General features: G+C 42.9%; 2 protein-coding genes and 1 pseudogene across 4 annotated transcripts; 1 reads left to right on the top strand and 2 right to left on the bottom strand.

Annotated features, from left to right (window-relative positions):
* Nucleotides 1-25,011: 25,011 nt before the first annotated feature.
* Nucleotides 25,012-92,491, bottom strand: LOC147902966 (Glutathione S-transferase family protein). 3 transcript variants are annotated; one of them, XM_087374079.1, is made up of 6 exons: nt 92,088-92,491; nt 90,476-90,610; nt 90,190-90,283; nt 76,786-76,880; nt 65,577-65,744; nt 25,012-26,012 (listed from the first exon to the last, which is right to left on the bottom strand). In XM_087374079.1, exons 1-6 carry the CDS (start codon nt 92,398-92,400, stop codon nt 25,852-25,854), a joined length of 966 nt encoding a protein of 321 aa, XP_087230205.1. In that variant the 5' UTR covers nt 92,401-92,491; the 3' UTR covers nt 25,012-25,851. The 3 variants fall into 3 exon arrangements, with proteins under 3 accessions (XP_087230205.1, XP_087230206.1, XP_087230207.1); XM_087374080.1 differs by lacking the exon at nt 25,012-26,012 and adding an exon at nt 41,658-41,759; XM_087374081.1 differs by lacking the exon at nt 25,012-26,012 and adding an exon at nt 42,326-42,376.
* A 1,409-nt stretch (nt 92,492-93,900) lies between these two features.
* On the top strand, nt 93,901-95,183 carry LOC147902965 (uncharacterized; annotated as a pseudogene).
* A 40,250-nt stretch (nt 95,184-135,433) lies between these two features.
* LOC147902964 (brassinosteroid-responsive RING protein 1-like) lies at nt 135,434-136,826 on the bottom strand. The gene has a single exon (XM_087373430.1). It carries the CDS (start codon nt 136,402-136,404, stop codon nt 135,859-135,861), a length of 546 nt encoding a protein of 181 aa, XP_087229556.1. The 5' UTR covers nt 136,405-136,826; the 3' UTR covers nt 135,434-135,858.
* Nucleotides 136,827-144,179: the final 7,353 nt, after the last annotated feature.

Raw genomic sequence — 144,179 nt, 5'->3', positions numbered from 1 at the left:
ACACACTGTATACACTTCATACTATTATAAGGATAATTGAGAAGCTTGTTTATTTATATATCATTGATGCATATACCTTGAAGCCAGAAGAAGAGAGTCAAAAGATGGCTAAAAATTTAAGAAAGTGCTTTCAGATATGGGATTGTACTCTGGCAAGTAAAAATAAAAAACGATGAGAAAACTCAAGCAATTCAAGCAATTTTCCATGCATGGCAAGTTTTGGTCACGTGAAAGCTTTGAGATTTTCATCTACTAAGAAACAAAATGACTCAAGCCCACTAATGGAGGAAGTTGATGTCAAGACTTTTATGGGTGCAGTGAATCAATTTTCCATCAATATGGAGATCGCATGGGGAAAGAACCACTTCACACAATACTTGATAAGTTCTTATATGTGGCTTTTTAACCATTTCTTACTACTATAAGTTTTCATAAATCATAATTAGTTTGGCATGAAGAGATCACAACTACAAGCATGATGTGCAGACAATCAAGGCAATTAATGTAGTAGTGATAGGAATGAAAGTGATCCAATGTTGCAGCTAGCTCAGATGTGACCTATGTGTGACTTGGGGCTACTACGACTCTAGTGTGCAAAGAATCCTTGGTGTTCCAATTTACATGAGAGGTAAACATGGAGCAAAGAATGAGAATATATATTTTCTCATAGATAAGACAAGAGCACTCAGGATGGCATGCAACTTGTTAGGGAAGGCTATACATGGATACTTGTTAAATCAACAATAATTGTAACTTTCTAAACATTTATAGGTTTTGTTTTGTTGACAGTTTGTGAGATTTTGACAAGTTTTTAGTTTGTAAGATTGGATAGCATTTAAAGTTTTGTTATTTTTTTATGTTTTTTCTTTATAACCCTATCCTTTAAAATCTAGGGTTTTGGGCCCTTTATAACGGAATTCAACTTCATTGACATCATGTTGTCATTTTAGGTTCTCTCTATCTCTAGCCACCACACACACGCATCCTTTATGTCCCATCACCTATCTATACACTCATCCTTTAGGTTCCCTGCCCCCTCTCTACACTATTCCCTCAACTCTTGTGATGGCATGAACAAGAAAAAGGTAAGTAAAAAGTCTTCTTAGATGAACGCCCTTCTCGACCACCATAGGGTGGTGACATCATTCTTATTGGAAAGCCTTCCACATAGCTAGATACATAATATGAGGATCTTGGTGAGAGAGTTCCTACTCTCGAGTAACAAAGAAAGAAAGAGTAGTAGATCGAATGAGAAGAGGGACAAAGACACCAAGCAGAGAGAGTCACATAGGTAGCATGTCATCCACCACCAAATCCCCTCTATAGAATTAGCCTCCACTTGAGTACAACAAGCCCCAGGTCCTCGTCTAGCTCAAAGAATGGCAAAGTTCAAACCTAGGCATAGTGGCTTTGACATGGAGATCTACAAGTATAGCAATCTATGGAGTTGCTCATTCCCAAAGTTCAGCCTTGCTAGTTTGGCACATGAGATTATGCAAGATCTCAATTTGAACCAAATGACTTGCTTTTTTTGAGGAGAGGGAGTGGAATCCCATTGGACAATAATAGATGAGGCAACACTAGCACTATAGACAACTATTGAGACCTACCAAGTGGATGTCTTTGACAACTTGTGTCCATCTACAAAAAGTGAGTGACCATCAATGAGTGTGTATGCACAATCAGTATAGCCTAAGGATGTGTTCAAGGATCAATGGAGAAGCTTGAGTTAATCTTGAATTTATTAGATCCAAATCTTAAGCCAATCTTGGAAGATACTCTTGCTCTATTCAAACCATGCCAGCCAATCATGCACATGCCTCTAGAGAAACTACTCCTAATAGTATATATGTTGCAATAATTGCATCATCCAAAAATGTAAAGGAGACTTCCCTGTGTATTAGTTTTTGTTTCAGCTCCTTAACTTTTCCATCTTGGGCTTCTATAGTCCAGAGAATATCTCCACATTGGTTCATGATACAATTTGTATCCTTGCCATAGTGATGACAACCTATAGAAAGATAAGCCTATGAAGCCCATATACATGTCCATTCTCTAAATATCCTATTTCATCTTCCGTAAATTTAAGGTGGATTCCCAGAAGAGGAGGTACAAATGGAGATGGATGATGGCGATGGGGTTGGAGGGGACAGAGCTTTTGAGGGTGACGGTCACTTAAGGCATCCTCTTCTCTCAACATCTATTGATCCTAAATCTATTCCTTTTCACTTGCATGCGATGCACGACTATCTGAGAGAGGTTCCTTTTGCCACACAAGCTACATTGGATCTCTCCCCTTTGTGCCAGTTTGACGAGCTTGATTCACTTGATGAGAGATGCTTTCTGTTTTTTACTCCAAATCAGTCGGACCTTCACAAGGGTAATCTAGCTAATCCAAAGGACTCTAGTCAAGGTAAGACATTTACTGTTGTTCAACACAAAAGAAGACAATCTAAAGCTACCATTGTGCAAGTCAGCAACCCCAACCCCAAGGCTAAGAAGGGGCAAAAGAAGAATGCCAGATAAAAATGTTTCCTTCTTGACTCTTAATGGTAGAGGGTTAATGGACCCTAGTAGAGGTGACAAGTTAGCTTTTTGGTTGACAGCCAATACTTTCTCACCTTTATTTCTAGCATTACAAGAAGTCAAGACCTGTGGCCATTGGAGTCTTATCTCATTACAATGGAGGTGTCACTCAAGTCACCATAGATGACCAAAAAAAATGGGTGATGCTTAAATGTCTTATCAAGGAGATTGACTTTACAGCAATTTCTGTGCATGCCCCTAATTCAACAGTGGACAGGAATGTATTATGGGATTCTTTACAATGTGCAAATGGTAATTCTATCATTATGGGGGACTTTATTATGGTTGAGCTAAAGAGAGATAGATGGCTAATGCTTGCATCAGAGGTGTTGAGTTATTGTCTTGGGAAGAATGCAAAGAACACTGGCAAATGGTAGATGTTGCTACCGATGGTGATTTTACCTAGTGTAATACTCAAGTAGCAGAAAACAAGAGGGAAGCCAGATTGGATAGATTTCTATGTGTCATAGGAACTGTTGAATAGTCTTCTTTCCTCAAAGAGCAAAATTTTCTCTTCCCTAAACTAGTCAGACCACAAACTTTTCCTAAGGTGTGATTTTGGGTTTGGTGTTAGGGGCTCCTCTTGGTTCAAAGTTGACCCAAAGCTTTTTACCTTAAAGAGTGTGCAATATTTGGTTAAGAAATCCTTGCAAAGTGAGAGCATTTCTACTTCAAAATCTTGGGCTTTGGCTATTCAGGACACCCAGAACATTCTCAAAACATCTAGAAAACTCAGAGCTAAGATTAGGGCTCATAGAATGGACATTATTCAGAACAATATTAAAATTGTAGAGCAGAAAGCCTGAACAGGGGATACAAATTCTCAAGAGGATCTTCTTGCTGCCAAAAAGGATCTCAAGAGATAGGAGCAGATCAGATTAAATGACTCAAGGTGTGCTTCAGAGACCAGTGGGCAGGGAAGAAAGACTTGCAAGAAACACCCAGGGCATTTTCTTGAGCAGCCTCAGGTTGGTGATATTCCTTCAGGTTGTATCCCTTCAAGAATCATAAGCTCATTCCTTACTTCTCTATGGTATGTTGTTAACAAGTTGATGGTGGATTTTAGGTTCTGTTTTTGTTAGCTACATGTCAGCTACCATTGGCTACATGGTAGCTACCATTATGACTTGCTATGAATAAGTATCTATTCATTACTATTGTGTTATTAGATGATCACTGCTCTGCCTTTTGGTAGCTACATGGTGGCTACCATGGCCTGAATTGCAATGACTTGCTATGACTACTTACCGAATGATGCAATTAGCTACCAAGTGCTTCTAGTAGCACTCAAGTTGGAGTGAGCAGAGTGGTGGTTACGTAATAACTAAGTACTAGCTACCACATCTATTAAATATGAGTGATGTGATTGTTGTACCAAATCATAGCCACCACTAAACAAATTGGTATCTATCATTAGGCATCCATTGCTGGCACTTAGCTACCAAGTGCTACCAGTAGCATTGAAGTAGGATCTCTGTAAGTGTTTAAGAAATAATTTAGTAGCTATTACATCTATTAAGTATGAGTGCTCTTGTTCTTGTAGCAAGTGGTAGCCACCACCAATTGGCATGATAGCTGTCATTAGGCACCCATTGCTGCCATTACCATGGGTGGTGGCCAATTGCTTGACTGGAAGATACTAAAGTAGGAGCTCTATAAGTGGTTAAGAAATAATTTAGTAGTAGCCACCACGTCTGTTAAGTATGAGTGGTCTTGTTCTTGTAGCAAGTGGTAGCCACCACCAATTGGCATGATAGCTATCATTAGGCACCCATTGCTGCCATTACCATGGGTGGTGGACAGTTGCTTAACTAGAAGATACCATTTGCTACCATAAACAAAGAGCAGGCAATTATTTCAGTGCAAGCTACCACTTGCTGCCACTAAGCTAGAGCAACAAAAATGCAACACTTGCTACCACTTGCTGCCACTAAGCTAGAGCAACAAAAACGCAGCCCTTGGTAGCACTTGCTACCAATTGCCACCGGTATCTATCAGTTGCTACCACTAGCGACAATGCCAAGAGAGCTACCAGTCCATTGAATCCATATGTGGCAGCTACCGTGTGATTGTGTGGTAGCTACCATGCAGTAGGCAATTCTTTTAGTGGAAGCTACCACTTGCTGCCATTAAGCGAGGCAATTTTTTCAGTGGAAGCCACCACTTGTTGAGGCACTAGCATAGTGGTACTTCCCAAATGCAGCTGCTTGTTGCCACTAAAGGGTTTATCTGTACATCTCCAAAGATGACCAGATTAAACATCATTGTCATATGTTTACATTGAGAAATGTTGCTCCCAGCTGGAGTCTTTGTATAAAATTATATAGATTGAACATATGCTTACAAAATTTTTGCTCTTAAAGAGCCTGAATCTGTGCCATCTACATTGACTCCCCTTTGTCTTATTGCTCAATGTGACAGTCGCTTGCCAGGTGCCATCTGCATTAATTCCCTATTGTCTTGCCAAGCCTTTCCCCTTGGGTGACATCCAGTGCATAATTTGACTCTCATTTGACATAGGAGGTGATGACTCAGTACAGTTGCACCTAGTAGTCTAATATATGATTATAATTGTCAATTGGCTTTTTGCCTAGTACCCAAATAAAATCCTTCAATGGACTTCAATACAAAGCTTTAATCATGGACATTCTTCATCTGTGCTATCTCCTTCTACTTCCTCCATGGCGAGCATCCTTAAAAATTCATGTATATGCAAAATACTTTGTTGTGGTATTTGTATTTTTCCTTCTACCTCATATCTCATGTGCTTCTTTGATTTCTTTGCCCTTGAATGCCGAGACACTATGATTGCCTCCGTTGAAACTTGTGAGACCGGTTCATCACTTGGGATCCAATCCTTCGTTACAATTAGTATACAATGTGTTGTTATCCGTATTATCCTTCATGCCCTTTGGCTCATACCATACCGCTGTAAATGTTGTAGCTCTCTGTTGATGATCTCTTTTCACATACTTTTGCAACCCAAAACTTCGCATTCTCATATTCATCATCCGATGGCCGAACCACAACAAAACAATCAACCTCTATATCTACTTGTGGCATAAACTCTCTCTTCTTTGGTCCACAATCATTAGGGGAGAATTGGGGTCTCAAAAGGGCCTCATAAGGAATGGATTAGGGAATGCTTAGTGGGCTAATGCAAGGGGCTTGGAGGGTCCCAAAGAGGCCTAACCAGCCCAACCTAGGTGGGTTAATCCCACATTTGAGCCCACCTCTCCCCCCATCAATGAGGGGAGGGGGCCACTTTTTGAAATTTGAATTTCAAATTTCGAATCTCCCTCCCTCCCTCTCTCTCCCTCCCTCCCTCCCTCCCTCCCTCTCTCTCTCTCTCTCCCTCCCTCCCTCCCTCTCTCTCCCTCCCTCCTCCCTCCCTCCCTCCCTCCTCCTCCCTCTCCCTCTCCCTCCCTCCCCCTCCCTCCTCCTCTCCCCTCCTCCGTCTTGCTCCTCCTCCTCCCTCCTCCCTCTCCCCTCCTCCTCCTCCTTCTAGCTCCTCCTCCCTCCTTCCTCTCCCCTCCTTCTCCAGCTGCCCAGGCTCCCTCTCCTCTGCTCCTCCCTCCTGCAGAATCTCTCCCCTCCTCCTCCCTCCTGTAGCATCTCTCCCCTCCTCTGTCTTGCTCCTCCTCCTCCCTCCTCCCTCTCCCCTCCTCCTCCTCCTTCTCCTTCTAGCTCCTCCTACCTCCTTCCTCTTCCCTCCTTCTCTAGCCACCTAGGCTCCCTCTCCTCTGCTCCTCCCTCCTGTAGAATCTCTCCCCTCCTCCTCCCTCTCAATTATTCGAAGACAAGAGGCAGGGCAAACATTAATAGTGGATGGGCATGGAACATTTCAAGTTGAATGGCGTCTAGCTAGTGATTTAAAGACCCTCAAGTGCTTGTATGGTTGTGATACAGGTGCAGATGCAAAATGGACATGCTTGTATTGCACCCTCTCAGAAGATGCAAAAGGGAAGCCTACAATGGGAAAATGGCATCCTTTCTTGCAACCAAAGTGCAGCCCCTGATTGTCACAAAAAGGATCCTAAGTAGGACCCCATTCTACCAATTCCATTGGAGCAGGTACACGTGTGTACTTTGCATGTTGAACTACGTGTACTTGATAAGTTACTCTATCTCCATCTAGTTTATGCTTGGAATTTGAGACCATAGCAAGTATCTGCATAATGCATTGCAAAAGCTAAAGAACTACTCTCACTAATGGGACTTCATGGAGGCAATGTGAGGCTTAAGCAGGACAAGAAACAATCAGGAAAGACACAAATTCTTCCTGCTAAAGTGTTTATGGGTGGAGGAAAGGCAAGGAGGTTCTTGTCCAACCACAATGCTGATAAAGAAAAACATACATTGGCTCAAAGCACCCTAGGTTGGGAATACTGGAAAGCTTTGTGTGAGTGCACTACAAATCAAGCCTCACATCCATGAATTGCTACTTTGAGAGCAAAATGGTGCACAAAGCTTGATGCATTTATAAAGTTGCTTAGACAAGGTCAAACAAATGAGATTTATTATGAGAGATTCAGGACAGCATTGGGAGAATTCATATCATTGATGGTAGAAGCATGGGGGGAGTCACATATTACACATTACATGGTAATCCACCTTAGGTTGAAATTTTGTGCTTTAAACTTGAGTCAGTTTATGTTTCTAATACAATGTTTTTGTTTACAGCATATTCTTTATGCACATGCACCATGGTTTGTGGAGAAATGGGGCCTCTGTCCATTTGGAATACTCAAGGAATGGAGAAATCACACTACAGAGCAAAGGCAACATATTTCAAGAATACAAGGCATGGGGGTGGTATCGCATGAAGCAATGCACTACATGAAATGTTTGATTGGTTTTATAGATGTCTCGAGGCCATGACTCTCAAGTGCGATAAGATAGAGGTCTCAAGTCTCACAAAAGCGGTTCAACATGTCAAGAAGACAAGGAGATGTGCTGCTTGGAAGTCCTCAACAGGGAGCCAAGGGGTTGCACTTTGGTTGCAATGTAGAGTCAGACAGGGGAGGCGTTGGGTCCTAAGAGAGCCCCAAATGTAAAATGTTTCATGAATAAAGTTAACACTATTTTGAGTCAATTATGGATTCCAAAATTCACAAATTTGTTTGGAAATTGCAGAATTGCATGTGTGACATGGTAGGGTGGAGGGGTGAATGGGTTGGCAGGGAGGGTGGTGAAGATTAAGTATTACCGAACTGGTGACGACAAAAGACTAGGGGGGAGGGGGTGCACTCAAAAAACCTTAATTTCAAATAAAAACCCTAAAGTGCTTTAAAAAAGACTATATAAAGCAATTCAAAACCCTAAAATCCCTCATTTCTATGGCACGAGTTAAACAAACTGCTAGACCCACTAGATGCAATTTAGATGCTACACATTGTCCTCCTCACAACTCCATGGCCTCCGAACACACTGCAAGCCCCAGTGGCCAAGAGGGCAATGAACAAGAGGGATCTGAAGGCAGTTCTCATCATCAGGAGTCCAAGCAACATGAGTCCCCACCATTTGACTCTCATGGGGGATCCCAGGGGTCTTAGCACCATGAGGAATCCCAGCATGAGGAAGGATCCAAGCACGATTGTGGGTCCTCTCAGTCCTTCCACACAACTAACCGTGGAAGTAGAGAGGTCTCCCAAGTGGGGCAAAATAGTCCAGTCAATCCTGATCAACTACCCCTCCCTCCTCCGTGGGGTCCTGGCATGGAGCATCTAGAGCAACAAGGGGAGTAAGAAAAGCAAAGAGAGGAGATGGAGAGATTACAGGGGCCACAACAATAGGAAGTATTTGGCGGGCTCGCAAATATAATGAACCTTGGCCCCAATCCTCCAACCAAGCAGACTGCACAGAAGAGCACCATCAACCCTCTGTGCCTCAAAATTATTAGATATGAGGAGCCTCTAGTATGAGCTGAGCAAGAGCCTCAGCCTACTGGCTCATAGTCTCATGAAAAGGAAAAGAGACCAAGGACCCCGAGCAAACCCCTAGGTGCGACAAGCCACCTCGAAGGACCCACCAGACACAGGATTAGGAGTCTAAAGAGGTGGTTGCAAGGGAGGAGAGGCAAAAGAAGTTCAAAGTGGACAAGTGGCCATGGAGCCATGTCTAGAGGCCAGTGCAGGGTCCCCCAAAGATTAAGAGGCACAAAAAATCAGGCATGAAGGCCCTTCAAGAGATCCACAAGTTCCAAACCACTGTGGACAATCTCATTCCCCGTGCACCCTTCCAGCATGTTGTATGTGAAATAGCACAGCATTACAAGGATGATGTGCGTTTCACTTCAGGTGCTATGGGAGCAATTCAGGAGGCAACGGAGCAGATGACAGTAGGTCTTTTTGAAGACACGAACTTATGTGCTATCCATGCCAAAAGAGTAATAGTGATGGACAAGGATCTTACCCTCGCTAAGCTCATCCGCTCTGATCCCTCCCTTAGGCCCTAGATGTTGTTTAGGTTCATTTGGTGTAACTTGAATCATTTTGTAAATCTTTGCCCTTTGAGGCCAATGAATAAAATATATTTTTATGTTCTATTACTGTTCCCATGTTATTATACATGTTACGTGATGCTTTCCATCAGTTTATGCAAGTTCAATGTGAATTTGAGTGGTCAAATGATGTTTTTTCACCAAGTCAAACAGGCCCCATATGTGCCATAGGCATTTTTGCTTTTTGGGCTCCCTGCACGATGCCAAACACATTTGCCTTCTGCCGCACGTGAGATTCTTACTGGATTGCTCAGAAATGACCATTATAGTGCAAATATTTATCTGATAGCATGCTTTTGAATAGAATAGTGAATGAAAACATTAATGCCAACAACAATTAAAGTCACAAAATACAATGACAGTATAAAATAAATTTTGTAAAAGAACACAAAATGGGGCACAGTATAAAAAGTATATCTGTATTCATATAAAATAAAATTTCTATACAATACAGCTTCAGAGCCTTTCTCTCTTCTCTAAAACACTAAGAACATCGGGCTTTGAATTCCCAAATACACTCCTAGCTCTAAACCTAGTCGATAGAGAGTCAACGCTATTGTCGCTGGCCAGGGACATGGCTGCTGCCATCAATGCCATACCTTGAAAATTGGTTCCAAAGGCATTAAGGGTAGCCATGCAGTTCACCAAAATGACCTTGTCAGCATTGCGATTGATGTCAGCATGACCAATCACTCATGACAAGGCCTTGTACTTCAGGAGGTCATCAGTGCCATGTGGAGAAAACTTTCTGTGGATAACCACAAAGCACCCTTTTGCTTGGCCAAGGTAATGTGCCAGTGAGTGATCTCGGTCGAAGCTACTGCGAACAAGGCATTGCCGAGATGAGAATAGGTCGACCTCAAATGCCTCTTGCAACAGTCCAACATTACATTAGAATTCTGTTAAAGCAAAAGTATACCAAGAGAGAAGAAATTCAAAGCTCATAGTTTCTTACCACTATGGAGTCGTCATGCTCAATCCCTTCCTCTTTATCAATGAGGATGGATCCAGAGGCCTCCTGTTGTCTGAACTGAGATGTGGAGGCTTCTTCTGGAACACCAGGCAGGTCGGAGTAGATTGATGTTTCTGCATCTTTGATTTGGGCCAGTGTTAAAGCAAGAACCTCTTCTATTGAATCATCTACTCCCAAAAACCTAGGTTCTTGCATAGTCGTGTCCACCTCGTATCCACACAGGACACCAAGATCTTCATCCTCCCGGAGACCAAACATAACCTCTATGTCATGGAGAAAGAGGTATTGTTCTCCATTGACAAGAAGGGTATCAAGAAACCATATCATTGTTTCGGGGTCAACAAAGGTGGTGCCCAAGGTGGATGGAAGTTGAGAAGTAGAATGGGGTTCAAGAGGTCGCTGGAGCACTTCCAGGGCCAATGCAGCTTCCTGCTCCTCAGCTTCTTCATCTATGGGCTCTTCATTGTAGATGTTGGGCTCATCTACAAAAATAAGAGCATCGAAAAGGGTAGGTGGAGGGTCTGGGCTTGAGGTCGAGGCCTCCTCTTCCATTTGTCCAAAGAAAAATAAAGGTCATTTCCTAGGATAGGAACCTATTTCCTGTGTTTTTGATGACTCCACATGCTAGGAGGTCATTAGTGTCCACCTCCCTAAACCCTAGGGGTGTGAGCTGGGCTTGAAAGCGATATAAATGCTCGATGAACCTAGGTTTTTGATTGAACAAGTACTTCAAATAATCAATTGGGACCCATCTTTTTGTAGACTCATCAAGTTGATATGCAAAACTCATGATGTAGTCTTGCATGTACTTGATAAGGTGCTCAAAATCATCTCCGGCTCCCAAGTAGATGCCTAGGACATCTATGCCCTTATCAAATACTAGAAATAACTCCTCCTCTCTATCAATTAATGGAGTACGGGAGATGAAATCGTGGAAGGCAGACCTAGCAAAATCCATGGTAGTTTGGTAGCTGGGAGAACTATGGCTATGATAGTGAAACTTTGAAACTAAAGTAACTTTATTACCTATATATACCCAAATGTTCTAAATATAAAAAATACAAAAGAATTTTAAATTTTTTGGGAAAAACTTGACATTGACATGAAACAAAACCATTCAAAACATCAAAATTAATTGCACCACTATTAATTAGAAAATGTCAAAATCCACAATTGTTCCACCCCACATTGTTTACAATCTTCAATATTGCAGGAGGGATAAAAGTGGCACTATGCACCAGCTTCTCTGCACGCTTTCCTACCTTTTCACCATTTAAGGTAAAGTGAAAGGACTCAGACATGCCATCCTCCATAACCAATAGGTGTTCCCGCATGTCCCTGAGATTCCACTATGACGTGACAGTCACATTCTTGACATCTCCTAAATGAGAACCAATACATAAACTTACCCCTGTATTATTATCATTGTTAGAGTCAAGGGGGAGCCAATTGCCACCTGTATTCTTCCAGCGCCTATATTGGAAAGAAAAATATAACATTTGGCAGGAGATGTGGTACTTGACAACCACATTGTCCTTACATACATGGCATTGAAACAAATCACCCTTTTGTTCACCTGACCTGCTTCCCCAATTCACCCCAAGCAATTCCTTAAGGGCATTCTCATGTAAGCACTTGCATGACCACATGGTTTTTGTTATGTGCATCTAGATATTCTAAAAATAAGAAGCAAAAATGTGCAGAGGCATAAACCAAGACAACCTTACCCATTTAGAGCCAAATGTAAACTTCATGGCCATGCCCACATCCTTTGCAATCTTTTCCTTGTATGATTGCATTGTTCTTGTGTCCACCATGCTGCAATCCATGTCTTCAAGTTGTGGTATTGCAATGCATTGAAGATGGCCATAGCCTGCTGATGCCATCCTTGGAGTAATGTACTTGGCATTATACCAATGGATATTTCTCTGTTTCAAAGCAGAGGACTTCTCTCCAGCATGCATTTGCCTTCCTAAATCCTCATGAATGGTAGTAAACTTACCTAAGAAGCACTCGACTGGTTCCCACTCCTCAAAATTTGAAGGAAATACATCTGCTATGCACAAGTGCTATTTCAAAATACAAGAACTTGGCCTTTAATGCATCTAGCTCATAAGTATTCTTGCTAGCCAATAGCATATCATCCACATACAGTGCCAGGAGTATCAAGCTATTATCCTTAGCCCTTTTAGTATAGAGGCAGTGAATTTCACTCCTTCTAAAACCCTGGGACCGAATGAAAGCATCAAACTTCTGATACCATTCTCTAGGTGCTTGCTTAAGACCATAGAGACTCTTCTTTAGCTTGCAAACTAAATGCGCTTTGCCCTTTTCTTCAAAGCCTTCCGACTGCATGATGTAAATTTCCTCATGCAGATCCCCATGCAAGAAAGATTTCTTGACATCCATCTGCATAAGCTCCATATCCTTTGCTGCCACTAGGCCAAGCATGCATCTAAGTGTGGTCATCTTCACAAGCAGAGAGAATATCTCATCAAAGTCCACACCCTTCTCTTGCTTGAACCCTTTAGCGACCAAACATCCCTTGTACCTAGGCACATCATCACCTGTGACCATCTTGTAGGCCCATTTACATGGCAATGCTTTCTTTCCATGTGGCAAAGAAACCAAGTCCCAAGTCTTATTCTTCATAAGTGAACTCATCTTTGATTGCATAGCATACTCCCACTTGCGTTGATCCTCGTGCATCATAGCCTCTCTATAGCAAGAAGGCTCCCCACAATCAGTAAGCATCACATAGTCTACCCCTAGAACAAACCTATCAGGCGGTCTAGATGATATTCTCAAGGGCATTTCAGCTTGCTATCCCACCTGCATATCAGCCACATTTGGCTCATCATTTCCACCAATACATGATCCATCATCTACCCTTGATTGTATACCTGTGGGAGTACTTGGTGGTACCATTTCTTACACATTTGGTGCATGGACAGCTTGTTGTCTATCAACATATGCAGGTGGATTCACATCTTGGAAAGTGATTCTCCTCATTTCCATATCCCTCATGGGTGCCTTATGCATCTTCTTCTCATTGAAGGCTACATCATGGTTGCATATGATCTTCTTTGCTTCTGGATCCCAGAGACGATAGCCCATCTCTCCACTTTCACCATAACCTAGAAAGATGCATTTCCTAGACTTAGGATCTAGCTTCTTTCGAAGCTCTTTTGGCACATGTGCATATGCCTCACACCCAAATATACGCAAATGAGAGTAAGAGGGCTTCTTGCCACTCCATGCCTCTTAAGGAATACCACCATCCAAACTCTTACTAGGTGATCTATTGATCACGTGTACTGTAGTCTTCATTGCCTCAGCCCAAAAACCACCAGAAAGACTTGCATTGGAAAGCATGCATTGCAACCTTTCTTGAATGGTACAGTTCATCTTTTTTGCAACTGGATTTTGCTCTGGAGTATGAGGGGATGTGAGCTCCCTCTTAATCCCATGTGTATCACAGAAATGTTGAAAGTCATGAGAGAGATACTCTCTACCATTGTCAGTCCGTAGGCATTTAAGCGTTCTACTTGACTGATTCTCAACCAAGGCCAGCCATTTTTGAAATAACTTGAACACATCACTCTTCTAAGCTATAGCATAAGCCCACACTTTCCTAGTTGCATCATCAATGAATGTCACATAGTATTCAGCCCTGCCTAGTGACCGTGTAGGCATGGGACCACATACATCTGAATGCACCAAATCAAGCTTTTCAAACTCTTTCTTTCCCCTTCTTTTATGGGCTGATTTATTCTGCTTCCCATAGAGACAGTACTCACAAAATTCAAAATCAGACAAACTTAAATGTGGTACATAACCCAAATGGCATAAGAGTTTCATCCCATTTTGGCTCATATGGCCCAATCTGCAATGCCATAAAGAAGTGCTTGGCTGCTCGGTTATTGCAACAACATGATCAAACACCCTTGATACATGTAAGGGATACAAAGTCCCACACTTAGCACCCTTGGCCAAAAGCATTTTGAGTATCAAGTGATAGCCTACACTTATTTCTATTTTCTAAGATATTGTATGGGATTGAGAGGATGAGTGGAATGGTTTATGTATAACTGGTATCTTGTGTGATACTTTGCCATTCCATATCTCACAACTATCTTCATGATTGCAGAACTACATACACCTAAAAAAGAAAGCTGTGAGCCAAAAACAGCTGTTGTTGATGAGGGTCCTCAAAATGGTATAAGACATGACTGGTTATTCCTTCTTCCTTTTTGACAACATGATAGAATGTATACAGATGTTACTTAAAGTAGTCCTTACGTCTTTTGTTTTTGGCTATCTGGTAGTGGGTGAATCGGTCAATACTACTACTGTTGATGGAGATTTGCTTGATTTTCTCAAAAACTTGAGAAATGGCATCCCTTCAATTGAGTTGGATTCTCTAGACAAGGTAGATGCCAGCCATACTTCTAGTGAAATCGAGCAAGTAGAAGTGGATGCACCAAATCCAATTTCTCTAGCCGACAGCATGGGGGTGTTGGGAGACAATGTGACAAAGACACTTGTGGTTCAAATTTGGGAGATATAAGTGACGGGGTCCCTCAAATTTTTGAGAAGACACCTGCTAGTTGAAAATCAGAAATGGAAGCGAGGGGAGCCCTACACTTGCAGAGACCTTGATGCTATTGCAAAAAACAACAAAATGGAAGTTTGGAAGAGGTGAATTCAGTTGGCCTTTTCCTTTCTTTGGTAATGATGGATGCATCTTCTCTCCAATTAGTAATTGATTGTTCTTGTACGAGAAACTACCATGACAATTGAACCTACCACGAAGAATGACATTGGTCAAGATGCAAGGGAAGGTGGTGCTACTTCCAAGGCCAAGAAACGCTTTCCTTCCTAGTTGTTTTTGTCGGAAGCTAGTGTTGTAACAAAAAATCTCTATCAAAAGACTATGGCTACTTTTGGCTTTGTAATATCCCACCGAGAATCATTTTCAATCATGGATGTTTTTATCGAAGGATGTTTATATTAATATAAAATCATGGCGAAAGTTTATCAATATAGTTTTTTTAGTTTCATAATATTGATAGAATATAGTAGACTTTTGTATATTTGAATTTTGAATTAAAATATGTAAATCTTGGCAAAACATTAAAAATTTTCATATAAAAGTTTCAAATCCTGGCAAATGTTTCAAAGATTTATTTTTATTAGGTCATACAAACTATCAACACCAATATAAAAGTTTCACTTCTTAACAAAACTAGCATGAAAAAATCATCCCTGTTTTCAATGGAATTTTGTGTTCTTTAATTTCTTTTCTTCTAGCCCATTATCCAATAAAGTTGTCTTGTGCATTGTAATGTAGCACTTTGACATATGTTCCTTATACTCCCTATCCTGTACATCATGAATATGTAACCTTGATTGTACAAGTAGTTGTAAAATAATGCCGTGTGTCCTAATATAGAGATTTATGTTATGGACTATTGCTAAAAATTGCCATGGGGAGTGAAGGGCATCGCAGTGCTCCTAGATGCTTGCAAGAACAATGGTTTTGGCTTGGACTTGCATCGTGCAGCCAGAGATGTACTGTGTACCATAAAATCTACAGCAATAGGTTGTGATACACATGGCTCACAAAAGGAAGGCAGTGATGCATATTAGCAAAGCAATGAACAAGAGGGGAGTGTTGAGGATTGCTCAGAAGGCGCATAGTTTTTTGCAACACAATTTTCTTGGAAGTTGCCATGGGGACAGAGAGGCATGGCAGTGGTCCTAGACTCTTGCAAGGACCAAGGTTTTGCCTTACACATGCTTCATGAATGCGGGGATGTACTTAGTGCCATAAAAGTTGTGGCTGTTGGGTGTGATCCACCATGCACATGAGAGGGAGGCACAACTGTAGCAATAGGGTGTGATACACATGGCTCACGAGAGGAAGGCAGTGATGCATATCAGCAAAGCAATGAATAAGAGGGGAGTCTTGAGGATTGCTCAGAAGGCACAGAGTTTTTTGCAACAGAATTTTATTGGAAGCTACCGTGGGGACAGAGAGGCATGACAGTGATTATTGTCAGTAGAGATGTTATATTGTCAAAAAATTCAGCTCACACTCAAGCTGAATTTGATTTGCCTACTTCTTCTGATGATGTCTTTGAGGGATTATTAAATGTCGATGAAATTCTGGAGCAGAGTGTGGCAGCACTTGCTTCTCTCAAAAAGACTATTCACATTGCAAACCCTAAAGTGCTAGTTATGGATATGAATGGTTTACTTTTGCTAAGGTATAGACAAATTCGAGGCGTGAAGTGGAATGTTGATTTCAAGGCAAGTACACTTAAATACAAGGTTCATGATGTAAAAAAGTAGTTCTGCACAAGCCATGCCTTCACTTACATCATCTGGCCTAATGCGGAGCAGTTTGTTTGTTCTTGCTCTAGCAAATTTATTCTATGCTTATGGTCATCTTGCATGAAAAATAATATTCATTGCACACTGTAAGATTGCTTTCAAAACTTGCATCCGAGTATTTGGACCGATATCTTGTCACAGGAGAATTGCATGGAGGCATCTTTCACACTCACGTAAGTGCCGGGGGATTGGATCAAAAGGACTACAACAAGCCAGTCTTCATGAGACATGTGAAGGACTTGATTGCGAGGCATCTTGAGTGGAGAACATACAAGGTGTTGCTAGTTGATGACACCAAGTACAAGAACATGCTGAATTCATCTTGGTCAATGATTTGTCCGACATCCCTCGACCCAATGGATGATGAACAGGACCCTTTCTTCCTCACCAATGCTCTATTGCCATGGTTGCCTAAATGGAAAGAAGATGAATATCCAAGAGCATATGTACAGCAGAATATGCTATGTAATGAAAAGGATATGGAGTCCATTTATGTAATGAAGCATTGGCAGGACTTGGAGTCATGTCGCAATGTAATGAAAAAGCTTGCAATTTGTTGATACTTTTTGTAATTTCTTTTTGATACACCCTTTTGGGGACTATGTGATCCAAGGTCCACATCACCTTCCTTGATTTCCCAAAACACTCGGATAATGGGTTGAGCCTTTAACGGGTATGTGGCATCAGCCCCTTCGGACAATTTCTCTCTTAGAAATAACACCACTTCCTTTGCACATTGGAGCTTTGCACCATTTGGCCTTAGCTGCTCATGAGTGAGATGCCTCTTAAGAACATCCCCTGCACCATCGTGTTCACCCTTTCCATGTCCTAAACCAAAAAAATCATGTCTCATTTTCATTCCTGTCATTGTGCCATATTGAGCAACGAATTAAAAAGGCCTCTTTGCTTTGAATTGTGAGGCTACTCCATCTGACCACACCCAATGTTCATTGACCTGAATGCCTTGACCTTTCAGCCATTTATAATGGAGGATAAACAAAAAGAGTGTCATGCATCCTATCATCGGATATATAAAAGTGATAGTATTTGTGGACGATGCCTACAACATGCACATACGTAATTTGGACAAAGATTGGTTGGAGTGCCAATGCATGGATTGGATCTCATTTTGTTCTTTGAAAGTGTAGTTTTCCGCAAAATCCATGACAGATACAACTAGTTCTTCAAGGAAGCGAACAAGACACTCCTTGAATTGTGCTCTGCATGCTATCTGTAGACAAAGTTATGCTTTATAATCTTGTTCAAGTGATCCTTAAACATTACCAAAAGCTCCCTACATTGCATCTCTTTGAATGAAAGAACTTTTATTTTTTTCTTTTTTCCATCAACTGTGGTTCCAACTTGGACATCCTCAAATATATCTTTACAGACACTGTACGTGCAGTAAATGATTCCTCCCTTGGGCAACATGCCATTTCTCATGCTCCACATGAAGAGCATTGTCCCATCAAGCACTTAAGGGCATGGTAGCTGGCACAGATTGCTTTCGGGCAAAGGATAGATTCCCAAAGCACAGTTATGCCTGCGAAAGTTTTCACATGTGTGTTGCAACTATCATTTGAATCACAAATTTCACATCTGCAACTACACTCTGCTCCATGCACACCAAAGGAGACCTGTCGTAAGTGGTTTACAGTATCCTTCAAAAAAGGCATCTACACATGAGTGATGGATCCTTAAGCTTACGCACAAAGTAAGGCTTCAACTTCTCAAAGGCCCTTTGGTGAATTTGTACCTCTGGGTGGCTCTGCTTGAAGGCAAGAAAGAACTCCACCTACATTAAACATATTAGTTTCTTAGTACTAGTTAAACATATTAGTTTGTTAGTACTCGTTAAAGTTATTGGAAAACGTTAATAGGTAGGGAGTTTCAAGTTTGCCTATGACAAGCAAAAGGATGAAAGGAATAAACAACTATTTCATTAATTTTGGACTGGATAAAACATTTTTTAAAAAAAGGCTCTTATAAAACAAAACATTGAGTCAAAAAGGAAGATTTTAAAAAATTAAATTAGAAAAAATGATGTGACATGTTATTAAAACTAGAGTACATTAAAAAAAGAGGACATCACTTTGTTAAAAGAGACAAAAAGTAAGATTTTAAAAAATCAAATTAGAAAAAATGACGTGACATGTTATTAAACTAGAGTACATTTAAAAAAGAGCACATCACGTTTGTACAAGAAGTAGATCATATAACTCAAAGCCATATGGTGTCAAAAAACACCTTACATTAGCTCAGCCCTAGAAGATCTCATCTTGGTCTCTCTTATCTTCTCAATAACCCAAAGTCTAGAAGATCTCATCATTGGTCTCTCTTATCTTCTCAATAACCAATCTTCCACTACCCAAAGTCTAGAAGATCTCATCATGGGTCTCTCTTATTTTCTCAATAACCCAATCTTCCATTGCCTCCACATCTGTATCCTCAACATAATTACATGACGCAAGGAAGAAATTCAAGCAGTCACAGATTGTTTCTTTATAATATCTTTGTGAGGCTCTTATTGTTCTCTCAGCATCCGCATCAAATCACCCATAACGAGAGCTACGATAACAAAGGTTACTTAAGAAGTCTAATTATCATAAAGTATTGAAAGATAGTTTTATAGATGATGAAGTATTCAAAGATATTGTTACAAATATTGATATTGGCTTTGCCTATTGGCACTATATCATATAATGTGCTTGGAAATAGACGAAACACATTTTTAATTAGAAATTTTTTACAAATGATGAAGTATTGGAAGGTAGATCCTCAGTATAGCCACAATGAAGTATTAAAAGATAGATGTTGTCACGGATACTCAAAATCATATGATCTAATTTTTTGGTCTTCTTTGCTCAATGCCATATTATCATAGACTTCTTGTACTATGTACTTGGAAATACTTAAATAATATTTTATTTACAAAAATATATTGCTCATTCATAATATCAACATAGGCACATAGGTACAATCGATGCCTATTGGACTGACCATATCCATCAAAGGAAGCGCATCATGGATTAAGCTAAGCTTTGTGAAGGGGACACGATCAAAGCAAGTAAACCTAAGTGATTTGACACATTAATCACCGGATTCGAGAAGGTTCGAGGAATGTAGAACTCTCTAGATTCGAGAAAGTTCTGACCGCCTTGATCAAATATATGTAGAGTAAAGGAGGGAGACAAGAGAGAGAGTCTGTTACGTCAGCCATAATCCAAGAATCGTCTGGTGTGGTTATGGTAAAGCAGGAAACCAGAGGGCTCGACAGTGCTTGCGTCAATATGGAGTGCATAAGTAAGGCCTAAATGAGCATAGAGACTCTAAGGTCCAAATGGACACATGGCACTCAAGAGAACACCATGTGGTAGGCACTAGGCTAGGAGGGAGGATTCCAGAAGGAACTTGAAGAAAGGCAAGTTCATGTAACCAAAAGGGGAATCCATGGCAAGGTGGATCATTGAGAGCTAAGCTTTTCTTTCTGGTGTCGTATCATTGGTATCAGAGCCAAGTCAAATGGATTTCATAATCGGATGAGGAGCGCTTTCAAGAGTTTTTCATGTGCAGTGACGACCGGCGATGCAACTTGCCAGCTTTTAGTAGTCTTCTACTATTCAGAGATAGTCAGGACTCAGAGGCAGCACGGGCAACTAGCAACTAGCAGCATGACATTAATGACAACATGACATTAATGAAAGATGGTCATTTGAGGTCCCATTACCCGTATCACCTGAAGATTACCCCTGCGCCCACCCGTAACCAAAGTCCTCCTTTTAACAGAGTCAGAGGGCAGACTACATCTATATCTACGCTAGAACGTGGGATTTTGGGAACCTTATTATTGAGCATAAATCCATGCTCCTGGGACGATACAGACTCAAAGATAGTGCAAATATAGTGCAAGGGCTACAAGAATAGAGACTCCTATGTAGTAGCTTGACAGAGATTTTGACTCTCGAGGATCTGTCTGCAGAGCTACAGACTCACAGAGACCGTCGCCGTGTCATGAAAAGTTTGAAAACCTTTATTTTTATTATTATTTTTTTTAAAAGTAGCCACATCATCCAAAGGTTAAGGAACCTTTGGAAAAATCCACCTCATCAGAGCATTAATACCCCTCCCTAAAATCTTAAACCCCCCCTCTCTTTTTAAAGGCTTTTCACCCTCTTCTTCTTTCCAATCTCCTTAGCCTCGCCAAACTCAAAGAAGAAGATCAAGGAACGAGTCGAAAAGTTCAAAGCAAAGAGTATAAAGAAGAGCGAGATTGGGGAGAGAGATTCCAGCTATTTAGGGATAATTCACTCTTTGCTAAAGAATCCAAATGTGAATTCTTTGCAAAAGAAGTGAAATACTTGGGACATATAATATCCCAAGAAGGGGTACGTATGGATCCTGACAAAGTAAGGACCATATTGGAATGGCCACATCCTACAAATCTAGAAGAATTATAGATATTCTTAGGTCTGTTAGGATTCTATAGGAGATTCATCCAAGAATACGCTAGGATTGCTGTTCCGATGATGGACCAGCTTAAGGGGAAGGGAAGCACCTTCATATGGGATGAACCTCAAAAGAGAAGTTTTGAAAAATTAAAGGTAGCTATAGCGGCAGCTCCTGTTTTAAAAGTAGTGGATCCCAATGAACCATTCGTGGCTGAGACAGCTGCCAATGATTTTGTTGTTGGGGTGGTACTTATACAAAAAGGTCGACCTCCATCGGAATTACTCGACATATGAGAAGGAACTATATGCTGTAGTCTATGCTTTAAAAAAGTGGAGGCACTACTTATATGGTGCAAAATTTGAGTTCATCTTTGATCACGAGAGCATTAAGTGGATTTGTAATCAGCCAGAGCTTAAAGGTAGAAAAGCTAGATGGGCTGAGTTAATGCAAGAGTTTAATATACAATTGACATATAGGAAAGGGAAGTTCAATGTGGTAGTAGACTCTCTTAGCCGAATGCCAATTGTTAATGAATTGAGTTTTACTCAATTTCAGAATGATTTCCTAGAGTCCTTAAAAGGGAAATGTGAGTTTGATCCTCACTTCTTTGAAATATGAAAAGCAATCAAAAATAGGAATCCAACTAATCGAGAGGCTTTCATTAAGGAGTCGCATGGAAATGGCGACACACCACAGGTTGGTGATAAAGGACTCAAGTGGAAAAGATATGCTATTGAAGATGGCTACCTGCTCTACAAGGGTAGAGTATGTGTCCCGGATGATGATGACATTAGGTGCCAAATCCTTTTTGAATGTCATGATAGTTCGAGTACTGGACACCCGGGAATTCAAAAGACATGTGCTTCTGAAAAGGCAATTCTTTTGGCCTGGAATAGCTAACAACATCCAAGATTATGTATTGAAGTGCCAAAAATGCCAGGTCAATAAGGCTGAATGCCTTAAGGTAGGAGGTCTCCTACACCCATTGGAAATTCCATCTAGCAAATGGAAAAGCATCTCGATGGATTTCATGGGGATTACCTAGGACACACAGGGGGCACAACTCAGTGTCAGTAATTGTGGATCGGTTGACCAAGATGTCTCATTTTATTCCTGTCAGTGAAGATGTTAAAACTCCAGAATTAGCTAGGCAATTTGTGGAGCATATCTATAGACTGGATGGGCTACCAACCAGTATTGTTAATGACCAAGATAGCAAATTTAATAGCCATTTTTGGAGGGCTGTGTTAAAGAGGTTAGAAACTTCATTGAATATGAGCACTGCGGATCATCCACAGAGTGATGGTCAAACTGAAAGGGTCAATCAGATAATTGGGGATATGCTTTGAGCATATGTAAGTAAATGGCAAACTAATTGGAAACAGTATCTGGCCATATTAGAATTTGCATATAACAGTGCCAAACATTTAGCTACATGTTTTAGTCCATTCATGATGATGTATGCATTTCAACCAAGAGCCCCAATGACAGTGGGACTCGAAAAAAAGAAGGTTCAAGCGGCCAAAGACTTTCTTGCGGATATGAATCAAACGCTTAAGTTAGCTAAAGATAGCATAAGAAGAGCTCAAGATAGAGCACGAAGTTATGCAACCCCCCACCGTAGAAAGTTGGAGTTTGAAGTAAATGAGAAAGTCTACCTTAAGGTACCTGAATCTTCAAAATCTCTAAAGACAAGTAAATGTCCGAAGTTGTCGCCTAGGTATTATGGAATGTTCACAATACTTAAGAGGATTGGAGAACTTGCTTACAAATTAGCCTTACCTGAGGGATGTAGAGTACATCCAGTTTTTCATGTTAGTAGGCTAAAAAGAAAATTAGGAGATGATGATAATCTCATTGGAAATGAAGTCCTAGTTGAACTCATTGAACCTGCATCTTTACCACATGAACCAGAAAGAATTTTAGATCAACAAGAAAAAAGAATGCGACACACCATATGGCAAGAATGTCTGGTTAAGTGGAGAGATAGATCTGAAGAGAGTTCAACATGGGAATGGGTAAGCAGTCTCTAGAGGAGGTTTCCCAATTTTATTTTCGAGTGTGAACCATTCTTAAGGGGAAGGGAATGTTACGTCAGCCCATAATCCCAGAATCGTCTAGTGTGGTTATGGTGAAGCGGGAAACCAAAGGGCTCGACGGAGTGCATAAGTAGGGCCTAAAGACTCTAAGGTCCAAATGGATACATGGCACTCAAGAGAACACCATGTGGTAGGCACTGGGCTAGGAGGGAGGATTCCAGAAGGAGCTTGAAGAAAGACAAGTTCATGTGACCAAAAGGGGAATCCATGGCAAGGTGGATCATTGAGGAATGAGCCCTTCTTTCTGGTGTCATATCAAAGTCCAGGGAAAGAGGGAAAAGGGGGGGTTGTATAGAGGGAGAGGGGGAGGGAAAGGGGGAAGAGGGCGCTGCTGAGAGGAGGAAGGGCAAACCGACTGCGAGGGGAGGGAGAGGCACAGAGAATAGGAGCTAAGCGAAAGGAGCAGAGGGCAGGACAGCCAAAGAATAGGAGCTGAGCACAAGGAGCAATGCGCAAAGAATAGGAGCTAAGTGGATGAGCTGTGAGGGAGATGCAAGGCGACAAGGACAAAGGGAGTCGGTGAGCCCAGAGGATTAATTAGATGAAAGCTTAGGTTAATTGTTGTGAAATGAGAGAAGGGAGGTACAACTAATTAATTAAATAGAGCGCAAGAGCGATTAGGAGATACAATTGGATTACATTGACTCTAGTAGCAATAGATACAAAGATGTTTGGTATGTGTCTAATGAACTAGGAGGGAGTGCACTCAAGCGTTCATGCTATCTTGTTTACATTGCTTTGAATTAATAAAAGAGTGCTATAGGGACACCCACAAGGGAGTAGGATTAGTCCAAGTAGAATGCATGCATTTGGCTAACCTCTAATGGGTTAAAGTGTTGGATATTGTTAATAATGGTGTAGAACATTGGAGCATGCTTAATTTTCCCATTTTTGAAGGGGAAAAGCACAAGACTAGTGGCACCCCATGCAATGAAGGGCCCACTTGAGTTGAAAGCAATAAAATTGCCTCCTCTTTATGGAGACAACGCTTGGTTTAGAGAAGCTTAGCTTTTTGGAGAAAACTACCTATTCTATGCAAAAAAAAGCAGGCCCAACTTTTTAGAAATAACATGCTTTCTAATTGGCTGGCCTAGTATATAAAAGGCTTCCAGCTGTAATGAGAATCATACCCGTCTTTATTTCAGGCCCCTAGTACTACGGTTTACTTCTCCTTGCCCCTCTACTCTCTCTTTTGAGATTTCTATCCAACCCTCTTTTGAAAGTTTCCCATGCAACCCTCCAGCCCCTAGACAAAAGTGGCTTTCATTTGGCAAATTGTTCTTCAATGCTGCGAATTGGATTCTGTTGCTCTGAGATTTAGATTCCAGCCACCTATGGGCACATTTTTTCAATTGCAATTGCTGCGAATTGGATTCTGTTGCTGAGATTTAGATTCCAGCCATCTATGGGCACATTTTTTCACTTGCAATTTAACAAAGGTGGTTGCGATTTGACTGTTAAACCTGAGCTTGACGTGTGGTTAGGATTTCAAACATAAGCAACCTGATGTACCTAGCAACCTTGAAAATAGATAAGAAAAACACCCAGATGTACCTAGCTACACAACCAAAAAACTTGCATGCAATTGCCCTATTGTATGATCCCTTAACACCAGCAACGAGGGGCTATTGGAAAGCTTTATTTTTAGAGCTCCAAAACATATGAGTAGTTATGAAGTACCTTCGTAAAAAAAGGAATGGAAACCACTCCAACATTAAAGAGGTCTCATATTGCACAATGCCAAACCAGATTTATGGGAAGGATAGCTTCATTTTCTAGGCATAGACAAAATGGAAAGTAATAGTCGCCTAAAATTTTTTCGTAACTTGACAAAAATGGAAAAAAGGACGACCAAGGGGTGGCTATAGTAATAAGCCTCAGATTGCAATGCCAAAAAAGAGATAGAAGGGAAGCAATATTTGAAGGCTATTCACAACACAGCCAGAGAAATAATTCCATTTATCTGCTCTCTTAGGTTTTAAAAGTACAGTACACGAAGACAGCACCATGCAAATGACAATAGGGAAAGTCACTAATGCATATGGTTAAACAACAATGTAACACCCCACTTCTAAGAATATGCGCATTATGAAACTTCATCCAGAGTAGCACAGTCTTCAGTGTTATACAAAGTATCATGTGTGGAGTACAACAGCACAAAGGCAGCCAGTAGCTGCAGGGGACAGATTATTTTGAGAGATCTGGGAGAGATCACCGAAAACTTGGTGGTGAAGTCTGGCTGAGGATTTTTGTATTTCATTGTTCTTATTAAGGCATTCCCATAAAAGTTTTCAATCACTAGCTACAGTATCACAAATATTGTAGTAAGGTTCTGAAACACTTTGCAAAGGTGTTATCCCCATAGGAGTCTCTCTGATGATCACTGGAAAGAAGCATGTTGATGCCGGAGTTTCACAATAATCATTAATATGGGGCGGGAAAGTTAACAAAGACGAAGTTGAGGCTGAAAACTGATGAATCCAAGAAGTCCAACTCTCTCGTGAGCACCTGAGCTCAATTAACCCTCCCGACTCGCCTCAACAGACACCCAAACAAAACTTCAATAGCCCTAGCCCTCAGAAACTGCTGTGTGCAATCCTCATCAAACAACAAAAAACCCAGCTTGCGTAAAATGCAATGATTATTGTAGATAACTCAAGGACAAATTGCAGCCTTAGCATCCACCGGGCGATATGGCAATAAGATTTCCAGGCACCCCTTTCGTTGATAACTAGCAGTTAGCCTCAGACAGGCAGATATGGCAATAAGACTTCTCAGCTGCCCTTTCTCCCCTCAAAACAAATGCAGATCGCTACCCTAAGGTTATTATTTATGGTACAGACCTACTCTGTTATTCTTGACGATTCTCCCACTTCTGCTTCCATTCGTGCATACCAAGGTCCAATTTTGGTATTAGCCACCATATCATGACCGGCTCTAAGATTCCTTATCGGTTTCAGCACACCAAAGACAGCCAAATCTGCCAAGTTTGGTTTTGAGCCTCCTGCAAACACAAAAGGATTATGTTAAGACGTCAAAAATGTGTTCCCCATGACAAAAGCTAGAGTGCAATGATTGGCAGCATAACTCTATCTATGCTGTGCTATGGATGAACTTTTTTGGCCTTGGCAAGGTATCTCAAGAAGAGAATGCCATGCAAACAAGCTATATAGGTGTGTAACACACAGATTTGAGAAGAAGCTGCTTTTAAACATGCTTTCAAAATTTGCAATAGTTAAGCTATTTTCAATATTTACCAAAAAAGGGTATACCTGTGCAAGGAAGTACACAGTTTTAGATATAAAATGTACAAATTCCTCCATGAAGAGCAAGCAGCGGAATTAAAGCATGCATTACAAATATCAGAACACTAGCGAGTCTAAATCTACAAAATATTCTACATTCCACTTTCACTCAGCAATCTATATCCATGGTTGTCAGAAACGTCAGGTACGAAACGTCAGGTACGTTTTAGGGTCAAGTACCTAAACTTAAGAGACTTTAGAAACAAATAAATAAATTATATATATATATATAAAAGATATCTTATTAGTTATTAGTAATTTATAGTAGATACTGAGATGCATCATGCTGCATGTGCCATGGCGCATGCACATTGCACTTATTACTAGAACCATACAATATACAAAATCCAAGGCAAGTACTCAAAACTTTGCTGAGGGCAGGCTGAAAGCACACATGGTTCCAAGATCGACACACAGGATTGCAAGATTCATGCGTTGAGCAGCTCGAGGTGTTGGAAATGGTGCCATACGACATACGGCCGTCAACCTTAACCCAAGGTGCAATTTTTGGGCAAAAGCCCTAAATTTTAAGGCAGGTCTCTAAAGTTTCTAACGTTTCTAACCTTTACAGACTCGTATCTATCCAACCATGTCTAAATCTACAAAATAATATACATTCCAATTTCCTGAAGAAATATTGACCATGAAACCTGATGTACAAGCCTATTCTTTTAAAAGACTTACAATAATAGAAATTGCAACCCAAATCCATACTTTAGAATGCACAGGATGAGCCTTTGCCAGGACTAGAATAGTCAAATACGTCTTAAGAAAAGTGAGAAGGGTACTAAATACATTGATGGACGAAGTTTCATCTCATAACGGACAACCACAGATGTGGAAAATTCGATAACAACTTCTTGACCTTTGAAGGTTGCAAAACTGAACAGCTACATGTTTCTAGATGATCAGACATACCAGGGCTGGAGGAGGTCGGCCCAGTAGAGCCCTCAGCCGGGGTGTTTGGGGCTGGGAGTCAGCCCTCCATATGGCTGGCTAGCAGCCTCTTTATGGGGCCGAGGGGGTCAACCCCTAGGAGCTGCTCGGAGCTGTGTGCCAGCCTCCATAGGGCAGTAGAGGGGGTCATCCCACCTACTGTAGGGGTCGGCCTACAGACCAGCCAACTGGACAGGGGAAGAGGGAGGGGGTGCGGCAGGGGGGGGGGGGGGGGGGGGGCGGGGGGCGGGGGGGGGGGGCTGCCTATATATAGGCCCCCTCCCTCACTTGTCAATGCATTGCATCTCTTGCAGCGCAAATAATGCCTTGTATAGCAGAGGCTTCCCCACCGGTTTGTGGTTTTGTCTTGAGATCCTTGCATTTCTCTTGATCTCTCTCTCGATCCGCTGCACTTCTCACAATATCTTGTTTGGCAAACATCTTCCAACTTCTTACTTAGCTTGGCAAGCACCCAGTCCATTTGCGAGGGACGAGTGACTGTCCACCCCAAGGGGTAACCAAGACGACGCACAAGCCGTGTGTAAAACCTCTCCCGGCCATAAAATATGGTGCCAATCTTTCACATGCAAAGGAAAAAGCTTAGAATTTTGAAAATTGACTTGTAATCCAGCTGCCAAACCATATATTGACAATGCAAGCATAAGGCATGAAAGATCCTTTTCATTGTTCTAAGGCATTAAGGAGTCATCAGCATACGCTTGTGCTATCAACAGCCTTCTTACATGCATCTACAATCCATACAGCTCACTTGTAGCTAGTAAATAATCGAAGCATAGATGAGTACCTATTGCATCAACCAAGGTACTGAGAGAGCAACATTGGCAAACGTAACATAAAAGAGGCTATTCATCAATAATGCGATCACCCGCCAGAATGCCAGCAGTTTACTATCTTGATATAACCAAAAATTTGACGTGCTGCATTTTTTTCCCAAAACCCAAAGATTTCATAGTCTACAAGATGAAATCCCATTGTACAATATCAAAAGCTTTAGCAATACCCACCTGCGATAAGAGAATATCCTACTCAGTGTACTTGACATATTCAATCCCCACATACGCATTGGCAATATCAACTATAATATGTCTGCTGGGAATGAACCCATACTCGGTAGTGTGTAAACCCTCATACAAAAAGCCTTAAATACCATTCACTATCATCTTGGCCTCCAACCAGCAAAGACTCACACAAATGTTTCTTGGGGAATAATTTAATCAGCTCTTTCTTCTAGCTACCTACATTTGTTGAGTTTCCCAAGCATGATTTATCATAAACAATAGTGCAGGTGAGATGGTATCCCAATTCTATAGAAAGAACTCCACTGAGACAGAATTGGAGTGACAAACTGACTAACACATGTAACGCGAATTTGTCGAGTTACCATCTTCCTCTTTAATCTTACAGACATTTGCAATCGCCTTTTATAGAGTGACCCTTTCAAAAAAACCCTGGAGGAGCCCCTCATCCCTGAAAGCCCTCTGCCAGGCCCAAGTGTCCCCTTCCTACAATTAGTATATTGAAGAAAATGTCATAGACGAGTAGCCTCAACATGAGATAATTCCCAAATTTGATTGATTTATGTCAAGTCATGACAAGTTCTTTTAGCCATAGCAACATCCTCCCTAAGAGAACACATGTAGTTCCTGCCATACTCACAAATTACATGCGTTCTCGCCATGTAGTTCTTGCCATACTCAAAAATTACATGCTGCATAAGGAATAACAAAGGCAAGCCATGCATAGTCAATATCTATGTGACAGTGTGGCCAAAGAGGAGCAATAGCATCACGCACCATATCTTTATATGCCTAATGCTGCAAATAACTATTTCTTATGAGAAGTAGCCTTTTATATCATAAAAAGATAGCTGCAACCAAAGAGGGGTATGAATTGAATGCGGGAAAGCATAATCAGCCCACATATTACAAGTGAATGCACATATTGATGCGCATTAAGAATATACTAGAGATCCAAACAAGCTCAATAGGTAAACTGCACACTATGTTGAGAGGTACACCCGGGAAACAAGGACCGTGTTTCTTTCCATAGGTCAACAACACCAAACTAGAGGAGTAGCTGAGTCCATTGCAATCGTTTAAAGGCTGTGAGAGGGAAAGAATGGGGGAGAAGAACAACGGGGAGAGAGTGAGAGAGAGGGGAGACACAAAAGATGTGGGTGTGAAGTGTTGAGCCACACCACAAACTCATAGGTTTTATTAGGATTAGGCTTTCACCCTATGACTGTCTTAAGACAGTCATAGGTGTCATATCTTTAATAAAAGGGTGGCAATGTGCCTTTACCCCAACAACCTCCCACCTAAAGGCCAATGTGCCTAAAGGGGAGAAAAGAATAAAAAATTACAGCAGTATACAGTTCCTGTATACAAGACCATAAAATAAGAATGGTCTCATCCTAATCCCATGATGTGGCGGCAATGTGCAAACCGCTCTGTAGGCAAGCTCTTAGTGAGCAAATCTGCAGGATTATCATCAGTATGCACCTTCACAAGCTCAAGTCGCTTGTCTTCCAGTACCTCCCTGATGAAATGGTATTTCACATCTATGTGCTTGATCTTTTGATGAAAGACCGGATTCTTTGCCAACATGATAGCACTCTGACTATCACAATGCAAAACTGGCATATTTCCTGTAATGCCCAAATCTCCCATCAGCCGAGTAAGCCATATTGCTTCCTTGCAAACCTCAGTGGCTGCAACATATTCAGCTTCAGTGGTTGACAGTGCAACGCATTTCTGCAACCGAGACACCCATGATATAGCACCTCCTGCAAATGTGAAAATATAACCGGTAGTAGACTTCCGGTTATCTGCATTCCCTGCATAGTCTGAATCTGTAAAACCATGCACCAATGCATCCTGCCTACCATAGCATATGCACAAGTCTTTGGTACCCTTGAGATACCTCAAGACACCTTTCACTGCTTCCCAGTGCTGCTTGCCTGGATTTGCCATATACCTGCTGATGACTCCCACCACAAAAGCAATATCCGGACGAGTGGCAACCATGGCATACATCAAAGAACCAACTGCAGATGCATACGGAACCTTGGCCATTTCAGCCTTATCATCATCTGATCTGGGGCTGTCCTTACTGCTGAGTTTTAAATGTGGAGGCAACGGGGTACTAATAGACTTCCCCCCCTCCATTTTAAACCTCTGCAGTACTTTGTCAATGTACTCCTTCTGTGACAGAAACAAAAGTCCCTTAGACCTGTCATGAGTAATCCGCATGCCAAGAATATGGTTTGCATCACCCAAGTCTTTCATGTCAAAAGACTTATGCAGTTGTTTCTTCAAAGCACTAATCTCCTGCTGAGATTTACTGGCAATCAGCATGTCATCCACATATAGAATGAGTAGCATCAAACTGCCGTCCTTTGCCCGTTTGGTGTACAAGCAATGATCGGTCTCACACCTATGATACCCTTGGGACTGCATGAAGGCATCAAACTTCTTGTACCATTCTCTTGGCGCCTGCTTGAGTCCATACAAGCTCCTCTTGAGCTTACACACAAGCTGCTCTTTCCCTTTAACAGCATATCCCTCTGGCTGACTCATATAGATCTCATCATGGAGATCTCCGTGAAGAAAAGCAGTCTTCACATCCATCTGACATAAATCCATGTCCTCATGAGCAACAAGAGCTAACACTGCTCTCAAAGTAGTCATCTTGACTACAGGGGAAAAGATCTCATCAAAGTCAATGCCCTTCTCCTGCTTAAATCCCTTGGCAACCAATCTGGCCTTATACCTCGGTAAAGCATTTGAATCCACTTTGACTTTGTAAACCCACTTGCATGGCAAAACCTTTCTGCCTGCAGGTAGCTGCACCAAGTCCCATGTATCATTTTGAAGTAGGGAGTCCATTTCAGATTGCATGGCTTTCTCCCACTTCCTTTTCTCTGTTCTTCCCATAGCTTCCTTGAAGCTGGAAGGCTCACCACAATCTGTCAGCATGATAAAATCAGCCACATTATTGGCTCCTGGAACAAACCTATCAGGAGGCCGTTGTACACGGGTGCTCCTCCTAACAAAATGTTCCGGATTAGGCTGCTGTCTAGCCTGTTCGTCATGCATGACGGGTGGCTGTACCACCATATTTGGCTGTTCTACAGCCCCATTTGCTGGCATATCCAGTGGTGCATCATTGGCAAAATTATCTGGCTGATTTTCAGCCTGTATACCCTCTTGAACAGGGTTATCTGCAGCAGCCTGCTGCTGCATATAAATGGGCATTCTTTGCTGTCCGACATCATCATAAATAACCCTCCTGTATTCCACAGGTTGCACGGGTTCTTTGTGTACACTATCCTCTTTAAAGATGACATCATTGCTGCGTATAATCTTCCGTTTAACGGGATCCCATAACCTGTACCCCATTTCACCTTCGTCACCATAACCCATAAAGATGCATCTGGAAGACTTTGGCTCCAGTTTGATGCGTAGTTCTTTGCGTATATGAGCAAAGCACTCGCAGCCAAACACACGTAAGTGCTTATATGAAGGTGGCTTGCCAGACCACACCTCCTCTAGCACTTTCAACTCCAAAGCCTTGTTCGGCGACCTGTTAATTATGTGAACTGCTGTTTGCACGGCTTCTGCCCAAAAGCCATGGGGCAATGCAGCATAAGACAACATACATCGAACCTTCTCCTGAATAGTTCGATTCACACCATTTTGAGATGCATTATGAGGGGCTGTGAGTTCCTGTTTAATGCCCTTAGCTTCGCAAAACTGTACAAAAGCATGTGACACATACTCACCCCCATTATCGGATCTGAGGCATTTCAGCCTGCGACCTGTCCGATTCTCAACCTGAGCGACAAACTTCTTGAAAGCATCTAAGGCATCGCTTTTATGCTTCAAGAAATAGACCCACACTCTGCGTGTAGCATCATCAATAAAGGTAATGAAATACTTTGCACCCCCTAGTGATAGCTGTGGCATCTCACACAAATCAGTGTGCACTAGATCAAGCGGTGCTCTATTTTGGGGAGTTCTCCTCTTATGAGGAGTCATAGAATGCTTTCCAAAAATGCAATGATCACAAGTAGGCAAATCTGAAAATGAAAGAGAAGGCAGATAACCCAAACGTGACAGTTCTTGCATTTCTTTAACGGACATGTGTCCCAACCGGCTATGCCACAATAAAACCTTTGGCAGCTCGGTTATGGCAACAACATGATTACCTACACTGGAAACATAAAGAGGGTACAAGGTATCACTCTTATAACCCTCAGCCACTACAACCTGGCCATCAGTAATCACCCATTTGGAATCCCCAAATGTGGTGTGGTAACCAATGTCATCCAATAGGCCAGTGCTAATCAGATTTTTCTTGATTTGCGGCACATGGCGAACACCATCAAGCATAAATGTGCGTCCATCAGGGAATACTATCTATATATTGCCAATCCCTGCAATCTGACATGCATAGTTGTTCCCAAGGTGAACAACTCCATGAGTACCTGTGTAGGAAGTAAACCACTCCCTATGAGGAGTAACATGAAAAGAAGCACCTGAATCCAAGTGTCATGGCCATCAATAACCAATGTATGTGCAATTACAGCAGAAGAGCATAAAACATCATGCCTGTCACTTTCACTGTCTTCTGCTGCAACATTCACTGCATCCAAGTCATCTGCCTTGGCCTTGCCTTTGCCTTTGCTTCCACTGCCTGCATCCTTTCCCTCAGCCTTCTTGGCTTTCTGATCCCGTATAAACTTGAAGCACTTAGACTTCACATGTCCCTTCTTACCACAGTAAAAGCATTCAATATCCTTTTTGCCTCGGGACTGACTGCGGGATTTGGACTTTCCAGCAGATCTTCCCTTCTGCTGAGTCCTGCCTCTTTCCTGTACTTGCAAAGCATTTGAAGACTTGCTGCCCGCATTATTCTTCCTGCTCATCTCCTCCATAAGGAGAGAGCTCTCCACATCAGCATATATAAGAGTGACATTTGAATTAGACAGGGTGGTCTTGAAAGTGTCCCAACTCTCAGGGAGGGTACACAACAAGAAGGTAGCCTTGAACTCCTCATCAAGGTTCAACCCCTGTGCAATCAGCTATGTAAAGATGGCATTGAACTCACTCAAATAAGAGGTCATAGCTGTACCTTCCTTCATGCGAAGATCAACCAGCTTCTTCAACCAATAAACCTTACTGGATGAACTCTTTTGGGCATACAACTCTGCTAGCTTCTGCCATAGGCCATAAGAGGTCTTTTCAGCCTGAACATTGAACACAAGAGAATCACTGAGAGTAAACATGATAGCAGCCCTAGTGTCCAAATCTAGCTCCTCCCACTCATCATCTGACATCCCAGATGGCTTGACACCCTTCACCCTTATGGGCTTAGAAATCTTCTTTAGCAGAAGTACATTCAAACACTGTTCTGCCCATAATGCATAATTGTGTGCCCCTTCCAATTTCTTTATGTTCAGAATTGATGATTCACTTCCCCCTGATGCCATATCAGATAAGGAAAGTACCTGACTCCCTGTAAGTCAAAAATGACTGAATAAAATTCTGATTTCTCAGAAAAACCTGCTCTATCAAGAGCCAGGAGCACTCACAATAGTGCTGTTTTTACTGTCAAAAAAAAATCTGCAGCAAAACAGAAAAATTTCCCTCCAGTTACTGTACCTTCTGACACACTGTACCGTGCTCAAATAGGCATAAAACAGTAATTTCAGAATGCTGCAGCTGTTCCACAAGTGCTTTATCAGTGCATCATCAGATGACGAAGCTTAAAACACTGCTGTCCTGGACACTTCTCCCACCTCAGATGAGGTATTGCACTGATTTTATATGCATAAACCACTTATCATACACTGTTTTGTTCACTGAAAAGAGGCTCCAGACACTTCAGCCTGTCACAAACCTGCAACAGAGAATGGGACAAATCCCAAGCAATCACCCTTCTGCCAAGGGGATAAAAGGCATCTGAAGGTCTCAAACAGTAACTCAAGTGCTCACAAGCAAAATCTGGGCAAAAGCCCCTTGATTTGACACCTGTACCAAATGAAAAACACCTCAACACTGAGGTAGCATACAAAATACAGCGCTTTCCTGGTACTTTCACCTGACAATGTGATGCATACATGGCCCTATGTACACAGTAACAACACAGATCCCAACGTACAAACACTGAAGAGGAAATCTTTTGAGCACTGTCAACGATGGACAGTTAGGGACCGAGTAAACTCGATGCGCCCTGGCCAAGTGTGGCTCAACTTAGATTTTCAAAGTGTCGTACACAGAATGTGACCTGCAAGAAATGTCACTGAATACACTGCGGAAACAAGACCAATGTGGGCACCCTGGCTCCACACTGCCTCAAGGCATACACTGCATAAGCTTCCAGGCAAAAGCCCTTTGAAAATGTCACCCAAAAGCTGAGATTTGCACTCAGCAAAAGCATAAAAGCCCTCTGCAAAATCAAGGCATTTGACCTTCCCGAAACAAAATAACTGTGCACCACCACACACTGTGGCACTAGTCACCTCAAGCACGAGGGACAAGAGTGTACTTGCTGTACCTCAAACACACAGTTTTGAAAACTAAAAAAACGGGAATGAAGAGCAGAGTGCTCTCTTTTCCTGCTTCTCCCAAAAAAAATTTTCTGTGCCTGCTGTACTTCCTGTACCTGCGCAGTCCTGCTGTACTTCCTGTACCTGCGCAGTGCACGAATCCCCAAAAAAAATTTCTGTCCTCCTGCTCGTCGCGACGCTTGTACGGCAGCGTCCGTGCGGTACGGCTCCTGTCCGGCAGGCGATCGATGTGCGCGCGCTGCGCGCTTTGGCTATGCGCGGCCCGGTGCTGTGCGATGCACGCATTGGCTGCGCCTGCGCAGCTAGCAGCAGCTAGCTGCTGCTGCAGCTTTAGCTGCATGAGCAGCTGTTCTGCTCGCGCTGCCCCGCTCGCTCGCGCTGCCGCCCTTGCTCGCGCTGCCCCGCTGTGCTCGTGCGTGCTGCCGCCCTTGCTGCTGCTGCTGCTGCTCTGCTCGCTGCTACCGCTGCTGAGGGCACGAGGCCCGAGGGGGGGAGGAAGGGGTAGACCGGAGTGGGAGTGAGAGGAAGAGATGAAGGCTCTGATACCAGTTGAGAGGGAAAGAATGGGGGAGAAGAACAACGGGGAGAGAGTGAGAGAGAGGGGAGACACAAAAGATGTGGGTGTGAAGTGTTGAGCCACACCACAAATGTAAACTACTCGGTGCTTTCTATCAATTCAAACAACGGATTTTGCAGAGGCATTTGAATGAGTTGATTGCGAGTTGCCAAACACATATACTTGAACTTAAGAGTTTGCAATTAAGCTGGAATTAAGACTTATACAGCTTAAACACAAAGTGACATCATTGGAGAATGCAATATGATTGAGGGGCCAAGACGGGGCCCCCCCCTTATCCAGGCTCACTTTATTCTTGAAAATGGAGATACAAGACCAAGGTGCAATGCACCTTCCAAACTGATGAACTCAGTGAAAACCTAGGACCTAGATACAAGACTCAAGAGCATATGTACAAGGTAGACAACAAAAAGGAGGACTCCAAGCTCAGGTTTCAGCTCTTGGCTTGCCCAATCCACAAGGAAGAAGCCTGCAACAATCACCACTTACATCCAACATTAGAGACAAACACTAGTTTCTAGAAAGATAGTAGAAACAACATGAAATAGTGCTGTAAATGAGATAAACTTGACAATACAGGCTCCCTTCGTGACTTGGCCCTTTTGTAGATGAAGTCCTTGATGCCTCTGAAGCTACCTTGGGTGAGGAGAGTGTGGAAATGGGGCTGGAATGAGAACAGCTTAGAAAAACAGCCTGTAGGCTAGAGAGAGAAAGCTTTTATGGAGTGATAGCTGTAGAGAGAGAGTGCCTATGCTGATCCCAAGGGAGGAGATGTAAGAGAGGAGCTGCTGCTGTTCCAGAGGTGCACAGAAAGGCAGATTTCTGCAAGGGAAATGGGCTGGAACAGTAGAGAGAGAAATTCTGCAGTAGAGAGAGAGACTGCAGCAGGAGAGAGAAAGGGGCTGTGGCTGCTCCAGGCTAGGTGAAGGAGAGAGGATGCTGCTGCTGTTCCAGAAGAGCTAAGAGGGGGCAGATTTCTGGAGAGGAGGGGCTGGAACTGTAGAGAGAGAATGTGCTGTTGTAGAGAGAGAGTGCTGCTGAGGTGAGAGAATGGCCTGGGGAGAAGCTGGCTGCACCCAAGGAGCTGGAGAGGTTCTGCTGCATCATCTAAAAGGAGGGAGAAGAAAAGTGACGAAATTTTCATGTGTGGAATGAAGGGGAGAGGTCTTCTTTTATAGGCTCAGCCCCCCCCCTAGGCCTAGAGTGGAAGGTGGACACTTGTCCCAGATTTTTGGTGGGCTGCAGTCCCAAAGAGGACAGCCCACAACCTGCCCCAAATCTACCAGATTTGGGGCCAAACACTTGCCCTGCATGCCCTGCCACTTGCCATGCATGCTGCCACATGTGTGGGACAGGTGGACTGACCTGCCAGCTCAGATTCCAAGTGGCAGTCTGCCACGTGTCAGCTGCCACGTCACTCCCAAAAATCCTAAAATTTCAAAGTTGTCAGAATTTAATTCTGATCGCACACACGGGTTCCTAACAGCTTAGACTATCTATTGACGTACTCTAAGGTCATAATTGAGCCATACTGAGCTCATTTGTTTGTCGTCTTATCTTGTATCTCCATTACTCTTGGCATGCTGCCAGGCCCACACCCAAAGCTCAGGGAACATTCTCTTGAATGGTTCCTAGGTCGGTATGCAATCTGTGCATTTGATTGGTCCCATGTTTGGGTACTCAGGTGGGGTGTGGTTTCTAGATGTCCCTCTCAAAGAGAGGCCATCACTCTTGTGGGTCACTAATGCCCATAACCCCAAGCAAGGGGGTCCACCCTCAAATGCTAGACCTAGTCCCCATTGTCCGTAACTGAACAGAAGGAAAACATTTCATTTCTTAATAAGCATACTATTGAAAAACAAAAAGAAATAGTACCAAGCAAGTGGATACATGTTGAAGCAGGATGACATTCCCTCCGTCTTTCATTCGGTTGTCCGCAACTGAAATGCTTCCTCATAAGCATCCAGGATTTCAGGACACTCCTGAAATGTAGCTCTGTCCACCCATTGGGCATCGGTGGATGGGAGCCCTCTGAACTTCAAAAGGTACATTTTGCGAGTCGTGCCTCGACGTCCCGTAGTGAAGTTATGCAAAATAATTTGCTCTGGGATCAACAAGATCTCAGTGTCCTCTACTTCAGGTGCATCGTCCAGTGTGGGCTCTTGAGGTGGTTCCCCAATGAAGGGTTTCACCAAGCTTACATGGAAGACATTGTGGATCTTCCAATGCTCTGGAAGTCTCAATCGGACCGAGACATCATTTATTACCTGCAACACCTGAAAAGGACCATAATATTGAAAGGATAGCTTGAAATAGATGCGCTTTTCGCCCACTTTGGTTTTTAACCGGGCTTTCTCAAATTTCAATAAGACCCATTGGCCTTCTTTCACTGCAAACGCCCTCCGTCTTTTATTTGCAGCTGCTCTTTGTTTCTCCTGTGCCTTTTGAATGGCTGCTCGAACCGTGGCATAAGCAGAGTCATAATCCTCCACGAATTGATCAGCGGCAAAGATTTTCTCTTTTGTTTGCATGAGTGGAGTTGGTAAAGATCTACCATATACAATTTCGAAAGGAGCTTTTCCAGTGGAGGAATGAATTGTGTTGTTATAAGCAAACTCCACAAGAGGAAGGAATTTCTCCCAAAAGGTTTGCTGGTCATGCACATAAAATTTCAGCAAATCCAAGAGTGTACTATTCGTAACTTCAGTTTGGCCATCCGTTTGAGGATGAAAAGCTGAGGAGAAACTTAGAAGAGTTCCAAGGTTCTCAAACAAAGCCTGCCAGAAGTTACTAGTGAACTTTGAGTCTCTATCTGATACTATAGACTTGGGCATGCCGTGGTGTCTAAAGATGTGTCTAATAAATAAATGGGCAGCTTCAGGTGCCTTGAGATTCTTTCTGCAAGGAATGAAGTGGGCTTGCTTGCTGAATCGATCTACTATCACCCAAATCATGTCATGATTTTGATTGGTCCTGGGAATTCCTGTAATGAAGTCCATGGTGATGTGTTCCCATGGTCTCTCAGGAATGGGTAGGGGCTGAAGTAAACCCTTGGGTTTTCCTCTCTCATACTTAGCTTTTTGACATGCGAGACAAGCTAAAATGTAGGCAGCAGTGTCCTTTTTCATGTTAGGCCAGTAGAAAAATTTATCCATGGCTGAAAAGGTGGCCACAATACCCCTATGACCAGCATAGGGTGGGTTATGGCTTTCCTCCATCACTTTAGATCTAAGCTGCTTTGTGATACATAGTTTGTTCTCCATGAATAAATAGCCATCCCTGATGTGGTAGGCATGATGGGTGCCTCCATCTTTCAAATGTGCCCATGGCTGAGCAAAATCAGCATCTCCCTCATAGAATTCTTTGAGGGCTGTTAGCTCATCATGATAGGGAACTGAAATATGGTGAAGCCGTGGTCTACGAGAAAGGGCATCAGCCACTACATTCTCTTTTCCAGGAGTATATTGTATCTGAAAATGAAATGATTGCAGAAAGGTAGACCATTTCATATGTCTCTCTCTGATCAGAGGTTGAGTTAGAAAATATTTAAGACTTTCATGATCAGTTTTTACAAGAAAATCTATCTCTAAAAGATAATGTTTCCAAAGTTTGAGAGCATGAATTACAGCTAAGAGTTCTTTTTCATAGATATCATAATGAAGTTCAGCATCTCTTAGTTGTCGGCTTTCAAAGGCCACAGCATGACCATCCTGGGTAAGAGAAGCCCCAAGGCAATCGCCACTGGCATCAGCTGCTACTAGGAATGGTTTCCTTAAGTCAGGAATGATAAGTACAGGAGCTGTAGTCAGGGCATGCTTTAGAGCATTAAAAGAGTCCTTTTCTTTTTGGGTCCATCTGAACTTTAGATTTTTCTTAGTGAGATCATGTAGAGGGGCTGCAAGTTCAGCAAAATGCCAAATAAACCTTCGGTAATATGAGCATAGGCCTAGAAAAGACCTTACCTCATGGGCATTCTTCAAGTCAGGCCACTCTACAATTGTCTGTATCTTGGCTGGGTCCATACGGACACCTTCTCGTGAGATAATGTGACCAAGATAGTGAATCTCAGGAAGAAAGAACTCACCTTTCTTCTCATTGATGTGAAGAGCATTTTCAGCTAAGATTTGAAATACAATCTTTAGATGTTCCTTATGCTCTTCCTCATTCTTGCTGAAAATGAGGATGTCATCAAAGAAGACGGCAGTGAACTGTCTATAGTTCCTGAACAACCGTTCCATCAGTCGATTGAACGTGGCTGGGGCATTAGTAAGGCCAAATGGCATTACCATATATTCATACAGCCCAAATGTGGTTCGGAAGGCTGTTTTATGAATGTCCTCAGGTACAACTCGTACCTGATGGTAGCCACTCTTAAGATCTATGCGGCTGAAAATTTCAAATCCTCCTAAACGATCAAAGATATCGTCTATACGAGAAATTGGGAAACGATTCTTAACCGTCTGTTTGTTTAAGGCTCTATAGTCTATGCACATCCTGAAGGTTTTATCCTTCTTTTGGACTAGTAAGACAGGAGAGCAAAAAGAAGAACTACTGGGTTGGATCAATCCCTTGTCCAAGAGTTCTTGGACTTGCTTGAAGATTTCATCTTGTTGAGATTGACTAACTCTATATGGGGGTCTATTTGGAGGTGAAGACCCTGGAACTATGTCAATTTTGTGATCCTCTGGTCTCTCAGAAGGGAGGTGACTAGGAAGTTCCTGAGAGAAGCAACTAGAGAATTCCTGAAGGAAATCTAATCTTTCTTTTGTGAGAGGATCTAACTTTTCTTCACCTGGTTGCTTATCGCGTACAAACACTAGAAAAGAACATACTCCTTTCTTAAGCAAATTGGGAGATCGTGCATGACTTACCATAGGAATGGTGTTTCCTGAAACTCCCGCTGTAATGCTCACATCTCTACCCTTATGTTGGAGGGTTAGAATATTCTTCACATAATCGATTCGGGGGTTGACTTGCTTATGCCAGGGCATGCCGAGAATTACATCTGATCCTTGAGGTGGTGCCACCATGAAGGGTAGATGATCCAAGTACCCCTGGATGTGTAACCGAAGCTTGCCGATGATGGGGTACACCTTCTCTTCTTGGTTCTTGAAGGCTGCAGTTGCCTCCAAGGCTTCTCCTTTATCCTCTGGGGCTATCCCCAAGTTCTGTGCCATCTCATGAGAAATAAAGTTGTGAGTAGCTCCACTATCGAACAAAAACAAAGCGGATTGGATCCTTTACCTGACCCCATGTTTTCAACAAACTATGGGTGTCGTTTACAGCTCCCTTTTCAGGAGGTGCTTCCACCTTGTTGACTACCAAAACTGGCTTTTTGAGGGCTGCTTCTTTGTTGCTGTTGTTTTTGGCAGCTTGAGGGCATTCGTAGAAGTTGTGGCCTCGATCGCCACACTTGAAACACCGCCCTTCGGAGTAATACTTTTGCTTCTGTTGTGGAGACAATGAGCTGAAAGTGCGGGCTGCTTTCTTCGAAGGAGGCTGGCTGGCTGACTTTTGCTCTTTTGGTGCGTCCTTTGCTGTCTCCTTACCCTTTTGTTCCTTGGAAGAGGTTCCCTCGGACTTCCGCTTGTTGTTGCTGCCATTCCGCTTGTTGGAGAAAGATTGTTTCTTCTCCACCTTCAAGGCGATGTTGATGGTGTCTTTGAGAGAAGTAGGAGTGGCAATGTCCACCTCATGCTGAACGATATACCGTAGGCCAGCAAAGAACTTCCTTTGCTGCTCTTTTTTATCCTTCCTACTGAATGCTTGAACTTTTAACAAAGTATCCCAAAAACGATCAACATACTCACTGACTTTCTCTTCTTGGCATTGGCGGAGGATGTCCCACTGCACCATTGTATCTCTCTTAAACTCCTTAGGCAGGAAGTGCCTCATCAAGTTCTTCTTGAAGTGCTTCCAGGTGTGGGCTTGCTGTCCAGTGTTGACCATAGCTGCCCACCAGAGTGAAGCACGGTCTTGCATGTGCAGGACGGCAAACCGGATCTTCGCCTTGTCTTCGTACTCGTCCCCCTCAAAGAAATACTCGAGGTCTCGGATCCACGCCAGCAAGACCTCGGGCTTGTCCTCTCCCTTGTACTTGGTAAACTTGAAGAGCTTATCTCCAAGAGGTACCTTATACAAACTCATAGGTTTTATGCTTTCACCCTATGACTGTCTTAAGACAGTCATAGGTGGCATATCTTTAATAAAAGGGTGGCAATGTGCCTTTACCCCAACAGGCTGTGTATGACAAGAGGTATTATCTCCCGACAGTGCCGCATTATTAAAATCCCCACATAGAATAAATGCATTTTGCCTCCATGGATATTGCAACATTGCCTGCCAGATTAAAGCTCTACCATGTGATGATTGTGGATCATATACTAAGGCAAACTCAAAAATCTCCCCTTCCAAGAAGACATTGCATAACAATCCATCGACCTTCTAGGTCGAGCCACAACAGGCTGAAGTGCATGGACATGTTTTACAAGAACTACCACTCCACAAAAGGAGTTATCACCTGCATAGAAAATGTCATATCCAACAAAATGCCATGTCTGGCAATATGTAACAAGATAAACTTCACGAAGAAGGGACAAAATAACACAAAATGAATTTGCTATATATAAATACCAAATGATATTAAAGGAACTCTGCTCACGTGCATCCATCCATAACAAGGACAAGTTAGAACAAGAACCCTTAATTGTGGGACTGCAGGCTTCAAAGCGCATCTCCACTTGTTATCAATGTCTTAACATCATAAGCTATTTACAACAGCAAATTTTATCAACCTTGGACGGTGGTGCATTGTGTGGTGTACCCCAACACTTGATTCACATGTATCCAAATGACAAAACCATGGCTTCTCATTATGCTCCTATAAGGCCACTATATCAGGCTGCACTCTCTTGACATCCCCATACAATCTTCCATTTTTGCAGATCACATAAAACCTGTACATTGGAAGTCCAATCATTTTATTTGTGCCAGCATATTTACAAATTTACAGATATGAACATTCTCTATCCCACCCAAAAAAAAATCAAGACTGCATGTCCACCTCAGGATTCAAAGCATGAACTTGAGGACCGGGCAATAACAATCTTCTAGGAACAAAGTGCAACTCGCAGCGCAAGTAATGCCCATGCCTGAATTTTCAGTAGTGGTAACCCATTAGATGATGCACCTATCCATGTACAAGGTAGAAGAGGCCTTCTAGCTGAGGATATTTTTATCGGGGTTTGTCAACCTTCATTCGAAGTTTTCTCCTTCGCTTTTACTGGAGCTATAGAGGCATTTGACCAGCACCATTGCTAGCAGGAGAGACGTTAGCCTCTCCTTTATCTTAGACAGAAATGGCTGGCTTATTGAATTTATTTTCTAGGGGACATTCTAAGACTAGGTCGCCAAAATTCAAAGCATCCACCTGCAAAAAGATCCCATTTCAGCTTATAAAAAGCACCGCCCATGCATGGTTGACACGTACGATCACGTTCGATGCATACCGTTCGATATTAGTACGGTACTAAACAAACTAAAAAATCTTAGGCGTACGTTCGATGGTACGTTCGATACCCAAAAAAAAAAGACAAAGATTTTAGAGTTTTGGAGTAGGTACTTGTACAAGCTTTAAAACTTGTACAAAACTGTTAGAATTATAGATATAATTCAGCAGTGACCAATGTAATTTAATAAGCTAGTTAGGGGCACTTTTCCCTCTTTAAGAGGTTTTCCCCCCTAACTGCGGTTAGTTCATTAACTATGGTTAGTGACTACTAAGGTTTTGTCACTAGGACAAGACCTTATCTCACTCTTTCAGTTGTATCACTCTTACACTCTTCTGTTGCAACTAAGCTCTCAAGCTTTCAGCTCTCAGCTCACTCTCTTGCTCTCTCTCTCCCCAAATCTTACATTTGGTATCAGAGCAGATCGTGCTCTTGGACCTGCATGTGGATTACACTCTTCTATTGCAACTAAGCTCTCAAGCTTTCAGCTCTCAGCTCACTCTCTTGCTGTCTCTCTCCCCAAATCTTACATTTGGTATCAGAGCAGATCGTGCTCTTGGACCTGCATGTGGCTTATGCTGCCCTTTACCCTTGGGCTTGAACTTAGAGAGCATAGCATGCTCGCCAGCCCGGGTTGCCATATTTTTGCGTGTTTGTTCCTCCTGCAACAGAAGTCCTACCAACTCGTGAAAGGAGAGAGGATTGCTGCCCCCCCTCAATAACAAATTCAGTGAGGTGTGGAAACCAAGATAGGACTCAGGAAGAGAGTTCAAAGTGGTGGAGATCATCTCTGAATCCGGAATGACTTCATCAATGTTCAGCAATTGTTCCCTGAGATCCTGAAGCTTCATGAGGTGAAAACTATGGAATCTCCCTCCTCCATATGTGTATGGGAAAGTTCTCGCTTCAGAAAGGAAACTCTGGCATCGTTTCTTGCTGCAAACATACTCTCCAGTATTACCCAAGCTGCCATAGATGTCTTGCATGACTGAATATGAGGTATAATGAACCTCTTGACAGAAAGAGAAATTACTGAAAGAGCTTGTGCATCTCTAGAGTCCCATCTTTTCTGCTCTACTGTGGGAGCTCCTGGAGCGGCTGCTCCAATTACCTGTGCTGTATTTGTACCTCTATCCCTGCCTCCAGCTGGAATGACAAGTATAGGCGTTGTATCTGGTCTTTCTTCATCTCCATTGACATAATCCCAAAGATTTCTGCCAACTAAGATATTGCGAACCATGAAACTCCAAAAGGAGTAATTGGTGCCATCCAACTTATCCTCCTGTGTGAGAACCCCGAACACCTCATTTGAGTTGTTATGTGCCATTTTTGTAAGATAAACTCAGAAATACAGCAAACTGAACAAGTAGAATCCCTTCCTGGGATGTAAGATGCACAAGTAAATTCTCTGCAAAGAAGAATATGCCCACAGTGACAAATACTGTCACAGCCTGTCAAAGGCTCAAAATGCACCACAATGCTCTGCTCAATGCCCAAAAATCTGCAAATAGAATCTGCAAAAAGGCAAAAGTCTGCAATTTGACTCGTACTGAGTCCAAAACTGTCTGCAAACTTCCAAAATGCTCTTTTACCTGCAAAATTGCAACTTAAATGCAAAAGCCCCAATTTCTTGTGGGAGATTGCATACAGAAGAGGGCAAATGGTCTGAAAGCCCCAAATGTTGCAGAAATTGCACTCTGCCTGCAAAAGCCCCAAATTTCACTGCAAAATTGCAGTGTAATTGCAAAAGCCCCAATTTCTGGGACAACCTACAACCCAACTGTAATGTCTGCCCACGAATACAAAATGCCCCAAATTTTTCAGCCAAACAATGGCTCTGGGCACTGATTCCTGGCAAAGACAAGCTGCTCTGTAAATCTGCAAATGCACCTGCAACTGTACGAAATCTGTACAGCATACGGATACCTGTACAGAACAGTACGGCGCAGACAGCACTGAATGTACGGATACCTATATGAAAGTACGGAAATATTAACTGCAGTTGTACGGCGGAACGGCGTTCGATTGTACGGTCTGGCGCAGATGTATGGAATGCTGGCGGGCTAGTCGATGGTGCGGACACCGTACGGAATGTACGGAAGCAGACGCGGATGTACAGACATCAAGAGCTCCGTGAGCTTGTACGACTGTACGGACCTGGCGGCGTTGTACGGCACCTCGAGAGCTGAAGCGTGGGCTGCTGTACGGAATCAGTCCATACAGATTGTACGGACGGAAGCTGCAAGCAAGGAGCTTGGAGCAGGAAGGTCTAGCGGGCAAGGAGCGGCGAACTCGGAGCAGGGTCTTGCTGCTTTTATACCAAATATTAGAAATCAAGAGAGTGAGAGAGCAGGAAGCAAAAAAGCTGAACATAGTGTTTGCAATAGAAGAAGTGACGGTTACGAGAAGTGGGGATGGGTTTTGTCTAAGTGACAAAACCTTATCCTTCACTAACCATAGTTAGTGAACTAACTGTGGTTAGGGGGAAAAACCTCTAAATGAGGGAAAAGTGCCCCTAACCTACTTATTACATTACATTGGTCACTGCTGAATTATAATAATAATTCTAACATTAGATTGGCAACTTGGGGAGAATCGAAGCGTCCCCTCTAGGCGATCTAGTCTACTCTCATCTAGATCTATACCAACTGTCGAGCGATGAAAGAACAGCAAATAATTTCCCCTTTTTTTTTAAATATTGGATCAGATGCGTCGATATAGAGACGAAAAGTGAGTGATACTTGCGCCGAAATGTACGCGTGATGTGACGAGTGCGTAGAGCACGAAAAATCGAGCGACTTTTCTTTCCAGAGCGCTCTTAAATTCTTCTTGGATCAAGAGATACGACTTGATCTAGGTGGAGGAACAAAAGGAGTGTAATGGTGCTCAATGATGATGGATCACTGTGGGTCACATGCAGTGATGATGTGGCACTGTACCTAGCAAGAGGTGTGCATGTCACATGAAGTGCCTATGGAACATTGTGTGTACCTGCACAGGATCAGTGTGCCACATGGCACTGATGAGGTGGCTACTGAGAAATCTAACCAAGGGTTACCCTGACTCGAGGTTTGGATTAACCAATCCTATACTCTTTCTGACCAAGGATACTATACCCAGGTTAAGTTTACCTTGATGACATGACACAGGTGACGTGGCAAGCGTTGACTGATCAACGTGCTGATGTGGCAGTTGATTGGTCAATGATGACATGGCAATCGATGATGACGTGGTTGTGGATAAGATACACCTAAGCAACTGATCCGAGGTACAGACGTGACTTAAGTGACATGGCAAGTAATGATGACGTGGCACACAAGCCACGTGTCAGTCAACTGACGTTAGTGATAAGGTTGGTGGTGACCTTAGGATAAGGTGGCCACCACGTGTCGCAGGGAGACTCACCGGAATCTTTGAAGATTTTAACGAAGATGTCAATTCCATCAAAAGAGCTTCCGTCGCGTGTGCTCGCTGTGAGGTAAGTTTTTCAATGGAACAGCCCGTGGGCTGAGTAAATCTGCAGAGTTCGTTGCGTCAATGGAGCGATGCAAAGAGCTATGGCTCTGCTAGCGAGCAGCCCGTTGGCTATGTGGCGTCACGTGCGGGCTCTTTAGTCGCCTCAGATTAGTCGGCTAGGAGCCTTTGAGTCTGTTGTTGGAGCCTTGCTGAAGGAGCTTTCTATTCGGACTGCAGGATGAGGAACGGCCCGTGGGTGGCAAGGTCTGCTGAGGAGCGTTACATCGCAAGTGGCTATTGGCGGCATAGATGGTCACTCGCAGAGATCTGTGGCAGCACGTGAAGATGCGCTGGCTGCAGCTAGAGCTGGTCGACCGGTGAAGAGGCTTGTGGTAGATGTTCACTGTGTGTGTATTCTGTTGGCTGGAGCCTTGCTAGTAGCCCATTGTGCACAGCCTTGGAGAGACACTTCGGTGACAACTTGGCCCATATTCCGTCAAATTGAAAGTCGCCGTTGGCTGTCCATTGTGGGTCATCGATGGGAGGCGCTGCGCTATGTGAGGCTTAGTCGAAGCCTTGTGCGTTGGGACAGGCTGCAGATGGCCAAGGCTAGAGCGGATTGTTGCCGGAGCTGACTATGAAGGCGATGGCTATAGATCTGTAGGCCTATGCCTATAGATGGAGGTGTCTGAGTGCGGGGTCCTTAGTGCACCCTTGGAAGTTCTTTTTACACGGGTTGATGGAGGCCGAGTCGCGTACTTTGTGGAGAGGTCGAGCAGCCGGGCCGTGAGCATTGTAGCTTGCATAAGCTCATTGGATATACCTAGATGAATCCAGGAACATTCCCAAACTCATCCTCTAAAAACACAACATAGTGCAGTTTCAATCTCATGAGAGTCACTCACAAGGTTGAAAACCATAAACTCCATCATGCATAGCAGGGACTAGCTACTATGACATCCCCACTGACGTCATCAGCGCCCAACAGTGGGTGTAGACCATAGTATAAAAATATGCTCTCACACATACAAATCCACACACCCACACATACTTGAGCATCCATTTATACAAAGTCTTCGTACTGAGTTTCTGTCGGCACTCCGGAGGTGAAGGGCAGACTCAGCCATGATGAAGGCTAGCACTAAAGGAGAAGGCTAATCAAAAGGTAGTCCAAAATCTCTTCATTCAAGCTACAACTGCTTGTGAAGTCTAAACATTTTCATTTTAGTCTCTCCCCAACGAGCATCTAAATCTAAATCTAGCTGATAGGGCAACGCACCATTTAAGATAGAAAGAATTATCACAATACCAGCAGGCCGCAACTTGGACGAAAACTTCACGAGGTGAAATTTGCATGTCCACTAATACGGCAGAAGCATATACCTAGATGAATCCAGGAACATTCCCAAACTCATCCTCTAAAAACACAACATAGTGCAGTTTCAATCTCATGAGAGTCACTCACACTTGGTTCTACCAAGTGTTCCTCCATCGTCAACGCTGTGATCTACTTCTCCATCACCAACGTAGTGATCTATGCTGCTCGCCATCGCCAATGCCAACGCTGAGCCCTTGCTCTCTCGCCATCACCATCTCCAATAAATAGTGCAAATAGTGTGCTCTGTTATGGGAGCCACGCGAGCTACGTAAGGCCTTATGCCACCTGCCCATCATCTCTGCTGATCGCCATCTGCCCGTCATCGCTACGCAAGGCCTTTTGCCTGTCATCTCTCGTAAATTCTCTCCGACCATCAAGAAACTCTCCGTCCATCATAAACTCTCTGTCCGTCTCGCTGGCTCACATCTGTCATCACTGGCTCATCGTTGCTGGCTCATGTTCGTCGCTTGCTCATCGTACATCGCTCACGTCCTGTTTGAAGAGTCGGTTCTCCCTTTCTCTCGTAGCCCCTCGTAGCCTCTCTACCAGCCCCTCGTAGCCTCTCTACCAACCCCTCGTAGCCTCTCCACTGCCTCACGTAGCCTCTCTGCTGCCAGCCTCTCGCAGCCCCTCGTAGCTCTCCGCTAGTCCCTTGTAGCCCATCCGCCAACCCCCATGCATTGATCAGAGTTATGCAATACCTAATAGAGGTGCAGCAAATGCAACCTGATAGGCTGCCTCATAAACCATGGAATGCCAGCACAAAGCTTCAAAAGAACTACTAAAGTAAGGTCATCTGCACAAGACAGGCAACCGACATAAGAAAATGGTTCAGCAGATGGGAAGTGGAAGCATATTTGACCATGCCGTCTGGAAAGGTCAACATGCAAGAGTTTCAACTGTCTTTACTGAGCACTTTGCGAAATCACTGGTTGACAAGTGAAAAGAGGGTAAAGCTCGAATAATACCAAGACAACATAAATCCCACATGTTGGTCTACATACATGTCCATAGAGACTCATACTCAGTCTTATATTAGCACACCTATCCCCCTTCTATATCGCAGAAACATCGACAGGTTCCGTACCAGATCTCATACATTTGCCATTGAGTAGGGAGCTTGGATACACCAGCACAGACATGCTAGAGTCTGTACCCTTTGTGACATGCAGACAGTTGAGATGGAGGCACATGTAGCTCTACAGTGCCCCCGATATGCACATATCAGGGAGGACTACCAGCAGATACTGGGGGACTCCGCTCAATTGACATCAGTTCTCTTCACTGCCTCTCCGGCAACATTCGGATCTTTTGTCACTCGTCTTTTTACCTGTCGTCAGGAACTCATAGACTCCTGACCCCTCTCCTTGAGGAGACTCTTTTTACATTGTATCGAGACAGGTCCCATGGATCATTTTTTGGCCCCCCCAAGACGCTAATAAATTCTACTTCTACTTCTCTCTCTCTCACACTCAACCTCTCCACTAGCCCGCTCAGCCTCTCCGCTAGCCCGCTCTCTCGCTAGCCTCCCCCTCACTAGCTCAGCCTTTCCACCTCCCTTCCCCCGCCTCTCTCCCTCACGCTCTTTTTTTTTTTTTACTTCCAAAAAAAAAAAAGATGGTCCTCGCCATCTTAGCCTCTTCTTCTCCACCTCCTGGTTGCCTCTCCACCTCAGACCTCCACCCCGCCTCTCCACCACCTCGCACTGGACGTGCCTCCTATTGACTGAGTGAGGAACGGAGATGACAGTGGAATGGATGAGGCAGTCCCAACGGGGTGTGGGAGCGTGGGTTGACTGAGAGGGAGAGGGGAGAGTGAAGCATACTGCGGAACAGTGTATGACACCTCCGAGGTGGGGGTCATAAGCTGTGTGAGAGCTGTAACAGGAGAGGAGGAAGAGGGAACGACAACCGGCGCCACGGGCATGAGTATGTCACTGATCGTAGATGTAGAGGGAGCTGACACTGGAACTAGAGATGAGCCTGAAGCGGGGGCTGAAGTCGAAGTAGAGATGGAGATAGAGGGAGCTAAGGCTGGAGTTGAAACCGAAACTGAAACTGTAGTGGGAGTTGAGGTTGAGGTTGTGATAGGGGATGAAGAAGATGAGGCGGGTCCTGCCTTTGCCTTGCTGTCTACCCCGAGTCCACTTCGGTTGTAACGTGTGTTCACATCCTCCAATTTCAGTTGTGTTGTTTGCTTCTTTTTGTTGTTGTTGTCGTCGTCTTTCTTGGCTTTGTCCCCCATTTCTCTTGGATCCTTTTTCTTTTTTTTTGGTGTGGGTGTAGGTCTTAGTGTCCGACCGAGAGCGGAAGCACTGGCTGCCCTCAATTTTTGAACTTAGTCCCACACTTTCATGCCACAGTCACCACAGTTTCAGCATGGACATGGGTGGGCTGATACACTAGAGGCCCGTGAGACCTTGCTCATGGAGATACATAGTTTCTGTGAGCGTGAGATGGAGCTGACTCGCTTCGCACAGGAGCAGGTCCGCTTCAACCAGGAGCAGAGCCGCATCATACATAAGCAGGCTAGGGCCATTCAGGAGCAAGCGGGTCTTATTTAGGGACTCAGACAAGATATCATGCAGCTCCGACAGGAGGTCACAGCCACACACTGTCCCAGGGAGTACCCCGGTGGTCGAGGCACAGATTGCGAGCATGCAATCTACTATTGAGGAGACTTCCAGATGGGTTGACGTGGCAAAACGAGAACCCGCAAGGGTAACCATTTCGGCTATCCTCATGGAGTAGCAGCAGAGAGCCAATAAGGCTCTCAACATCACAGTACGCGGGATCTCACGCACTGAGGCTACACCGATGGTAGATGCGACTGCGTTCGTGGCCGCTACCCTGGGTGTGGCTGAGCACAGGATAGAGAGGGCATGGCGGGTGGGGAGAGATCCCAACTGAGAGCAACCCCTAATCATACGGTTCCATGACACTCAAGCACGACTTTCAGATCTAGGATGCAGGTCAGTCCTTCGAGATCAGCCAACGATCTCTATGGATAAGGACCTCACACCTCTACAGGTTGAGGAGAGGCGCTCTTTGCTGCAGCAACGGGATCAGGCTTGGAAGGAGGGGAAGTGGACAGTGGTACGAGAGGGACGACTTCTTACAGGCCCCCGTAGGGCACCTACCCCCTTGTCATGTGCACGGATTGGTATCTGACGTGTACTAGGTACACAGGACTAGCTCAAGTAGCCTGGGGAGGCTTAGAGCTAGGCAGGCTTGATTCTCGGGTTGAGTGGCAAGGGTACGAACTATTTATAGGTCTTCACTATTTTTGGCGCTCGGGGCACGAGTCTATAAAAGGGGCCCAGGGGGTTCAGTTCTCAGTGTGCAGTTGGGAGCAAGTTTCGTTCCCAGGTGCCAGGTCTGTTCCTGAATTGAGTCGCAGACACGCGCCTGCATCTTAGCGTAGCCCAAGGCCCAGTGGCAGATCCAGGGCTTCACAGCGCCACCTGGTGGTATGGGACATCAGGCTGGTTTGGATCTGATTGGGAGTTCGTGCCAGTAGCTCAGCTCGTGGCTCGGAGGGGACATCTCCTGATTCGAGATCACATCCCATAGATGTCATGGTTGGGTGGTGAGCAGCCTGCTCTATTCTCACGAGGTGTGTGTTTGTTTTGCAGATCAGAGGTTTCAGGAGTGCTGGGATGTGTCACCCCTCCCCTACATAGGGGGTCTCTGAGACTCAGATATCCGAGACCCTGTCCTGCACCATTTGCAGCTGTAATGGTACCTTATGGTCAGAACCAAGGAACTTCTCGGAATCCTATACAAGCCACGACATAGTCTTTTATGGAGAGACACATCAGAGTCCAGAGCGCCCTCTTCTAATAGTCAATGGGTATACATGGGAGTCTGCCTATAGAGATGAGACCAGGGGTACAGAAAGAGTTCGAGGTTCAGGTGGAGTTGCAGTACTTTTTTGATCCACACTTCGGGGGACCATTTTAGTAGAGCAGAGAGATAAACATTCCAAATTTCTTTGGATCCGGATTCGACACATGGCTGAGAGAGAAGGCTGTAGGAAGCAGGAGTGAGAGCAGAGAAGAAGGAAAGAGAGGCGAAAGACCTGACAAGGGCTGCGGGGGAGGCGGAGTTTGGGACGCCAAGTGTACGGAAATTCGGCCAGGGCAGGGAGAGGCGAGATGTACAGGAACAGGGTGCGGCCAGCCTGCGATGAGGGTTGCTTTTTTCGAAAAAAGCACCCCCTCCAAAGCTGGGAGGGTTGGCCTATTTTGGAAGCACAGCTTCCTAATCAGGCTGCCCTGCTCCCTATATAGATGGGCAGGGTACCAGCCCAGCCATAGCCTTGCAAACCGCCTAGCTGCGCCATCGTGTTGTGTGCCAGCCCTGCGCCAGCCATCCGTACAGTGCCTGCGCTAGCTATCCGTACATCCGTACACCTGCGCCAGCCCTGCGTCAGCCAGCCGTACCTGCGTCGCCAGCCATCCGTACAGCGCCTGCGCCAGTCGCCGTACAGCCATGTCAGCTGCTGTACGGCCTCCGTCAGCTACTGTACAGCCTGCATCAGCAGCCGTACAGCTTACGTCAGCCACCGTACGGACTGCGTCAGCAGCCGTACAGCCACGTCAGCAGACCGTACAGCCATGTCAGCAATCCGTACGCTGCAGAATTCCATACGCTGCATCCGGCAGCGGGTTCAGCCAGATTCCGGGATTCGTGTGCTTCCGGTTCGCCAGTTTCCAGCATCTTCTTCCGTCAGCATCTCTTGGGACAGTTTTCCTCTGCTCCATTCTCCTTTTCGCTTTGATTCAGTCAGTTATTTCTCTCAGTCTATATTCAAATCAGATTTCAGTTATGTCTGATTCTGCAAATCCCGAGTTCACCATGGGAGAGCAGGATTTGGATTACACTCCTATGGGAGAGGAGGATCAGGGTCTTTATGATGACCTGATTACGAAAAAGGCCTTCAGTGAATTTACCACTGCACTGGATGGAAAATTCGAGCAGGTTAATGCAAATCAAACGGGGTTGACACAGCAACTCCAAGGGATTCAGGCGACTCTCACTCTTCTGGCTAGCACTGTGCAGGCACTCACGCATGTGGATGCCATGGCTTCAGTTCTAGGCCCGAATATAACTCCAGCCTAAGCCCGATACATGGACAGATTTTGAAGGGGTCTTCAGGAAGGAGTTCCTGAAGAAGGAGGATGATTATGATATCGCTGGCAAGCATAAAGCCCTCGATATGTCAAAGTTAAACTTGTCCTTGAAGTTTATCTTCAAAGATTTCGAGATCTGCAAACCAGGGCCACTAAGATGGATCCAGTGACCTTGTTAGGTTTCTTCGTGGATGGTTTGCCAGATTCATACAAGTTGCAGATAAAGAACAACAAATGCACAACATTGCAGGAGGCCATGAATTATGCACGCATTTATGATGATACCATGGCCGGTGCTAAAGCAACTACAGTTTCCGACACGAGTGGAAAGAACAAACGCAAGTTCTTTCAGCCTACTACTGGCACTGGGGAGACGAAGTCTACGGACAACGCCTCCAAGAAAAACTTGACTCAAGCAAATAATGGTAAAGCCCGTTTCCTTCGTACCTTGAGGCTCAAGAAAGAAGGACGTTGCTTCTATTGCGAGGAGCGGGGCCACACCAAGAATGAGTGTCCAAAGCGCAAGAACCAAAAGTTGGTGCTTGGACCGAAACTCCAGGCGCCTGTACCCTGCTATTTCTGCCTCTGGCCTTCTCTTGGCTTGGTTCTCGCTTCTCCCTGGTCAATTACTTCCAATTTTGTTAATTACAAATTTGTGCAGAAGATGGGGCTGTCCACAGTACCTAGCGACCACACCTATGAGGTGCAGCTTCCAACTGGGAAGCAGTTTTGGGATCGCAAGGTTGAAGCGCTTCCTATCCGAATTCAAGCCTACACAGGGGCTCTTACATGTTATGTTATGCATCTGGAGCATGTAGACTTGTTGATCGGAATAGAGTAGTTTAAAACCCACAATATTTAGATTGGATGGACAGAGCATACACTTTCTTTTGTAGATAAGAACAACCAATTTTGTATTGAGTGTGATAAAATTCCCTCTTCTCAGGGGCCTATTGTATCTGCGATGCAGCTTCGGAATATATTAAACACTTCTCATTATGATGTCTATCAGTGTGTTTTGATTCCGCTTTCTTCATTTGTTGACTCTGTAATTAACAAGAATAAATTAAGTGCGTTTGAACACCGTGAATTGAGAATGTTGCTAGATAGTTTTAAGGATGTATTCCCTGCTCAACTGCCGGAAGGTTTACCTCTAGAACGGGTAGTAGATCATCGCATAGACTTAGTCCCAGGGGCTCAACCTATCAGTGTCCCACCTTATAGGATGAGCCAGGTAGAGGAGGATGAGTTAGCTACCCAGCTACAGGATTACCTGAATATGGGTTATATTCGCCCAAGTAAATCACCTTGGGATGCACCTGTCCTCCTAAGAAAGAAGAAAGATTCTTCATGGAGAATGTGTATAGATTATAAACGATTAAATAAAGTGACAATTAAGAATAGATACCCTCTACCTTGGTCCGATGATTTGATAGACCATTTGGCCGGAGCGAAGTATTTCACTAAGATTGATTTGCGTACGGGTTATCACCAAATCCGTATCTATGCTAAACACATAGATAGGACCGCATTCCGAACTAGGTATGGTCATTACGAGTTCCTCGTATTACCTTTTGGTGTGACCAATGCTCCTGCTACTTTTCAGCAGATGATGAACGATTTGTTCGGGGATTTTCTGGGCAAATTTGTTGTAGTGTTCTTAGATGACATCTTGGTATATAGTCGAACGCTTGAGGATCACATAGGACACCTCCGGATTGTCTTAGATATTCTAAGACAGCATAAGCTTTATGCCAAGATGAGTAAATGTGACTTCTTTATGAAGGAGATCATTTACTTAGGACACTAGATTTCTTCTGAAGGTATTAGCATTGATCTGGATCGTATCCAGAAGGTTTTAGAATAGCCTATCCCTCAGACTGTGAAACAACTTCATTCTTTCCTAGGATTTACGGTATTTCTACGGAAGTCTGTGCGTGATTATTCACATATCACGGCACCCTTGACAAACATATAGAAAGATCGTGGACGCAGGTCTACTCAGCCAATCTCTTGGAATGATGCAATGAACAAGGCTTTTGAAACCTTGAAACTTTCTATCAAGGAAGCACCCGTTCTTGCATACCCGGCCTTATGTTTTAGAGGCCGATGCGAGTGATTATGCGATTGGGACAGCTCTATTCCAAGAGGGCAGACCTGTAGCTTTCGAGAGTAAGAAGCTAGACGACACTCAATATCGTTGGCCCACACTCGAGAAGGAACTTTATGCTGTAGTATATGCACTTCAGGTTTGGAGACACTACTTGTATGGTTCAAAGTTCCTTGTATTGACTGATCATCAATCAATGAAGTATGTGTGTGATGGATCCGAATTGAGGGGAAGGAAAGCTAGATGGGCAGAATTAATGCAAGATTTTGATTTCGAAATACGTTATCGTAAGGGTTCGTTGAATAGTGTGGCAAATGCCTTAAGTCGAGTTAAGTTGGTAAATGTTTTGTCATTTACAGAAATATCCTCAGACCTATTTCAATCCTTGAGAGGGCTATACGCAACTCATAGTCATTTCACTTCTTATTGGCAGAGAGTCCAAGATGGGAGCTCCATGGTTGACCAAGGCTCAGGGATTGTGCCACCTACGGTACAGGCAGCGGGAGGTCAGTGGATGATTAGGAACGGCTTGCTGTTCCGCAATGAAAAGATTTGTGTGCCTAATATTCTAGACCTTAAATCCAAGATTCTCTGGGAGTGTCATGATGCTCCTAGTGCTGGACATCCGGGTATACATAGGACTCTGTCTCTTGTGAAGCATACCTTTTATTGGCCTAAGATGCGTGCATTTGTTGAAAACTATGTAGTAGGTTGCCGGGTTTCTAAGGCAGAACGCCTTAGAAGCGCGGGCTTATTACAGCCATTACAGATTCCAGGTAATAAATGGGAAAGTATTTCCATGGATTTTATTACTGGTTTGCCTCGAACGCGCAAGGGTCATGACTCCATTTGGGTCAAAGTCGACCGCTTGACAAAAATGGCTAGGTTTTTACCTACTAGAACAACTATTTCAGCTGTTCAGCTGGCTCACGAGTTTGTGGACCACTTGTTTAAGCTGTATGGTTTGCCCTCTGACATAGTTAGTGACAGGGACTCAAAGTTTACAAGTAACTTTTGGACACTTGTTTTTGAGAAGTTAGAAACTACTCTAAGTATGAGTTCCTCGGATCATGCACAATCCGATGGCAGTACAGAGAAGGTCAACCAGTTGGTTGAAGACATGCTTCGGGCATATGTATCTAAGAGACACTCTTCATGGGAAGATTATCTACCCATGATAGAATTCGCTTACAACAGTGCAAAGCATTCTAGTACTAGTTACAGTCCTTTTATGCTTATGTATGGGTTTCAACCTAAGTCACCAGTTATGGTTGGATTAAAAGGGATTCACAATGATGCTGCTAAGAACTTCTTACTAGACATGCAGGAAATGTTGCATTTGACAAGGAGTCTATTAGAAGTGCCCAAGATCGGGACAGATTCTCTGAAGGAACGATGGTATATTTGCGAATTCCTAAGGAATCCAAGAGCCTAAGTACTGGTTTGGTTCCGAAATTATCCCCTTGATACTGTGGTCCGTTCAAGGTCATTAAAAGAATTGGACCAGTTGCCTATCGACTAGAATTGCCTCCTGATGTTAAAGTACATCCAATCTTTCATGTCAGTAGACTGAAAGAAGTCTTGGGTGCAGATGATCAACTTGTTTCTCCTCATGAGATAATAGAAGGTACAGATTTGACTTTTATTCCACACGAACCTGAGTGTATTCTTGAATTTCGTAACAAACAAATTCGCAATCGATCTATCACGGAATACAAGATCAAGTGGAAGGATCGTGTTGAGGAGGATGCAAAATGGGAGACATTACAAAACCTCCAGAGAACATTTCCGGGTTTTTTAGCAAACTCAGGAGTGAGTTCTTAGAGGAGGGGGAGTATGTCATGTGCACGGATTGGTATCTGACGTGTACTAGGTACACAGGACTAGCTCAGGTAGCCTGGGGAGGCTTAGAGCTAGGCAGGCTTCGGGTTGAGTGGCAAGGGTACGAACTATTTATAGGTCTTCGCTATTTTTGGCGCTCGAGGCCCGAGTCTATAAAAGGGGCCCAGGGGGTTCAGTTCTCAGTGTGCAGTTGGGAGCAAGTTTCGTTCCCAGGTGCCAGGTCTGTTCCTGGATTGAGTCGCAGACGTGCGCCTGCATCTTAGCATAGCCCAAGACCCAGTGGCAGATCCAGGGCTTCACAGCACCACCTGGTGGTATGGGACATCAGGCTGGTTTGGATCTGATTGGGAGTTCGTGCCAGTAGCTCAGCTCGTGGCTCGGAGGGGACATCTCCTGATTCGAGATCACATCCCATAGATGTCATGGTTGGGTGGTGAGCAGCCTGCTCTATTCTCACGAGGTGTGTGTTTGTTTTGCAGATCAGAGGTTTCAGGAGTGCTGGGATGTGTCACCCCTCCCCTACATAGGGGGTCTCTGAGACTCAGATATCCGAGACCCTGTCCTGCACCATTTGCAGCTGTAATGGTACCTTATGGTTAGAACCAAGGAACTTCTCGGAATCCTATACAAGCCACGACATAGTCTTTTATGGAGAGACACATCAGAGTCCAGAGCGCCCTCTTCTAATAGTCAATGGGTATACATGGGAGTCTGCCTATAGAGATGAGACCAGGGTACAGAAAGAGTTCGAGGTTCAGGTGGAGTTGCAGTCCTTTTTTGATCCACACTTCGGGGGACCATTTTAGTAGAGCAGAGAGATAAACATTCCAAATTTCTTTGGATCCGGATTCGACACATGGACAGCCGGGATCTATTTGTCACAGTTTGCTACTTAACCCCTGAGACCTCCCACTTTGCCAGAGATATCCAAGGTGATGATGAGACATCCCCATTTGCTGCCCTTTATCAATCCATTGTTGACTTCTCTAGCCGTGGAGAAGTCCTTCTAGTGGGGGACTTCAACGCGAGGACAAGGGCCTGTCACGTACCACTTCTTGACTTCAGAGATGTATCCACTCAATTGCCAAATATTGACCTTGAGGAGACAGGTATGCTACGGGTTTCAGCTGACAGGCGAGGTCCATTCTCATCTTACGGGCAGGCCCTATTAGACCTCGGAAAGATACATGATCTCATTATCTATAATGGTCTTAACCGATGGCCCGCTTCAGGTGGTTTCACATGCTTTTCACATAAGGGGGGCTCCGGTGTTGTTGATTACATCATGGGATCCCCTATCTTCACATCTCGCATTACTGACTTCACTGTAGCACCTCTCCCTCCAGGGGTTGATCATACATACCTTTTCTTTAGCATCTCCACCTCCCTTCACACAGCACCTTCCACCCCACTCAATGCTTACTCCACCTACCACGATATACGCTTTGATCGGAATCACTCACCTTCTTAATATGGCCGTCTGTACATACTTCTCGCTTATATTGACTTCATACCCCTTTTAGAGAATCGTGCTGCCCTTGTCACCCACTCACTACACGACGCTGCCATTCACGCTTTCCCCCACACCACCCGCTCCACCCGCCCACCACCCCCTAGAACCGTACCCTGTAATAGTTGGTACGATGATGAGTGTAAGGCTTTACGCCGTCAACTCAAATTATAAACCAAAAACAGTCTTTCGAGCGCACCAAATACGCTACGCGAATACCGTAGACTAGTACGGAGGAAGAAACTAGACTTCGTTCGTCGAAACGAGAAGGAGCTACTGAACATTTTGTTTAGTAACAACTCTAAGGACTTCTGGCGGAGATTTCTAGAAGGACGGTCTCCTCTGCCACTCACTGACACTCAGATCTGGTTTGATTATGCACGCACACTTTATGACATCCCAAATCAGCCAATCCCTAACCTTTCACACATGCCTCGTCCCATATCCTGCACCCTCTTCACTCGAGGAGGGGTAAAGGATGCCGTAATGAAACTTCATAATGGCCGAGCGAAGGATCATGAGGGGCTATGCACTGAGTTCATTGCATATGGGATTAACCTCCTAGCCCCGATCTTAGCAAAGCTTTTTAATGAAGCTGTCTGTTTGGGATTTCCACACACTTGGACCATTAACACTATCTCACCCATCCACAAGGCAAGGGATCCCATGAGCCTGGAGAACTACAGGACCATTATGATTGGGCATCTCATGTCCAAGATTTATGCATCAGTACTTGACTCCGAGGTTAGCAGACTTGTAGAGTGTCGAGGACTTAGAGCAGCAAGACAGGCCGGATTCCGACGTGATCATGGAACCATGGACCACATCCTCACCTTCAGATGTATCATCGAGGAGGCGAGGTCACAAAAGCAGAGGGTTTATTGTTCCTTTGTGGAAACCACAGATTGTTGTATCATGATTTTCACAGTCTCATAGACCCATCAATCTTCCGAAGACTTTAATAAACTTTCTTTCTTTCTTTCTTTCTTTCTCACTCTACGGAAGTGAATGGAACACTCAATCTCTCTCGATCTCTCTCGCGCTCTAAAGGATCGCAATGCCTCAACGCAAGGCAAGGATGCTCTCATACCATGACAAAATATGAAGAGGAGAGAGGAGAAGAGTGGAGATGAGGAGAGAGGGCACAGCTAGAGAGCACACCACAAATGACTAACTATACACTAGATTTAGTTGAAAATGTAGAATATATACAAACCCATTTAGGGTTAGGGTTAGTGCGCAAGGATGCTCTGATACCATGACAAAATATGAAGAGGGGAGAGGAGAAGAGTGGAGATGAGGAGAGAGAGCATAGCTAGAGAGCACACCACAAATGACTAACTGTATACTAGATTTAGTTAAAAATGTAGAATATTTACAAACCCATTTAGGGTTAGGGTTAGGGTTAGTGGATCTAACCCTTTCCTTTAAAGCACTCTATTGGATTAGTGCTATGCACATATTATCACATGATGGTGCTATGCACACATGATCACATGATGTTGAGCGTGAACTCTTAACAAGCCCTTCCTCTATAGAAGTGCCCAGGAGAGGATGGATTGGCACCATTTTTCTTTAGGTGCTTCTCGGAGCACATTCCTACCCTCCTTTGTTTGGCCTTCCAAAAATCTTCGAATTAGGTTCTCTTCCACAATCTCTAAGTCGCGGATGATTCCAAAAGAAGGACAAGGGGGAAGGGGGGGGGAGGGCTTATCCTCACCAACGGAGACCGATTTCGTTGTTGGACACCATGCGCACGATCCTTGCCAAGGTCTCGAGCTTGCAACTACAACCCCCCCTAGTGGACATTATTCACAACATGTAGACAACTTTTGTTCAAGAGCGCAACATCTTGAAGGCCCTCAATAAGGCCAAGGAGGAGTCTGAGCGTCTCACTATTCTTCTCTTGGATTTTAAGAAGGGCTACGACAGGGTGGACTGGTCTTTTAAAATTTTTAGAGGGCACTATGTAGTGATTAGTCTTCTCAGACTGGTCTCAACCCTTTTTGTAAGGAGATCCAATCAGATGCTTATCGGTAGTTACCCAGGCAAAGGCCTTTTCTCTTTCTCCCTTGGTTCGACAAGGCTATCCCCTCCTGGGATAGCCTTGTCGAACTGGGATGCGACTCCTAATTCGACAAAGGGTTTGGAGGATACACGGAATACAAGAGCCGAGGTCCTTGGCAAACAATGGTCCTACCCATAGGTATAGAGGGTTGGGAATCATCGATCCGAAGACACAAAGTAGAGCCCTCAGCCCAGTTGGGCAAGCTAGTGGTCCACGGTCTCACCCCCAGTAGAACACACCTCGCACAAGAGAACAATGGCAGCAATCTCACAGATGGATCTTTTCAAAGGCTTCCCTCACAGGAAAGGGCCCGCCCTTGATGAGGAGTCCACATAGGGTTTGGCAACGCCTATCGGGAGGGCTTATTCAAGCCAAACCTACTTGCCCTGAGGAGTTCGAGAGGGAACCACTAATCCGGCATCCAGAGGTTCAGAATCACAAAGTTTGCATGCTGCGACAGCAAACTCACATCAGCTAGGCGCAATGGGATAGCAATCCAGTCATGTCATTTGTGACCTAGAGGCATCTATCTATGAAGGCAAACTCACGAGGGCAAGCACTCTCGCATTTGAAGGAAATAGGGACACAGATGCTCGAGATTGATTCAACGATCGCCGATCTCGAGGTAGGAGGGGGCTTCACAGGTCCCGGAATCCTCACTATTAGTATGGATAATTCTCAACATAGAAGGCCCAAAACACATTTCGGGACATCCCAAAACGTTTCAAAGATGTTTCGGTTTTGAAACACGCGTTTCGGCCCCCCAAAAACCCCAATATTCAAAAAATCCCAAATTGCCCCGATTTTGGGAAATATGATGTCGCGTTGCATTTTTGCCATCCATACGTTTCAAATTGCCACCCGTACATCGCATGTATGCTGAAATCAACCTTCAGTCCGTAAATTTGCCTTTAGCACGTACAGGTGCACCACAGAAATCAATCATGAATCATGATTCCGTGTATCTTTTGCAATTCTGAAACACGACCATTGATGCTTGAATCTACAATGATCAGTTGTTGATTTTCTTATTTAGAAATTGGTAATATTGTCTCAAGCATCCAATTTCGAGTTCTAAGTGACATATCAAATGTTTGTGCACTATGTTTTGTGAGTTTTTTTCAAGTATTGGACTTCTAATGGTAATAATCTAAAATGTTTTAATATTTTTGGTAAAAAATATAATATTTAATTACCCTATTATGCATGCAAAAGTTTTTACAAACGTTTTGGGTTTACCCAGAAATGTGTTTGGAAACTTGGGCGTTTCAAGACTCCTCGCCTACTATGGTTCTCGAGGATAGGAGTGCCTCTCTGGATTCAATTTCTAAGGCAATCTCTTTGTAGCGGGAGATAGACTATCCTCACTCTCTCCTGCTCAATACTAACTGGAACTGCAAGATAAGGCACTCAATACACAAAGTGATGCCGTGGACGTGAGTGAGAATCAAAAGAAGAGAATGAAGTCTTACTCCAATAAATGAACTTGGAACCATGACCTGGGATTTTGGCACCCAAGCCTTGGTGATGATGATTTGGTCGGACTTCGAACTAGTGCCACCATCGTTCTCCCAAGATGACATATGTTGCCTAAGTATGTGCGACCCTAAGTGGTCGACAATGTACCCACCCTAGATCTTCAAAGTGGTTGAAGCTACCTACATGTTGCTCTCTACCCGTTGTCATGGAAATGCAAAATTTTAGGTTATCGGTTCCGTTCGCATAAGAGGCACCTGAGCCTTCTAAGCTGCTTTGGTGGAGATGATGTCCTCGGAGCTGCCTGAGTCTGCCAGGAAAAGGACCTTCTAACCACCGACCTATCCATAAAAGGCTACCCCTTCTGCCGAGCTTCAAGCTCCTAGATGACTACTGAGATTGTCCCTGTAGTCTGATGTTCATCAAACTCCTCAATGACTACTGAGGTTGTTGAAGTTGTTGTTGAGCCACTGGACGCGGCTCCTACTGTTAGAAGCTTCTGGTAATGCAGGTAATCTTTCTTATTATGTCCCGACACATAACAATGGAAGCATCGATTCTCCTTGGCATAGAGTTCTCGTATCGTTGTATCCAAGTACCCACCATAGCCATTGCTATCCTTCGTCATCCAGCTCTTCTTCTGCTGCCCATTCCCACCATCACCTGGTGTGGAATCCTAGGACTTCTTACTATTGACCTACTTGTATCCTTGACCCTTATGCATGAGCTCAAAATTCTGAGCAAGCTCGTATGCACACTCATAATCACATGGCTTGAAACTTCTAACATACCACTAGATGTCTGTACACAGCTCATGGAGAAATTTGCTTAGCTTTTGACTATCCTCCAGGTGCAACTATATAACACATGAGAGAACTTATTGGCATAATGATTCATCATCTCGGTATCTCCCTGGCGTATCCGATAGAGCTGACACTAGAGTATGTCCAAGTACTATGGTGGCATCTTTCACAAACTCCATCCAACTGTAAAAAGGTGACACTAGAGCCTGTCTAAGTACTACGGTGGCGTCTTTCACGAACTCCGCCCAACTGTCAAGAGATGTCTCCTTGTCTGCATCATAGTGGTCTCTCTGCCACTTGAGCCACCAGGTGACCGCCTCGCATGTGAGGTGCATGGATGCTAGGATGCACCACTCATTGTTCTTCGTAGGCATCATTGAAAAATAACTTTCGAACTGATTGAGCCACGAAGTCAACACTAAGGGTTCCTGCTTACCATCGTACTATGTGAAGTTGAGCTTCCCCAAGAAGGAAGGCTTGGCTCGAGGTGAAAGCCTCTCCTTTCCCTCACTAAAAAAGTAGAGAAATAAGAAGTTGCCGATCCCGTACTTCCTTCTCTTCACGAGCGGTACATTCTCGGAGCTCCTTGGCTTCTCGAGCATCTCGATCGCGTTTGTCTTTTGCTTCCGAGCTCCTCGAGCTTCCCGATCGCGTTCTTCTTTTACTTCCTGAGCTAGCCTTTCACACTGCTTGCTCAAGACCTTCCCGCGTCTCCTGTAGCTGGGTCATGCAGGTGAAGAGAGCCTCGGAATATTGTTGTTGCATCTGCATCATAGACTACAACATGGCTGTCATGGCAGACATAGAAGTGTTGCAGGATTCTGTGGTGGGGGCGGTGGTTGCGGTTGAGGCACTGAACCCTCATCCCCCCTATGTTGGACTGCTCACTGGTGCTCATGGTGTCCTTGCGGGATCTTGTCTAGACCATAAAATAATAGAGCTGCCTCTAAATTGACCCTCCCTATCTCACGAAAGAAAACTAAAGCTCTGATACCAATGTAGCAGGAGATAGACTATCCTCTCTCTCCTGCTCAATACTAACTGCAACGCTCTGAAGGCTTGAAGGCCTGAGGAGTGGATCAAGAATGAGGGCCAAAGGCTGCCCTTTTATAGCCGTTAGGTCAGCCTGGCTGACTTGATCAACGCCGACCGTTGACCTTGGTCATGTGGTCAACGCCAATCATTGACCAGGTCAATCAAAGAAGTAGGCATTGACCAAAAGGTCACCGCGTTGACTTTTGATCACAAAACAACTCTGTGTTTGTGTTGACTGTGTGCTGATTGCTGACTGCGTGGGGCTGCCCTGCATGGCTGTATGGATGCTTGCGTGGCAGTTCACTTGGCTGCCTGCGCTGGCACCAGCTAGCATGGCCATGGGCTTGTGGATGCCTGTGACACTCTTGGCGGGCTTGTGGATGCCTGTGACACTCTTGGCTCCTACCACTACAAAGTGGAGCCGGGCGGCCTTCTCAACCCGAGTCGGTGGAAGTCTTATAAGATAACGAAGATTTCAGCTTGATAGACTAGTAGAGGGTCGGGGTTATGGGCCGGTTGGTTAGAGCATGGACTATTGACCCTAGTACAATCTTGGCACAACAGAAGGATGCACGGTGGCAACTCTAGTTATGGGAGGATTGGCCTCCTCGAGAGACTTCAGTGAGTGGTTCTGGCCCGGCCTAGGTAGGGCACCCAGACATGGTTGACGACGTACCCTTCTTTCCTTACACCACCCGCATTTCGCGACATTGGGTAGAGCAAGAGGTTCGCTTTTCGTCGCATCTCTAGACCAGCCGCAGACCGCAGAAGATCTTTCTTCTTCTGGATGGTCATGCATGAAGGACTGCCATCTGCCCCTAGCTGGAGCAGATGCAACTGGATGTTAATTGTCACCGTTGCACAGATGGAGTGCTAGAGAAGATCCCTCACTATCTTTGGGGCTGCCCAACAATGTAGAGGATCTGGTCAACGGCTCTCAGAATTGTGGTTAGGCCGCAGAGGATGAAAAGGGACTTCACATTAAAAAAGGTCACGTGGCTTACCGAGAGAGGTCATGCTTTCTTGATTGATCCAACCTCTCCAGCTTACCAGATTCAAGACCAACACGTGGCTAGAATTGAGGCATATGATGCGGCGCCTCCGTCCCCCGTGCACCCCACACCCTCGCCAGAAGATAGTGTTTGGGAAACGGTGTCCAACTCAATGCTTGGAATATCTGGGTTGCCCATTGCATTTGGTGATGTGAGGACATCACACCCACTCTTGTTGCCGTCTGGCAGGATATTATTTACACCCACGCTCCATTTGGGAGCACGATACTCCAGGTTCTAGAGCACCCGCTGAAAGATGAGACTGCTTTAGCAAGGCATGGTTATATATATACGCATACATACACATACGCACCCATGTGTACATACACACACATGCATGTGCACACACACCCACCCACCTACATGCTCTTTTTATGTCCTCGCCATGAGCGGTAATTTGCTACATGTGTAGTCCGCCACCTTGGTTGTTGGCCCATGTTCCAAAGAGTCCCTTTGCAATGTGTTGGGTTCTTCGGAACAAGCTGATTTCTTTCTGACAACCAAGTTTGTCTCGTTTTTTTCCCAATGGTCAAAACACCTTTCGGGTTTGCTTATTTGTATGGCTGGTTTTTCTAAAAGCATTAGGGTATTATTCTGCAGAGAAAAAATCCTACCAGTTTTGACAAAGTACATCAGAGATGAAGATGGAAACATAGAAAACATCATGTCTTTTTGGACATCGGAGAGAGCTGAAAACTACACCTTGCACTAGAAGAATGGCGTGTACAAAGAGAACATCCAATACAAGCTTCAGATGCATTATGCATAGAATCAAATAACATACCCATAAATGTACGATTGTCGAGAGCATTCACCCATTGATCTGCTGCATCAAACAAAGCAGCCCGCTCATCTGTAATGTTGTGTCGCTTTTTAAGGCGCTTGGAAACAAAGTACATGGCTGTTGCTCCCACATACTTCCCGGCTATTCTCTCCATAGTTGAAAAGTTACCTACAATATAAAATGGAATGCAAAAATATATTAAAATACTGAGATTCAAACATGGTAGCATTAAAAGATATTGGATCACACTAAAAGTGTTACTTGGTCAATTTGTTCTAAGAAAAGCTATGCTTGAATTTATCACATTGTTGGTACAGCACAGAAGAAGCCAATGCATACCAACAGTATGATACAAAACCATTCTTTGTTTTGAGCCAAACAAAGTTTCCTGTTGGATCATTTTAATTTAAAAAAGTAAAATCAAAATTCAGATGTGTCATCCTCACTTTACATACACACACACACACACACATATACATATATGTGAGTGTATATATTTATTTACTTTTATTTATTTTTATTTATTTAAATATTTAACACGTGTGTATGTGTGTGTGTGTGTGTGTATTTTCACCCCAAAAAAAGTGTGTGTGTATATATGTATATAGATACACACACACACACACACTTTTTTAGTGTAATATATATTTCTCTATGGGAAACCTCAGAAGAGGTGAAAACCCACCATGAAGTACAAAAGTAAAAAGATTACAAGTAGGCCCTTGGGAAAAGCCAGGAGGCTAGCTGAAAACTAGAAAAGTGAAAATGTTTACAAGTCACTAGGGAATGCAGATAACCAAAAAACTCCAAAAACAAAAGGAGGAAAATAAGAATTTACACGCCTCATATCCTCCAAAGTGATCCCCTATTGTAGCAAAAAAGCATTGAGTGAAGTAGTGGTGCCATCAATAAAATGCAATTTCTTTTGACCTTTGTGATTCTTCTTGACATAAGCAGGAAGACGAAACTGTTGAATCACTGGATCAAAAACCTGTTGCCATATCCTCAATTATAAAAGTACTTTTTGGGGGAGGAGAAGCATGCTGAGAATCTTGCACTCTCAAATCCACAGTCTTTTCCCCTGTATCATCATCAACTATATCAAAAGGAGAGAGATCCACCTGCATGTCTTTCTCTCTCAACTCCATAGGCTGCTCCTCATTACTATCATCAACTATATCTGAAGGAAAGAGATCTACCATGGACTGCGACTCTATAACCGGAGAGGCTGCCTGAGAGTCAAAACATACCAAAAGAGACTTCTGAACCAAAGAGGGCTCCGTGTCTAAAGCTTTGCCATGAGATTGCACTCGTCTCCATACTCTTTTATGTTTTTCTTGCTCTAACTTATTAGACTGGAGAGGAGTAGAAGCATGAGGAAAAGGTCAAATGCCCTTCACAACATGAGATTGACGTGAGGGTGAGGGGCAACTCCGAGCAAAGTGACCAATTTGCCTGCACTTGTAACACGCATTCGGAAAGGATGCAAAATGTAAAGGAATGCGAAATGGATGGCCAAGCCATAATCAATATCCAAACATGAGGGTATAGGTTGCTCCATATCCCACAAAATGCAAATTCGGATGTCCCTACTCATGACCAAGAAATCCAGCTTGGGAAGATGCAAGACTCTCCCTAAAAGGGCTGCAAGGGAGAAAATATGTGGGAGAAGAGGTATCGGCAAAGCCTTCAAAGTGACCCAAACAGGACAAAAACTCATGCGATTTTTGGCTGGGTCAAATAACGGATCCCAAGGTATAGCATAGGCAAAATAAACAGCACCATGTACCCGTGCCATATTAACTTTCACACCCCTGTCACGGGGGCATCAAATTAACCAACTAATACACTGTGTCCACAGCAGTGCAATGAGCATAGTAAAACCCTTGCCTAGAAAGACAAAAGATTCAATTTTATCATTACCAACTGCTGCAGTGGACCAGGCTCTCAACATAGACACGTTCATTATTCTCCCCATGAAGTAGAGGCACACTCCATGCTGCTGCACTTGGAAAATAGTATGAAGCAGGGGCTCAGAAATCTAGATGTCAACAAGCTTGAATCCTTAGCTTCCAACACAGATTCCTCACAGAGATGTCGAAGAAGCCCCAACTGCAGAGACGCAGAGGGACAACTTGAATAATCATATTTGTTCATCTTATCAGGCTGGGCGGAGGTCGAGTAGTGAATCGCTCTCTTTTTTTTCCCAGAACCTTTTAAAGGTGAAGCCAAAACCGATTGAAATTTAAAAGGGAACTGTGGGTCAGATAGAAAAGGGGAAGCCTGCAGCAAGGAAGGTGAAGCTGCTCCAACAGAGTCCAACGAAACTTGCAACAAGGAAGGAGAAAGGGCCTTGGAGTCCAAAGGAACCTGTAACGCGTATTGAGACGAAGAAACCGAGCGTAGAGAAGAAGCAGCGTGAGTCAAGGGAGGGTTGCAGTGACGATAGAGAAGCTACGCCAACAGAGGGTACGGGAAAGGGTACGGGAGATGTTCCAGTAGAGGAAAGAGGAGCTGTCGAGGGAAACGGCACGGACTGGAACGAAACTGTCGAGGGAGTATCTACAGACGGAACACAAGATGGTGGCTACAACGGAAACTAACTGTGGCTGCAACAGAACACAAGAAGGTGATTCGGGTTGAAACGGAACTGCAGCAAGACCATGAATATCAGGCGATGACAATTAAGCAGCAAGCTCCATCTCAAAAACTCACACACACACACACACACACACACACACACACATATACATATAGGCATCGCTATATGTATATGTATATGGCTGGGGGGGGGGGGGGGGGGGGTGTGTGTGTGTGTGTGTGTGTGTGTGCGCGCGCGTGTTGCTCAGGCCAAATTAACTTGTCAAGACCTCACTGAACTCAGTCACCTTCGTCCTCTGTCCTTGCATGAGCAAACAACACTATGCCAAGCTAAACATTGTCTCCAAATCAATGATCACAGGAAACTTGCTAAATGGGAGACCAAAGCGAGACAAAGAGCTTTCACAGATAAAGGCTGCTCTTCCAAACAATTTTTTAAAAGCTTGCATCAGAAGAGATTAAAAACAAACATTTGCAGGGTGCTTATGCCTGATGGTTCATGGACTACATCACGGTCACAGCTTGCTTCTGTCTGTGTACATCATTTCTCTCAGCAGTTTGGTTATGCAGATCCTCCCTCACAACAGGTTTTGTCTGCAAGAAATTTACTTTCACAGCATGTTTCTCCTATTATCTCCACTACTCAAGCTTTGGAATTGGAGGAACCTTTTACTGAAAGCGAATTGTCAAATGCAATCAAATCCTGTGGTAGATGGAAATCTCCAGGATGGGATCAATTGGCTATTTCAAGATAGTAAAGCTGCCTGCATACTTTCAGGGGATATTTCTACAACCTGGACTCTTGGTTGTTCTATTCGGCATGGATGTCCCCTCAGTGCTTTACTATTTGCCATAGCCACGCATCCAATGCTTCAATATATGGACCACCTTTTGGACACTGGCATGTTATACGGATTGGAAATTCCTGGCAGCCGTAGCATGATCGCTCAAGCATATGCTGATGATTCTTTCTTTACCCCGAAAAATACTTAGAGCGATCTCTCTTTGATTATGCAGGCTCTTTCTACACATGGTTTAGCTGCTCGTCTTCATGTGAATTTTCAGAAGTCCAAGCTTTTGTCGTTGCATGCTAAAGACTGGCATAGTCTTTTGTGGCCTGGGGAAATTGTTCCAACTTCTCAATTGATTCGACATCTTGGCTATCCTCTAGGTTGGGGGCTCACTCGTTCTCAACAAACTCATTGGGTGCTCACAAAGTTGAAGGTAAAACTTGAATATTGGAAGCTTGCAACTTGACCATTACATGTTCATTTGCGAATAACGCAATCCATTTTGATAGCATACATACAATTCTATCTGCCCCTCATCATGTTTACTAAGGTAGATCTAGTTTCCTTTATGTCTGCTATCATGGAGATTTTCTGGTGTTCAAAAAATGGCAAGAAAAGTCTCACATTACTCTCTATGCATCATCTCTGTTCTCCAAACATGCACGGGGTTTTGAACATACTCAATATTCAAATGCATATACTTACTCATAGGGGGAAAATGATGTTGCAATTTATGCAAGGGATGATCCGCTCTCTTTTGTTGCATATTGATACTTCTACTTTTGGGCATTGGCAACCTACACAGTGGGATTTTCTATTTGGTTCCATTCAAGGCAAGATCAGAGACTGCCCTTTTATCTCTCGTTTGCTTCTTGATTGGAAGCATATTTTATCTCACTTGGAATGGAATGGCAGGGATTCTTTGTCGGGAAATTCCCTAAGGGCTGAGAATATTTATTGGTCCAACGTATTCCACCCTCCTTTGGCTATACAAGAACCCAGGCGTTCTTATTTTATATCTTTCAAAGGTATTTCTTCTGTAGCGGATGTACTTCAGATGATGGCACTCTTTTATCTTTTTCTGCGGCTGCTAGCAAGTATGGTTTGGGAGCTCATTATCGTCCTTTATGGCATAAAATTTCAGAAATGCTTCAACCTTTCTTGCCAGTACCTCGTTTGGAACTTCAGGACAAGCTTGAGAATTGGACTCTCCATTCTTCATCTTCTTCAGCCCGTCCTTTGAAGCTCTCACATATCACTGTGTCTTCTCTATATAAAGTGTTATTACATCCGCCTTGGGTTTCTGACAGAGCCAATTCTATTTGGCATATGGATCGCCCACTAAAGTGGTGGAGAAAGCAGCTACGTCTCCTTTGGCATTATAAAATCCCTCTTCAGCAACAGCTTTTCCTTTGGCGAGTCCTACTTGGCATTTTTCCATCTGGGCAGTTACTCGCGCATAGACATATTGCCCCGGCTGTTTGCCACAGATGTCTACATTCTGTTGAATTTGTGCTTCACATTTTCTGGCACTGTCCACATACTTGTGATTTCCTCGCTCTCATTTGTCAAGGGCTTTGAGCGAGATTTCCTACTGTTACTTTTGGCAAGTTCTTCTGGTTATTTGGTTTTCATCCCGCTAGACAAGGTTTTGATTTATTTTTTGTTTAGGTGCGCTACTAGGCACTTTGGACTCTATGGATGGACAAAAATCATAGAGTCTTTGATGATCTTACTTTTCCATCTTTTCAAACCATCTCTGCGGCAATCGATTTATGATTGCTTTCGGACTCATTTGATTGATCATGATGTATATATGGCTTATACTGAGATTTTCAGTTGAGTAGTAGTTACTCCGCTTTTGAAGTAACTATGAATGTAATTATTTCATAGCAATAAAATATTTCCTCTCACCAAAAGATGTGTGTATGTGTGTGTGTACCTTTGTAAAACTAGACTATATCTAATCATACAAATTTATATATATACATAGATATATACATATATACATACATACATTATATGCATGCATACATACATACATATATACACATATACATATACGTACGTGTGCCTGCGTGCGTGTGTGTGTGTGTGTGTGTGTGTGTGTGTGTGTGTGAGAGAGAGAGAGAGAGAAAAGAAAGAAAGATATATTAACATCTGCGAGAGGCATCACGGGCCTATGAGACAAAGTGTGAACCCAAGAAGTACCTCATACAAGCCACTAAGGGCTGAAGCAAAGGATTCACTAAGACCCTTGCTGAGAACTGAAAAACCCTTGCTGAGAGAGAGGAGAGAGAGAGAGAGAGAGAGAGATTATTAAACGTACCTAAAATCCAATTGCCACTTTAGATCTTTTTCGCACTTGTTTGTGTATAAATGCTACCTCCTCCCTTCTCATCCTATCTCATGGCACATTGCTGCCCCTTCCTTTAGCCCATATAGCCCCCTCTACACTTCCTCCTACTCCAAGTTATAGTCACTCCCATGGTCCACACAATGTAATAGACTGTAAGGCATAGACTCTTAAATCGTGAGAATCATTGCTCTAGTATGTTCTACAATTTTGATCTAGTAAGCAGTTGAATCTCTTTCAATTTCAAGTTGAATCTCTTTGTGTATTATTTAGTTCCATGTAAGATGTATGTACATCAATAAGCAACTAATGCATAGTCTACTTGATTATTGATGGTGATTAACCATGGCATTCTATGGACTGTCACTACTTATTGTCCCCCTCCCTCTCTCCCGTCCCCCTTTCACTCCCTCTTTTTCAAGAAAAATATAATAATTTACAAAGCCATACATTACTTAGGTACCACAAATTTTTTTCCATACACCACAACATTCCTATCCTCCTACCATAAATATGGTACCTAGCATATGGCATCACCTTGCACAACAGCCTCGGCCTTGCAGATGATGGTGTTCCACGGCTCTGAGTGGTTGCGAAGTTCCCAAACCCTATGTATGGTACCTAGCACATGACATCACCTTGCACAACCGCCTCGGCCCTTGTGGAAGATGGTGTTCCGTGGCTCAGAGTGATTGCGACGTTCCCAAATCTCCTTCCCAAGGAGATTCTTCAAGAGACCTTGGACAGTGCCGAATTCAAACAAAAGGTCGAGATCTCAAGCCTCCCAAGACACTGCCTCACATGCAGACAATTGGGACACCTCGCGAGAGCTAGCCTTTGTAGTGCAAGCTGCACCACCCTCCGCCGACAGCCTCGACCTGGCGACATGAGGAGAGGAGAGAGGATAGACCCCCTGTATCGACAAACTACAGCACAAGTCTCAGACCCCTTGGGTTGAGCCCTCCAAAGAGCAAGAAGCCTGGCAAGAGAGCTGCAAAGATGCACGTCGACAACAGCACGCAAGCATGAGGCCCCCACCAGCCCCTACCACGATGGGGGAGCAAGCAAAGAGGGCCCCTGTGAAGATCCACACTTTTCAAAAATGCAAATGTGTGCGATGCATGTAGAATTTGAATGCCGATTGACCCTCCAATGGGGAAGAGCGCCCTCGTGAGAGTACTTGTCTTCCTCTTGCACTTGGATTATAATCCATGTGTATTGGGTTTTGAGTTGAAGGTTTATTAAGTGCAAAATCTACCCCTCTCGAAAAGTAATCCTCTTCAAGAGGGGGTGAAGGTGTTCTTTCTCTCCCGTGCAAAGTCCTCTCTGGTTATGGGTGTTCATCTTCCTGTCCAAACACTCTTTCACCAATTTATTGATAGCAGGAAACAAAAAGAAATGACCATAACTTTCTTACCTTAAATTGAACTATAGTGATCCAACCAGTCAGAATAACTGGTGCATATGCTTCAAACTAGCCATCGCGGTAATGGAGGAAAAGGAATAAGTTCATTGTTATATGTCCCTTCCCCTTCCATTCTTTCCTTTTAGTAATACAAGAGAGAAAATGTCTTGCTGTAATTTCAAAAAAAAAGGTTTATTTTACAGAAAACGTCAAGTGTTGTAGAGTTGGCGGTACTTATCCGACTCCCGCTTCGTTTGTGTTGGAGAAGACACTTAAAATGACCTCCTTTCCCTTCTCTTTCAAGCTTTTCTTCTTGTATTTCTGCTGTAAACTGGTACACTCCGTTTGGGCTACTTGTTTTGAGCGGATTGGAGCTCTAGATACCGTTATAGGGGATACTTGATGAGTGGATCACTCCCTTAAAATCTTATTCCTATCCGACTTTCCGTTGGGGAGAACGGGGGATCCCTTTTCCTCACGGTTTAAGGATTTTAAGGGTACATTCACATGGGGGGAGGGGGGCAATTCACCCTGTGAGGACACCCCGTTCACCATTGAAGACCAGAAATTTTCAGAAAAATCCCTTGTCTCAGAACCTCGGGATCGGTCAGTCGTGATCCTTTTCCGCAAACCTCTCTTGCAACTTCCGTCGTCCGCACCAATCGCCCTCTTCTCGTCCCGCTCATGGATCGTCACCGCTCTGATACCAAATGTGAAGATCCACACTTTTCGAAAATGCAAATGTGTGCAATGCATGCAGAATTTGAATGCCGATTGGCCCTCCAATGGGGAAGAGCGCCCTTGTGAGAGTACTTGTTTCTTTTTCGACCTACATGCAAGGTGGGAGAGAGATGACAGATGAATGCAATGTGGTAGAGAGAATGCTACATGAGATTCACAATGAAAGGGTGATACCCTTTCATTAATGTCCCTTGAGATCACTCAAGTTCCATCTTCCCATTTACACCTACCCTTATCCTATGACCCATGCACCTACCGTTCAATGCACTCTAATGCACCGTTTCCCTTTCCTATTGCCCCTAGGACCTAGACACGTGTGTGCACATCTTTATTACTAATCATTGGCCAATGTTACATAATTTTGGCAGTACTGTTTACACCGCTTGATCGATCATAAATACAAACATATAACTGCACCATCAAATTGGCGCCTAACAATAATAAGGTTCTAATGACTATTAATTAACTAAATAATCATTTCTCTTGTCATGACAGCCGCCTCACCACGACCTCTAACACCCGAGGGAGGGGCCTTCTTCTTTCTTCCAAAAGATCGTCTCCCCTCAGCACAAGATTCCCAGCCGACCAAGGAGACTCCCCTGGGAAGAGGCAAGCCCCCTTATTCCCCCCATTACCATCATCCATCCCCCCGACATCCAAACCCCTTCTCCCCTTTGCCCCCACCCCCAACTGCCACCCACAGCTCTCTTCTTCTTCTCTCACCACCCACCCCTTCCTCCCCCTCCGCCACTCTCGCTAACCCTTCAGCGCAGCCGGTGATCACCCTCCAATTGTTCCTCCTCATCGCCACCCCACAACTCCAATTTCCACCAACATCCCCTCTTCTCACGTCTTGCATCGTCCACCCTTGTCTAGGCCATCTGCTCACTCAGGCCACATCTTGGCTTTCTCATCTCAGTTCCAGCACATCTATTCACAAAGCCACAGCACGGACCCCGCAATGTTGGGACAGGAGAGACAGAGAATGACATTGGGTACTAAGTGCTCGGACAGGAGAGACAGAGAGCAGCAAGTTACCCAAGAGCATAGTTACAATCAAATGTTTGAAGTCCAATTTTTTTATATCAGAATTTCACTAAAAGATATGCTCTACTGCATATTTTGGCATACTATCATTACATATAATAGCACACAGCTTACAAGCTACAAATTTCATTAAAATCCAGACTTTTGAACCAAAAACCCATCACCTAAACCAGACCAGTCACCATTCTGTACTAAGAATTGAATTACAAAGCTTGGAAGTTGGGGCCTAGGTCCATAAATTGAAAACAAATTACAAAGTCAAATATGAAACCTTTTTTCCTAAAAAAACAGCTCGCAAGTTAGAACTTGCAAATACGAAACTTGAAAGTGTTACTTCAAACTTCCAATTTCAAGTTCACATTGATCAATGACGAATCGTGATTGTGTCCACAAGCATCATTGTCAAGGGTAGTAACTACTAACTAGTTACTAAATAGCTAGCATCTAAAAACTTTAAATAATCAAATCTACACTATTGCTTCCATTGGTTCGCCTTGGGGTCTCTTCTTCTTCCTTGTCTTTGTCCTCATCCTCATCCTCGTCCTCATGCTCTTCATCATCTTCGTCCACATCGAGCAACCCATCATCGACATCCACTATGCTCTTTGGCTGTCAATTTTAACGCAGGTGTACGAGTCGTCATCGCACAGTTACATACTACAGGGGCTTTCCAAAAAGCCCAAATCAATGAGATTTGTTCTTTAGGTCTATTTCAAGCTTTGAGAATTTTCAAACATGTGATGGGCAAGGCAGCGCTTTTTCAAACATGTGATGGGCAAGGCAGCACTTTGTTTGGAGTTTCTAAATGTCATTTTTTCAAACATTTGATAACCTAATCAAGCGTGTTTGATACTAAGTATGCCCAAGAGGTCATTACCACCTTTCGTATGCGGAAGATGACATATTTATTCTACATTGATCCGTGAAGGACTACGCATTGACCCGTGGTTGAAGCACATGCTAGTGGACAGGAGGTGCCACCACTTTGTAGAGAGAGAGACCTCAAGACAATACCGCACACCGCCCCCAAGCACCGAGGATTTCGAAAGGGGGCCCTCCGGATTGTGGCTTAACCACAAAGGATGCAATGGGACTTCACTTCAAGCATGGCAAACAAGTTGACAAAGGGGTATCATGCCTATTCAATCAAGATGGTCTCACCAGCCTGCAAGATTGTTGTACAGAGGGTCTTTCGGATTGAGGAGAACCATCAACAGCCTGTACCCTCACCCACATTATTGTTTGGGAGACGGTGTCCAACATTATTGCTTGGAACTTCTGGGTTGCCTGTTGCAGATTGGTGATGGAAGGCCAGCACATACCTCCAGCAACCACCCTCATTCCAATTGGCATGATATCATCTATACCTTGTGTGCCAAATGGGAGCGAGGGTCGGTAGGTTGTCGGATGACTGTCGAAAGACATGCGCCAAGCTTGGCTTGCAAGCATATTCTACACATTCATGGATCGAGGCATCCGTCGTTGGTTGTTTAGTCCCCCACCCTAGTTGATGGTGGTTGATGGCCTATGTATCTAAATTCCCTAGGCAATGAGTTGGGTTCTCTAGAAGAGACATGGACATCAGCCACCAGCACTTCTTTTACTTTCTTCCACAATCAGCGCCATAGGGATAGCTGATTTAGATGGTTGGTTTTCTCTCAAGCACTAATAGAAGTTTCTTTTCTTTGGAGAAAAAATTTTGACAAAAGGCACGCTAGGCTATCCACTCACTTTACTTCATCATGCACTAGATCTCCCTTCTAGCTTGCTCAAAGCTTCATGTGTGAAGTCAAGATTTGATGCTCTTAATGGCCAATTTCGGATGCTGAATCCGATGTATCATGGTTGTAAAGTGGCATTTCACATACAATAAGCTTCTTTTATTATTGTGATCGACGAGTGCAAATCATGTCTTCCTTTGAGCTCTTTATATGGTCTTTTATATTCTCTTCAATTGCAATCGCAACTGACGTCTTTAGGATTACAGAACCCTATGCCATTATGCTTTTTTGCATTACATGATTGGAGTCACAATGTATGACTTTACCACTATTGCATTTGCGATAAGTTTCTCTAGTAAAGATTCAAAGCCCAAATGCTTTATGAGTAGGTCTCTAGATAAGGGAGCACTTTGCAAAAGCTTAGCTCGCGAACATTGCTTTTGCTTTTAACTTTACAAGTGACAATGACAACCTTTATTCGCTTTATCCTCCTCAAAGAAATAGATTTGTATTGAACATGCATGCCATTAACCTGCCTCAAACTTACCGTGAGATGTCATGTAATCGAATGACTCGAGAGCTTCTGAAGGACTTCGATAAATATTAGGAGATAACATATGCACCAAATGCTCATCAACCCACCTGCAACAAATAACACGTAATCATTCTCCAGTATAGAAAACTCAACAAAATTTTGTTTGTGTGCACAATTTTACTTTTAAAGCAAGGTTGTAAAAAAGTTACAAAGATTAAAAGTCCAAAGTCAAAGTTATCCTTGAAACAAAAAAAGTATATGTTATGTCCCTACTAGGAGTAACCCAGGCTTAGCCATGATTGGATGATCAAGGATTAAATCATGGATGATCAAGGATTAAAACCTAAGATCTTAGTATATCGAGGCGTTGGATCCACCTAAGGTTGAGACTAAGCTAGTGTGACTAGAGCTGGCTATTCCAAGAAAGGTAACACTATCTAGGGAAAAGCATTGCCTACCATGAAAAGCATGCTATTAAGTCATAGCTCTTAGAATAGGAGATGGATGCTAAAAGATAGGAAGCTTAGGCTGATTGGGCATAGCAATAGCCGCAACAAGAGATATTGTGATTGTAGTGGGACAGGCACTCTTGATTTAGGGGCAAATGTTTCCGGTGGTGGACATCAAATGGTAGCACCGTCTCCTCTAAGTGAGAGGCCTTCAGGTGTGGTCCAGTGAAGTCCGAAGAGTAGTGTCCCACATGCTGGCCCTCGATGTATTTGATCAGGGAGAGCTTAGTAGAGGGCATGTGATTATGGGGGATCTTAAACGTATACAACCCTGCTTGTCCACAATTTTGTTTGTGTGCACAATTTTACTTTTGAAGCAAGGTTGTAAAAAAGTTACAAAGATTAAAAGTCCAAAGTCAAAGTTATCCTTGAAACAAAAAAAGTATATGTTATGTCCCTACTAGGAGTAACCCAGGCTTAGCCATGATTGGATGATCAAGGATTAAATCATGGATGATCAAGGATTAAAACCTAAGATCTTAGTATATCGAGGCGTTGGATCCACCTAAGGTTGAGACTAAGCTAGTGTGACTAGAGCTGGCTATTCCAAGAAAGGTAACACTATCTAGGGAAAAGCATTGCCTACCATGAAAAGCATGCTAGTAAGTCATAGCTCTTAGAATAGGAGATGGATGCTAAAAGATAGGAAGCTTAGGCTGATTGGGCATAGCAATAGCCGCAACAAGAGATATTGTGATTGTAGTGGGACAGGCACTCTTGATTTAGGGGCAAATGTTCCTGGTGGTGGACATCAAATGGTAGCACCGTCTCCTCTAAGTGAGAGGCCTTCAGGTGTGGTCCAGTGAAGTCCGAAGAGTAGTGTCCCACATGCTGGCCCTCGATGTATTTGATCAGGGAGAGCTTAGTAGAGGGCATGTGATTATGGGGGATCTTAAACGTATACAACCCTGCTTGTCCACAACAACACCCCTCTTTCTGGAGGTGGCTTACACAGAGCCTTCAAAATGTAGACTCTTGGATTGTTAAAGCTGACTTTAGCAATCTGGAGTTCGAAGAGCACGAGCAAGGTGGGGTGGGATGCCCTCTACCTAGCAGAGTACTTGGGAGCAATCCATCTTCGCAATAAAAGGTGGAGACCACTGGAGGGATGTAGAGTTCTCCACACTTCTTGATAATAGGCAGCATGATGGTCCCCTAAAGAGGCTTGACATATTCTATGCAGGAGATCGGGTGATGCTAACCCTAAACCCTAAATCCTAAGAGGCATGGGTATCATGGGGGGGACGACGATGTCAAATCAGTTTCCCAATTTGTGCTTCACCTACAGCAGCCCCATGGCAGACTCCCATAGAAGGGGGTCAACATTCCCAATGCCTTGCTACAAGAGAAGGATGCTAGAAAATGAAATCCCACAAGAGGGTATCCCGCAGCGGAAGACTAATAGATGGGCCCAAGAATTACAAGTGGAAGTCTTCACTATCGAATCAAGCTTCATCAACATGTGTGTACTTCATAACCAACACTTATATATTTCCGTTAGTCCAAAACCAGACCATATATAATACCAAAATTTCCTACTATAAGCCTGGCACCTCTAGATCTCTGAGCCTGCATGCTCCACTGGGCTTGATCCCTTCCACCGGAAAGCCAGCCTAGGTGGGCTGCCACTCTAGCTTAGTCTGCAACTTCTTCTGGTTCCTGAATGTAGGCCCAAGGTAACTCCAGCTGCTGCTCCTATCTGCTGTGTGAAGGCTACTCCAAGTGATGGTTTATAAAGGTGCAAATGGCCCCTTTTCTAGGCTCCAAGGGTCCTGCAAATAGCCGACTCAATAGGGGGATGTCTGTAGCAGCCGACCTGGTTGGCTGGCTCCAACCAGCCCAACCAGGCCCTACACGTGCCTCTTCAACCCCCTTGACTGCTGCACCAGTTCTGCCTCCTGTCAGGTCCTCTCCAGCCCCATACAGCCTTGTACCCTGCTCTGTATACCTCCGTACAGCCTTTTGTACAATCCGTACTGCTGATGTCAGCACCACCTGTCCTAGGCCTGCATCTCTGCGCAGTTCTTGCTCCAGCCAGTCCGAGATGGCCACGTGGCATACCCAACGTCCTGTCCTCGATGGAGCCTCAACTGCCTGGTATCCTCCTTGCTTGCTGCCCACATAGCAGTCCATGTGCTGCCCATGTGGCAGCCCCATACATGTTCTCTTGTTTGCTGTGAGGTGCTGCCCATGTGGCATATACCTAGGTGCTGCCCATGTGGCAGCCCCTCTGTTTATCTCGGTCGGTGTGTTGCCCACATGGTGTCCAATCAAATGCCCATGTGGCAACCCTAACCCTAGGTCCACCTCCCCCACGCTCTCCTCATTTGGGGGCTTACAAATGGCAAGGTGACCACTGTATTTCCAACACCCCGACCCATTTTGGCCTCATCCCGATCCTTCGATGAAGATGCTCCGGGAGCTCCCGTATCGCAATCCTCTGGAACACTTTGGCATCTTCATAGTCTTCTCCTGGCTTTCCAACCAGTGGCTCCAAGTCTGCCAAATCCGGTTCCGCTTCTGCACACCAATCTAGTACACAAGTCCATCTTAGGTAGCACCTGATGGCAAAGTCACGAACCGGCTCTAAACTTGAGTTCTCCACATACCAGCATCCTCAAGTTGTCCCCCTCATGATGGGTGAACAGCCTTAAGTTCTCCAAGCACCAAGCCAAGGTCTGTTTCAACCCGCCCTCCGTCAGGCTAGGTCTACAACCCAACAACATACCCAAAACATCATATCCCAAGCACAAATCCAGATTACTAGACCTTAAAGTTCCAAATGTAGTTCTGCGTTGTTGTCTCCCGCTAAGTCACAACCTCCATCTAACCCTAAGTCCTCAGCTCCTGTCGAAGAACCCCCCTCTACTCCAACAACACCAACCAAGTACCCGGATAACTCCAAGCACTCGTCACTATCCATCACAAAGAATCCTGACTCCTCTTCTAACCAGTCTTCAATGTCTGACATCCTGACAGTAACACCAGGGTCCATGTATCTCATCTTAGCAACACTCGAAGTAGCCATCAAGAAAAGTTCCTCTGTCACCACCAGCTAAGCTGAATCCTCTTAATCCTCTTACTCCAAGATGGCACCCTTCTTCTTTTTGCAATCTTTCTCAAAATGTCGTGGCTCATCGCAGTAGAAGTACTTCTTCTTTCTTTCTTTCTCTTCTTCTTGTTGTCTTCATCTGAAGAATCCGCTCCGTCATCAGATTTGCGCTTGCCTTAGCTAGGCTTACCCTTGCCCTTGCCTTTGCTCCTGTCGTAAGCTATGAGGACCTTGTCACCCTTATCCATACCATTGTACTTCTTCCCCCGAGCTTCTTGTTGCAGCAGCAATGGAACCAGCTCCTTGAAAGTCACAAGGGCCGTCCTCTGCCTACAATCATAGTAGTCATAAAACTACCATAGCTTCGGGCTTGCCATCCTGGTCGACAGGCCTGGGACAGGTGGCACTTGTTGGGGTAAAGGCACTGGCCACCCTTGTAACAGTTTTATTCTAGTACTACTAAGTACACTAAGTACACATTGTACTTAGGTACTTAGTGGCCCTAGTCTTATCCACAGATATATATACTAGTGTGTGTACTTGGGGAGGTACCACTTATTGTTTCATCCCCACCCACTGGTGTGTGACTACGGTGAGTGTGTCTCCTTCACTCCCTACTCCAAATCTCTCTCCCTCTCAATCTCTCAACTGGTATCAGAGCCAACGGGCTCTCTCTCCCTCCTCTTCCACTCCCTCCTCTCCCTAGCCTACCCCTTCCGTACGGACCAATCCGTACGGCCGTACGTCGTCCGTACAACCGTACGGACGGATCGCGAAGGCGCGGCTGCAACGGCGCAGGCCAGGGCTGCAAGGCGCGAGGCAAGGGCTGCAAAGGTGTGGCTGCAAGGGCGCAGGCAAGGCGCGGCTGCAACGGCGCAGGCCAGGGCTGCAAGGCGCGAGGCAAGGGCTGCAAAGGCGTGGCTGCAAGGGTGCAGGCAAGGGCTGCAAGGCGCGGGCGCGGGCGAGCTAAGCTGCAGAAGCAGCAAGAGGCGAAGGCGAAGGCGCCGTCGAGCTCCAGCTGGGCGCGGTCGAGCTCCAGTTCCCCCCCCTTCTCTCTCAAAATCTGGTACAGCACTGCTGTACTTGACTTTCAAGTACAGCCAACAGTCAGGGTACCACAGATCGAGGAACATTTCTTTTCTGTTTATCTGTTTTCCACGGGAAAACATTGTCTTTCGCCACTGGCATTTGAGCCAGGTGTTCTACTTGGGGCAGGGCTTTCACTCGCACTGAGGCTTATCAAATGCCGTAAACAGTGTCGAGACAGGTCTTATCACTTGGCCAGTGATTGTACACAGTGGTGGCACTGAGAGTATGCATTGGACAGATCTGTACTTGATACTTGCAGTGTATGCTTTGTTTAATGCAACTCAATGGATTTGCAGTCAAACGCCTTGTGTGAGCAGTAGCAGTTGATGCCATTTACTGTGTCAATGCACGGAATGTGCTGCCAATTCAAGGGGCTTTTGATGCTATTATGCTTGTGACAAATGCTTTAGCTTGTTGCTGAAAGTACAATCACATTTGGTACAGATTTGGTCGATTTTGACCAAGTTTAACTTTAGTCAAATTTGGGGCTTTTGTAGCCTGACCGGCAATTTGTCAAGTGGGAGCACTCTACATGCATCAGGCTATCTTGTGGAGCACTACTATGCTTTGAAAGTGCAAATTTGACTTACAGTGTTTGGTCAAAGGTCAATCTTTTCAAATTGGAGGTCACATCCCTGATTTTCTTCATGCATTCAAAGGGCTTTTGAGCCACCTTACTTCCAAACTGTAAATTCAGTTGGGGGGGAAGTTTCTGGAGCATATGGAGGTCTAAAATCAGAGATTTTCATCCAAAATCAGAGATTCACTGTTTCTTGACAGTCCTGGACTGTCAAACAGCAAGTTTGACCAAATTTGACTGTCAAAAAGTCACTGTTTCTGCAGCAAGTGGGAGAAAGACTTTCAGTTGGTTTTATGCCACTGAAACAGTACCAAGTTCACTTTTGATCGTACTTCCGCTGCGGGAGAATTTTTTCTTGGAGTGACTAGTGCTTAATTGCACACCTACAGGGAGTCTACTTTCTTTACTATGAGTTCCGGTAGCGACGTGTCGTCCTTGTTTCAGATAAAGAAGCTCGAAGGAGCTAAAAATTACGACATATGGAGGACACAATGCTACAATGTGCTGATGCAGAAGGACCAGTACAAGCCTATAAAGGAGAAGGGTGTTAAGCCCCCCAACGTTACTGATGAGCAGTGGGAGAAGATGGACGGCTTGGCCAGGTCGACCATTATGCTTACAGTTGTTGATTCACTGGTTGTAGGCATCAGGGATGAACCTACTGCGTGGAAGATGTGGCAACGTCTTGAGGATACTTATGCCAAGAAAAGTGCCACGGGAAAAGCTTACTGGCTAAAAAAGCTTGTTGGTCTTCAAATGAAGGAGGGGACAGCTATGTCCACTCATATTATTGAGTTTAACAGCATATTCAGCCAGGTGATCAACCAGGGGTTGAAGCTCGATGATGAGCTGAAAGCTACACTCATCCTATGTTCTCTACCTGAGTCATGGGACACATTCAGGACTTCTACCAGCAACTCAAAAGCCATTCTGTTATTTGCAGATGTGGAGAGTGCTCTTCTACAGGAAGAGATGAACAGAAAGAACAATGCTATTGGGAAGTCAAATGCTTTGAATGCACGCAGCAGGTCCAAAACACGTGGAAAAGACAAAGAAAGAGAGAGGAGCAAGTCCCGCTCTAAGAGTGATCTTGTATGCAACTATTGCGGCAAGAAGGGACATATTGAGAAAAAGTGTTTTCAAAAGAAGAATGACCAGAGAGCCAAAGAAGGCAAGGCTCAAGGCAAGTCTAAGGGCAAAGAAAAAGAGGAGCTGAATGTTACTTATGTTAGTGACAGTGACAGTGGACGTGAGATATGTTTCACCTCTTCACTGGAGGCTCATACACTTCATGCTGGTGATGGATCAGATATGTTTTCCTGGATTATAGATTCAGGTGCTTCCTTTCATGTGACATCCTACAGAAATCTGTTTGTCAGATATGCAGGAGGGCAAAAGGGAGTTGTCTTTCTTGGTGATAACCATGCATGTTCTATCATTGGCATAGGTGATGTCAGGCTTGTTCTTGAAAATGGCCAGCAGTTAATGCTCAAAGGGGTCAGGCATGTTCCTGAGGTGAAGAAAAACTTGATTTCCACAGGGTTGTTGGATGACGATGGTTATCATACCACCTTTGGTAATCAGAAATGGAAAATCAGCAAAGGGGCAATGGCTATTGCCAAAGGTCCTAAGGTTGATACTTTGTATTCACTTCATGGTGGACATTGTCCACATTCTGATGTAAATGCCACCGAGCTGCCAAAGATTTCATTGTGGCATAGCCGGCTTGGCCATATGAGTATTAAGGGAATGGAGCAATTGGCTCATTTTGGTTACTTGCCGAGTCTAAAATTTTCAGATTTAAAGAAATGTGAATTTTGTCTCTACGGTCGTCAAGTACAAATACCTCATAAGAGAAGGTCAGATCAGAAATTACAGCTCTTGGAGCTAGTACATACAGATGTGTGTGAGATGCCTACACTCTCTTTAGGAGGTTCAAAGTACATACTGTCATTCATAGATGACGCCACCCGCAAAGTGTGGGTTTACACTCTCAGAAAGAAGAGTGATACGTTCAAGGCTTTCACTAAGTTTGTTGCACTGGTCGAAAATGAGACAGGCAAAAAACTGAAAGCCTTACGATCTGACAATGGTGGAGAGTATTTGTCCAAAGAATTTCAAGAATTCTGTGAGGCAAAGGGTATTCAAAGGGTGTTGTCTGCACCATATGATCCTCCACAGAATGGTACAGCTGAAAAAATGTTCAGGACCATTCAAGAGAAAGTCAGATCCATGTTGTCACATGCTGCACTGCCCCACACATTTTGGGCTGAAGCTGTAAAGACAGCTGTGCACCTTATTAATAGGTCACCAAACAAGAGACTATGAGGTGGTGTGCCTGAACAGGCATGGACGGGTAAGCCTCCGTCTTACAAACACCTACGGGTCTTTGGTTGTGTCGAGTATGTGCATGTACGCAGGGAGGACAGAACTAAACTGGATCCAAAGTCTCTTAAATGCATATTCCTAGGTTACGGTGACAAAGGTGAGATGGGCTACAGGATTTGGGATCCCAAGAACAGAAAGCTTATACGCAGCAATGATGTCGTGTTTGATGAAACCATCATGTTCAAAGAACCTGTTGTACAGCAGGGACCTTTAAAAGTAACTATTGATGATGACAGGCATCATGGGCAACACAGACAGGCTGTAAATCAGCCACAACAGCAGCATAATCAGCCATTAAATGATGCTGCAGCAGATCCTAATGGACAGCCAGTTATGGCAGAAGACATCCCAATGGATGAGGCACAGTTAGGTAATCTTCCTGACATGCAAATGCAGCCAAGAGACATGGAACAGCCACCTTATCTGGGTGATGAACAGGCTGGACAGCCAGCTCAAGACGGTGGTCTTTGGGTTAGAAGGTCAACCAGACCGACGCGGCAGCCAGAAAGATTTGTTCCAGGCATTGATTATTTAATGCTCACTGATTGTGGAGAGCCTTCATGCTACAGAGAGGCTAGGCAGAGGGCAGACAAGATTCAATGGGATCTTGCTATGAAGTCTGAAATGGACAGTCTTCACAAGAATGGCACTTGGGAATTGGTATCCTTGCCTACTGGTAAGAAAGTACTGCCATGCAAATGGGTTTATCGACTTAAGGTCACACCTGGTGAAAAGCCAAAGCATAAAGCCAGACTGGTTGCCAAGGGGTTCAAGCAGGAATATGGTGTTGACTTTGACGAGATATTCTCTCCTGTTGTTAAGATGACAACACTCAGAACTGTATTAGCATTGGTTGCACATGCAGATATGGACTTGGTCCAAATGGATGTCAAGACAACATTTCTTCATGGTGATTTACATGAGGAAATTTTTATGCAGCAGCCAGAGGGTTTTACAGTGAAGGGCAAAGAGAAGCTTGTATGCAAACTAAAGAAAAGTCTTTATGGTCTAAAGCAGGCACCCAGGGAATGGTATCATAAGTTTGATACATTCATGCGAACCCAGGGTTACAGGAGAAGTGACATTGATCACTGCTTGTATACCAAGAAAGCTTCAGATGGCAGTTTACTTATCCTCATTTTGTATGTGGATGACATGTTAATTGCTGGAAAATCTCATAATGAGATGAATGCCTTGAAAAAGAGATTGCACCAGACCTTTGATATGAAAGATCTTGGTGATGCCAACCATATATTGGGTATGCGAAACTTCAGGATAGGGAAAAGCGGTTGCTATACTTGTCTCAGAAGGAATATATTGGCAAGGTCTTGCAGAGATTTCACATGGAGGGGGGGAAGAGTATTGGTACTCCATTGCCTCCTTATGTGAAAATCAGTGCTTTGGACAGCCCTCAGACAGATGCTGAAAAAGCTGAGATGTCAAAGATTCCGTATGCATCAGCATGTGGCAGTCTCATGTATGCTATGGTTGCAACCAGGCCCGATATTGCGTTTGCAGTGGGAGTGGTTAGCAGATACATGGCTAAACCTGGCAAAAAGCATTGGAATGCAGTAAAAGGTGTCATGAGATACCTGAAGGGTACACACGACTTGTGTATATGTTTCGGCAGTCAAGATGCAAAAGTGCAGGGTTATACAGACTCTGATTATGCCGGTCACCCTGATACCCGGAAGTCTACTACCGGATATGTTTTCACTTTCACTGGAGGTGCAGTGTCATGGGTATCTAGAATGCAGCAATGCATTGCTTTGTCTACTACAGAAGCTGAATATATTGCAGCCACTGAGGCGTGCAAGGAAGCTATATGGCTATCTCGGCTAGTGGCAGATTTGGGCTACTCTAGTGATACTCCATTGTTGCATTGTAACAGTCAGAGTGCCATACAGTTGGCACGAAATCCTGTTTTTCATGCAAAGACGAAGCACATCGACGTGAAGTATCATTTTATCAGGGAGGTGCTTGAGAACAAGCAACTTCAGCTTGTGAAAGTTCACACTGATGACAATCCAGCAGATCTGTTGACCAAAGGATTGGCTGCTGAGCGGTTTGCACACTGCAGACGGCTTATGGGTATAGGATAAGCAGACCAATTGGTCTTGTACATGATGATGTATATTGCTGTTTTTTTTTTACTCTCTTATGGGCACACTGCCTTTAAGTGGGAGGTTGTTGGGGTAAAGGCACTGGCCACCCTTGTAACAGTTTTATTCTAGTACTACTAAGTACACTAAGTACACATTGTACTTAGGTACTTAGTGGCCCTAGTCTTATCCACAGATATATATACTAGTGTGTGTACTTGGGGAGGTACCACTTATTGTTTCATCCCCACCCACTGGTGTGTGACTACGGTGAGTGTGTCTCCTTCACTCCCTACTCCAAATCTCTCTCCCTCTCAATCTCTCAGCACTGACATTAGCAGTACAGACTGTGCAAAGGCTGTACGGAGGTATGCGGAGCAGGGTACAAGGCTGTAAGGGGCTCGAGAGGGCCTGGCAGGAGGCAGAACTGGTGCAGCAGCAAAGGGGGTTGAAGAGGCACGTAAAAGGGTTGAAGGGGGCCGGCCCCTTGCCCTTTTATAGGGCCTGATTTGGCTGGTGTAGCAGACCCAAAAGTCGGCAGGGAGGGGTCAGTTCATCCCCCTACATAAATATCAAATCCCAAATTTTGGTGAGACAGGCAGGCCTGATACCCGTTGTGGAAAATGAAGGTTCGGAGCCACTTACTGTTGAGGGAGGCGTGGGGGACAGACAAAGCTGAGGATGCAAGCCACCGTGACTACCCTAGCTAGAGCAACTTCGGCGGCATTGACAATGCTAGCAGACCCTGTCTTAGTGAGGTCATGGCAGATATGGGATGCATAAGCCTTGGCTATACAACAGCAGATATGGTGCTTCTGCACATACAAATGACCAACTCTTTTTTCGAGGCCTGGACGACATTGCGGGATATGTATGAGCTTGACAATGAGGTGACAATCTTGGACCTCGAGGCAGAGATATACGCCATGAGGGTTGATGAAGGGGATTCAGTACACGAGCACATCACCAAGATAAAGTGGTGCAGGATCAGCTGTGGCAGTTGGTCAAAGGAGACTGCTATAGAGAATCTTGAAGAAAGCTTCGCTCTGTAGAAGCTCCCGAACGAATAGAAGAAGAGAAAATCACGCAGTATGTTGCATTAGTCGAACTGAAACACACTTCAAAGCTTCGTGCAGACATTCAGAACGCACAGCTGCTCGAAAGATTGAAATCTGAGTCTGATTACAGATCTGTTAATGGGCTTTCATCCTCCTTTAACTTGTGCTGAATGCAGTTATCCTCCGTAACGGTGCATGATGGAGGAGCTCCTATGCGTGTGACGGCACCATTGCAGACATGAGAAGGAACGTGATATCCTAGGCATGAACAAGCCTGGAAATGCTGAAGATTTGCATGCTGCTTCCAACTGCTCACGAGACACACCAGCCGAGCCAAATTACTTAAGTTTCTAGAAGCTAAGGCATGCAGCAACGGTTTGGAGAAGAAAGAGGATAGCAGAGCAACATTTGACAGGGCTGAAATAAAAGCATATCATGCATCTTTCCAAAGGTTGTCAGAGCTGTCCTGGTGCCATAACGAGAGAGTCGGATCAAAAATTGTGGTGATGATTCGTCTCAGCTTATGCATGAGGAATTCAGTAGGTTATCGATACGAAAGCACTGTGCAACAAGCAGGGAAGAAGCCAACAAAGAAGCTGGTTTTGCAGTCTATGGCCCTCATCATGAGATCATGAAGAAGAGAGCCTCATCTGAGCATAATAACCCTAAAGCTAACCCTACTTACCACACCCTTAAATCATATGAAGCTTTAAAGAACCTTTAAAGCCCCTTGCACAATCCCCATAGATAGTGATACCCAAAAGCAAACGCTTACACGGCAAGGGCCAAAAAGAGTCCCCCTAGAGACATCCATGAGAGTGGTAAAAGCCACTCACCGAAGCAAGTACGAAGACATGCTCTAAAGAAATGATCAAGCCACACCTCAATACCCCAACAACCTTCCATATTCTAGACTTACACAAAGGCATAGAGCAAGAATTAGTCCCTTGATAAACTTTTTATTGTGCTTACCAAGCATTTAAATAGTGTTCCCTAACAATACCCCATTAGTCACTCATGTTAGAGTTTGGTATCTCATAGTGCGAGAGGGCTATTATTGTGGGTGTGCCCGCCCGAAGAGGATAGATTGGTAGAGGCTTGTTTAAGTTGGCTCCACTGACTGTAGGGCTGAGTTGGGTGCCTAGCCAGGGCAAATTAATGGACCTGATTGGCCGCGCCAAACCTGACCTAACCCAACCCAACCAGGGCGGGTCAAGGCCGACCTGTTAGTTAGTCCATTGGCCAGCCATGTTGGCTAACAAGGCTGGCAAGGGGGGCTATAAAAGGGCTCTCTCTCTCTCTCTCTCTCTCTCTCTCTCTCTCTCTCTCTCTCTCTACCAAGCACGGTATACAAATGAGCAAGCTCCCCCATTTTCAGTACAGTATGGATGCACTCCCCGAGTCGATCCTGCGAGATGAGATCAACCATATCATATGATTACATTTCCTTCAACTCCATAAGTCTCAGACTTGGGGGGAGACCAGGAGCTCCCCACCAATTCATGCTTTGCACACTAGGAGTGATGAGACAGAGGAGAGCGGCAGGCATACCCACGGAGCAATGGCTATGTATGCTTTGCACACTAGGAGTGATGAGACAGAGGAGCATATTCTATGTGTCTGACCAGCCTATTATGAGATTAGGGGACGATACCATTGCCTCTATCAGGAGGGGAGTGGCTTCGGTCCACTCACAATTGATCCACTTCCAGGATCAGGTCTGCATTGGGCTCTATCTACTTGAGATGCGCCAACACAGGGAGACCCTACTACAACAAATTAAAGAGCAACAAGAGGCGATCAAACCACAGGAGACAGAGTCTTACAGAGCACAGCGTCACGTCACATACTTCTATGCATTTGAGTCAGGTCCACGACACCTCGGGATGCAAGCGGAGGAGATAACTTACATGCGGGCATCCTAGATTACTGATAGAGGGAGGAAGAGACCACCTACAGCACGGAGAGTGACCAGAGCACTCTATTGAGATCCATCCTATCACAGCTTTCCTCAGGGGAGACCGCCCGCGGCGAGGGGCTACCGTAAACATAGCCCAACGGGTTCAGAGATCGAGGAGACCACGTCCCCCTCCGCCACCACAACCCGACAAACGCAGATCCGAGACATTTTCACCACTCACAGGTGAGCCACCACGGAGTCTTTGATCTCATACCTCATGCTACATGTCTCTACTAGTCTTCTGATTTTGTTCGAGCTATTGAGCTCAATAGAGTTATCAGGTTATCAGGGTATCAGCTTATCAGTCTATCAGCTTATCAGTTTATCAGGTTTTCCGTTTTTCAGTTTAGTAGTATTAGCACTCAGCAAGGGCCTTAGCACACCCTTTGCTCCAGCCCACTAGGGCTTGTATGAGATCATCCTTTTGGTGTACTTTGTACCTTGTCCCATAGGCCCGTGAGGTCTTCGGCAGAAGTTAATGCATCTCTCTCTCTCTCTCTCTCTCTCTCTCTCTCTCTCTCTCTCACTCTCTTTGTCTCTACATGCTTTTTTTTTAAAGGACCTTTGGGGAAACTAATATATGAATCTTCTTAGCTGTGACTAAGAAAAATGTAAATAACCTAGCCCATTAAATTCCCGGAGAAAAAGGAAGGGGAAGAAAGAAGAAACAATTGCTACCTGCGCCATTTCTCTTCCTCCTCTTTTGCAGCAGGCTTCACAGCCATGCCATCTCCTTCCGGGTTTATTGTCTCATTTAAAGCTGAGACTATCGCTGAGAACAAGATGTGAAGCAAGAAAAAATATTTTAGTTCAGATTGTTTAAACTATGCCAAAAGTGTAAAAAACTGTGTTGACTATACAAATATTGGCATTTCCAACGATCCTTTTTATACAAGGTATGAAGACTAACATGGGTTTCAAACCCAGTATCAGCATGAGAAAGAGATGAGGGTGACAAGCGTGCCCGTAGAATCATTCATTTGTTGACCATCGACCATGAGAATCGGAACTTTTTTGTATTCAGACCACTTGATCTCTTTCTTGCTAAGGGGGTTCACTTCCACTACTTTGTACGGAATGTCATGGTAGTCCAAAAAAGCTGAGGACACAGAAACAAATAGCGCAAGATATAAGATTCACTAAATTTTGAATAACCTACAACACACAAAAATTAGCCAAGCTTTTCATTTTCCTACTTTAAGCCAAGAGCAGCAAAGAACCAAAATGAACCAATATTAACAATTGAAACAGAATCATTATTTAAAAAATTGGAAACAACCCGATACCTTTTTTTGTGTGAGTCTGCACATTTCATAAGCCTAGCTTTGCTAAAGAATGTTGCAGGAAAGAATGATACTGCAAATGAGTGTTTAAGAATCTAGTGAAGGCCAGTGATCATATACTTTTTTTTTGTGTCAGTCTGCACATTTCATAAGCCTAACTTTGCTAAAGAATGTTGCAGGAAAGAATGATACTGCAAATGAGTGTTTAAGAATCTAGTGAAGGCCTGTGTTACCAAATCTCCTTTATAGCCCTGGTTATTGAATATTAATAGCTATTCATCGTAAAGCAACTATGTGTTATCCTCCATTCCTAAGTGCATTATAAGCCCTATAAATCCCACTTTACATGGTTTTGTGAGATATCCCGAGCAAGACAAGATTTTGCATCTGCATTCGTTTCCTTAACAAAATTCAACAAGTTCATTTTGCAAATATGGAAAATTGTTGTACACTCACAAGCCAACGAAATTCCACTCTATTACAGTTTTGTGAGATATCCCAAGCAAGACAATATTTTATATCTGCCTTTGCTTGCTGAGAAAGTATCCCAGCCATAAAATGACAGCGATTCAAGTCCTCTGATTGCCTAACTATTTAAATTTATAGATTGCCTAGACCATGTCGTATCACCAACTATTACATTAACACGAAGATATTGGCTTTCTCTCCTGTTATTATACTTCACCATTAGTGTCAGCAGAAGCTTCATTGTAGATTAATTAACAGTCCCTTGATGAAGTGAGTTACGAAAGATCAGCATCTTGGTGCGATAATGTCATTCTCATGAGCTATCAGCTGCAATATGATATGGGGGAGGACGAGAACTAATATGGAGAACTAATTTATCTAAAAATCTGCCAAAGTTAGTCCTACCCACCCAAATGTGAGTCTTCAATCCATCATTAGGACCTTCCATTTCATGATCACTATGTCAGAGCCGAAGCATGAACCTATTCATTCCATGTGGCCCTGATTTAAAACAATTTCTGTCTACCGAGGCGCTCACATACGACCCTTCACATTCCACAGAGACGTTGAGCCAGACTCCATATTGCATGGTAAGTCCAAGGAGTAATATACATCATAACTTCAGATTGCACACAAAAACCACCAGCCCAACAGCAAATTCGTTGCCATCAATAAAGGGTGAAAGATCCTAATGTTTGCCCCCTAGTGCCTGGAGTTAAGCCACCATCAAAGTTAGTTGCGTGTCATAAAATTCCGTGATAGCTCCTTAAAACTATTATCAAAATGCATGACGGGGAGGTGCATTCGCATCTCTGAACAGCATACCTTTCACCTTGTTACAGAAAGGGCAGGCCTCGTACTGAAACAAGACGACTTCTTTGGGGATGCGCTCAGGCGCAGGCCTCTCCGTGGCAGCGGCAACAGAGTAATTGGAGACAGCAAACGAGAGCGAAAGGGCACCGGCAGCGATGAGAGGCCCGATAGATGGATATGCCTTGATGCTATTGGTCTCGTTAGAGTCGGAAGATCTGTGGGAAGAGAGGTGAGAAGGGAGGCTACGAGAGGAGCTATAAAGGAGGGGAGGATATAATCGGGAGGGGAGGAGCAAGGAAGATCGACGGAGCAAAGAAGACCTCATAGCTGGCGAGAAGGGGAAGAAGGTCAGGGAGCAGAGAAATGGTAATTCACAAGCAGAGAACTGAAGCCCTAAATGCAATGAAATTGTGTTGCCTGTGCGTGCAAACCGCCACGTAGTCTACTTGTGCACTTTTCGGAGTTTGTTGAACGTGGACTACACCACATCACACACTCTCTCTTTTTAATTGGGTCTTACCTTACGGCCTTAAGGCCTTTAATGGCAACTTTTAAGGCCTTTAATGACACCTTTGGAGTTTTTTGCTCGAAATGGGAACTTTAATGCCAACGTGGCTTCTCGTCCCCCTCATTTCCTTCCCATGTCCATCTATTTTCAGTCCTTGAGCTCTATTTTCACTTTTGATTCATCTAAATGTACTTCCATGATTGCCTAATAACCGTGTTTGCCTAAAAGGTGGTGCCTTTGCTTTTGGATCTACAAGGTGCCTTTGCTTTTCAATCTCACATGCCTCATGCGCATGCGTACTACTTGTCATCATCTTCGTCTTCGGAATCCTCTTCATCTTCTCCCCTGATCCTCCCCCTCCTCCTCCTCCTCCTCCTCCTCCTCAAGCTTTTCCTACCTCAGCAAGCTGCCATTGCCTTCCCCCTTCACCTTCCCCTTCCCCTTCTATCCCCTCCTCAGCTTCAAGCCTAGTTGCCTTCTCAGATGCACTACCTTTTTCTCCTTCTTTTCTATCACTAGCACCATGTCTGCTTGTCCAGCAGCTCCCTCCCCCTCAAACCCCCTCTCCTTCTTCAAGGCCCTCAGCTCTCCCCCTCACCCTTCCTCCCTCAACCACCCCCTCCTCACTATCTCCCTCATCAACTCCCACCTCTCCCATCGCCTCTCCTCCCCCCCTCCCCCTCCCCCCCCCTTCCTTCGACCCTCCTCTCTGGTCTGCCTCTCAAGTTCTTATATCATCCTCTCTACCTCATCCCATGCCTGCCTCTCACTTCGTTTCATCCATTCTTGTCTTCTCTGCACTTCTGAATCCTGCCTCTCGTACCCTCGACCCCATTTTGGCTCACAAATGACCTTCACCATGGATTGCCATTGGAGTTTTGGCTTTTGACTCTACGTCTCTGTTTTGCAAAGTACTCTTGCAATCTAACGAAACGGCTGTTCTTTGGCATTAAATTAACTGCGTGTTTGTTGCTTATGCAAATGGCAATTGCAGCATGAGTTTTGTTCGGCTCTAAGTCATGTATTTGATCTTCCAATTTATACTCACACAAGGACTGTCTTGAGAAACTTAGCCTTAATGTGGTTTACTCCTGTATGTACAGGAAAAGAAAGTTAATGATCTTGGTTTGGCTTTGTAAGTTGCTCTTTCATACAAGCTGTTCTCATGGGATGTGCCCGTACTGTGCACGTGTGCAAACGGCATGCGATTTTGATTGATACGATTCCTAAGCTGTGCACATGTGCAAACGGCATGCGATTTTGATTGATACGATCCCCCTTACGAGGTGTTTCCATTCTCAACTTCTCAATGTCTAAATGGCATTTCAGGCACAGGAAGAAGCCAACACAAGGGAGGAAATGGAGAAAGCTAAGCGTCCATATAAGGCGGTCATTTCCCTGTTTGAGCTGCACCAAATTTACAAGGGTTTAGTGAAAAAGCCTGACGCACAAATGATGAAAACATTGGAAGTCCTCAACAATTTCGCAAGCCGCAAGCATGTCGACCAAGAAACCCAACAACACATCCCAAAGCTACTACTTAAAGCTGCCCAGACACTCGATAGCAATCTCGATTTGAGTGGACACCTTCTCAGGACCTTGCCCACCTCCTTTGGAAAATTAACAACCCCAACTTCATTAGACCTCTCTAAGAATTAGCTCAAGGTAAAAGAATTGCAAGATACATGAAAAGCATGCTTTTATTCTCGTTTTATGTAGCAAGTGGCTAGGGTAGTAACTTGCCATAGTGAATCTATGATGCTGAGTTTCCAACGTGCTATGTAGGAATTTCCACCCTCAATAGTATACTTGGATTCTAAGTTGCAATCAAATCAATTATCATCTTTGCGCGATGCTATCGGATGTTTAGAGAATCTGAAGATCTTAAATGTGTCAGGAAATATGCTTATAGGCCTTCCTAAGAGCATTGGAGGGTGCCGAAGCTTCTGTTGAGCATCACAGCTTCCCTGACCCCGTTATCTCCTGTTTGAGTGCCTTGGAAAACATTTGTTGCTGACTGCTATTATTGGTAACTTTCTTCAAAAGGTTGGTGGAGCTCAAAGCCAGTTTCAATCAGTTGGAATGACTACCTTCAAGAATTGGCTATGACCTCAGTTTTCTTAAAACACTTTTCCTGCGTTCAAACAAGTTGACCTTCCTTCTATCTTCTATTTGTGAGCTAAAGCATCTCACATTTCTGGATCTGCATTTCAACAATTTGAAGTCCTTGCCTCCAGCTATCGGAAACTTGGGAAAAGCTAAATATAAGCAACAGTTTCAACGATTTTGGGGGAGGATTGCCAAATTCCATAGGCGATCTAGCTTTCCTAGTGGAATTAGATCTAAGCTCCAATCAGATAAGAGTTTTGCTCGACTCAGTGGGAGCCTTGCAAAATCTGAAGGTAATCAAAGTTGACAACAACCCTCTTGTGATACCGCCCTTAGAGGTGGTAGACCACAGCATAGAGGCACTGATCGAGTACATGGAAGTAAGGTGGAAGACATCCTAGACATACAAAGGAGATTGTATCTGTTCATCGCCCAAAGGGGGAAACAAGTTAGGGCAGCGAGCACTAGTAGCACCTTCCTCATCAAAATAAAAACAACAATATTCTTTTAAAAAATACATATTATGCAATGTGCAAAATACATTATGCTATTTGCAAAATACATGAAGCAAGATCCCAAGGAATGCACATACATTATGCAATTTACAAAATACACGATACAAGATCCCAAGGAACGGCACATTCCTTGGTCTTATAATTTTTGGAGAGAAAGTGTGCCAACTCTCCCTTCACATGAACGTGTAGTTACACGAACATGTGGTTATATATAATGTGAAACTTGTGCCCAAATAATCATGTTTTCACATGATGATATGGTTATATATACTGATAACTTTCTATCCACATGCCAACTCTCTATCCACATCAATGTGTGGTTATATACAAGATGTGCACAAAGCTATGTAATTATACATAGCAATAAAACAAAGATTTGTCATGCGAATAAGAAATCAGTTCAAGTGTGCTTCGTTTCTTCATGACATATCTTTTTACATTTGCACTGCAGGCTAGAGACGTGACTTATGATCAATTGACATGGCTTGTCATCTACACCAATATCATGTGGATTGCAAGAAATTAATACATGTTATCTATAAATACATCTAAAGACCAGATACATGTCATTCATAGAAATGAAGCGAACATTTACTAAAAAGCGAATCATAATAGTATCCAAAATAAGAAAAAATGATTATACCCTGGTGTTCCATCATGGCCATTCATCGATACATATTTAGAAGAGTGGCAAAAGATGTTCTCCAAATTTACAACAAAAATGAATACTTCTTGAGCTCCACCCTCAAACATCAACTCATCATTCACTTTCATAATCTAACGGGGCTACCTGCCCAGATCTAGTTGGCCTGCCATATATGGAGGCTTAAGTACAACCGATGGGCATTTCAAAAGCTCATTTTTTAAGGGGATTCTAGCCGCTTGGAGCCACACCAACGCTTCAAATCCTCTCTCTCTCTTTCTCCCTCTCTCCCTCTCTCTCTCTCTCTCTCTCTCTCTCTCTCTCTCTCTCTCTCTCTCTCTCTCTCTCTCTCTCTCTCTCTCTCTCGCTCTCTCTCTCTCTCTCTCTCTGTGTCACTCTCTCTCAGCTGTCTGCCCCTTTTTGCTGTTGCACATTCAATTCATCTTCTTTTCGATCTCAGGCAGGCCTTGTGAATGATATTCATCTTGTTTTCCCACAAAACCTGAGAGCTCTTAAGCCTAGGCCATTTGTGGGAAAAGGGAATCAGTGAAGCTTTTAAAGGTTGAAAATGGCATTTGCTCCACACTTCCACCAAACAATATGATCTTCATCATGGGGAATTGACTTTTCCCACTTAAACCTTTTTCCCACCATGTCATAAGGGCTTGATGACATGGGAGGGGTTTTGTTGAAAAATTGTATTTCATGGGGAATTTGGTGGCAGATTCATCCTATGTGGCAGGTTGTAATTTCCCACCTTGCCCCCCCAGCATTTGACCTTGGTATAGTTGTGGGAAAAGAGTGAGGGCCTCTTCCTAAGGATGTCCATACCATAGGATAGTCTAGAAATGGTGGGACATATTACTTTTTCCACGTTCCCAATTTCCCACCATATCATTACCCCTTTAGAGTTCGTCCCCATGCACCAAAGGACCTCTAGAGTCTTGCTGGAAATCTCCAAGAGCCAAAAACAAGAGGCACGAGGTGCCGAGAGCTGCCTCAATATCTCTCTCTCTCTCTCTCTCTCTCTCTCTCTCTCTCTCTCTCTCTCCATAAATCTACTGCTTTGTGTTATCATAGTAGAAGAACCTTACTTTCATGGTTAGAATCGAGTAGTCCTTGTCGCCCTCCCAATCAGTTGGGCAATCACTGAGAATGTCCCCCTATTGGATGTCACATTCTTAGCCCCTTTAGTTTGAATATTCAGGTCAATAAGTTCAAAGTCTTCAAGGAACAGGTCGCCCTCATTCTCGAGCGCAAGGGTATACTCTCCTATAAGTGCATAGCTAGTAATATGATTTTTTGTCTTCCCTACTTATTCTGCATTTCAAATAAAAAATCGTTGATTGAAAGTCCATCCACAAGTGTCCAAGATTACCTCCCACAGATGGATGTGTTGTGGACAGACTGTGCATTCTTCAGCTAGGTTGGAACGACTTCAGCTACTACAAGTACATGAATTTGAAGATGACTGCTGGCCAAATCAGGAGCTTGCTTCTAGGAGTAGTGAATTCCATCAATAATGCTAAGAAGGCAAGACAGGCTAGTATAATGCTTCTGTGCGCTACAATTGATATTTGTTATGCAGGAATTATACAAAATAGGAGGGAAGACATTCTGGGTGTTTGACTTGGGACCTCAAGGCACGATGTTCTATGGTGTGAGGCTTGCGGGATGCATTTGAGAGCCAGATGTGCTGGGAACTCAACACGGGATCAAAAATGAAAGTGGAAGAACAGAGATGGGGTGACGGAGAAGGAAATTGAGGGACAAATCCTCATTGCTGTAGGTTGAGACTTTTTTCTTTAGAAAGTCTGCTTCCACGAGTAAAATTAATCCTTGATAACTGCATTAAATGGGCACCTGAAAAAGCAACTTTCTCATTGCCATAGCTTGCCCCTAGCGGGCTAGTGCTAACAAATGGAACTACCTACTGGACATTGACCAAGGCCCCATGGCATGCGGGGTTTCTCTACCCAGTAGGTCGCTACTACTGGCAATGGGAGCTGCTGGAGGTGTAGGTTAAGAGCTATTGATGCGCAGGCAGGAGACAACCAGCAACCCATAGTAAAAAGGTGCCAAATATGGTACAAGATATACGGAGTGAGGTTTTTGGGTTGCCAAAGAGTGCCCTTGGGCACCCCCTGGAATGGCTCTTGTTCTCAGGTTGGGGGTGCCAAATTTCACAAGGCGGGTTAGGTAGTCCGTGCACGGGGAATGGAAAATCAGATACAAAATTTTGAAATTTGAAAGCATGGAGTCTGTCGGTCCATGGGGACCGGCCCTTACAAGGGGAAAGGTTGTCCCGAATAGGGCCCCCAAAGAGGTGGCACCCTCAGGGCCACTAGGGAGAAAAGGATAGGGGCAAAAGAGAGAACTAAGTAGTGTGTACAAGGCAAGAGGACGATCAAAGAGCTTTGATCGATAGTAGCTTTCACGGTGGCAAATTAAGGTAAGGTGGTTGCATCTCAAATTGAATTATTGTAAGGTAGCTACCTCAAATTAACGAATTGACTCCAAGTTTTTAGAGTTTAGAAATCGAGTATATTCTATCGATGTCCTCAACAAGTACATGATGGGGAGGGGGGATGCATAGAGGGGGAGAGAGGGGGAGGGAGAAAGGAGAGAGGGAGACAGAAGGAGATAGAGAGAGAGGGGGGGAGAGGGAGAGGGAGATGGAGATGGAGACAAAGACGGAGAGAGGGGTAGGGGGAGGGAGAGGGAGACAAAGGGAGAGGGGAGGGTTGAGTGGAACGAGAGGCAAAAGAAGAGAGGGCTGAGCGGAGGGAGAGGGATAGGAGAGGGAGAACCCTTGGGCACCACCTGGAATGGCTCTCGTTCTCAGGTTGGGGTCATTGAATTTTGCAGGGTGGTTTAGGTAGTCTGCCGATCCATGGGGACCGGCTCTTACAAGGGGGGAGAGGGAGAGGGAGAGGGAGACGGTGGAGACAAAGAGAGGGGGAAGGGGAGGGAGAGGGAGAGGAAGATGAAGGGAGAGGGGAGGGTTGAGTGGAAGGAGAGACATAAGAAGAGAGGGCTGAGCGGAGGGAGAGGGAGAGGGGAGGGGGGTTGGCAAGGGAAAGGGAGGTGGAGAGAAGGGAAAAATTTTGCCCTAAGCATAGCTTAATATGTGATTGTGAGGGGAGGGGGGTAAGGGTGCAGAGTAATTTATTAGTAGATTAGGCAAAGTTGAAATATGAGGAGAGGCAAGGAATAGGCAAAATCCATGAAATATACCTTCTTCATTAGGCGTAAAAGTCAAGAGCTTCTCTTCAACCACCATAGCAGCTAGGCATTAAAATAGGGAAGGAGAGAGTTTCATACTTCTAGCCTCTTCATCTAGAAACGAGCCTAAATTTTCACTCATCAAATGATTTGGAGCTCTAAGGACAAAGCTAGAGAGACGTTTCCACACCTTGCTTGCATGAAAAAAGCCTTACGGTTCATTTCATTGTGGGAATGCTCGGAGCAGTTACATAGCCATCATCTTGAAGGGGCATCTCCCTACATGGCATCCACGTGACATCCACAGATTCATCACACAAAAAAGGGAGTGCCTATTGTCATGGGCAGCCACAATCCCTAGCCCACCACCCACCCATCATCTAACAATAGGAATAGAACCCAGGTCAACCAATGAGCAGTAGAGTAGCCTAAAACACGTGGGCATTTCCAACTCTCTGCAATAAATGAAGGACTTTTTTCATATATCCTATCTGCCTAGTGTGTAACACATACCCCGCCAACCTTCTTTCACTTGGGCGGGTGTTGGGCAGTGTGTAACCGGCCTTATAAAACACAAGTGGAACAAAGCACAAAGTTGGAAGCTTTGCTACAACATACGAGAAACAAACCACAACCAGTGCAAGTCGTTAGTGCTTACGGGGGTTGGAACTCCTTTCAAACCACACTATAGGGGGTCATTGGTCTTTGTTGATGGCTTTTTAATCAATCCCTCAGGCAAACGAAAGCAAGAAAGCAACAAAAACTATTGGCATTCACAACTATTAGAATGCTTGGTCCATCCTCATTGCTTCTAGCTTCCTCTTGACCTTCCTAGTTCTATCAACCACTAATCCAAAACCTTTTTAGCTCGATGATACTTCAAATCCCTCGTTTATGCCTTTGGTCTTCACTTTGCTACTCTCCATTGTCATAAAAAATGTAGGCCAAGACTTCTCTACATATCGACCAGTTTGTTGATAACAAAAATGCACAATCTTTAACACAACTCCATTAGCCAACACACAATAAAAATCCTTAAATTAAAAACAAACTAGCACAAAAAAATCTTGATAAATAGGAATATTCAACAAAGAATGCATACAAAACTCATTGAGATAAAAACCATTTAAACAAACTAGTAAAAGCTTGCTAAAGTAATGGAATGCAACCCATGATAAGATGGCCTCACCCAATTTATTTCCTTCTTGCTCAAACACACAAGGTCTTGAACCATTACTTGGTCAATATTAGCTTCCCTCTAGCTTGAACTTTAGTTGGAGTGATTTGTCAATTTCATGGATATAAACCTCCAAACTTCCACTCCACAATGTAAGCATTCAATACATTCTTGTAGCTATCTATTTTGGACAAAGGCTTATGTTTCCATTCCTTTGTTGAAAGTGTTTGTGTCATGTGGATGAGGAGAAAATATCACACTTTGAATGATCATATAGTAGGTTTCCTAGCGTCTAATGTGCATTTTCTTCTTCATGCATTATTGTGATAATGCTAGGCATTCCTCCAAAATCACAAGTTCTCTTTTGCTTAAAAACCATTTGCATCTCTTCAAGACTTGACAAACATACTTAAGATTATATAATAGAGCACAATCCCCCTTAAATTTATGAGTGGTTGTGTCCATGTGAGCTAGATCGTAACATTATTGAGTCCCTTTAGCTTGGTAGCATAAAAGCAATCTTGTGTAACTCACTTTAATTGAAGTAGGAAAATTGAAATCATGTATCCTCATCTAGCATCATATATATCATTACAAATGATTTGTCCATCCATCTAGCATTTGTAGATGGGAATCTTTGAATTTGAGTTGGTTTTGCCATCCTTTCTTGAAATTTGCGGACTATGGAGCCTTTGCAGACTAGTAGTACATGACTATCTTTGGGACAAGGGTTGGAAGAAACTTGTTGTAAAGGACGTAAGCTCCTCAAGAATCAATCCCAAACTCCCTCATGACAAACCTTCACCCTCATGAACTAGTGTGCCACATGAGCTAGAGACCTTGAGCACTTTAGTGCTCCCATTTGGCACCAAAACGCTCTTGGTTGCGGCCATCGAATGCAGCAGAAGTGTGGGTTGCAGGTATATACATGACTCTACATGCTTTCTCAAGCACAGTTCACTTACCTTGAGAATTCTAGCTAAAGGCTCCCTATGCACACACCACAGATACTTTGTAAGACTACACGATGAGTTACAGAAGGATCGTGGCCACGATGATCACTTGCACATGGAGTTGTTTGACCTTCAGCTTGTAGATGTGACATGATTTGCCCTCCATAGAGGCACCCAAGGAACACTCATATGTTCACTTTGTGGGTTGTGATGACCAGAAAAAAGAGAGTAGCAAGTTGGGTGACCAACGTGTTCATGTGTCTCGATTTCATGTTGCATTCTTTCACTGTATGGATTTGTGCACTTGGATCATAATGTGCTAGGAGGGATGCATGTTTTTGGAGAACTCAAATTTCAGTTCCTTATGTTGACATATGTAGATGTCATTTGGTAAATACGTTATGGCATTGTTTCCTTTTTCAACATAGTAGGAAAGAGCCCACCGTGAGTGTTGAACCTGTGTTACACTTCTTACTTATGTCTTTTACCCCATAGATATGTCCATTCATCAAGCTCAGACTGGTGGGAGCACCTAGAACATGCATTGGCTTCTGTTCTAAACCAAACATGAGAACCAGATCAACCAAACATGAGAATTTTATTTTTTACCACGATAATGCTTTGGCAACATCTAAACTCCACGATACCTAGTTATAATCCCTAGGGAGCTACACGATGAAGTTCAAAAGGATAGATTTAGCTTACTAGTTTGATTGGTGTCTTCACTCTCTAGAACTATAAGTAGAGTGATTAGCCATGAAAAAGACTGCTTTATACAAAGCGGTCATAGGGGACAGCAAGGTGACCACCACAACTGAATGAAGAAAATTATGTTTGTTTTACTGAAATTTGTGCAGGTGGATCAACCAGCCATTTGCTATTGTTGTTGTGGATAATGGGTGGAGAGATTTTGCTTAACAGCTACAACCTAGAGCGACATGACCCTTCTCTACTTTGGTAGCATTCCAATATGGTATTGGCACTTGTACTTATGATCGGTGGACTGAGCTTGCCCTTCTGGTGATGGCGGATTAGATACAAACTCAGATCCACCTATATGCTTTATTAGATAATAAAAGAAGTCAAAATATGAGAGAAGGGCTCCGATATATCTCGGCTTATTGGTAGAATGGGAGCATTATGAAAATATATACACCATTGGTCTATACTTAGACCTTCCAGTGTGAATATAGGAGTAACATATAAGATTTAGAGTACTATATCGGAGTCTTATATAAGAATTGGAAAATAGGGGCACATTTATACATTTATACAGTATGGACATTATGGCTAAATGTAATTTGTGAGCATTATTTACTTTAAAAAGAAAATGCAACATGCCGTGGACTCCCCCTCAGTTTTATAGAACTTGGGTGATTGGAATACCCATGGGTATGTATTGGAAATGTGAAATTGTTCTTAGCCAAAATCATGGGATCCTTATACTTTTGTTTAGACCTAGGTATAAGAGAGATAGTCTCCCATCAAAAGTGCATAGGGAACCCTTGGGATAAAAATGGAAGAATTGTTCTATGAAGAATTGTATGGAGAAAAGAGCCCTAAATTGTATTTTGTCAAAACAACTTTTTTTTAGCCTTTGCAAGAATAACTCATTATAATGAAGAAAGGGATAATACAGGAAAATGCCCTTTAAGAGTTTTCGGAAAGTCTTTTACACTAGGTTTTTACCATAGAAGATTCTTTATAGATTTCTTAAGCATATATAATAAAGTATAAGCTCCTCATATGGTCATATATTTGGAATAAACATTTCTTTAACCTTGAGTTGAAGAGGAGATTACCATTGGAGTTTTCCTAGGCAAGGGGAGAGATGGCATTACATTTTGAAATTTTCTACACAATATCTTGTTCGTAGTTGGATTACTCATATTTCTTTGGGAATTTTTAAGTTCTTAAAGATTGTTAAAGTTTTAAGAAAAAAGGAGATTTTCATGGCTGATGGTAAGTATCATGCAAGGATTTGTATCCTTATCATGTAGGGATTTATAACCTAAAGGAGTACACGTTTCATAACATGAAATTTGATACACTTTATACCTTATGCTTACCAAACTTTTTACAACAAGAAATTTGATACACTTTATACTCAATGATTGCTTTACATGGTCATAAACATGTTTAGTAACCTTTTGATTTTTGCAAGATTTTGAGTGATGTAAAGCCTTTTGTCTTCCTTTTTACTACAGAACCTAACCAAGGATATAATGATTACACATGACTTTGGATGACTTTGCTAAATGGGTATTATTTTTTATTTTTTGGGGTTTTGGTTTGTAGGCATAACATGATTCAACATCATGATTAGTTGAGAATTGATCAAAGGGCAACGTGGCCTTTGATTAGTCCAGATACTCCTCCCATCTTGCATGCAGGGTCTCAACTCTTCCTTGTGCATGCTTACCTAAGTCATGGGCAAGGGGAGGTGTGTGTGTGTGTGTGTGTGTGACCTATAAAAAATCTACCCCACTAAACTATTGGATCAATTTCCAATGGTAAAGTAAATCAAATGCAATCATAATCTATTGGCCTTTGACACATTCCAAGTAAGAGTGATCCATTTCCATTCAGTCCTTTCTAACATAGTGTCAAAGTGGGAATTAACTTACGTACTCACATTAGTATTGCAAAGTATAGTTCAATATTTATGACTAGTCTCCAACAAAAAATTACATCCTAAATTACAATAGTTGGAGATAATCTACAATACAGTACTATTCGAAGTTGCCAACATTGTATTTCCATTTTTGACATCACACCAAATATTTCTCAATGCAAATTTGATGGAGAGGTATGTTGACTCACTTGGCACCATCACAACCAAATGAAAGTTAGAATAGTTCATTCAAGCTGTGGTAGCCAGGCTTCAATGCCGACACACAGTTGTTATCCATGTCACTCTATCTAGACTAGGATAATAAAATCTTGGCATTCTAGAGTATTAAAAAATAATCAGAGGTTGGCATGTAGGTAGTTAATGGAATGCTTATGAAAGGTTACCCTGGTCATTGGAGCACCTGACTTAATGGGCAACCTAATAATGAATCTTGGAAGAATCCCCCTTTTTTTTTGAGCGATGTTGTTATTGTTATCTCCCCATAAAAGATTGTTTTTTGGATTACAAATAATGATCCTTGAGTGACCAAATTATTGAGCAATATACAGGATGAACTATAGTAGGGTCACAACCGAGATGGTTTATTTTGAACCCCCTTGAAAAGTGGTTACCCTGTTATAACCTTGACCCGTGCTAGGTACAAAGGAGGATGGATGTTAGGATTCACTATATATCCAAAGGTTAAGAGATCACATTTGATTTATAGAAGCAAAAGGACCTATGGATATCTTGAGAACCCTCGCAGCAACTACTACTACAAGTAGGCACAAGAAAAAGGGGCAACATGAAAAGGACTCTAAGGGATAGGGCAGAAGAGATAAAAAATCAGGTTAACATGTCATGTACACGATCCTCCTAGATCATTAATGAAATACGACTATCTTCCTTTATCCCACCCAAATCATCAATACCGACGAGCGAGGTGCAAGTCTTGATGAAGACATTGAGAGCACATGGGTGTTAGACTCACAAAAGTCTATGAACTGTACCCACAAAAGTTTATGGAGTCTATGAACTGTACCCACAAAAGTCCAAGCCTCAAACAATGGCCAAGAGGATCCAAAGGACCTTGATCACCATGCAAAGAAGAGATGGGAACTGGGTTGACTTATGAGGAGGCTGGTTTGAAAGACAAATAACGTATGTGCTTGAGCAAGCTATATGCTCATACTATAATTAGAATCCACATAGGTCGGCAAAAGCACGTTGCACAATCCTTGCGACCTTCATATTCGACTCTTGCATTTGCTGCATAAGTATTTTTTCCTTCCCCAACACATAGTAGCTTTGGCCATGGCTTATTATAGCTGAGCACTTCTTAGGCTCAGGAGAAATGCAAGGAAGACAAAAAATCTTTACATGCTTGTTTCAATTTTTGTTAATGTCGACGATCTAGTTGAGTGTTTGCACGAACACAAGAAAGCTAAAAACATGGAATATATGGACGTTAGTAGAGAGTAGGTGCATTGTCTACTCATGGCAGATCCCATAACAATACATGCATATGGATTGTTAGGATGAAGGAGAATGACAAAAGAGGTCAAGGGAAGACTTTGTAACATAAGAGCTCATCGAGGAACTTGAAAGACCTTTTCTCTCTTGTTTCTATTACTATGGCTTATGTGTATCTGCAATGGTTTTTGCTTCTATGTTTCCACTCTAGACACAAAATGTATCAGACAAATAAAATTTTGATGGCTTCTTCCATATGTCCCCTCCTCTACTCCCTTGGTTGGAAACTTCTCGAGACCTTCCCTCCCTTCTAGCCAAATAGCTCAGGCTCATCACGGTGATATGGGTAGTCAAAGAAATCTCAGTGGTTATAGCTAGAGGTCACTCAGTCGGCTTCCCTTCTTAGTAGTGTTCCCTAGCTTTGAGGTTGGTTGTTCATCTTCGGGTAGCTCCTACTCCATGCATAACGTGCCCATCCAAGCCCCTACTACTTAGGCTCATTTCTGATGCCCTACATTTTTTCTCCCCACACTCTCTCTCTCCAGCATGTATCATCAAGGCTGCACAATCACATTTATTGGAGTCACCTAAGAGCCTCATTCTAGGTTGCATCATAGTTGTTTGCGGCCATCAAGCACCCCCATGACCCCTCCAACCTCTTCATTATCTTAGGGCGAGATAGTAGAGGTTATATGATGCTGCCTTGTTGTGACACCACCCAATCTCCTTCTAAGATATCTGGAAGCTCTACGAGATTGATGTAGTGGATTTGGTAGTCTCAATCAAAATTGCTACCTTTGCTTGAGCACCATTGCACCTCTAGCCTTGATCCATCTACATGCTGCTCAATAGACATAGGCATCTGGTTGTCATGGTCGTAGAGCTACCTTACCCATTGTGGCAATGGCTTTTCCGGTGGTGTAACAACAGGTTGGTGACTTATACCAACTCTAGAGGAGCATTTGCTCCATTCTTGCTTTCTTGTGCGAATGCCTTTCTCTATTTCTTGCCCATCATGCAAGCTTCACACGATTCTTTGATTTTTGCAACTGCAGGTAAGTGAGCAACCATACCTTGCTTCTGCATCTCCTTCAGCACTGCAAATCTGATGTGGCTGAATCTTTCATGCCAAAGCCTGCTTGTGCCCACTCTAGTGGTGGTTGTAAGAGCACTTAGCTCATACAGGTTGTTCCTCCTTACTCCTGTGCCAACAAGATTGCCTACACTATCCAGAATTTTTGCTCCTATGTTGTTGAACCTCACCTCATGGTCAAGGTCAGTTATGGAAGCAACTGATAGCAAATTTCTCTTGATTTGTGGAACATACAACACATTAGATGGTTTCTTAACATCTTCATTTACAGAAACAAATGAAATCGTACTTGTACCCTGAACATGGCATTTTGCGTTATTACCAACCGTCATGGTGATGGGTTCCTGTAGAGGCTACATGGAACAATATAGACCCTTCTTGCAAGTCATGTGACGAGAGGCACCACTATCCAACACTCATGAATCAGTGGTTGAAGCTTCTTGAACTAAGGAACACTCTTCCTCAATGCCAAAAATAGATCCAACTCTACTTTCACTGTGTTAGCTGTCTCTTTCCCCTTATTTGTCTTCTTTAGGTTACCATTCTTTTCATCTGCTTTCTTGACCTGGCAATCTGCAATCATATGGCCCTTCTTCTTGTAGTAGAAGCATTCTCCCTGAAACTTCTTCTTACCACCCTTCTTCTTTTTGTCATCACTAGTAGAGGACTCACCTTTGGTGGAGGAACCACCTTTGCCTTTTGCAATGGCAGAGAATGCAACATCCCCATTGCCACCTCCATCTCAAGCTTTAAGCCTCAATTCCTCCATAAGTAAAGCACAGAACTCCTCAAATGACAATGGTTGGGGTCTCACCTGAGTGTTGCTGTTACCACTCCATCAAACCTTGGTGGACATATCCGCAGACACCGTCGAGCTAGCTCTTCGCTAGTCCTTTTGTATCCTAGCACCAGCCATCTTGTCTGCAGATTTTGATTCGGGTTATGAACGCCTCCGCTGTCTCTCCATTAAACTTCTCAGCTGCGAGCTGATTCTCTAGGTTCTAGATCCTTGTCTGATTTCGTGTCTCATACTGACTCTTCAATATGTTCCAGGCCACAGTTGCCTTAGATGTATGCTAAATCAAGGGCCAAACACTATCAGTGTACTTGTAACTAGGGCACATAGAGTATCTGCATTCCTGCATTTCCAAGCTCGTAGAAGGTCGACATTAGGAGGTATCATACTCCTGGATTTGCTAGGTCAGGGGTTCCTTGTGGTTCTGGGTCAGTCCCCAGTATTGTCTCTAGAAGCTCATATGAATCCAGAATAGTAGTAATTTTAAACTTCCACAGAGTGTAGTTCATACCATCTAGTTTGCCTTCAGTGAAGGTTGGTGGGCAAATCCTCAACCCTGGATTGTTGGTGCAGCAACAGCTACTGAACTCGAGCTACTTCCTGTTGAGCTACTTCTTGTTGCCATCACTCCATATGCTGTTGAAGCCCTCGCCTCTCTTCTATTCTTCGATCCTTAGAGCTGCCTAGGCTCTGATACCATGTTAAAATACACGACACAGCAGAATAGAAACTGAACAAAGAATAGAGAGTACACAGCAAACTGGAGAGAAACAAACTTTTCCTTCAATACTGATGTAGTACAGATGATGGCTCTGTCCACCTGTTTGCTACCACAATGCAGCTTAGATGGTGATCTAGACATATACTAGGTGAAGAGCTACTATCTGGAAGTTGATCTGATCTGAACTGATCTGATACAATGTACTGGGGAGGTCACCTCTTTATAGCTATGAGGGCACTAGTCGGATCAACATAGTCGGTGGAGTCGACCAGTCGACCTAGTCAGTGGAGCCGACCAGTCAACCTAGTCGATGGAACTGACTACTCATCCATGGAATATTCCCTATACCATCGCCTCGGGGGCTTTTGCCCCCGAACCCCCACCAGGGGGGCTGCTGGCCCCCTTAGGACCCCCCAACTGGGGGCCACCTGGCCCCCAAGCCCCAGCAAGAATAAGGGGCTCCCACACAATCACCTTTCTACCATCAACAGTCTCATTGATAGACCTCATCTGACATGCAAGTCAGGATCCCATCTAGTGTCCCAAGCTCACACATGGCTTCTCCTCATATGGGGGCCTTACAACTTGAGCACCTTGGACCACTGGTGGTTACCAGGAGGGTGGAGCATTGAGCATATCTAACAAGTACCCCCTCACAAAAGTGAACCATAGGGGCAATTTCTCTTCACATAATCAAGTAATTGAAGCTAGTAGTGATAATACATTTCTTGATTCCAACCATGGCTCAAAATATGATAGCACCCCTCACATAAGCAAAGCATAGGGACAATTTCTTTCTAGAGTAATGAAGTAATTGAAGTTAGTATAGATGATGCATTCTTGATTCCGACCATGTCTCAAAATCTCTTGTTAAAAGGTCAAATGACTAAAAATGACATGGAGTTAGTGTTCAACAAGTTTGGTTGCAATGTAAGGACCCTTATAATCAAGAATCAATCATTGAAAAAGGATCCCAAATTGGTAAGATGTTTAAATTTACTTCATCCATTTTGACAAAAGAGATTTAATATGTACACATAGGAATCAACATTGTTATTTGAGTATTTTAGGGCAGAAAATATTTGTCCATCTCAAGATCCAATGTTATTTAGAAAGATGTTTTGAGCTGTATGCACGGGAAAGCTTATCTTTAGCATGGTCAAGATGCACATATATACTTAAGAAAATCCATCCTAACATACAAGGTTATGCTTCCACACTGTCATTAAATAGAACTTTATACTTTATCATTTTTCCATAATGATTACTCTAAGATGATTACACTAATGATTAGTCTAGGAATATCAAAATCCATGAGGCAAATTTTAGCTGAGGTGTATGCATTAAGGAATGTTAAGTAATTGAAGTTAGTATTGATGATGCATTCTTGATTCCAACCATGTCTCAAAATCTCTTGTTAAAAGGTCAAATGACAAAAAAGGACATGGAGTTAGTGTTCAACAAGTTTGGTTGCAATGTAATGACCCTTATAATCAAGAATCAATCATTGAAAAAGGATCCCAAATTGGTAAGATGTTTAAATTTATTTCATCCATTTTGATAAAAGAGCTTTAATAGGTACACATAGGAATCAACATTGTTATTTGAGTATTTCAAGGCATAAAATATTTCTCCATCTCAAGATCTAATGTTATTTAGAAAGATGTTTTGAGCTGCATGCATGGGAAAGCTTATCTTTAGCATGGTCAGATGCACATATATACTTAAGGAAATCTGTTCTGACATACAAAGTTATGCTTCCACACTTTCATTGAATATATAACTTTATACTTTATCATTTTCAATAATGATTACTCTAATATGATTATAGTAATGATTACTCTAAGATGATTACACTAATGATTACTCTAGGAATATAAAAATCCGAGGCAAATTTTACCTGAGCTGTATGCATTAAGGAATGTAAAAGCTAAGGAAGTGGAACGGCATCTCATTGGGCTAGAACGTGAGACTGCTCTGGTAGTGCAGCATATCCTGGTTGCTTCTACAACCTATATTGCATCCATCTAGAACTTCAAGAAAGTGCAGTGGGTGGAAATAGAAAAGCTGTTCAGAGCATTCATTTGGACAGAGGAAAAAGGCCAAAGGAAGATGCATACAATCCTGTTGGATGCTCTCAAAGCTTGCAAATCTCCTAGGGAGGGTTCAGCCTTCTAGATGTAAAGGTCAAAAGTTATGCTTTGATTTGTAAATGGTTGATAGGGCTCTTCTCAAACAAGGCACCATGAATTGAAATTGTGAAAGCTTTCTTGGAACAAGGTTATAGCCATCATGCAGAGGCTTGGCCCAACATTACCTAATATATAAGGATTTTCTCTGCCTCCCCTATGTGCATAATAGGAGTAGATCTGATTGTTGGATTAATGGCTGCATGGAAGGAGGAAATAAAGCTCCTAAATTAGAAAGGTCACGGTGGATTGAGGGGAGACGACAATCTTGATGGTGGTCAATTGCGTTCTGTCCCCATGATGAAGCATTCACACTTCATGACCTTCCAAAAACTAGGCATCTTTATTGGAAAGGAGTGCGAGTATGGGGGGACATTTGGGACCCCCAGTGTGCAAATCGGATACCAACGGAAGACCTGCACATAGAATTTAGACTCACAGTAGGAGAAATAGACCTTCTCTAGATGGTCATTGACAAAATCCTAGAGGACTGGCCATTTAATACACAGAGGGTCAATGACGATACGTTAGCATTCTAGGCAGCGGGCAAAACTAGTCTCATAAAAATTTCTACCAGGATCATGTACAAGAGAATGATGGGTAAAGCTCCCATGCTGCAAGATCTGAATAAAAAATGGAACCTTAGGCACTGACAATAGTGGTGGAAGAAAATGTTCCAAGTGATTTGGAAACATTGCAAAGTGGGTAGAGCCAGTTTCCTCCTCTAGAAGACCCTTCACCAGTGGTTACCAATGAGAGCTCGGTTGGCGAAGATCCTATCGGTGAATCCGATTTGTCCCCTTTGCAACAAATCCCTGGAAAATGTGTGGCATTTGATGTGGAGCTATCGGATCATCCAAGAAGCTTGGAGAAAGGTTGAGAGAGCAATCAAAAAAGTGGGAGTTATGGTGTGGTTCTACTTAGGCATGCACTGGCAACGTGTTCTCCTCAAAGATTCCTTTGGGCTCCCTTCCACACTGGCTACTTATTGGCCATATATGCAATAAGCGGCAGTTTCCATGGTGGTGTGGGAAACTCATAATCAGGTAGTCTTCTGTGACAACCCTTAGGTAGGGTGGAGAGAGTCTAGAGTACTTGCCCAAACCAAAGCCAATCTAAGAGACCTCAGCTGGCTACTTATTAAAAAAGATGTGGTGGTTAGTAGAACGCTTCTGGAGATCAAAATGTGCATGGAGTGATGTCATAATGCTGCCTGTAGCATAGGCTTATGGTTTTTGCCTATTTTTGTAATTGGTTTATTAGGGCTAACCACCCTCTTTTTTGACTAATATACATGGCATGTTTATTTATTAAAAAAAATATCTTTGCATGTATTAATTATCGCCTCACAAAATGATCCATAGGGAAGGGGGCACTCAACATGATGGCCTTTAGGTGACATCTGGATTAAACTCAAGAGGCCTCTCTATAAGATAAGATGCATTTTTAAAGACACTTGTAGGGTTGGGTAAGGAGGAGGTTTCAAGTTCAGTCACATATCATAATCATATAAGAAGTCTGAGGTAATTAGTCCTGTATATCATGAGGTGAAGGGGAAGAATAAAAAATTATTCATATTGCTATGCCATATTTAGAACCTATTGAGAATTTGTTGCATCAAAGAGGAAATGGTCAAGGGAGGTAGGGTAGGGAATGATTTCATGTCTAATGCAACAAATTCAATGTGCAAATGCTTAGCAACTTCTTCTCTTTGAGAGATACTTAGAGGCAAGGGTGCTTATATAGACAAAATATGAGATATCATTATCCATTGCATACATGGTATTTATGTATGATTGGAGAGTCCTTAACCCATCTTAAGGAACTATTCTTAAATTATGATAGTAAGTATAGCAACATTACCAAGGATTTCTCCTTGGTGGAGATTATTTGAGCAAGGTTTTTAAATCAACTTCATTGTTTTAGAAACGTTGAACTTGGCTTGGCACCAATATGGTGGCTAACAACAAAGATGACACAAAATTATAGTCCCTTAGTCTCTAGTTCACACAAGTCTAATAATATATACATACATGTATGGGCCAATACAAAATGGCATACCTCCACAAAAAGAAAACATACAAGATGTGTTGGACATATAGTAGCAGTAGGTCCTCATAATGTGCTCATAATATCTCAAATTAATGTCATTCAACATTGATGTCCTTTTAGCATTCACTTTTCAACACCACATGACATGCACCAAAAGCTTGATATTCTAACAAATAGGGAAAGAAGTCTATTTCTAATAAGGAGAAAGCCTTAAAGTTTAAAAAGACATGTGATGTGTTACTTGCTTGTATATCATTACAAAAGAGGGACCTTTGAGCATTCTACTATGGTAAGCCGATTTGATGCATATGGCTTCATTTCTTCTTGAAATATCATCTTGTAGTATATTTTTGTGCTATGCATATAGGTATTTCAAAGTCTGCAATTTTTATTATGTGATAAAGTGGACGATATGCAAAGCTAGGAAGCTTAGTTAGTAGTAAGCAAGTTTGAAGTAATTACTCCAAATAGTTAATTTAAAAAACATGTTCTTCTATTTAATTTTATATGCTACCTCCCATGGTTCATGTTATGGTTTCAATTCTATGACCTTGGAAGGCATTTAAAAGATTGTAAATCTAATGTATAGGTAACATAAGTATCTCAAGACACTAAAAAAGGATTGCAAACCTATGCCGCAAAAAAATTAAGATTGAATACATTTAAAAAAAAAAGGGTTCATATTCATTTAAACATAGATATATATGTTGTGCATAGTTACTCCCATAGACTTGTAGCACTTAAAAAATATGTTTACAAGTAGTTTATGTGTTCATTTTCATTTTGGAATGTCATGTTGAAATTATGTAACATTGAATCCAATGGAAAAGTATGAGCTACACATAGGTGAAATTGAATATGGTCACCCAAGGACCACCAAAGGTGGTCAATGTTGACTTATAACTATAGCATTCATAGGTACACAAAAGAGATGAAATGTAAGGGAAAAAGAGGCATTGTGGGCAGAGGGGAGGGTTGGCTGTTAGGTTGAATGGGTAGGTGAGAACAATAGTTGTTCCACAAGGATGGTACATAGAAGTACAAGAGGCCTGCCAATACATAGAATAAGTCTTACACACTTTGAGGCTCTTACATCTATCCATCCTATTATCATGGGTATGTAAAAGAGGTTCTTGTTTGTATACTCCAAGTTCTACAATAGATCCTAAACCTCATTTCTTTGAGATAGATTTACTTGCATCTAGTGCCTGATGGAGTGAGTGGAGAGTGAGAGAGAGTAGGAGACGAGAGTCAACAATGTGTGGGTGTAAAGAATGGATAATGGGCACACCACAACCCATGAGTTTTATTCATGTGTTAGGGTTAGGGTGGAACTGGTTCAATGAACCAGTTTCACATTGTATACAAACTACAAATGTTACATAGGGCCTTTACACCCCAATAACCTCTCACTTAAAAGCAATATGCCCGTAGGAGAGTGAGAGAAAAAAAAGTACAGCAAGTATACAATGATATACAAGACCAACACAAATCTGAAAATGGCCTCATCCAACACCCATGAGTGATCTGCAATGTGCAAACCGCTCGGCATGTAAACTCTTCGTCAGAAGATCTGCAGGATTATCATCTGTGTGAATCTTGACAAGTTGAAGCAACTTGCCATCAATGACCTCACAGATAAAGTGGTACTTCACATCAATATGCTTCGTCTTTGCATGGAAAACAGGATTTCGTGCCAACTGGATGGCACTCTGACTGTCACAATACAAGAATGGAACATCACCAGGGAATCCCAAATCTACCACAAGCCAAGCAATCCATAAGGCCTCCTTGCAAGTCTCAGCATCTACAACATACTCTGCCTCAGTAGTAGACAAGGCAATGCATCCCTGTACATGAGATATCCATGAAATTGCACCACCTGTAAAAGTGAAAACATAACTGGTAGTAGATTTCCGGTTATTTGGATGACCTGCATAGTCTGAGTCTGTGTACCCATGAACAATGGCATCATGCTTACCAAAGCAAATGCACATCTCCTTCGTACCCTTCAGGTATCTCATGACACCTTTCACTGCATCCCAATGTTTCTTCCCAGGGTTTGCCATATATCTGCTAATGACTCCCACTGCAAAGGCAATGTCGGGCCATGTAGCAACCATGGCATACATGAGACTACCGCAAGCTGAAGCATAAGGTATCTTGGCCATCTTTGCCCTCTCAGAATCACTCTCTGGGCTATCCTTAGCACTGAGTTTCAAATGTGGAGGCAACGGAGTAGAAATAGTCTTCCCCCCCTCCATATGAAACCTCTGCAAGACCTTGCCAATGTATTCCTCTTGAGACAAATAAAGCAAATGCTGATTTATGTCCCGAGTGATATGCATACCTAAAATATGGCTAGCATGTCCCAAATCCTTCATATTGAAGGTCTGATGCAAACCCTTTTTCAAGACATCCATATCCTTGAGAGATTTACCAGCAATAAGCATATCATCCACATATAAAATGAGAATTAGCAAACTACCATCTGATACCCTCTTGGTGTATAATTAGTGATCTATGTCACTTCGCCTAAAGCCTTGGGATTTCATAAAAGCATCAAATTTATGATACCATTCCCTTGGTGCTTGTTTCAAACCATAAAGGCTCTTCTTGAGCTCACACAAGATCCTCTTTCCCCTTTATTGCAAAACCCTCAGGCTGCTGCATGTATATCTCCTCATGGAGATCACCGTGAAGAAAAGCAGTCTTCATGTCCATCTGAACCAATGCCATGTTTTCATGTGCAACCAAGGCTAACGCAGTCCTTAAGGTAGTCATCTTAACCACAGGAGAAAAGATCTCATCAAAGTCAACACCATATTCCTGCTTAAAGCCTTTGGCAACTAGTCTGGCTTTATACCTCGGCCTAGCATTTGGTATCTCTTTTAGCCTGTAAACCCATTTGCATGGCAATACTTTTTTACCATTAGGCAATGGCACCAAATCCAAGTTTCATTTTTCTTCAGAGAATCTATCTTTGACTTCATGGCAAGCTCCCACTTGAGCTTATCATCCCTCTGCATTACTTCCTTGAAGCATGAGGGTTCACCACTATCTGTAAGCATGACATAATCAGCCCCTGGGACAAACCATCAGGTGGTCTTATGATCCTAGTGGACCTCCGAACCTTATGTTCCTGACCTTCTGCTGGTTATTCAGCCTGCATATCATCATCATTTGGCATGTTTCCTTCAAGGTACGGTTGTAAGATAATGTTAGGAAGCTCCTCAAGCGGTGGCATAACATTTGGGAAATCGTTTCCCTCTTCCTGTTGGTCATCAAGACCATCATTTGTGGCATGATTGGGCTGATTTTGGGGCTGTTCTTATTGCAGTACAGCCCTCTCGTTTTGCTGTCGAGGATGTGCATCTTCATCATATACAACCCTTATGCCTTCTGGAGCATTCATGGGCTGTTTGTGCATGCTATTTTCATCAAAGATCACATCATTGCTGCGTATGACTTTCCTTTGTGCGGGATCCCAAAGTCTATATCCCATCTCCCCATCATCACCATATCCTAGGAATACACACTTATGAGACTTAGGCTCGAGTTTGTTGCGCAAATCCTTGTGGATATGTATGTAGCTATGCAACCAAAGACTCGCAGATGCTTATATGAAGGAGGCTTTCCACTCCATATCTCTTCTGGCACCTTATTATCCAGCCTCTTATTAGGCGATCTGTTGATGAGGTGAATGGCCATTTGCATGGCCTCTGCCCAAAATCCATGGGATAGTGTAGCATGTGACAACATTGACTGAACCTTCTCCTGAATGGTTCGATTCATACGCTCTGTAGTTCCATTTTGAGGTGGGTTATAAGGAGCAGTGATCTCTCTTTTAATACCCTTGGAGTCACAAAATGCATCAAACTCTTTCGACACATACTCCCCTCCATTGTCAGAATGCAGGCATTTGAGTGTCTTACCCATTTGGTTCTCAACCAAGGCAAGCCACTTCTTAAATTTTGTGAAGGTATCACTCTTCAACGAAGAGGACTGGCCCACACTTTACGTGTGGCATCATCAATGAATATAACAAAATACTTTGTCCCCCCGAGTGATAGATTTGGCATTTCACATGTGTCTGTATGCACAAGCTCTAACTGTGAACTTTTCTTACCCAAACCCCTCTTATGAGGACACATATTCTGTTTACCATAAATGCAATGCTCACAATTTTTCAATTCTGAAAATTTAAGAGACGGGATATAACCAAGACGAGACAACTCTTCCATTCCTTTGACACTCATGTGTCCAAGTCAGCTATGCGATAATGAAACCTTTGGTAGCAACTAATGGATAGAGAGTGTCCATCTTTGGACCCCTAGCAACAACCATGGAGCCCTTTACTATCTTCCACTTCTGAGCACCAAAAGTGGTGTGATATCCCATATCATCAAGCTATCTCGTACTAATGAGATTCTTCTTAAGTTCAGGGACGTAGCATACATCATGAAGCATGAAAGATGAACCATAATAGAGCTACAATTTCATGTCACCCATTCCCTCTATGAGGCATGCATGCTTATCTCCCAAATACACATATTGAGGCTTCCGAACACGGTACTTGCTGAAGCTATTCTTGAAAGGAGTAACATGGAAAGAAGCCCCTAAATCAATCAGCCATGTGTTAAGATCTAAGAGACACCCCGCATGTAGAGAGTGTGCACTGATAGTAGAGGTAAAAAGAAGACCTGAAGAGCAATGGCTACCATCAGACACATAATTTAGCTCCTCTATATTGACAGAAGACTTCTTAGAATGAGGCACAATGGCCTTCGAATCATCACTTGCATCTGCCTTTTGCTTGCCCTCTTTCTTTTCTGCTTTGAACTTCCAACATTGCTTTTTAAGATGTCCCTTTTTGTCACAATGATCGCCTTCAACATCCTTTTTGGACCGGGACTTGCTCCTACCATTTCTGTCCTGACTTTTGCCTCTATTCTTGGTTCGGCCATGTGCTTGCAATGCATTCCCTTTCCCACTTGAGTTATTCTTTCGATTCATATCTTGCTGCTGGATGGCACCCTCCACATCTGCCACATTTAAGAGAGGATTGGAGTTGCTTGTGGCTGTCCTGAAAGTGTCCCAAGATTTTGGCAATGAACCTAAGAGAATTACAGCCTGTACCTCCTCATCTAGTTTCAGCCCCTGTGCAAGCACTTGGTTGAATATGCTTTTAAACTCATTTATGTGTGCATTGACTGATGTTCCCTCTTTCATCTCGAGACTTGTAAGCTTCTTGAGCCAATAAACCTTGCCTGTGGTACTCTTTTGAGAGTAAGTGTTCTCTAACCGCTGCCACATTGCCCATGCATTGGGCATATCCCGTATCCCAGGAAGAAGAGAATCCACAACTGATAGCATGAGTGTGGAATGCGTAAGCTCATCTATGTTGAGCCACTGCTCATCACTAATGGCAGAGGGCTTGACACCCTTTTCCCTTATAGGGAGATGCTGACTCTTCTGCAACAAAACATTGTACACCTGGGTCCTCCAGATGTCGTAGTTCTTAGCACCCTCAAGCTTTTGGATGTGGAGCAAAGATGAGCTCTCTCTTGATGAAGCCATATCAGCAAATAGAACTAAGAAATAAAGTGTATGACTCCCTGCAAGCACTTAGAAGTGCTCAGCAAAGTATCTCCAAAGCGCGAAAACACTCCCAGATAAATAACACCTCCCACTTGCTGCAGAAACAGTACAGCAAGCTTTAATGACAATTATAGCACTCAAAAATGCGGTACAGCAGCAGGAAAGCTCCACCAAAACTATCCAAAAATAGTAAATGATGGTACAATACCAAAAAATGAGTGTTCGAGGATGAAACGAGACTCAAACAGTCTCAAAACTGTCCCGAAAGAGTGAATTACTATTATACTAAAAAAATGGCACAATTTCCCTAACTTAAAGTGCTCAATTAGTGACCAAAAGGCATGTAACAGTCCCCCAAACTGTGGCAAACAATTCAGAATTGCAAATAGGCAAAAGGCCCTTGATTTGAACACTTTTGACGAGGATTTATGGCATGTACTTCTTGCTGCAGTTTGTCCAATGCACAATAACACCTCTGTCTTCAAAAAGCCCCTTGATTAGAGCTCAATTTCTGAACATGTGAGGCATGTACGGCATCCAATAGCTTCCTCCTAAACGCATATGCATCCAAACGACAAAAGCCCTTTGAACGGCAAGTGCTATCCAAGCACAATAGGCATCAAAAGTGCTCTCAATGCATCAATAGCATACCCACTGGTGCAATCACAGTGTTATGTGATGAAGGTCACACAATTTCACTGCCAAAGTGCCCAATACTTCTTGCTATAGTTTGTCCAATGCACAATAACACCTCTGTCTTCTCAAGCCCCTCTGCTCTTAGACTATGAGGCCAACGACGAGCTCGAGAGGAGCAATTCCTCTGCTCTTGCCCTCTACGGGAGAGAAGACAGGACTCAAAACTGTCCTCAAATCCACCAGTCTTCATAGCTATCATCGACCCACCACTTTAGTGGAAGATCAAAGATAAAGATAATGAATGTCAAAGACAGGAATCAGCTATGGAGGAGGAGTTGTAGCAGGGAATGTATCAATCTCGAAGCAAGAGACCATTGCAATCACGTGGCGAGAGGTTGGAGGTGATGAAGCCGACCGAGGAGGAGCAGCTACTACAGCAAGTGCTCAAAGGAAGGCCAATGCAATTTAGCAACAATAGGTTTGGGATGGAGCTGAAGAGGCAGGAGGAGTTACAGCAAGGCTCTGATACTAGATGATGGAGTGAGTGGAGAGTGAGAGAGAGTAGGAGACGAGAGTCAACAATGTGTGGGTGTAAAGAATAAATAATGGGCACACCACAACCCATGAGTTTTATTCATGTGTTAGGGTTAGGGTGGAACCGGTTCAATGAACCAGTTCCACATTGTATACAAACTACAAATGTTACATAGGGCCTTTACACCCCAACAGTGCCATGTATTCCCTTCCTAGCCATCACATTGCCTTATTATTTGGTGAGGCACTTTGCTTCTGCATATATGGACTTGTATGCCAACCTTCAATTTTTGCACTTGCTACTTCTAATTCTAGTTGACTATAGGCATGGAATTGATAAATTGCCTTGATTCTCTTAATTTTACTATACAAGGGTTATCACTTTGCTTTTTTGTCCACCAAATGCCCACAAATTTTCCAATAAAGCACTTAGAAGAATGCTGTTTTCCTTAAAGGATATCTTAGCTCTTTAATGATTGATGAACTAGTCCTATATAGGGTCCTCCTTCCCACTACTTTAGTATTTCTTAGCTCCCCTTCTCTCTAACTAGCCTTATTTCCCCATAACCACTTAAAAGAATGTTGTTTTCCTTCAACAAAGGGGGCTTAGATATTTGATGATGCATGAAATGCTTCTCTAAATTGTCCTCCTTCTCCCACTTCTTCTCCCACTTCTTAACTAAATGCATGAAATACTTCTCTAAATGGTCCTCCTTCTCCCACTTCTTAACAGCTCCTTGTTTAGCATGGGTAGCTTTTGAAGGGATTCCTTAAGTTTAAATATCTTATAGCTACTTATTTCTCCTTCTTCATTTGGGTAGCTTGTGACATCATGATTACTATATGCTGATACTCTAATCTCTTGTAATGCTTAGAGATTGGTTAGTTTTTCTCTTATGTCATTTTACTTTTACATGATTTTTCCTCGTGGGATAGTTTGATCCTTTATTTTGATTGCTAGTGGACAATTACATCCTAATTAGCATCTTGTTTAAGAGGGTGTCTATCTACTGAGTGCCATTACCCAAGCACAGGTAGAATGGGACAAGAAAGATAGTATGCATATCATTTGATCAAGCAGAATGTGCAAGATGTCATGCTAGGACAGCTCAACACCATCAAGACTGTTGAGATATTGAGCTCCACTCGTGATATGCCAGGGTGACCGTTGTGCATTTATGTCAACGACTTGTTAGCTGCAGATGCGGTTGGTACACCGCCCATGAGGATGACAGCTATCTTTATGTACTTTAGTTAGTGGCTCAGTTAGTATGCCACCTTAGTTAGCTGAGTTTGGTTTGAGACCCACATATAGGGTTCACCTATTCTTTTGTACTAAGAGAGTTCTTTTGGCTTTCACAACTAAGAAGAGGAAAACAGTTTTTCAGCCTCCACCTTTGTTTATATTCCCCCATTGTGTATGTGAAAAGCTGCAAGTGAGACTCCTTCCTTCTCTCCCACTCTCTTCACATGGTATCAGAGCTCAGTTTGTGGTAAGGAGCTCAAGAAAGCAAACCAAGTTCACGGTGTCCTAGTAAGAGGATCAGTGTTGCTTTGCTTTTTTTTTGAGTTTGGGAGCAAATCTCTGCAGGTAGCACAGCCGAAAAGTGCAAGAGTGCACTGTCTCAGATGGGGAAGCCCTTCGCAGTGTGGCAAGAGGGCAGTATATGCTACGGGACAAGGCAAAGCCCTTGGTGAAATTATTTTTTTGATTCGAGGCCATTTCGGGGCCCGTTTTGGTGGCAGAAGTTTTTCGCAAGCACTTAGGAAAGTGCCCTGTTTTTGCTATGCGAATGCATCCATCAATGTGTCAAACATCTAGTGCAACTACTGTCATAAGTTTGGACACTATGAAAGAGATTGCCGTAAAAAGCAGTATGACCAAGGCGGTCAATCCAACAACAATTGAATGAATTTCCGCAGAAGAGAAAATCATTGTGGTGGACATTCTAGTCACAGTCATTATGCAAATGAACATGGGAATATGTTCCTCCAACGAGGAAATGCAAAAAACTGATATAGTGTATCTAGACACTTACGAAAGGATTGGTGAAAGATGTACTCTATGTTCTGAAGCTCAGCAAGAACCTCTTGTTAGTAGATCAAATGATAGAACACAACTACCGAGGATGCAATTTTTTGTTGGATACTAGTCATAAATATTGAACTATACTTTGCAATACCACTTTAAGTTGATTCCCACTTTGACACTATGTTAGAAATGACTGAATGGAAATGGATTACTCTCACTTGGAATGTGTTAAAGGCGAATAGATTATGATTGCAATTGATTTACTTTACCATTGGAAATTGATCTAGTAGTTTAGTGGGGTAGATTTTTGATAGGTCAAACACACACACACACACACACACACACACACACACACACACACACACACACACACACACACACACACATACACACACACACACATCTCTCCCCTTGCCCATGACTTAGGTAAGAATGCGCAAGGAAGAGTTGAGACCCTACATGCAGGATGGGGATATTGGCTAAACTGGCCTCACAAGGCCTCTTATCCCAATATCCTAGATTATAAGTGTTTTTTACCACTAATCTATCTACCTTGGTCATTGGAGCACCTGGCTTAATGGGGTAACCTAATAATGAATCTTGGAAGAACCCCCCTTTTTTTCAAGCGATGTCGTTATTTACTATTATCTCCCCATAAAAGATTGTTTTTCAGATTACAAATAATGACCCTTGAACGACCAAATTATTGAGCAATATACATGATGGGGGAAGGAACTAAGTAGGGTCATGACCGAGATGGTTTGTCTTGACCCCACTTGAAAAGTGGTTACCCTGTTATAACCTTGACCCGTGCTAGGTACAAAGGAGGATGGATGTTAGGATTCACTATATATCCAAAGGTTAAGAGATCACATTTGATTTATAGAAGCAGAAGGACCTATAGATATCTTGAGAGCCCTCGTTCATATGGTAGTTACAAGTAAGCACAATAAAAAGGGGCAACATGAAAAGGACCGTAAGGGATAGGGAAGAAGATATAACAAAGCACGTTAACATGGCATGTACACAATTCTCCTAGATCATTAATAAAATACAATTATCTTCCCTTATCTTGCCTAGATCATCAATACCAATGAGCCAGGTGCAAGTATCGATGAAGACATTGAGAGCACATGGGTGTTAGACTCACTATGGAGTCTCTGAACTGTACTTACAAAAGTCCAAGGCTCAAACAATGGCCAAGAGGATCCAAAGGACCTTGATCTCCATGCAAAGAAGAGATGGGAACTGGGTTGATTTACAAGGAGGCTGGTGTGAAAGATGCCCATACTATAAGTGGAATCCACATAGGTTGGCAAAAGCACATTGCATAATCCAACTCTTGCATATGCTGCATACGTATTGTTTCCTTCCCCAACACATAGCATCTTTGCTAATGGCTTATTAGCAGAGCGCTTCTTAGACTCAAGAGAAACTCAAGGAAGACAAAAAATCTTTATATGCATGTAAAGGGGCATGGACATTGTTCATTATAATAGGATTGGATATCAAAATTAAGGGCAAAACTATGGTCAAATTGAACATTAGTGACATCAACATTAGCATCATAGTAGATAATGAAATCATTATGCTACAATGACCAAAAGTCAAATCAACCACAAGAGCTAGTATAGCATAGAGGTCTTAACTTTTAATACGCAATGAATTTAGCAGCACTTGAGTAGATTGATGATGGTGGTTTAACTAGGTGAAAGCAATCATATGACACTTGATACAAAATGGCTTTTTTACATGCATACATATAGAAATGCTAAGGAATGTGTGCTCATGGGTGATAGTACCCCTCACAAAAGTGAACCATAGGGACAATTTCTCTTCACATAATCAAGTAATTGAAGCTAATAGTGATAATACATTCTTGATTCCAACCATAGCTCAAAATGTGATAGTACCCCTCACACAAGCAAAGCACAGGGACAATTTCTTTCTAGAGTAATGAAGTAATTGAAGTTAGTATTGATGATGCATTCTTGATTCTGACCATGTCTCAAAATCTCTTGTTAAAAGGTCAAATGACTAAAAATGACATGGAATTAGTGTTCAACAAGTTTGGTTGCAATGTATGGACCCTTATAATCAAGAATCAATCATTGAAAAAGGATCCCAAATTGGTAAGATGTTTAAATTTACTTCATCCATTTTGATAAAAGAGCTTTAATAGGTACACATAGGAATCAACATTGTTATTTGAGTATTTTAAGGTAGAAAATATTTGTCCATTTCAAGATCCAATGTTATTTAGAAAGATGTTTTGAGCTGCATGCACGGGAAAGCTTATCTTTAGCATGGTCAAGATGCACATATATACTTAAGAAAATCCATTCTGACATATAAGGTTATGCGTCCACACTTTCATTGAATATATAACTTTATACTTTATCATTTTCAATAATGATTACTCTAATATGATCAAACTAATAATTACTCTAAGATGATTACACTAATGGTTACTCTAGGAATATCAAAATCCATGAGGCAAATTTTCGCTGAGTTGTATTCATTAAGGAACGTTAAGGCACTTGTTGAAAATTAAACTAGATAAAAATATTCCATTTTGACAATGGAAGTGAACATTAGGTCTGGCCCTATAAGTCCCATTTAACTAAGAGCCCAACAATTAGCGAATTGAATCCCCATTCTGATGCTAAAAGAGTATGCAACCATTACGACAAGTGTGGATAGTATTGTAGTCCATGCCAACACTTGTCAACTTATTATTTTCTTCATCTCTTGTGCTAGCATGATATTTTTGTTTGCAAATCTAGGATCAAAGGCAATCCCATAGCTTTGACATAGGTGTGCCCTCAAACAATGGGCTTGATTTTCATTCCCTTAAGCTCTGTTGGAAAGGTCACCTCCCCATCTGTAAGCCCCCAAATGAGGAGAGCATGGGGGAGGGAGACCTAGGGCAGGATGTGCCCAAAGAGAGATTACCTGGATGTGTGGATCTGGGATAGATCTAGAGCATTCATGGTTGGCGGAGTGTCCAACGTAAAAGGCGCGATGACATTAGCAATGTATGGAATAGAACAGCACTGCATACGTGGCTGGAGAATGTGGTTAGATCAAAGGACCACACCATTGGTGGGACTCTAGATCTATCTCTTTTGTATTGTGTCCATAGTCTTGGACGGAAATATATTATTTTGGTGGTTTCTCTATCTAGCTGGTTCATGTCTATTGATGAGTCTGCACATCTATTTTATGCACATAATTTAAGAAGTTTGTGATTCCACACCCCACATGCACATTGTGTGAGCTCCTGGGCATTACTATAAATCTTCCGTTGTGTGTGCCCTCTGTTGGGTTTTTTCTAACATGGTATCAGAGCCCAAGTAGGAGGCTCACAGGTGTGGGAGCTTGAAGGCAGGGACCTTGTTGAAGGATGACCCTGATTCAAAAGCTCTTGGGAATCGACTTCCACGACTGGAGGATTGTGCCCTTGCGAGAAGGAGGGTGACTCAGGTTCAGTCAGGTGCATTTAATGTTCACAGTCCAGGTTATCTGGAGATGTACTTTTGGTTGCAGACCTTGCCAAAGGAAGGATAGGTTGAAACAGACCCTCAGAGCATGGTGCCTAGAAGACTCCAGGTTGTTCACTCATTATGAGGGGGACAACTAGCAGATCGTGATGGCTGGGTTGCTCGAGTTTAGAGGCAGGAATGTGACTGAAGGTGGTGGTGCCAGGAGGTGCTACCAGAGATGGACTTGTGTACCAGGATGGTGTGCGGAAGTAGAACCAGACCTGGTGGAGCAAGAGCCACTGGATGAAAAGACAGGAAAATATTTTGACACCAAAATGTTCCAGAGGACTACGACCAGGGAGTTACTGGAGCATCATCATCGACGTGTTGGCATTGGGCCGAGATGTGTCGATGAGAGGGGGTGTTGGAAAGGTCACCTCCCCATCTGTAAGCCCCCAAATGAGGAGAGCATGGGGGAGGGAGACCTAGGGTAGGATGTGCCCAAAGAGAGATTACGTGGATGTGTGGATCTGGGACAGATCTGGAGCATTCATGGCTGGCGGAGTGTCTCAAGTAAAAGGCGCGATGACATCAGCAATGTATGGAACAATACGGTGCTACATACATGGCTGGAGAGAGCCTAGCAGAGGGCAAAACCAGTAGGGAGAATAGGTGTTGACATGGCAGGGGATGGGCAGCACATGGTAGCCCATATGGAGGGCTGGTTGTAGGGCTGGGCAAAAGCCAACCAAGTCAATGAACATCGGGTGTGGTCAGATGGAGCAGCCTCACAATCAAAGCAAAGAGGCCTTTTTACTTTGTTGCTCAATATGGCACAATGACAAGAATGAAAACGACACATAATTTTTTTGGTTCAGGACATGGAAAGGGTGAACATGATGGTGCAGGGGCTATTCTTAAAAGGCATCTCACTAATGAGCAGCTAAAGCCAAATGGTGCAAAGCTCCAATGTGCAAAGGAAGTGGTGTTATTTCTAAGAGAGACATTGTTCAAAGGGGCTGATGCCACATACCCCTCAAAGGCTCGACCCATTACCCAAGTGCTTTGGGAAATCAAGGAAGGTGATGTGGATAGAAGTAGGAATTGGGATTGTAAAGCTGTGCCTAATTCGTGTGAGTTACATTGTGTGTCAGGCTATTCTTTAACAAATGGAATAGCTTTAAGGTGCAGGCAATTTTTGTGTTTTTGTGGTGCCTGCATGTAGGGCAAATGGAGGAGGTGTTCCAATACATCACATGTGCCCTTTTGGGAGTATGTTACCCTACAACCCTCAAAGAATATCATTGAAGATGAGGACAAAACTGATGATCCAACATTTGAAGGACATCATGATGCCTTGAGTGATGCACTTTGTGTTGGTGATAATTTTGCTGTTATAGCTCCTCCTGACAATGATGAGCTTGTGGATTTCTATATTTTAAAATGCACACAAGGGAAGGAAAAGACATACGTTCCTCTTAAAAATGCAAAGAGGAATGTTTGTGGTCGAGGCTCATTTGTGGTCAGGGGATTTTGGTACAAGTAAACTCAAGGAAATCCAAATGAGTACAAGCTTTTGAGGTTGGAGATTGAAGTCTTCATCGAGTCCCACCTTGTCAGAGCTATCAAGTTTCCAATGGAGTGGGAAGGACGTGTGAGAACATATGTATTGTCCTCTGAAGTGTATGAAGCTGTTTATAACAACATTCCATTTGATATGTAGAACAAGCATCATGTAATACAATGCTATCACACAATCTGAGAAGTTAGCGGAGATCAAAAATAGGAACAAGTGTAGGCTACCGCTTAGTTTCTTGATAACTTCCATTAAATGAAATACATTCTATTCTCTGTTTCGGTTGGTTCTTTTCATGACTTTGATCTCATTTGCAATATATGAAAATGGGGCACTTAATGCAGAATAGGTTTACACATTTGTGATGAATAGGCATCCACATTTAGGGGCATGGAGTCAAGGTGCCTCATGCTACCCTCATGCTACCTGTGTCAAAGAAGAGGGTTAATATTGTGAGCAATGTCATTGTATGTGGTTGTTATCAATTTCCCCCAGAGTGGGTGATCTCTCTCATGATGCTAGCTACCAGCTATTTTATGGCTTGACCACCTAGGTAAAATTATGTGTGGTGGTAGCTACCACCTGGTAAACATTGTTCTCTCTATTGTGGTGGTAGCTACCACTTGGCAAAAATTATGCTCACCTCATCAATAGATTGACTAACTCAAACCCCTTCCAAAAAAAGCATGTACACAAACAATCCTGAGACTCTAAGCTTTCACTCAGTTGTGCATAACCATGCAACACAAACTTTCTTCAAGAGAATATTAAATACCACATGTTGGTAGAATACAAAAAAAGCACCATTTATTCATGTATAAGTGAAATACATTGCCTTAGTCCCCAGATTGTATCAAAATTATGTGTGGTGGTAGCTACCACCTGTTATGTTGGTAGTTACCACCTAGCAGACATTATGCTCTCTATTGTGGTGGTAGCTACCACCCATTACATTGGTAGTTACCACCTGGTAAACATTGTGGTCTCTGTTGTGGTCATAGCTACCTACAACTAGACCACTAGCAACCACCTGGCATAAATTCAGCTATCTGTTATGATGGTATCCACTAGCTAAAAGCTGATTGACGAAATCAAACCCCTTCCAAAAAAAGGATGTACACAAACAATCCTAAGATTCTAGACTTCTCAATCTTTTAATCAGTTGTGCATAACCATTCAACACACACTTTCTTCAAGAGAATATTAAAGACCACATGTTGATAGAATACTAAAAAAGCACCATTTATTCATGTATCGGTCAAAAATTGCCTTGGATCACATAGTCCCTAAAAGGGTATATCAAAAAGCAATTACAAAAAGTATCAACAGATTGAAAGCTTTTTCGTTACATTGCGACATGACTTTAAGTCCTACCAATGCTTCATTACATACATGGACTCCATATCCTTTTCATTACATAGCATATTCTACTGCACATATGCCCTTGGATATTCAACTTCTTTCCATTTAAGCAGCCATGGCAATAGAGCATTGGTGAGGAAGAAAGGGTCTTGCTCATCATCCGTTGGGTGAGTGATGTCAAACAAATTAGTGACCAAGACGAATTCAGCATGTTCTTGTACTTGGTGTCATCAACTAGCAACATCTCATACGTTCTCCACTCAAGTTGCCTCACAATCAAGTCGTTCACATATTTCATGAAGACATTGCTTTTTTACATGGTGAACCTTGGATTTAAGTGCACCTGCCTTAAAATCAACATTCTCTTTCATGCCCCGAATTTGTCTGTACCTTAGCAAAAGTAAACCATTCATATCTAGAACTAGCACGTGAATGGTCTTTTTGAGCGAAGTAAGTGTTGCCACACTCTGTTCCTGAATTTCATCGGCATTCATGATATGAGCAAGTCTACTTTCCACAATTGCAACTTTGCCTTGTGGGGAATCCTGATCACTTGCTTCTCATTTACTCTTTGGTGAGATATTTGGGGAATCCACAATAATTGCTTCAAGTTCATTCTTTGGCTGATATGCAGCCATGCCTCCCTCTCGTATGCATGGTGGATCACACCCAATAGCCACAGCTTTTATGGCACTGAGTACATCCCCGCATTCATGTAGCATGTGTAAGCTAAAACCTTGGTCCTTGCAAGAGTCTAGGACCACTGCCATGCCTCTCTATCCCCATGGCAACTTCCAAGAAAATTCTGGTGCAAAAAACTTTGCACCTTCTAAGCAATCCTCAACACTCCCCTCTTGTTCATTGCTTTGCTGCTGATATGCATCCCTGCCTTCCTCTCATGAGCCATGTGTATCACACCCTACTACTGCAGCTTTTATGGCACACAATACATCTCTGGCTGCACGATGCAAGTCTAAGCCAAAACCATTGTCCTTGCAAGCATCCAGGAGCACTCCCATGCCCTTCACTCCCCATGGCAATTTCTAGCAATAGTCCGTAACATAAATCTCTGTATCAGGACACACGACATTATTTTACAACTACTTGTACAATCAAGGTTACATATTCATGATGTACAGGATAGGGAGCACAAGGAACATATGTCAAAGTGCTACATTACAATGCACAAGACAACTTTATTGGATAATGGGCTAGAAGAAAAGACATTGAAGAACACAAAATTCCATTAAAAATAACTGTCGGTGGGATATTACAAAGCCAAAATCAGCCATAGTCTTTTGATAGAGATTTTTTGTTACAACACTAGCTTCCAACAAAAACAACTAGGAAGGCAAGCGTTTTTTGGCCTTGGGAGTAGCAGCATCCTCCCTTGCATCTTGACCACTGTCATTCTTCTTGGTAGGTTCAATTGTCATGGTAGTTTCTCCTACAAGAACAATCAATTAGTAATTGGAGAGAAGACACATCCATCATTACCAAAGAAAGGAAAAGGCCAACTAAATTCACCTCTTCCAAACTTTCATTTCATTGTTTTGCGCAACAGCATCAAGGTCTCTGCAAGTGTAGGGCTCCCCTCGCTTCCATTTCCCGATTTTGAACTGAGAGATGTTTTCTCAAAACTTTGAGGGACCCCGTCACTTATCTCTCAAATTTGAACCACCAAGTGTCTTTGTCACATTGTCTCCCAACACCCCCATGCTGTCAATAGGAGAATGTGGATTTGGTGCATCCGCTTCTACTCACTCCATTTCACTAGAAGTATGACTGGCATCTGCCTTGTCTAGAGAATCCGGCTCAATTGAAGGGATGCCATTTCTCAAGTTTTTGATAAAATCAAGCAAATCTCCATCAACAGCAGTAGTATTGTCCGATTCACCCACTGCCAGACAACCCAAAAAAAAAGATGTAAGGACTATATCTGTATACATTCAATCATGTTGTCGAAAAGGAAGAAGGAATAACCATTCATGTCTTATACCATTTTGAGGACCCTCATCAACAACAGCTATTTTTGGCTCACAGCTTTCTTTTTAAGGTGTCTACAGTTCTGCAATCATGAAGATAGTTGTGAGATATGGAATGGCAAAGTATCACACAAGGTACCAGTCAGACACAAATCTACTTGCCAACCAAATCAAAAGTATGAATGTAACAATGTCATTATAGGTAGCTACAACTATATATAGAATCCAACACCGTGAAGAGGTACCTACAAAAGGAATTTTAGCTACCACTGTGTTGTAGCCATCTATCCACCATGTGGTGGACAGTAGGTAGCTACCTATTCCATGGAGTAGCTACCACTGTGACATAGCTATCTATCCACCACGTAGTACCTACCACCATGTGTAGGTAGCTATCTATTCCATGGAGTAGCTACCACTGCGACATAGCTATCTATCCACCATGATGTAGCTACCATGGTGACCACTACTCCTTAAGTTGTAGCTATCTATGCACCATGTGGAAGGTACCAGACGTCAAGTCATAGCTATGTATCCACCATAAGGTAGCTACCACTGTGTTGTAGCCATCTATCCACCATGTGGTGGACAACAAGTAGCTCCCTATTCCATGGACTAGCTACCAGTGTGACATAGCTATCTATCCACCATGTAGTACCTACCACCATGTGGTGGACAGTAGGTAGCTACCTATTCCATCGAGTAGCTACCACTGTGACATAGCTATGTATCCACCATGAGGTAGCTACCATGGTGACCACTACTCCTTAAGTTGTAGCTATCTATGCACCATGTGGAAGGTACCAGATGACCTATCTATGCACCATGTGGAAGGTACATGTATGGTGACTCTCAGAATGACCCTAAAGCCATTAGCCACATCGACTATGGTACCAAGGACACCATTTTTGACACCTTCTCATGAGGGTCCCATGTATTCCCTAGATGACATAAGACAAATCATAGAGAATGATGAAGAATCTTGTGTCATGTCACTGATGTGACAAATCATGAGCATTTTCTTTGATAAGGACATAGTTAAACATTGAATAAATTTCCCTATTGATAAGAAGGAATATGTCATAGACACGCTCCATAGAGTGTTTCTTATGTCAGAGCACCTATAGTTTAATAGGAGGTGGATGCTAGACTGCAGATGAGTAGTGATTCGCCAATGTTGTAGATCAGAGATCCCAAATGCTAGACTGCATGCAAGCAGTGATTGTTCACCACCACAGATTAGGGATTTGAGATGTGGTGAAAAATAGAATACCATGTCCTCCTCAGTTATCTCACAAAGATAAGCACTTGGCAAAGAATGAGAGAGACCCTAACAGGTGGAGCCAACAGTGAAAGACAACACATGCATGACAAGAAAAGGTCATACCTTCTCACCTTGGGAGGTTTTCTTTGTAGCATAGTTTTCAAGTAACTCTATCACTTACTATCTTGTTGTCAATTAATACATTTTGTTTGATGTATGTTCTTTTTCATACCTATTCTTGGCCTTCTGTTTTTTCATGGATAACTCTTGTTATTGTGGATTGTGTGGTTGGTTGTATACCAACCAAGGATGAGTATAACAATGCTTATGCATAGAATACTCAGGCTCTCTTTGACAAGCTTGAGAGCAACGGAGTATAGATTGATGGAACATCACTGCTTTGTTCAACGCTCATTCAAGGTAGGTCTTTGGCCATTCTTACTTTCATAATATAAGTAGCTTCTTTTAAGTTATATAATGCTGATGTCCTTAATAAAGTTTTCCATTAACTTTGCATGCAATCTATGCCAGCTAGCTCTAGAGAGGATGAGGGATCTAGAGTGGGCAAGGCCTTGGTAGTGGACAAGTGATCTGGAGCTAGTGAGGGATCTAGATTCAGTGGAGATAGAGGTGAGACGAGAATGTTTGGCCTTCGAGAGTGATGCAAATTGAGGAGATCAATGAGGTCCCAAATTGTAGCTAGTGATATATATATTTTTTGTATAGAGTGTGAGTATATAGTATGAGTTTGTATATCTTTTTAGGATTTTGTGTAATTGATCTTGTAGATTATACATTTATGGCCCCTTAAGGGAGTTTTTATACTCATGCGTTGGAACATTATATGTTCATGCCCCTTCTATGGAGTGGTAGTACATTTTTCAATACATATTCATGCCCCTTCTAGAGTTCTTATTATATAGATCTAATCTCTTTTATGTTAACTTATGATGGTGATACCCCCATTCTACCCACCACAAAATTCACATTTCCATAGCATCGATGTTGGATGGATACTAGCACTAATTTTTTGCAATATATCGATGCTATTTTTTTGTGTATTTTGTGTGAGTTCTTGGCATTTCTATCTATGGTTCCATATTGATGGATATACTGATGCTTCTACACTTAGAAAAAATGTTATTTCTTCACAAACTTCATATCTCTTTTGCATTAGTGTTGAAGATTTCCCAGTACCTTTTTAATGTCAATGTCAATAGATGAGATGGAAATAAGCAATTCAATGATCTCATGAGCCAATACAAGATCCACATGATGATTATAGTTTGAGCTCCTATTACTTAGCTCTAGATATGGGAAACCTAGTTTTTGGTGCAAAGGACATCAAGACTAATGGCAATCATGTGTTATCAAAGGAGGCACAAGATTTCTTTAATGATTTGCATGACTAAGGCATAGAAATTTGGTATTATACTAGCCTTTACACACTTTAGTCATGGATTGTATTGCATTTTAATTCTCTCTCTATGCACCCAAACACTTTAATCATGGGGTCATATTGCCATTTAATTTTGTATGTGCATCACAATTATCCCTCCCCTACTTCTAGCCTTTCTTAATCCACTTTTTGGCACTTGATACAACTTTCTTAAACATATTTTTGGCTTATTTTAAAATTGATCCCCGTCCTTTTGGAAAATATGAACATACACAACTCGCATGAAATAGGTGCAAATGGTAGCAGCACTTGAAATCTAGAAGGTAGAAGAGAAGATTAAATCTTGTGAGAAATGGAAGAGAGGTGCAGTGCATCTCCAATACAAACACTCTCTGATGCCTCATCTCTTAGTATCACGAGGCATTGTGGCAAATTCATCCATCTCCCTCCAATCCCAATTGGATGTAATAATTTAGGGACAAGGATTCACAAACATTTACTATGACCATAGAAACTATTAGATCCATACCAAGGCCATGCTTGCTAGGATGTATGCTTTTTGCAGGACTTATACATCCTTAAATAAGGTCAAGATGGACTTCTAGTCACAATCAGTCATGAAAGAAGTATGCTTTGAATCATTTACAAGCATAACTTCCATTCCAAAACATATGATGGATTCTTTGAAAGATGTTGGGTGTCTCAAACCACTGTAAAGTTCCCATTAGAGAAGTTTCTAGGGAGCCATCCCCATTGCACCTTTGTCAAATGGGATTTTGCTCCTCAAGAAGTGAAAAGCCTAAAGAAACACAAGCAACAATGAGGTAGCATCCATGAGATTACATAAGGGTGGGGCCACTTCTATTCATACTTTGTAAGTACTTTATTAGTAATTGATCATTTAAATTAGGTCTGTATGTTTGTATCTTGTTTTTTGGCTAAGTGATCATGTTTATGTGTGAGCGAGACTTGAAGATAGGTAGAGATTTCAAGGAGATTTCAAGGACCACATGTAGAGATACACTTACCGATAAAGTATGAGTGGCCTATTTGTGTGGCTAAAGGAGAGAGGCTTGTTGTCCTTGCTCCTCTAGGTCAATAAAAGTTTGAGTCAAGAAAATAGTTACATCCATGAACACATGTGCATGTGTGTGTATGTGTGTGTACGTACATCTCATGTACATACACACATGTACGTATGTACATACACACATGCGCACATGAATATGCACACACACACACGCACACATGCCCGTGTGCGTGCACACACACATAGAGAGAGGAGCAATGAGAAAGTTTTGATGTGTTCATGGATGCAAGGGCTTTCTTGACTTGTAACCTTTATTGTGCAATTTGACCTAGTTATTATCGACCTAGAGATGCAAGGAAGAACCTTCGTTGCGTTCATGGATGTAAGTACTTTCTTGACTCTTAAACCTTTAACTATTCATTGACCTAGTTAAACCCTAGCCTAGTTGTTGGTGTCACACAGCGAAGGGAGGTGGACACTAAGGTAATGCCTATTGATGCGCAAGCTAAGGACAAAGGTGTGAATGGAGCATGCAAGGGGGGTAAAAAGGATTGGTTCATCTTGAGAGGACAAGGGTCTAAGTAGGAGTCTTTTTGGGTCCCAAATATTGTAGAATTTTAGAAACCTCTATAGTGGTGTCCACACAATGTTCCATAAATGTATATACAAAAAAAAAGAGCAATGTGGGACACACTTGGACCTTACCCCAAACCCAAATATGCCCTAAAAACGTTTCCCTTGAGTCCATAGGGTCGGTACTAACATAAAATGCCTTCTAGATTTTAAATGCTTATACTGACACTATTGTAAATGGTTTTCACGTTATGGTTGATATTTTCATCAATATTTGGGATAGGTTTTTACCCATCTTTCGTCAGATACATGTTGTAATTTTTAATTTAAAATTCTCCTCTAGATACATATAGACCATAATTATGTTAAATAAGGTTGGTAAATGTCCACCCTATTATGTGACATGTTTATAAAATTAATGCCCTTCTGTTCGTGAACTTACTATGTTATGTGTTTATAAGTTACGACCCTAAAATCAACAAAATTTTTGACCATAATATTGTCAATGGTTTTTTTTCGTTTTGCTAATAGTGACAAAATCAATGATAAAAAGGTTTAATGCAAAAAATATTGGTATAAGTATTGAGAATGGGCCAAATTATTTGTAGATAAGTGATGGGCTTAAAAAGGGCCTAGTGGTCCCCATATTATGCCTTGCTATAGTTAAGGAGAGGCTCAATTAATAGCTTAATAAAATTCATAGAGATAAGGCATATATGAGTTTGTATTTCATGTTTGTGATATTTTGGTCTTTGTCATTTTCATAGTGGTGCACCTTTAATGCCAATCAATAGGGTAGACATTATAGAGTGCAAAGTATAAAGGATAATATAAAAATGGTAAAGTCATAAAGGCAAAAGATATCCCTTCTTTTGTATAATAAGGCTTCTCTATTAGTCAAGCTAAGTACAAATGGAAGAACCTTAGCATAACATGCATAGATCCCATTGCTTATTAAATGTGAAATGCAAGGGTTGTCAGCCCAAAAAGAAACGACCAAGTCCAAAATTTGGCCTGTGGTCCACACTACGAAGCAGTAGTATAGGTTCTAAAAAAAAAGAGAATACATAAAAAAGATATGATGCCACTAATGAATCCCGCTTCCGACCGATGCCCAAATCCAATATCTGAGTCTTAACCTCCCTCAATGAGTACACAGTTTTGTGGCGAAAACATGGATTATGGAGGTAAGCGAAAGAGAGATGTATATTAAAATTACAATGTCGCAATTTCTAGAAAAAAGATCTAAAAAAGATGCAACATGTTATAGATGGGAAGAAGAATGACCTAAATGAAATCTAGCATGATACACTTTAGAGAAAAGTGTTATATTGAGTGGACTTTGCTATCTGACTCTCTTACATGTGGGACCAATTGGGAAGACAAAGATGGTATGAACTAAGGGAGGGGGGAAAGATAGCCATGCAATTAATGAAATGCAAAAAGGTGTTCATTTGTATGCATGCTCATGGAAAAGATACATACCACTCCACAATTACCATGGAATGAGCCATTCTATAGAAATCTATGTACCTAGTGGAGTCTCTAAAACTAATCCACATAGATCTTAAGGGTCTCCACATGCACTCCTCCTCTTATCCAAGGACATGGAGAGCATGTATACATTAACATTTAGGGTGAACTCAAAAGTAGTTGTATGTAACATAATTCAAATACAATTATTCAATATTTCACGAACAGATCCCAGAGCACTTCCCAAAATTCCCCATACAACTATTACATATTTCACCAACACAGATATAGTTTACCAATAGATCATATGAAGCTCTAATGGAAAGATATGAAAAGTCTATATTTCAGCAACAAATCCTACACAAATCCTACACAGTCTATATTTCACCATTTGGGAGAATGTTTGGACATAATACAAAATGAAGGCAACATTGTTCAGAGTGAGATTGTAGATAACGATCGTAACATTTGAAGGGGAAGGCAACCCATAAGAACGATATATTACTGAACAATCGAGGCAATGGCGGCTTAAGACAACAGTGAGGACGTCTGATGATGGACCTTAACCGCACAGTCAGTTGCAACTGTGATTTCTGAAGAAACAGTGTATCTCTGCCAGGAGTATGATACGCCCAGCGCGCCCATGTGTCCTCAACTGACGACTGACGATTGCTCACAATATCAATTCTGATTTATGCACCTCTTTGTCGAGTATTGTTCCGCTGAGATCTTCATCTTCGTACTGCAGCAACTTGCTCACACGTCCTAGTTTTGCCACCAAAACCCCTGGATGCCTGCTGATCCATGGACCGACGAAAACCACAGTACCATTTCATCCGCCAGCTCCTGTTCCCTCTTCTTTAGCTTCTTTGCCACATCGTCTGGCTGCAGTGAAGATCTGCACAGAGGGCACCTGTTTTGCTGCTGATCCAACCACTGATCCAAGCAACTCTTGTGAAACACATGCTTGCAGTGAGGCAGTCGATGAATCTCTTCCCCTGGTTGGAATTCCGAGAGACAGACTGCACACTGCGTGTCTTCCAAGCTCAAAGCCTTGTAAAGCTCGCGATCGTAGAGCACAACGGGAAGTGCTTTCCTGATTTCTTCTGACGCGCTCAACAGCAGCAGGTCAGATCCCACGCTGGAACCATCTGGGAGGCGCAATGAGTAGCTTTCCCTTCTGTCCACCCCTCGTCGTAATCCGACCATTCGGAGAAGTCTGTCATTCAAGCCGGCTATGAACACAACTAAGCAAAACACGACTACGGGCAGGACTGCCGCGTAGACAACGGAGGAGCCTAAGAAATCCATGTTGGAATGGAAGGAACAACGGCAGTAAGCCAGGATCCGGGTCGCGGCCTAAGCTGGCATGGAGACGAGCAAAAATCAGGCACGATGCGGACTCATGTTGCTGAGCGCTAGAAGAGCAAAGACGCAAAGAGACTCCGCTCGAGGGTCGATGAGGCAAAATGAGTAACGATGTCGATGAGGGTGCTAGCAAGGACAAAAGGAGAGGAGATGACAAGGAAAAGAGCTGCAAAAGGGAGCACAATGGCTGAAAGAAGGTAGTGCAGAGGGGTAGAGAAGAGAGGTAACAACTTATCTGGAAGGGAGGCGGAGGTTCTAGGAGGCTGTGCAGCGGAGGAGACGAGGCGGTAGTGCATGGAGAGTGGCAAAGGCAAGCAAAAGGTGATCGGGGGCGAAAGCGCAGGCGCATATGAAAAGTCTCCTGCACGCCGCTCACGCGACTGCCACACAGAAATTACACGTTACCTGCATAGGTAAGTCGCCCTAGTGGCCACCCTCTAACACGTGTCCGCCGCGCTGGCACCCACGTGTCGTGTATCCACCTGCTCAGTGCCCCTGACGTGGCACATCGGACTGCGCTCAATCCAAATGTACAACGATACTACTCCCCCCCCCCCCCCCCCCCCCTCTCTCTCTCGCCCCCCCCAGCCCCGTCTTCCCGAAGGCGCTTAGAAGTCCCTCTCTCCCCCGTCCCTCGCTCTCTCTCTCCCCCACCCCCCCTCTTCCTTAAGACGCTTAGAACTCTCTCTCTCTCTCTCTCTCTCTCATCACGGCCAACGTTTTTGCCGCTCTTTGCAAGCAAACTTGTTGCTTACGTGAGTGACTTGTCATGGATATGTGTGTTTGATCCTTCGTATAAGCCTCTCGCTTGCTAGCTATGTGCTACGAAGTAAATCTCTCTCTCTCGCAATGTATAGTCTCATCATGGCCAACATTTTTGCCTCTCTTTGCAAGCAAACTTGTTGCTTACGTGAGTGCTTCGTATAAGACTATGGCTTGCTAGCTATGTGCTACGAAGTAAATCCCTCTCTCTCTATCTCTCTCTCTCTCTCTCTCTCTCTCTCAATCCCCTTTCATCCTAGTCACCATCTAGCATGTGGCCACATGTTGGCACATTCGTATTGCGTATCCACAGGCTCAATCTTCGCATCAATTATGGCAAAAATCGACCCTTAGTTAGAAGACATGGAAAATAAAAATATCCGCCTCTTCCTCCCCCAACAAAAAGAATTTCAAGATATGGCTCTATTCACTAGAAGAAGATTTCTTTCATCTAGGATCCCTCTTAGACCCCACCCCCCAACTTGCAATGAGTAATTCCTTTTTCGTGCAATCATGTCCTCCTTTGTCTCCCTCATCCATCCTCTTCCAATGGTCTCTCTCGTGCGCCCATATTGGGAAAAGCATTCAAAAAAGCATGGCTCCCCATCCCTCCACACGTGCAACTGACAATGCCTCCATTGTAAAGCTGCCTCAAGTGCCACCCACCCCCTCTCTGCTTGTGCCTTCCAAAAGGTTGCTCCAGTAAAGCCCACACTAGACCAAACTAAAAAATCACGCACCCCATGCTACCATATGAGAATGATCGTTTGGTTGGGAATGAATCCCTTGTTATCCTTGATTTTTCTCCTCCTAGCTTTGCCATACAATGAGCCAAGCTTGGTACATGATAATGACTACATGCATTGCTAAAGTGTTAAATGTGGCCAACTTCATTAAGCAAAAGATGAGAGAAACAAGAAGCTCATGTTGTAGTCTTTTTACCTATAAAATATATGAGCATCATCACTAGACATTTGTGTATATAAAATACGTTTATAAACTTTCCTCTAATCGTTATTGTCAATGTATCTTCATTTAATTAATATCCAAGGCCAATGAAAACATATGCGCATCATTACTAGACTTTTGTAGATATGTACGTTGAAACTTTCTTGTCATCGCCCACACCACAAGTTGCCCAAATTAATTCTCATTTTATTTGCACTAAAAAGATGCTTCCTTTTAGTTACACACTCCTCCCTAAAAAATAATTATTCTTCCTCATGTTAATGTGTGTGTGCACGCGCATAGGTGCTGCTTGCACGTGCATGCACGCTTGTGTCCATGCATGCATATGTGCATGCATCAAAACATATTTTAAAGCCTTTTCTTTATGAAAGTTGTGTGTGTGTACGCGCGTGCGGGTGCATGCATGTGCATGCACATGCACATATGTATGTGCATGTGTGTGTGTGTGGGTGGGTGTGCACAATCAAGTGCCATTGATCAACGGGGCAGGGCACCAATAATCATGTTTAACTACTTAAGAATGTGTAGTTTACGCTTCAAGTTTAAATGATACATTATTTTATATCAAGGTATATGTCTTTAGTAGTAAAACAAGGTAAATTAAATGGGAATATGAACAAGCCCTTAACTAGCCAAAATCAAGCATTTGAACTTGCTATGTCGCTTCAAACTACATTTATCAAAATATCAAAATGTTTTTTTTCAATGGGCACAAACCAAGTTTTGAGGTTTTTTGATGTGACTAGTAGCCACATGTCCGTCTACTTTAAAGGCACCCGCTGCTTTAATAGCCAGTTTACCTCACCCTTATTGGTCCATTTACCTTTGTCTCTCATCGCATCAGCCATTCTCATTTTGGTAATTTGCCTTAACGAACATTTAAACGGCACCATATGATATATAATAGTCCATAATTTTCTTATAAAAGCTATTGTGCAAGAAAGGATATGTGTTTGCAGATACAAGGCTCACACATGCACATATGAAACCATACAATATATTAAAGTCCATAATTTTTTTATAATAGTTATTGTGCAAGAAAGGATATGTGTGCGCATGTAGAAGGCACACACATGCACAAATGCCCATGTGTGTGAGTGTATGCATGCATCCACATACTACATGTGTGTGTGTGCAAGCACATGCATGCGCGCACACACACACACACATGTCCATGAGTGCATCCATGCATGCTCATTTATTACATGCATGCATGCGCACATGTGCTCATGTGCATCTACAGATGAGGATGCATATCTACATGTGTGCAGGTGCACATGTGTGCACTTGCACCTACACTACATTTGGGAGTTAATTTGGCAAAAGCACCAATTGTGACAACTTTCATTAACCTGGCCTATTTACAACAATTGATAGGCATATAAAAAAATAATAGGCATTTTGTGTGACGTTTGTGAAAAACAAGTATTTAACTTTGTGTGGACTTTTTGTCTAAGGAGACTTTACTAGGAGACTTTATGTCAAATCTTCAATTCCAACCTTTCTTTATCTACTAAGGTAAAATGCATACTGACTAGTCTAGCCCAATATTTCACCAGTTTTACAAAAGTAAATTCCAATTTTCCACTTATAGGGTTGCTATATAGAAAACTTGTGAGGCCATATACAAAGCCTAATCTTTCACCAGTTTTTCAAAAGTTTACTCCATTTTTCCACTTATAGGGTTGCTATATAGAAAGCTTGTGAGGCTAGAAATAATTACCTCAGAGAAGATTACATTGCTTTCTAGATAAAAGCTCATGAATGATAACTTGATTCACTTTGGTATATATTATGTATAATGTCTTATCATCCCTAAGATGGAATAGACCTTCCAAATGTTGTAAAAGTATTTTTTATTGAAAAAATAATAATACTTTCTTGAAGAACATTCATTGTCTGTTTTTAAAGAAAGGATTGATATTGATTGATTCTTACAATTTTGTGATTGCACATTTAACTTGATAAGGAGAGGCTTTTGATATAGTGTTGTAACCATGGAGAAAAATCCGATAGAAGCATTGAAGTGTGTGCAAGACAAATTGTTGCATTCATCTAGAAGGGCACTCAAGCAAGAAGATAAAGACAACAATGAAATTGTTAATGTGTGTCACAAAAAGGATGAACACCCTAGACAGTGCATTGACTTATGTACATCATGTAACTAGATAATGATTGACATGGATTAAAAACCCGCATTGTTGCCCATGATTGGCTATCATTTAGCTATGTGTTTAGTTTGATTACTTGTAGTCAAAATTCATTCATTCTTGTAATAAAAATGTGCACCACTGACATGTTAAAGCAATAACTCCCAATTTCTTTCAATACAAAAAGAAGGAGAGGACTAATACCACACAAGCACTGAAACATTGGCTATTTTTGCTCATGTATCATTTATCACACAAGCACTGAAACATTTATCCATTCTTGGTTGAACAATATAGGTGAGTATACATATCATCATTGAGGCATACATGACATCAAGTAAGCTAATTTGGATTGTAAACCCTTAGCAATGATGTAAAATGTAATAATGAATCCAACACATGATGAATCAAGAACTAAAACCTTCTCAAAATGCTTCATTATTCTATGTTCAATAATGTAAGTTGATGTTAGAGCCTCTAGTACATTATGAGTGTTGGAACCCAAGAAATCCTTATTAATGGCCTAGCACATGGCTATGAGTTAATCACTCTACCCCCAAAATAATTATCTATGTCTAAAAAAAGTGATTTCCACCAAAATAATTGTCTGTGTCCTAACAAAAGTTATTTCCACCAACATCTCACTTGTGAGATAACATTGATGCATATATACTTCTCCTCTACTTCTTTGATAAAACTAAATCTCTATGTGATTATTCCTCTTGTGGAACATGCAATAATGTCATGCAAAATAGTCTCAAGATTGTTGCTATGACTCACCAATCACGTACCTCCTGGTTGGTGCCAACATACATAGCCTTTGTAATAAATAGTATCACACTAGCACCACATTTTGATGGTTAGAGTGACATCTTTTATCTATTAAAAGTATATACCAAGTGGTGTCTTTCCACTAGGCTACATCATCTCCCTAACTTATTGCCTACACACTTATCAAAACTAGTCATTCATAGAAAATGATGGTAATAAGTCCACCTCATCAAAGACATGAGCTTATGCAACATAATTATTCTCATGATATATATGAAGGAGCTAGTTAGCATGTATAGCATGGTCACTCGCATGGCATCCAATAAGGAATTAGTTAGGATTTGTTTATTTGTTTTTCGATTCATATGGTGGGATGCTTGCTTTGTCTTTGATTGAATTGGTCTCTTGAATGGTTGGGCGTACCATGTGCTCTACTTTTTGATTAAAATTTTGCATTCTTTAACTTTGATGACAATTCTTTAACAATGAATCTATCCAAAACTTTGATGAGCCTTTATTTGTTTTATATCTTTATGCTCAGCCGACACTACTAGCTAGCCATGCTATGTATCTCAAATTCTCATTAACTCTTAGTTGCCCACACTATTAAGTTATTATATTATCATTAGCTAGCAATGCTATGTATCTCAAATTCTCATTAACATATAGTTGCCCACCACTAGCAAGTTTCATAGACAGTAATTATCTCTAATCATTGTATGTTCTTTGAACCTAGGCATGTGCACCAGAATTGTAGCTCCCAATGGAGAACATTATTAAGTAACCATCACACATTCAATTGAGAAGACTTACAATACTATTTTTCTTTACACTACAAAAAAGTTTTCATACCTCCTCCTTTGGGTGACTATTCAAAAAGGAGTTCACATGTCCATTTTTTAACAAATCTAGTGATGTGTTTCTAGAATGGCCAATATTAATACAAGATGTTTCAAAAGTATAAAAGGTGCATATTATGGTGTCTTAAAGGTCTAAGGAAAGCCTTTTGCAACCACAATGAATTTGAACACTCACCCCTTTGTTATCACATTTTTACTTTCAAGTACCTTACCAGCTTCCATGATGTATTATTCTAGATGGTATCTATCTCATCTTCTATGGTCCTTCATAGCAATTTTCTAGTATGAATTGCTATACATCTCCCATACATCCTAACAAAGCCATTTGTTCCTTGAGGTGCCCCTTGTCTGAGTACTACATCACATCTATATATGTAGCATGGAAATGGATTTAATGTTTATTTGACCAAACAAAACCATGATTATTTCATGTGTAGCTCTTCTTGTCCATTCATGTAAGAGTATGGGATTCTTGGCCACATACATGTTGTCGGAGCATTTTGTGATAAAACAAACAGTTGCTTTCTAGATCCCTTTTCTTCACTTAATACACAATTCATGTATGTTTGTGATTAAAAAAGTAGCACAATTGTGATCTATGGCTTACATGCATGCTGGTGATTGAAAAAGTATCTTAATTATTGTCTATAGCAATTCTCTTACATAATTGATTTAAATGAGCAGTGATGAAAATGTTTTAACCATGGATGCATGAAACAATATGCATCAACTATAGAACATAAGCTTATAAGTATATATTTTTGCACAACAATGCCTATTTGACAATGCAAGTTATAACGTGATCAACTTGGATGTTACCTATGTTCACATTTTTCCTATTGACATGCTAATATGCCTTGCATGTAGCCCTAGACCTAGCCTCGGCCTCAAGCCAGAAGGTGCTCTTGTTCGGGTCGACTTCGACAAAGGATATGATTGCATTCGGTGGGATTTCCTAACTGAGGTAATGTTGAGACTGGGCTTCGATGCAAGGGTCCTTTAGAAAATTCAAGCTCTTTTTGCCAATGCTTCGGTGATTCTTTGCATCAATGGTGGGATAGTAGGCCAATTTGACCTCAACAGGTAGTTAGGCAAGGGTGCCCGGTAGCCCCCCTTCTCTTCACCTTAGGTAGGAGGTAGGAAGGATAGAGTGGGTCAGGCAATCAGATTGATGTCCAAATGTTCACAAACGACATGGTATCCTTCCCCCAAGAAGAAGAAGCCTCAATGAACACTCTAATGCTCACAATCTCAAAGTTCTGCTCAGTGTCTGGCTCTGTGTGCAGCTTAAACAAGTCTTTTGTCATCACATCAAAAATAGTTTTGGCGCAGTCCTAGCCTAGATAGAAGATCTAAACATTCAAGTGGTGCGACATGGAGAAGTAATTAGAGATATGCATATTTGTCTTTCTTGTCCCATTCTGCCTGTTCTTGGGCAATGTCAATATCTAATATAGGTGCAAACACTATTGGTGTAGGTGTATATCCCACTACTTGTGTTGCGGCAATGGTGGGAGCTACTATTGTACCATTAGATGGTCTAGGTGTAGACCCATCGACATACTCCAATTTTTCTTGAAGTGCATGAATTGTCTCCATTTGGTATTTCCATGTGCCATAATTTGAGTTGTCTAACTTAGAAGATGCCTCCAAATTGAGGTTGCTAGTGGTAGACATTGTGCAAGAAATGTACTCAATCTGCTGTGAAAATCACTGGCACAATAGAGATGAACCTCAGAATCTCTCTTAGAGATGAACACTCAGAATCTCTCTTCTCAATAGAGATGAACCTCTCTCAACTCTTTGAGATCTCACAATGAGCCTAATCTCTCTTTCTCTCAACAATGGAAATGAGTATAATTGGACAAAAATCTCTGCTAAAGGTCAAATTGAAATCTCTCTCTCACAATTAGAAAACTCTCAAAATGACGAAATGAGTAGAATTCGGCGAAAATTCTCTCAAAGAACTCTCGATGAATGGAATTTTTCTCTCACGGAAGAGAACACTCAAGAGCTCTCAATCTCTCAATCTCTCACACGATGATCTCGAGGCCTCAGTGGAAGGCAAGGGAGCTCCAATACCATGAACAAATATGGAGAGAAAGCACATCATAATTCAAGTTAGGATTATAATTTTTTTGGGGAAAAACAATGGAAGATAGTGCAAAAGCATACATAGTAACACATCGAAGGAGGTCAAATAATC

The sequence above is a fragment of the Dipteris shenzhenensis genome, chromosome 4, assembly GCF_047967505.1.
Source record: "Dipteris shenzhenensis isolate YYH24624 ecotype China chromosome 4, Dip_SZ_1.0, whole genome shotgun sequence".
Classification (NCBI taxonomy): Eukaryota; Viridiplantae; Streptophyta; class Polypodiopsida; order Gleicheniales; family Dipteridaceae; genus Dipteris; species Dipteris shenzhenensis.
The sequence above is the reverse complement of the archived record's forward strand: the minus strand, read 5'-3'. Positions and strand labels throughout refer to the sequence as shown.

Bases quoted from the DNA above. Each gene is read 5' to 3' on its own strand.
- LOC147902966 (XM_087374079.1), bottom strand. From the start codon at position 92,400: ATGAGGTCTTCTTTGCTCCGTCGATCTTCCTTGCTCCTCCCCTCCCGA. The intron at 90,284-90,475 runs GCACGCTTGTCA...TCTTGTTCTCAG, and splicing joins ACAAATGAATGATTCTACGG to CGATAGTCTCAGCTTTAAAT. The intron at 65,745-76,785 runs GTAAGTTTGAGG...TTTATATTGTAG, and splicing joins CGATTACATGACATCTCACG to GTAACTTTTCAACTATGGAG.
- LOC147902964 (XM_087373430.1), bottom strand. From the start codon at position 136,404: ATGGATTTCTTAGGCTCCTCCGTTGTCTACGCGGCAGTCCTGCCCGTA.